Source organism: Salmo salar, chromosome 19 (assembly GCF_965601325.2).
Source record: "Salmo salar chromosome 19, fSalSal1, whole genome shotgun sequence".
NCBI classification, from domain to species: Eukaryota; Metazoa; Chordata; class Actinopteri; order Salmoniformes; family Salmonidae; genus Salmo; species Salmo salar.
The window spans coordinates 28,365,195-28,487,500 of NC_138309.1; the positions used below are offsets into that span (position 1 = coordinate 28,365,195).

The 122,306-nt window shown below is 42.5% G+C and overlaps 4 protein-coding genes across 9 annotated transcripts; 1 reads left to right on the forward strand and 3 right to left on the reverse strand.

Annotated features, from left to right (window-relative positions):
• Positions 1 to 1,225: 1,225 nt before the first annotated feature.
• On the reverse strand, positions 1,226 to 6,873 carry LOC106578644 (ubiquitin-like modifier-activating enzyme 5). 2 transcript variants are annotated; one of them, XM_082965671.1, is made up of 12 exons: positions 6,600 to 6,873; positions 5,621 to 5,666; positions 5,360 to 5,449; positions 5,122 to 5,231; positions 4,805 to 4,891; positions 4,352 to 4,436; positions 4,136 to 4,240; positions 3,428 to 3,555; positions 3,046 to 3,181; positions 2,827 to 2,905; positions 2,625 to 2,731; positions 1,226 to 2,214 (listed from the first exon to the last, which is right to left on the reverse strand). In XM_082965671.1, exons 1-12 carry the CDS (start codon positions 6,686 to 6,688, stop codon positions 2,131 to 2,133), a joined length of 1,146 nt encoding a protein of 381 aa, XP_082821797.1. In that variant the 5' UTR covers positions 6,689 to 6,873; the 3' UTR covers positions 1,226 to 2,130. The 2 variants fall into 2 exon arrangements, with proteins under 2 accessions (XP_082821797.1, XP_014013151.3); XM_014157676.3 differs by lacking the exon at positions 6,600 to 6,873 and adding an exon at positions 5,809 to 6,137.
• LOC100194819 (acyl-CoA dehydrogenase family member 11) lies at positions 6,303 to 58,024 on the forward strand. Of its 3 annotated transcripts, XM_045701834.2 has the most exons (22): positions 6,303 to 6,589; positions 6,694 to 6,793; positions 10,261 to 10,386; positions 10,560 to 10,721; positions 10,844 to 11,008; positions 11,182 to 11,323; positions 11,491 to 11,612; positions 13,377 to 13,483; positions 13,600 to 13,705; positions 14,108 to 14,185; positions 14,435 to 14,573; positions 15,089 to 15,196; positions 17,595 to 17,693; positions 45,801 to 45,870; positions 48,180 to 48,265; positions 49,710 to 49,781; positions 50,465 to 50,619; positions 52,033 to 52,149; positions 53,945 to 54,054; positions 55,570 to 55,634; positions 56,332 to 56,421; positions 57,445 to 58,024. In XM_045701834.2, the coding sequence occupies exons 1-21, from the start codon at positions 6,462 to 6,464 to the stop codon at positions 56,418 to 56,420; spliced, it is 2,346 nt and encodes a 781-aa protein (XP_045557790.2). In that variant the 5' UTR covers positions 6,303 to 6,461; the 3' UTR covers position 56,421; positions 57,445 to 58,024.
• LOC106578643 (atypical chemokine receptor 4-like) lies at positions 35,045 to 42,124 on the reverse strand. Its single transcript, XM_014157675.3, has 2 exons — positions 41,997 to 42,124; positions 35,045 to 36,737 (listed from the first exon to the last, which is right to left on the reverse strand). The coding sequence occupies exons 1-2, from the start codon at positions 42,087 to 42,089 to the stop codon at positions 35,577 to 35,579; spliced, it is 1,254 nt and encodes a 417-aa protein (XP_014013150.3). The 5' UTR covers positions 42,090 to 42,124; the 3' UTR covers positions 35,045 to 35,576.
• An 888-nt stretch (positions 58,025 to 58,912) lies between the features above and the next one.
• Positions 58,913 to 63,618, reverse strand: LOC106578645 (uncharacterized). 3 transcript variants are annotated; one of them, XM_014157677.3, is made up of 6 exons: positions 63,450 to 63,615; positions 61,986 to 62,051; positions 60,520 to 60,645; positions 59,993 to 60,106; positions 59,565 to 59,748; positions 58,913 to 59,408 (listed from the first exon to the last, which is right to left on the reverse strand). In XM_014157677.3, the coding sequence occupies exons 1-6, from the start codon at positions 63,582 to 63,584 to the stop codon at positions 59,344 to 59,346; spliced, it is 690 nt and encodes a 229-aa protein (XP_014013152.1). In that variant the 5' UTR covers positions 63,585 to 63,615; the 3' UTR covers positions 58,913 to 59,343. The 3 variants fall into 3 exon arrangements, with proteins under 3 accessions (XP_014013152.1, XP_014013154.1, XP_014013153.1); XM_014157679.3 differs by having other exon boundaries at positions 59,634 to 59,748; positions 63,450 to 63,614; XM_014157678.3 differs by lacking the exon at positions 61,986 to 62,051 and having other exon boundaries at positions 63,450 to 63,618.
• Between the last annotated feature and the right edge of the window lie 58,688 nt (positions 63,619 to 122,306).

The following is a 122,306-nucleotide window of genomic DNA, read 5'->3' on the forward strand; positions in this document are numbered from 1 at the left end:
CCAACCTAAGTGTATGTAAACTTCCGACTTCAACTGTATGTAAATCTCTCCTGGCTCAAAGTGGAGGAGAGATTGACTTCATCACTACTTGTATTTGTGCGAGGTATTGACATGTTGAATGCACAAGCTGTCTGTTTGAACTACTGGCACACAGCTCAGACACCCATGCATACCCCACAAGACATGCCACCAGAGGTCTCTTCACATTTCCCAAATCCAGAACAGATTATGGAAGGCACACAGTACTACATAGAGCCATGACTACATGGAACTCTATTCCACATCAAGTAACTTGTGCAAGCAGTAAAATTAGATTTTAAAAACAGATAAAAATACACCTTATGGAACAGCGGGAATGTGAAGCAACACAAACATAGGCACAGACACATGCATACACACACATGATAACATACACACTATACACACAGGTACACATGGATTTTGTTGTTGATATGTGATAGTACAGTAGGGGTTTGAGTGCACACACTTAATATGTTGTGAAATCTGTTGTGAATGTATTGTAATGTTTTAAAAAATGTACTACTGCCTAAATTTTGCTGGACCCCAGGAAGAGTAGCTGCTGCCTTGGCATATACAAAACTGTGCCCCTCCCTACTGTGTTTTCCAGGGCAGCAAAAATGTTCCTGACTCGTTCGCTGGAGATGCGTTAACATCTGTGTGCCGGATCACCTTGAATGTGCCCAGTCCCTCAACAACTCCCTGATGTCCAGAGCCTGCTCGTACAAAGGAACAGCCTTCTCCAGGTTCCTGTGGACAACACAAACATCTCCTCTGTCAGCGTCTCAATCAGGATTATACCATACTAATAATGCTAATAGAACCGACACTGAGTACAAAGCATGAAGAACACCGTCCTAATATTGAGTTGCACCCCCCTGCCATTTTTCCCTCAGAACAGCCTCAATTCATCGGGGCCTGGACTCCACAAGGTGTCGAAAGCGTTCCACAGGGATGCTGGCCCATGTTGACGCCAATGCTTCCCACAGTTGTGTCAAGTTGGCTGGATGTGCTTTGGGTGATGGACCATTTTTGATAAACACAGGAAACTGTTGTGTGAAAAACCTACCAGAGTTGCACCTAATACCATACCCCGATCAAAGGCACTTCAATCTTTTGTCTTGCCCATTCACCCTCTGAATGGCACACATACACAATCATTGTGTAAGAACATTTTAAGAAAAAAGAAGTACCATAAACTAGAATCAACTGGCTAATAAATACTTTATTGAAACAAAGTGTGGAAACAGAGTTGGACGGTACAGTTTCAGCAGAGAAAGTTTCAGTTACAGCTATATCAGATTAAACAGCTGAGAGTATGACATGGGAGTAGCACTGGTCCATTGTTGGCCACTCTTTGTCATCGCACTACAGACCAGAGCTAGACATGGAGCAGATACATTTAAGGCAGGTTAGTCATGCAGAGAAACATTAGGCCTCATTCACCATCATTCAAAATGTTTAAGAAAGGATGAAATGCATTTACAATTTAATTAATTAGCATTCCATACAGTAGTAATAGTTGGTCCGAGACTGTATCCATAACAGCAATTGCTTATTCAACTCAGTGTTACAACAGTATTTCGTCTCGGTCAACAAGCATAATGAATTATATAGCTAACATCTGTATGTACCTGGTCCATTTCATCAAGCAAAAGTTTATTTAAGATAATTACATACCCTATGCTGCCCCTAAATTGTATTTCAGCGCCCAGTTCGTGCTCTCCGATGCTGAAATTCTAATTGAATTTCAACAGTTAGATGCTTCCATATTGAACAGGCTTACACTAGTAAATTTCTACCCTTGGGGAATATGAAGATCATCAACAGCAGCACTTGAGCTCATTAACCATGCATTGCATTCCCTTTCATGTCAAAGGAGCAGAAGTACATGCATTAAGTCGTATTGATACTGTAGTACGTATAGTGGGTTTGAAAAATCGTGCTTGACTTAAGAACGTGGAGATGCAAAGCTCCATTGCAGGGGGTATACTGTATGGCGTCAATGCTCCGTTATTACAAAAGGGTGGTAGCTTCACTGCAATGTTGCGGAGATAAGCGATGCACGACGATGATGGTTGTCTGATAGTTGAGGTGTCTTCCTGGTCCCGGTTACATCTTTCTCATCTGGGCCATTAGCTCTTCTAGACTCTGTTCTGTTTCCTCCACCGTCTCCCCTCCTGATGCCCCGGTCTCCTGGAAAAGGAGGACAGAAGTCATTATTAGTTCAAACATGCGTGAGATGCCTCCTTGAGGTGTACTGGTTACTTCCACTGGCCCAGAAATAGTGACAGGTGACTTAACTTGTTTGTACCGTACAGTGTAGCTTATAACAAACTTTGCCTACTTAGTCATCACAGGAGGCTCATAATAATGGCCGGAATGGAAAACATAGAACGGCATAAAAAACACATGGAAATCATGTGTTTGATACCATTCCACCTAATCCGCTCCAGCCATTACCGGGAGCCAGTTCTCCCCAATTAAGGTGCCACCAATCTCCTGTGGTAGGCATTATGACCCTCAAGGGGCTATGCATTGTCGGTGTTCGTCCAAAAAACAAAACCAATATCATAGTATTCTTATGAGGTTTGTATGACACTGACCTTCTCAGGGATGGTGTAGGCCACAGTGATGCCTTCTGGGAGGTCGGGGACAGGGCCTGAAGCCGCATGGCGTTCCTCTTCTGTCTGCTCTGACACCAGCTCAATACCTGACAGAGCAACATAGGTCAGTAATGGTACCTAGACAGGATCACTTACTATGGACAATACATTGAGGCAATATCAACGCTCTAGCTACACTCACCCCAGTCGTTCTCCTCGTGAACCACTACCTCCTCCACCACCTCCTCTACAACCTTTTTTGGTCGCTCTGCCTCTTTCTTCTGTGGACCACAAAACACACACACACCACTGAATTACAACTGTACCGGTCCTGTACACACCCCAGGTCATGATGGGTGAAGTAGAGAGACAGAAAGAGACAGAGAAAGAAAAGGAGGAAAGGGCCTTCTTGGTCAGTCACCTTATAGTCGTCCTGCTGTTTTCTGCAGTAGCGGTCATCACATGTGGGGTTAGCCTTCATGGCCATAGTTGGGAAGAAGTCCTGCATGGCGTTGTAGCCCAGGTAATGGCTGACTGTGCCAAACTTCAACAGGTACCTGAGGACCATGAACCACTTTTAGGATATCTTCATAGGAAACCCTGTTATGGGTCTTTGTGTTGGGCTATGATCAGGGTCATATTCATCAGGCCACACCGTCGCAAAACGCTTCTCAACAGAAAACAAAGTGTTGCTTATTGGACAAGTTCAGATAGTGCCTCCGTTTCAGTCTGTTTTCTTCCATGTGGTGCCTAATGAATATGACCCAGGTCCCATTTACAAACGAATGTAACCCAGATCTTACTTGAGGACGTTTTGGACCAGGATCCCTGCCACCACACCCATGGTGGTGGGTAGGCTGGCAGCACACACCCCCTCCCTCTTCAGGGTCTTCTCATCAATGTTGGCGGCCACCACCAGGGGAGGAGCACACTGTCACAGGGACAATTAAAGCTTGTGTTTGCAACGTGCCATCCGTTTCTATTAAAAGGCATTCTCCGGTACTTTTGTATACTTTCAGTAGTTCTGAAAGTAGTGCCCACGAGCCAGAAGTGGTCCCCGAAAATTGAGTACTGCATCACATATGTGCAGATATGTGCACCACGTCATTGCTCTCGCTCGCTCTGCTGGGTGTGATACTTGCTAGCTGTCACTCAAATGGCGAGGGGCTGAATCTCATTGGCGGGAACTCGAATTGGGGAGAAATGGTAAAGCTTCGAAAAAACAGTCGCTTTCAAACTGGGCTTGCGTGGCTAATTGAGGTAAAACATGAACTAGACATTGACACATCCAGCCCAAAGCAGGTTTAAAAAAATACTTAGTAGTCACCAAAGTACCAGAGCATGTCTTTAAGTAGAAAAATAATATTGCAAATGGTACCCTATTTCCTATATAGTGCCCTACTTTTGACAAGAGCCATATTGGCCCTGGTCAAAATAATTGTTTTGCCCTGGACATAAATAGGGAATAGGGTGCCATTTGGGACACATCCCAAGTGTGTGCTGTGACGTACTGCGAAGCAGGCCGTCTCCCCCGGGATGATGAGCTGGATGTGTCCAGACACCGCGTTCTCACTCACACCAGACTCCATCCAGATCTGACCCAGCTCGTTACATGCCTAGGAGCGAGAAAATGACCCACATACATCATCTGATCTTCATCAACTCAATACTGGTATGTTTTATTGTCAGGGAATGAGGGATCTATAGATAGATATTTTAGTACTGACTGCGTTGATGGCCATCCGGGCCTCAAAGTTGTCCACACAACTCAGAATCAGGTCTACGGCCTTTCCTTCCTGAAGCGCCCCATAACTGAGACAACACAGAGTACTTAGAAACAGAATGACCATGTAGTGATCACGTGGACATTTCAGCAGTTATTCGTGTCACGGTAGATCATGAAAGTTCACCAAAAACAACCCCGCTTTCTTGATTATTGATGTGTATGTGTTTACTTCAGAGTTGTCCTCATCATGTAAAGTAAAGCATCCAATGTCATACTGTAATGCAATTAGTTTTTTTTAAACCAACTTGAAAGTCAGAGAACTGAGAGGCAACACTGTCATGCTGTATGGGACAGCAACAGTGGAGCAATTCAATACTGAAAATGCTCTGCAGAAATGACCACATAAGCAGTATTATACGGCACTTATGAGATCGGAGAGGACACAAGTTTTCACCTTATGCGATCCATGAAATGTGCAAAATGCTCCATGGTGGTAATGTTGTAGTTGTGGGTCTCAAACTGCACATCTGGGTTGATATTCCTGTTGACAGAATTGAAAAACATGTAAGCACCTTATAGTGACATTACATCATTTATTCAGACCAGTGGTACGTTTAGCCGGACACAATGTTGTGGAATGTTCAGATAGAAATATATGACGTAGGACCAACATCTCTGACATGTAGAATGAGGAATTATGCTGATGACCTTTTTATCTGGCAACGTTCCACAATGTTTGCCTACTGAACGTGGCCCCTCAGGTCACTGTACCTGAGTGTATGTTCAGCTGCCTCTACTTTGCTGAGGCCAGCCTGGTGAGGCTGGAAGAACAGCCTGTTCATATTGGCCAGCTCCACTTTGTCATAGTCAAACAGGATGAGCTGTACAAAGAGATGACAAGGCAGAATGATGCAATGTAGGTCGAATTGTTGGACATTGTCCATCGGAAACATAAGGTTGAAACGAATGACAAAGACATGTTGATGTAGTAATGTGAAGTTTGTATTACCTTACCAATGCCACATCTTGTGAGCATTTCTGCAGTCACACTTCCAACTCCTCCAACACCCACCACAGCTACAGTGAACATCCGGATTTTCTGGTTAACAGTAGAATATAAATAAATGCATGCCATTTTGTCGTGTAGGGTTTTAAAATACCGTAATTTCAGGACTCCTACAGGGATTTCTAGAAAGCCTCAGAATATTGGGGAAATTGTGCAACCTTAGATGTGGATCCGATAACAATATCACATATAATTGTATCTTACCTCGTAATCTTCAACAATGCCCATTCGCTTCAAAGCCATCAGACGACTGCAAGGTAAGAACATGAGGTAAGCAGTTTACACCATATGCCGGTATGTGGCCCTTATTTCTGGGGTGTCAACCATATCAGGTACTGTCATGATCACAAATGACTCAATACGCGGCAGTTAGATTTCGACAGCTACCATACCTGTAAGGGTTTGAATCCACTACTTCTGCACTCATTTTGTCGATCCTTGGTCTGTGATGAGGTTGGGTGTTGTCGGCAGGTTCCTCGGCACACATCGCCGTACATCGCTTTTGCTTACACTTGATCAACTCATTCTCAAGCTCCCTCACTCGCAGCTTCAGTTCTTCGACTGAGGTCATGTTTCTATAAGCAATACGCCGCACTACTCCGTTGTTCAAATGTAAAATGCCTAGATTGAAAAGCCTCGCCAATTACATAAAGGTTCCAAGCGATGGGCTAGTACACGTCTACACAGCTCGAATCAGCTGGCAAACCCCGAGTTTCTGTAAATACAGTCCGGGCAGAAACAAGCTGCGTTGAGTTAAGAAAAAAGTGTCCTATAAATACATGATCTCTACGGCATCTAAATATTCGACCATCGGCCAGTGCGTGCCATCAGCAAATCTGTGCACTTACCGATCTGTGAAATGAGCTCAGTCGCTCTTTGTAGCGACGTTTTACAGAAAACCTCTGACTGCGCAAGGTTTGATCTGCAGAACACTGACGCTCACCTCTGTCGACTAAAACTAAACAATTCGACCATCCATATTGTACGAGATTTGCTAATTCATTCAACTTTAGGACTTTTACAAATAATTAATCCACACTGAAATATGGAAGACCAAACAACAACTCCTGTCCGGGAGCAGCATAGGTTCAACACTGTCAATCTTCAGCGATATCTGGCTGGAAAGACACGAGGGGTGTCCAACAATGACAGGTTCACTGTCAGACAATACAGGTATGCTCACCTTTTATCTAAAGTGTTCCAGTTCCATAGAAATGAGCATGCTTCGTAAAATGGAGTGAATATCTTTCCATGCCTTCCGTGTCTGATCATTTCAGTGCTGGACAATCCAACCCCACCTTCCTTATCCAGACCCCTTCTGACAGCTATGTCCTGAGAAAGAAACCGCCGGGTATGCTTCTGCCAGGGGCTCACAAGGTAATTATGATGCAAAACCTTCTCAATAATTAGATAAATAACGAGCAAGAGCAGTAGTAAAAGGCACTGCTCTTTGACACAGTTTTGGTTGTTTTAGCTGTATTATTTCTCTCCAGTAGAGGGAGACCAAGTTTAACGTTACAAGTACAGTGAAATGCCTTGCAAGGTCTAAACCCAACAATGCAGTGAGCAATGTCAATGTAGTGCTATAAAATAACATAAGGTAGAACAAAACACACGAGAAATAAAAATAAGAAAAACACGAGAAAGTAAGAATCTATATACAGGGACAGTTCCAATACCATATTTCCAATGTGCAGGGATAGGCTACTTGAGTGGTAGAGGTAGATCTGGATAGGAGTAAGGTGACTAGTCATCAGTGGTGGAAAAAATACCCAATTGTCATACTTTAGTAAAAGTAAAGATACCTTAATAGAAAATGACTCGAGTAAAAGTGAAATCATCCAGTAAAATACTACTTTAGTAAAAGTCTAAAAATATTTGTTTTTAAATATGCTTAAGTATCAAAAGTAAATGTAATTGCTAGATTATACTTAAACCTGTTAGGGACAGACGTTCCGCTAGCGGAACGCCTCACCAATATCCAATGGTAGAGCGTGGCGCGAATTACAAATACCTCAAAAATGCAAAAACTTCAATTTTTCAAACGTATGACTATTTTACACCATTTTAAAGACAAGACTCTCCTTTATCTAACCACATTGTCCGATTTCAAAAAGGCTTTACAACGAAAGCAAAACATTAGATTATGTCAGGAGAGTACCCAGCCAGAAATAATCACACACCCATTTTTCAAGCTAGCATATAATGTCACAAAAACCAAAACCACAGCTAAATGCAGCACTAACCTTTGATGATCTTCATCAGATGACACTCCTAGGACATTATGTTATACAATACATGCATGTTTTGTTCAATCAAGTTCATATTTATATCAAAACCAGCTTTTTACATTAGCATGTTTTGTTCAGTACTAGCATACCCACCGAAAACTTCCGGTGAATTTACTAAATTACTCACAATAAACGTTGCCAAAAAAACATAATTATTTTAAGAATTATAGATACAGAACTCCTTTATGCAATCGCGGTGTCCGATTTTAAAATAGCTTTTCGGTGAAAGCACATTTTGCAATATTCTGAGTAGATATCACGGCTAGCTATTTTGACACCCACCAAGTTTGGCACTCACCAAACTCAGATTTACTATAAGAAAAATTGGATTACCTTTGCTGTTCTTCGTCAGAATGCACTCCCAGGACTTCTACTTCAACACCCAATGTTGTTTTGGTTCCAAATAATCCATAGTTATATCCAAATAGCTCCGTTTTGTTCGTGCGTTCAAGTCACTATCCGAAGGGTGATGCGCCGGCGCGTTTCGTGACCAAAAAATTCAAAATATTCCATTACCGTACTTCGAAGCATGTCAAACGCTGTTTAAAATAAATTTTTATGCGATTTTTGTCGTAAAATAGCGATAATATTCCAACCGGGAGATGTTGTATCCGTTCAAACACTGAAAGAAGAAAATGGAGTCGTCACATGCACACGCACCCAGTGCCATTGTTCTCAGAAGTACCACTCACCAAAACCCCTACTGTTTTTCGCCCAGAGACTGCAGAGTTATCATTCAACATTCTGGCGCATTCTGAGAGCCAATGAAAGCCTTAGAAAATGTCACGTTACAGCAGAGATCCTGTATTTTTGATAAAGAGGCTACAGAAGGCCAAGAAATGGTCAGACAGGGCACTTCCCATATAGAATCTTCTCAGGTTTTGGCCCGCCATATGAGTTCTGTTATACTCAGACACCATTCAAACAGTTTTAGAAACTTTAGGGTGTTTTCTATCCAAATCTACTAATTATATGTATATTCTAGTTTCTGGGCAGGAGTAATAACCAGATTAAATCGGGTACGTTTTTTATCCGGCCATGAAAATACTGCCCCCTATCCCTAACTGGTTTTAAGTATTAAAAGGAAAAAATAATTTCAAATTCCTTATATAAAGCAAACCAGACGACACCATTTTTTTCCCTCTTCATTTATGTATAGCCAGGGGCACACTTAAACACTCAGACATAATTTACGAATGAAGCAGACCAGAGGCAGTAGAGATGACCAAGGATGTTGTCTTGATAAGTGTGTGAATTGGACCATTTTAAACATTCAAAATGTAATGAGTACTTTTGGATGTCAGGGAAAATGTAGGGAGTAAAAAGTACATTATTTCCTTTAGGAATGTAGTGAAATAAAAGCTGTAAAAAAATATCAATAGTAAAGTACAGATACTCAAAAAAAACGACTTAAGTAGTACTTTAAAGTATTTTTACTTTTACTTTAGTGCAAAAATAAATATGTAAATACAAGGGTCAACGCAGATCGTCCTGTGTAGCAATTTTGTTAGCTATTTAGCAGTCTTATGGCTTGGGGATAGAAGCTGTTCAGGAACCTGTTGGTGTCAGACTTGATGCACGGTACCGCTTGCCGTAACGTTTAAAAAAATAAAAATGATTAACCTCTCCGCCACCCCCCTTCTTCAGAGGACAAATATCTTAGTATCTTACAGCTTTTGTGCTACATATACGGTTTTGTCAATGCCTGGGATAGACTAGACAATGTAGTAATAATAGCCCAACAAATTACTTTTAATTGTATACATTATGTAGTGTATGCATTACTTGTATTTATTTGGATGGTTTGACATTTGTGACAGCCCGTCCCAACTGAGGCTTATGTCGAAAAATCCCAACAGTTTCTTTTTTTTATAACAAACATTTAGTTTCAGAGCTCCAAACTGGCATATCATACACTGTATGCATGTGAAAGTATGCTGCTTTAAAAGCTGATACATTTGTTATCCCACTTAGGAGACAAGTAAGAGAAGAAAAATGCCCTTGAAAGATTGTGTTGAGTGCTAGAGAGCTCTACTTTGTTTACGCCCCCATTCAGCATCTCATATAAACGCATGCTATACCCCTCCCCTTATCTCAGCCAATCATGGCTAGCCAGGAAGGATCCTGCCTTTCTCCCTATATAGACATTTCAGCACTGATTCTAGCACCTAAGCAACTTTGCAGTGTTTCGTTTTTTTTTTGTGTTATTGTTTCTTACATTATTAGCCCAAAACATTTTTGTCTTATTACATTAAAAAAATACAATGATACAAAAAATGCATTTCGCTACACCTGAAATATAATCTGCTAAATGTGTCTGTGACCAATAACATTTGATTTATAGCTCCGTTCTTTCTCCTTGGCTAAACTAGGCTCATCATTTAATATTTTTATTGATATTTACGGATCCCATACAAGTTTGCAATTAAGGCACATGAAAGTTCACATGTTCAAGAAGGCATTTCTGAAAAACGGCCCTACTGTGAAGTAGGAACGAGCGCCATCCACCCCCCGTTGGGCTGTCGGATCACATTTCTGTTTTCTGTGTGTGAGGTGGACAGGGAGTATCGAGTGCAGAATGCCCTGTTCTCTGCTGGGTTCCCAGTACCCCAGCCACTGCTACACTGCACTGACGCAGAAGTGATCGGAACCGAGTTCTACCTGATGGAGCATGTACAGGTAGGTCAATGCTGCACAGCGCACAAACCTGTGTGAGCCTTAAAATGCACCGTTGAGCTGTAGTAGGAGTTACACACAAACTCTCCCTCTGTTATGTCTGGTTGATGAGCGCTGTATTACGTTTTGTATACCGTTTGGTCAGATATCATTGTGTTCCCCTCTCTGTGGTGTAGGGGCGTATATTCCAGGACCTGAGGCTCCCAGGGGTGAGTGCAGCGGAGAGGGCAGCCCTGTATGTGTCTGCAGTGGAGGTTCTGGCCCGTCTTCACTCCCTGGACCTAACCACCATGGACCTAGAGGGGTACGGGAGAGGGCCTGGCTACTGCAAGAGACAGGTAGAATATAGATATCCTCTACTTATTCCCATTCCATGTTATTCCATCCCCTTTCTATTCCCATTTGCACCCACTTTGATCTTAAAATAGAATTTTCACTTTGACCGTTCATTACCCAAAAGGTGTCTACCTGGACAAAGCAATACAGAGCAGCTGCCCACAAAGAAATTCCAGTTATGGATAAGCTCTCTGATTGGCTGTTGAGCAACCTGCCCACCAATGACAATGAAGTGGCCCTTGTCCATGGGGACTTTCGAGTGGACAACCTGATATTCCATCCTACTGAGGTTGAGACATGGCTTGAACCTTACAATAAACAGTAATAATACTGTAAAACATATTTGCATTTGTATAGCACTTTTCTAAAAGTGTTTTTCATTGTATATGAGACTAATGTGGTAGAGGAAATTAATTACTGAAGTGTGCATATCTAATAGACAAATGTTATCTTTCTCTCTAGGCTCGTGTGGTGGCTGTGTTGGACTGGGAGCTCTCCACCACGGGCCAGCCAATGGCAGACCTGGCCTACTTCCTAATGCCCAACTATTTTCCCAGCAGCCTCAGCCGCCTCAGCTGCATGGGCAGCTTGAGGGGTGTGGACGGTATGACCTCTGAGCTCTTATATCTGACACAGATCTAGGATCAACCCTAACTTAAACCATCTGTTCTCTACAGCTTGGATTTTATGTGGCCTGATTTGATTTTCATCTGTGTAATGCTATTGATTAACTCTCTCTTTTTTTCTGTCTATTTATTTCTAAATGGCCAGGTATACCTTCTCCTGAGGACCTGATCTCCATCTACTGTCGGTGCCGAGAGATCCCATCTTCTCTGCATCAGCTCAACTTCTACCTGGCCCTCTCGGTCTTTAAGATGGCAGGGATCGCTCAGGTTTGGCTCACACTTTCTCTTTCGCTGTCTCTCTCACACACACACACACACACACAAACAATATGATAATATAAGATTAGTGGCGGTAAAAGTAAAGATACCTAAATATAAAATAACTCAAGTAAAAGTGAAAGTCAGCCAGTAAAATACTACTTGAGTAAAAGTCTAGAACTATTTGGTTTTAAATGTACTTAAAACCTCTTAAAGATTAGCCCCTTTTTTTCAATTTTCGCCTAAAATAACATATCCAAATCTAACTGTCTGTAGCTCAGGCCCTGAAGCAAGGATATGCATATTCTTGGTACCAGTTGAAAGGAAACACTTTGACATTTATGGAAATGTGAAAGGAATGTAGTAGAATATAATACAATAGATCTGGTAAAAGATAATACAAAGAAAAAACCAACTGTTCTTTTGTATTTTTTTTGTAACATCATCTTTGAAATGCAAGAGAAAGGCCATAATGTATTATTCCAGCCCAGGCACAATTTAGATTTAGGCCACTAGATGGCATCAGTGTATGTGTAAAGTTTTAGACTGATCCAATGAACTAATGCATTTCTGTTAAAAGTTTTGTATCAAGACTGCCCAAATGTGCCTAATTTGTTTATTAATAACTTTTCATTTTCAAAATTGTGCACTCTCCACAAATAATAGCATGGTATGCTTTCACTGTAATAGCAACTGTCAATTGGACTGTGCAGTTAGATGAACAGGAATTTAAGCTTTCTGCAAATATCAGATATGTCTATGTCCTGGGAAATTCTCTTGTTACTTAACCCTTCCACGGGACGGTTTAGCTAACGTAGGCTAATGCGTTTAGGATGAGGTTGTAAGTATCAAAAGTAAATGTAATTGCTAAAATATACTTAAATATCAATGTAAAAGTATAAATCATTTAAAATTCCTTATATTAAGCAAACCACACAGCACCATTTTCTTGTTTTTTAAATGTATGGATAGCCAGGGGCACACTCCAACAATCAGACATCACTACAAATGAAGCATTTGTGTTTAGTGAGTCCGCCAGATAAGAGGCAGTAGGGATGACCAGGAATGTTCGCTGGATAAGTGTGTGAATTTGACAATTTTCTTGTCCTGCTAAGCATTCAACATGTAATGAGTACTTTTGGGTGTCAGGGAAAATTAATGGAGTAAAAAGTACATTATTTTAATTAGGAATGTAGTGAAGTAAAAGTAAAAATTGTCAAAAATATAAATAGTAAAGTACAGATACCCCCCCAAAAATGACTTATTAGTACTTTAAAGTATTTTTTACTTAAGTACTTTACACCACTGGAAAGGATGCACCTTTTCACTGATGGCACATGTTCCTGAATGCACATGATGACCATTGAAATGCCAGATGGACTGCTGTAAATGAAGGAACACACTGTTCAGCTGAAGAGGCAGCTAATGAGCTCAAACTATTCCCAGGTCCACATTCCCAGGTCCACATTCTCATCTATCTCATCAAGACACACACACACACACACTTTGTCTTGTCTGCTTTCATTATCTTTATTCTGTACCTGAACACGGCAAACCAAAGCAGATTCCTGTGTTATGATCTATACAAATCATTTTTTCATCCATCAGCTTTCATCTATCTTTGACACCATTTTCCTTCTTTCTTGCTGATAATACTATCTTACTGATAGAGGACTTCCTAGGACTGAGATATTTCTCTAAACTGTCTCTGCTCACAGAAGATTGTGTGTATGTCTGTAAACTTCCCCCTCTCTCTCTCTTTCTCTCTTATAGGGGATCTATGCGCGCCACCTCCTGGGCAATGCCAGTGCTCCCAATGCTGCCCAGTTTGGCCAGAGTGTGGAGCCGTTGGCCCAGGTTGGGCTGCAAATTGCAGAGAAGTATGTTGGTTGACATGATACTGAAACTACAGTCTATCATCTCATAATAGTGCCTGTATGTATTATGGTGTGAAATGGTGTGTTTGTGCGTGTCTGGCGGTTTGTAACCCCTCCAGGTTGGTCACTGCTGATGCCAGACTGTTCCTCCAGACTGCTAAAGGCCAGGCTGTCCACCAGCAGGTCACAGAGTTCATGAAACAACACGTGCTTCCTGCTCAGCAGGTCAGTTGAAAGGTCAGGGGTCAAGAGCAGAGAAGACAGTAGGAGGAACTCCTCATTACAGGGCACTGTATGAGTCAGAGTGGCGGTCAGGGTAATGCGGTACAGAGAGTGCTGGAGGGAGCAAGCTAAGTGCACTCACTTACATCTGTCAACAAACAGACAAATTGTTCATTCTGTCACATATCTCATAAAGAGCATCTGGGACGTATTAAATGGAAACAACAACGGATACAAGACACGCTCTTGTAGAAGAGCTAAGGATTCCATATCCTCATTGAGTCTGTCTCTTCTGTAGGCATTACACATTTCTGTCTGAATGTACTGTATTGTAAAGTTGCAACCTCCTGAATTAGTCCACGCTTTGTATATTCACCAGTGGATGACTGACTGTTTTTACCCCAGGAAGTCGCAGAGTACTACTCTAAACACGCCCACTCGCCCCAGAGATGGCACACCCCCCAGGTGATAGAGGATTTGAAGGTAAGGAAGGACATGGTGGGGGGGGGGGTGATGTTGCTGTTTTTTGATAGTCAGCTCTTGTAGAGTGTTTGAGGAGTAAGGTGAAGTTGCCCCTAGACATTGATCTTTGGTCAGTTTAGCATTTTCCCCATTAATGCTTAAGGTTAGGATTGGGGGAGGGGAAGCTGATCCTAGATCTGTACCAACGGGAAACTTCACCCTAGAGCGGTGTTTGAGTTCAGAGGTCATTTAAGATGTCCCCCCCCCTAGGTGAAGGCCAGAGAGGCGGGGCTGTGGAACCTCTTCCTGCCAGCAGTAAGCGGTCTCAGTCAGCTAGACTACGCCCACATCGCAGAGGAAACGGGACGATGCCTCTACGCCCCCGACATCTTCAACTGCCAGGCCCCTGGTAAGGCATGGTCACCACTGATTAAGCTTGTTGAAGTTACTGTCTGATAGTGTGCTAAGTTTAGGACAACGTTTTTTGCTGATGCACAACCAGGTAGATGATTTTCATGTTCGGAACCATTCATGATTAATAAATGTATCTAATCTAATGATGTGGAACATACTTGTATTCACGCTTCATATTTCCGTAGTTATTATGTCATAAATTAAGTTATGATGAGTTATAACATTATCGGACTGTAAAATCACCAGGAATTGAGAGAAAAAATGTGTTTAAGTTAGGAAATCTGTTCCCAAGTATTCCTACGAATAAAAAAAAAGAGGCATGCAGTATGTGATCGAGTCTCAATGTAATCAAGGTATGAAATGAGTGTTCTTTCAATAAACAATTTATTTTGGGGTTTAGTTGTGGTCAAGTTGCAGTGTACAAATTATTATAATTAGGTTGCATCGTCTTTGTGATGTGATGGTGTCATTGGATAATTCCTAGATCTATGGTTGTGTTTGCCCCTACAGACACGGGGAACATGGAGGTCCTCCACATGTTTGGTACTGAGGAGCAGAAGAGAAAGTGGCTCCAGCCCCTGCTCAGCGGACAGATCCGCTCCTGCTTCTGTATGACCGGTACGCCCTCAGGTCCAGAGCCATGCTTTAATATATGGCTACACTATATCCCTGCTATGTATTCATGTATCTCTATATACTGCTCCACTTCATCCTAGTTGTGTCAGTTCAAGTAGCACAAGACGATATGACTTAATGGATTGCATTAATAAAGTTAAAAGGTCTCAGCCCTTTTACCACAAATATGCACTCTAGTAGCATCCACCTGCGTAAATCTACTTGTTAGAGTGAATTCATTTATCTTCTTTTTTATTAAGTTTTGATTTATAATTTCGACAGGAGGCTAGGAAAGCTCACTTACTCAAAAACAGACCAGTGACATGCTTAAATGGCAGCCATTTCGTGCCAGTACGTTCACCACACATAACCCTTTGGAAAGTACAATTAGGAAAAAAAGGTGCTAAGCAGAACCGTACAGGGTTCTTCAGTTTGTCCCCACAGGGGAACCCTTTTTGGTGTTGGGTAGAACCCTCTATGTAGAGTTCTTCAACGAACTCCCTGTATATGGTTCTACATAGAACCCGTTATGAAGGGTTCTGCCTAAAACCCTCTATAAATGGTTCTACCAAGAGCCATTTTATCATCTAAATGTTCTTCCTAGAACCGCTTATGAAGGGTTCTACCGAGAACCCTTTTATCTTTGGATGGTTCTTCCTAGAACCCTCTATTATGAGCAGTTCCACCAGCCTTATTAGGCTTTAACATTGTATTATTTATGATAGTACATTACATATCATAAGACCTTTCTTTGAGGGCCTAGTTATACCTCAACACAGTGGTGTTACAGGCTGACTACAGCCTGTTTTATGTGTGGATTAATTGGTGGAGTAGAGGACCTTGTGCATTTCAGGTAAATAGGACAAATTAGCTAGCAAGTGCAAGCTAGCTAGCTAAATTGCCATAAATATTTAATGCTTTTCGACCTGTCCCCAAATTAATATAATTGGTTCAGAGTTTGTTTTGATATTTTAACCTGCGTGTCGTGATCGCGTTTGGTGTGGGGGGACAAAATACATTTATGCACGATGGCGCACGTGCGCAGCCGGTTTGGGTTCCGTGTTAGGAATATCCTGGTTCACAGGCCACATCAGGCCTGCAATTGGCATTATGCTGGCTGGCAAAGCATGTGTAGTTTCTATTGGAATCCAGCCAGAGTTAGGTTATCCAATAAGTGAAATTGTTAATCACCCGCAATCTGCTTTCAGAATGACTGCCACGGTAGGGAAGATTGAATACTGAGACTACCTCAATCATCTAAACTGGAACAACCATCTCAGTAATGGGTGCAATAAATCCAACAGATTGGATTAGTTTAGAAAACTGTATGTTATTTATCTTTCTGTAGCATAAAATCTCACTGCAATAAAGCATGCTGGGAAATATTATTTATGGCTCTATGTAGAACCCTTCTTGCCTTCCAAAGAATCATCAAAGAACCCTTTCTTACAAAAATGGTTCTTAGGATGTAAAAGGTTCTAGGTAGAACCCTTTGCCTTACAAAGAACCCTTGTCTTCCAAAAAGGGTTATTCTGATCGAAACGGTTCTTGGTAGAAGCCTATCCCTTCTACGATTGTAATATCCCTGTTAGCATGCTTGTGGGGGTGCTGCCTCCACTCAGACGACCCCACCTGAGGGGAGAGGAGGTTGTATATTCATCCCAGCGGGTACAGGCTCTGAGTAGAGCCATCTCCATAAAGACACTGAACACTCTGAGCGAGGCCTGTGGGACCAGACCATGAGTCAGAATGCTGAGAATGAGCCATTCCCCTCTGTTTGTTACCCATTACAGAGAAATTGTATGCATCGCAAATGGCACCCTATTTCCTATATTGTGCATTACCTTTGACCAGGGTCCCTAGGGCTATGTTAGAGCTCTGGTCAAAAATAGTGCACTAAGTGGGGAATAGAGTGACATTTGGGACACAGCAATAGTAATGTAATGATGTCAGAAGGGGACGATAGTGGGCGTTAGGCTCCCTTGTGTTCCTGCAAACACAGATGTTGTTTCCGAGGTGTTTGTGTGCGTCATCGGTTTGGTTGATTTCGGATGAGCCTCCCACTCCCGTGTACACTCTGTGTATACATTCCTGGGAATTTACTGTGCATAGAGAAACCTTCACTCTAGAGTGGATCAGTGTTTGGACTAATTATAGAGCGGTTCACACACACGTGTACGCAGAGAGGTAGTGTGTCCTGCTGTGTTAAACACAACCCAGTGATCTCTGGGTGGGTGCGTTTCCTGTCCACAGGACTTTAAGAAAAGGGTTAACCCGCACATTGCCATGCTTTTCCCGTTTGTGGTGCAGCTACAGCCCCAAAGTTGACATAGTAGAAAAACATGTACTGTACCAATAACTCCCACACAATTTTACCTCTGCTGTTTTACCCTGTCAACAGAGCCCGATGTGGCCTCCAGTGACGCCACCAACATGGAGTGTACCCTTCAGAGGGACCAAGACCATTACGTCATCCACGGGAGGAAGTGGTGGAGCAGTGGTGCGTAAACCTACTTGTTGTTTCACTAGCTTTTAAATTCCGTTTTGATTTATAATTCCAAGGCCATTTTTAAGGATTGAGTGACTGTTTGTTTATTTCTGATATTAACTCAGTTTTTATATAGTGAATGAAAAAGGTTTATTTGTGGGATCTTTGACAAAGGTGCAGATAGCAGTTACTCACCGGCCAAACAGTATCTCCACCCTATAAGCCAGGGATCATCAACTAGATTCAGCCGGGGACGATTTTTCTCTTGAGCGGATGGTCGGGGGTCCGGAACATAATTAGTAGACTGCAAATTGAACGCAAGAAGCCCAAACCGATATAATATTTGACTAAAACATAATTTCAAACCTTTCTTACATTTGTATGCTATCACACGTCTCTTTATTATGCGTGGGAATACTTGAGAACAGATTTCCAAAGTTAAAATCAATTGGAGCTAATTTCCTGGTGCTTTTGCAGTCTTTTTTATGTCCAACAATGATACAAACAAAAAATTGTACCAGTCAAAAGTTCGGAATAACCTACTCATTCAAGGGTTTTTCTTTATCTTTACTATTTTCTACAGTGTAGAAGGATATTGAAGACGTCAAAACTATGAAATAACACATATGGAATCATGTAGTATCCAAAAACGTGTTAAACAAATCAAAATATATTTTATATTTGAGATTCTTCAAAGTAGCCACCCTTTGCCTTGATGACAGCTTTGCACACTCTTGGCATTCTCTCAACCAGCTTTATGAGGTAGTCACCTGGAATGCATTTCAATTAACAGGTGTGCCTTCGGATAGTTTTCAGACACCTTGACTTCTCCACATTTTGATATGTTACAGCCTTATTTAAAAGTTGATTTAATTAAATGTTTTTCCTCAGCAATCTACACAATACCCCATAATGACAGAGCGAAAATAGGTTTTTAGAAATGTTTGCAAGTGTATTAAAATTTAAAAACGGAAATCCCTTATTTACATAAGTATTCAGACCCTTTGCTATGAGACTCAAAATTGAGCTGAGGTGTATCCTGTTTCCATTGACCATCCTTGAGATGTTTCTACAACTTGATTGGAGTCCACCTGTGGTAAATTCAATTGATTGAACATGATTTGGAAAGGCACACACCTTTCTATATAAGGTCCCACAGTTGACAGTGCATGTCAGAGCAAAAACCAAGCCATGAGGTCAAAGGAATTGACCATAGAGTTCCAAGACAGGAATGTATCGAAGCACAGATCTGGGGAAGGGTACCAACAAATGTCTGGAGCATTGATGGTCCCCAAGAACACAGTGCCCTCCATCATTCTCAAATGGAAGAAGTTTGGAACCACCAAGACTCTTCCTAGAGCTGGCTGCCCGGCCAAACTGAGCAACCGGAGGAGAAGGGCCTTGGTCAGGGAGGTGACCAAGAACCTGATGGTCACTCTGACAGAGCTCCAGAGTTCCTCTGTAGAGATGGGAGAACCTTCCAGAAGGACAATCTCGGCAGCACATCACCAATCAGGTTTTTATGGTAGAGTGGCCAGAAGGAAGCCACTCCTCAGTAAAAGGCACATGACAGCCCACTTGGAGTTTGCCAAAGGCACCTAAAGACTCTCAGACCATGAGAAACAAGATTCTCTGCTCTGATGAAACCAAGACTGAACTCTTTGACCTGAATGCCAAGCGTCATGTCGGAGGAAACCTGGCACCATCCCTACGGTGAAGCATGGTGGTGGTAGCATCATGCTGTTGGGAGACTAGTCAGGATTGAGGCAAAGATGAACGGAGCAAAGTACAGAGATCCTTGATTGAAAACCTGCTCAAGAGTGCTCAGGAATTCTCTGAATGTCCTTGAGTGGCCCAGCCAGAGCCCGGACTTGAACCCGATCGAACATCTCTGGAGAGACGTGAAAATAGCTGTGCTGCAACGCTCCCCATCCAACCTGACAGAGCTTGAGAGGATCTGCAATGAAGAATGGGAAAAACTCCCCAAGTACAGGTGTGCCAAGCTTGTAGCTTCATACCCAAGAAGACTGAAGGCTGTAATCGCTGCCAAAGGTGCTTCAACAAAGTACTGAGTGAAGAGTCTGAATACTTATGTAAATATGATATTTCCGTTTTTTTTTTAATGTAATTCTTTACAAAAAAAATCTAAAATCCTGCTTTGTCATTATGGGGTATTGTGTGTAGATTGATGAGGGGAAACATTTTTTTTAATGTATTTTAGAATAAGGCTGTAATGTAACAAAATGTGGAAAATGTCGAGGTCTGAATACTTTCTGACGTCACTGTATGCCTGTAGATGTTGCTAACTGACCCCCTCAATCACTGTCCACTGTAGGACATATTCCAGATGTTCCCCCACTCACAAACTGTGGTTTGAGGCCCTCCTCATTTAAACATTCTCTGCATGGCATGGAACACTGGCCTGTTGTTTTCAGTATCCTTAACCCTTTCAAGACCGTCTTGTAATAATTCAATCTGAGAGAAGTTGAGAATTTATGGTCCTGTCTGGCTCCGTTAGTAGAGCAATAACTGTATCGTGGGTTCAATTCCCGTTTGGACCACCCATATGAAAATGTATGCGCGCCCTACTGTACGTCGCTTTGGATAAAAGTCTTATATTATTATGTTGCTCATATACCTGTGACTCATCTGATAACATTATGTATGTCGGTGTTGACACTGTATTGAGCACACAATGTTCTCTGGCATTGGATAACATATTTTGGATATGGATACATTCTGTGCCTGCATTGTTTTCCCTCTAAACCTCATTCATGGTTCACTTTTTGCGGAGACGATTGTCTCTAATGCCAGTGACGTTTTCTATCTATTTAGTCAGTGTTGTGTATCAGGCTGTGAAGTGCTCTCTGCGTACCAAATAGCACCCTATTCCCTGTATAGTGCACAAAAGTAGTGCCCTATATAGGGAATAGGGTGCATGGGCAATGAAAGTATCACTCTTGTGTTGAGTTTCATCAACACTTATGCAAGTTATGCAAGTTTGACAACGTCTAATTGGCTGTGCATGTAGGTGGTTTCTAAACACAAGAACAAACAGAGTAGTGGTCTGAATGAATAACCGAGACGTCATTATCCTGGAAACTGGTGTTTTCCTGGTTTTCCAGCATTAAGGTTCAATCGAAGGAGGAATATTATGCAATTAGTCATTAATGATATAGAGATGCCAATCACTAACCAAGACGGTAATTTCTCTACTATAATATAAATGGGTATACTTTACACAACATGTAGCTTAGAGATGGCCTTGCATTTATTTGGTAGATATTCTACAAAAAATGACAGCTGTTTATTTCTTGGTGTTATACAGTAATGACAGCGGAGCAAATGAATTTCACCAACTAAACCAAGTGTGGAGTGACGTCTGATACTTGTGAGTCGTATCATGTGTAGAAGTGACGCCTGATACTTGTGAGTCGTATCATGTGTAGAAGTGACGCCTGATACTTGTGAGTCATATCATGTGTAGAAGTGACAGTTGGCACGTGATAAAATCAGTCAGGATGCTCTCCATGGTGCAGCTGTAAAAGTTGAGGGGCCATGACAAATTGTTTCAGCCTCCTGAGGGAGAAGAGGCACTGCCATGCCTTTTTCACAACTGAGCTGGTGTTGAGAAGACCTTATTAAGTCCTCAGTGATGTGGACACTGATGAACTTTAAGCTCTTGACCCAGTCGATGTGGATGGGGTTGTGCACCCGCCCCTGTTTCCAGTAGTCCATAATCCGCTCATTGGTCTTACTGCCAGGTCTCTGACCTCTTCCTTGTAGGCTGTCTCATCGCCGTTGGTGATCAGGACTACCACCGGCATGTCGTCAGCAAACTTGATGATGGAGTTGGAGTCATGCGTGGCCACAAAGTCGTGGGTGAACAGGGAGCACAGGAGGGGGCTAAGCACACACCCTGGGGGGGCCCCCATGTTGAGGGTCAGCGTGGCGGAGGTGTTGTTGCCTACTCTTACCACCCGGGGTTGGGAAGTCCAGGATCCAGTTGCAGAGGGAGGTGTTCAGTCACAGGGTCCCAAGCTTGGTGACCAGCTTGGAGGGGACTATGGTGTTGAACACCGAGCTGTAGTCAATGAACAACATCCTCACATTAGGCATTCCTCTTTTCTAGGTGGGAGAGGGCAGTGTGGAGTGCAATTGAGAATGTGTCATCTGTGGATCTGTTTTGGCCGAATGCAAATTGGAGTGGGTCCAGGGTGTCTGGGAGGATGGAGTTCATGTGTGCCATGACCAGCCTTTCAAAGCACTTCATAATTACAGATGTGAGTGCTACAAAGCGGTAGTCATTGTGGTAGGATGCCTTAGAGTTTTTGGGAACAGGAATGATGGTAGTCAGCTTGAAACATGTGGGGATTACAGACTGGGACAATGAGAGGTTGAAAGTGTCTGTGAAGATGCCTGCCAGCTGGTCTGCACATTATTTTTTTTTAAATGACCTTCATTTTGAAGTTATACTGAGACAAGGGTCTCTTTAACATATGAGCCCTGCATAAATGCATCAAACGCATACAATATACATATTACAAAACATATTAAGAAAAACGGACATATTTATCAACATAGAGGTCTCGGATCATTAGTCTGAACTGACCAAGGGGGACCAGAACATCTCATTTCAGAGAGCTCTGGAAGTTGTTCACCATGAAGGGCACCAAAAAAAACTCAAATCAACTTCACTCAACTGTGGAGACTGAAGGGGCCTCCAGTGTTCTCCAAGCCTGAGACCGCTTTGGTCATTTGTAAGTCTAAATTTAATTAATGATGATAGATACAAAGGAAGTTTCTGCATGAGTGCTTTGTAGACGAACACAAGAAAGTGCTGCTCTCTCCTTACGTACAAAGAGGCCCAACCCACTTTTTGATACCAAACACAATGGTGAATTCTATAACCGTCACCAGTAATAAACCTAAGGACACAATGGAAAACAGCATCTAGTGGTTTAAGTGTAGACGATGCAGCATGCACATAGATAATATCCCCATAATCTATAATAAACATAAGTGGTCTGGACAATTTCCTTCCTATTAACAAAAGTCAGACATGCTTTGGTTCCGTAAAAGAAACCAACCTTGAACTTCAACTTCTTCACCAGCTCAGTGACATGTTTTTTAAAAGACAGTTTGTTCATCAAGCCAGATACCAAGATATTTGTAGGAAGGAACTCGCTCCATTTGTGTACTGTTCTAACTAGTCATTACAAATTTCATTTAAATCTGGATAATGGGACCTAGAAAAAAAGCATGCGTTTTGTTTTGTTTGCATTTAACACTAACTTTAGATCCAATAACATTACCATTGTTATTTATATCAATTGTAAACAGTAGTGGGCTGAGTATCATATCTTGGGGCACCACTTTATGTAATTCAAGGAACTCAGATTTGAAACCATCTACCTTGATGGCGTGAGTTCCGACATTGAGATAATTATGAAACCATCATCGAGCATCAGTCTACAAGCATGGCAGCACAATTCTTTCTATCATCTAAGGCAGGTATTCCAAAACTGGGGTACGCGCAATGCCGTCGGGGGTACGCCAAATAAAAATGTGATTCACATTTTTTTTTTTTTACAAAATATCTGTATTTTAGTTTTTTTAAGAAAAAAAAATCTTCACATTTTCAAACAGTCCATTTCTATTTTCCAATGGGGTTATACATTGGGGTGAGGTTTTTTTCTCAGCTGAGTAGCCTCGTTTCACTGCCAAAATAAAATTTTGCCATCTAGTGTTGAGCGAAATAACAACACAATGTAAAATACAGTTAGCCTAGTCAAATAATTAACATCCAATCACATTAACTGTTACTCTCTCGTGGGAACTCCATTATCGGTCCGTATGTAGCCAAATGTAGCTGCTGCTCATGTTGGTATCTGTACTGATGGCGCAAAAGCCATGACAGGGAGACATAGTGGAGTGGTAACACGCGTGCAAGCAGTTGCTCCCGACGCCACTTGGGTACACTGCAGCATCCACCGAGAGGCTCTTGCTGCCAAGGGAATGCCTGACAGCTTGAAAGACGTTTTGGACACTACAGTGAAAATGGTTAACTTTGTTAAAGCAAGGCCCTGAACTCGCGTGTATTTTCTGCATTATGCAATGATATGGGCAGCGACCATGTAACGCTTTTACAACATACAGAAGTGCGCTGGTTATCAAGGGGCAAAGTATTGACACGTTTTTTTAAATTGAGAGACAAGCTTAAAGTTTTCTTTACTGACCATATTTTTCAATTGTTTGCCCGCTTGCATGACGACGGGTTTCTCACACGACTGGCCTATTTGGGTGATGTTTTTTCTCGCCTGAATGATCTGAATCTAGGATTACATGGACTCTCTCCGCAACTATATTCAATGTGCGGGACAAAATTGAGGTTATGATTAAGAAGTTGGAGCTCTTCTCTGTCTGCATTAACAAGGAAAACACACAGGTCTTTCCATCATTGTATGATTTTTTTTGTGTGCAAATGAACAAGCTTACGGACAATGTAAACTGTGATAAATTTAATTTAATCAGAAGCCACTGCCAGATTTCTGGATTGGGCTGCGCTCAGAGTATCCTGCCTTGGCAAATCACGCTGTTAAGACACTGATGCCCTTTGCAACCACGTACCTATGTGAGAGTGGATTCTCAGCCCTCACCAGCATGAAATCTAAATACAGGCAGACTGTGTGTGGAAAATTATTTAAGACTGAGACTCTCTCCAATACAACCCAACATTGCAGAGGTATGTGCATCCTTTCAAGCACACCCTTCTCGTTAACCTGTGGTGAGTTATTCACAATTTTTGATTAACAAATAAAGTTTTAAATGTAAGATGGTTAAATAAAGAGCTAAATTATTGATTATTATTATTTGTGCCCTGGTCCTATAAGAGCTCTTTGTCACTTCCCACGAGCCGGGTTGTGACAAACTCACACTCATTCTTATGTTTAATAAATGTATCATACAGTGTGTGTGTGTGGCAGGCTTACAATGATGGTGAAAAACAACAGAGTCCGCTGACCCTGGTGCTAGAAGGGGTAGGCAGCTGGAGGTTGAATGTTTGAAGGGGTACAGGACTATAAAAAGTTTGGGAACCACTGATCTAAGGTATTTGTAATTTAATTTACAACAAGCATGGTAGCCATAGTGGTGCTATGTTTAGGTCTGAATCCAGATAGATTAACATTACGAATAACATTTACAGATCGAAAATAACAGCTGTTTGTTGACCAATAATTCTAGTATTTTGGCAAGGCAAGGGAGCCTGGAAATGGGTAGATCATTTTCAAGATCACTATTACATGCTATGAAGACAAACCCAGGAATACCATCTGACCCTGTGGCCTTACGAGTGTTGACCCGTTTAAAAACCTCCGTTTTTTTTTCGAAGTGTGCATAAAAGGCATTTGAGTTTGTTGGGAAGATCATGGCTTCCTTTGTAGTCTGCGATGTACTGTTGGCCCTGCTACATGGGTCAAGTGTTAGCACCGGTATAATAGGATTCTACCTTGTTCCACTATTGTCCTTTTGATGGCTCTGCTGTCATAGCGGGACTTGTTCGTGTCCTCAGCCGTAGCCCTGTGAGCCGGTAGCTCTGTGAGCGATGCATTTCCTGATGAAGCCGATGATGGAGGTGGTTAGCTCGTCGACGCTATCGGCGGAGTCCCGGAACATATTCCAGTCAGCGCTGGCAAAGCAGTCCTGCGGCAAACCGTCCGCCTCGGTAGACATTTCTTTTAACGGAACGTGCCACTGGTACTTCCTGTTTTGAGATTTTGTTTCTGAATAGGAAGCAGGAGTATAGAGTCATGATCCGATTTGCCGAAAGGGGGGGCGAGGGAGGGCTTTGTATGCTTGCTTGCTTGTGGATTGAGTAACAGTGGTCTTTATCACCCCTAGTGGCGAAAGAGACGTGCTGATAGAAGTTGGGCATTACGTGTCTTAGTGGCGCAGAGTTAAAAATCGCCGGCAACAAGAAAAGCAGCCTCTGGGTCCATGTTTTCCTGCTTTTTTATAGCCTTGTACAGTTTGTCAAGTGCCATCTTGTTGTTGTTGTCCTGAGGCAGAATATATACAGCAGTCAGAATAGATTAAAACTTTCTTGGGTGGTAGAAAGGTCAGCATTTGATCATCAGATATTCCAAGACAGGTGAACAATAGGTTGAGACTTCCACTGTGCTAGCGTCTGCACACCATTTGGTGTTGATGAAGATATATATATATGGGTGATATATACCCCTCCCCCTCTGGATTTCCCTGAATCCAATGTCCTGTCCGCTCGGTGAATGGAGAATCAATCGAGTTGGATAGCCATGTTGAGTATCTTGTCTGAAAGCCATGTTTCAGAAAAACAGCGAATTTTGAACTTACGAGAGCCCTATTGATAGCAAATCCAGGATCCGAGGTCATCCTTATTATCAAGTGACTTTCCTATTGGCCAATAGAATGGAGGGAAGTAGTGGCCGGTTTTCCCTTCGCTTTAGTCTCACCAGGAAGCCCGCTCTCCTGTGTAATGAATGCACTGAGAGTCGGGAAGCAAGTACAGTGAGTGAGCATTTTTTTTATAAATAAACAAAACAATAAACACGAAACACAAACAACACACCGACATGAAAAAGAGTCAATAACACCTGAGGAAAGAACCAAGGGGACTGACAGATATAGGGAAGATAATCACGGAGGTGATGGAGTCCAGGTGAGTGTCATGAGGCGCTGGTGCGCTTGACGATGGTGACAGGTGTGCGGGCTAATCAGCAGCCTGAAGACCTAGAGGCCGGAGAGGGAGTATACGTGACATCCTGCCTCTTCCTTGCCGGCGTTTCCACCTGATGTTAAGGATGCATCACAGACACTTGTTTATGAAGGTCTGAGTTGTTGTTATTGTGTTTTTTGTTGTCCTCCATGTTTCTGAGCCACACAGCAGCACTGAGTTAACATCAGTGTTGAAAATGTATATTTCTGGGTGTATTTTTCTTTTCTTGGAGCCCCGGATGTTTCTAAGGGAGGCTACTCTTGCTTTTTGTATTCTGGCCTTTACGTCCTCCTCAGCTCCGCCTTGTTTGGTGATGACGCTGCCCCGGTAGATGAAGGAGCTGGTGTCCTACGTAACACTATTTTCGCCATTACCATATTGTTACCCCTTAAATTATTGGGAGCGTACATTGAGTGGACAAAATATTAGGAACACCTGATCTTTCATCACATAGACTGACCAGGTAAAAGCTGATCCCTTATTGACGTCACCTGTTAAATCGACTTCAATCAGTGTAGATGAAGGAGGAGACGGGTCAAAAAATGATTTCTAAGCCTTGAGACAATTGAGACATGGATTGTGTATGTGTGACATTCAGAGGATCAATGGACAAGACAAAAGATTTAAGTGCCTTTAAAATTAGTATTTTTTTATTTATTTAGTTAACCTTTATTTAACTAGGCAAGTCAGTTAAGAACAAATTCTTATTTACAATGACGGCCTACCACCACACAAAGCACACCCAACCAACTTGACACAACTGTGGGAAGGATTGGAGTCAACATGGGCCAGCATCCCTGTGGAACGCAATGACACTTTGTACAGTCCATGCCCTGACAAATTGAGGTTATTCTAAGGGCAAAAGGTGGTGCAACTCAATTAGGAAGGTGTTCCTAATGTTTTGTGCATTCAGTCTATAGAGTTTGTCACCGCTTCTTATAACATGATTTAAAATTCTATTTGCATCATAATAATGTCCAGATATAGGCCTACAACTTTGTGGTTTGTCTTCTCTCTTGTGTCTTCTCTCTTGTGTATCATGAGTGCCACTAGAAATTACCTGATTTGACCCTGGACTCATGTAAATCTACCCTCTCTTTACGGAGGAATCTGGACTCATATACTGTATATTTGTTTTTTTTGCTGCACTTTTTTTCTTCTTCTTCTTCTATTCTGCCCTTGATCTCCTTTTTCCTTCTCTTTAAAATGAGTCGCTTTGGGGTACGTTTCAGAGCTGTGTGACCGTGAAGACTACAGCCCTTTGTGTGTGTGTGTGTGTGTGTGTGTGTTTGTGTGTGGTGATGTAGTTTTAGCTGTAACACACTCCCAGGAGTGTGGTAATTTACTCCAATGACTCCCAGACCCATGGTGAGCCTCTTATCTGGAGGCCATAGTGAGCCCGGCATTAGAAGCAGACCTTATCAGAGATGTAAACCATCTGGACTCCTCGACTCCATGTAAGACTAGTTGATATCTGCTCAATCTAGACTCTGTGTTCATTGAAACATGGGTCCTATGATGGGATATTATGAATGATGACTATGTGGTGTACATTAGAATGGCTGTTGGTCGTTTTCCTATGGCTCACTATCAGAGGATATGGAATTGGTTAAGCTCTTTGGTTAAATCTCTTGGGAAATGACAATTTAGCTCAGCTTAGAAAAGGATACTTTAATGCCACTGAAGAGCGGGATTGGTTTTGCTTGTTATCCTGGCTTGTATTGTACTTGTAGGCCTTTTCATGAGATGGATAGAGTAAAGACGTGACAGTAGGTAGCAAAGTAGAAAGCAATGACAGCGGATAACGAGAGTGAGAGAGAGTAGAATAACGAAGGATAAAGAAAGACAGGTTGATCTGAAAATGAAGAAAGAAAAAGGAGAGGTTGATCTTAGTGAAGAATGTACAGTGTAAGTATGAATAGGTAGATACAGTATATATATGTATAGATACCGTATAGATAGATATGCATAAATACTGTATAGATAGATAGATAGATAGATAGATTCAGTATAGATAGATACAATATAGATAGATACAGTATATGTATGTATAGATACGTCTGCTTGTTTACCTACACACCAACCACACTTGACGGTTTAGGGCAGAGGTGTCAAACTCAATCAGCGTTCTGACCATATTGAAAAATCTGTACACTTTCCCTCCACTGCACGCTGTAAACGGAACACACGAAAGCAGCGCAATTGGCTTCAGGCTGTAATTTCATAAAGAAAATCACTCAACTGTTGACGCATTTATACTCGCTTGTGTGTCCTATTGTCCTTTAGTAGTAATGTATACTGTACCCTGCGTGTGAATACTTTATCTTATCATTTTTTGACAACCAATATTACATTTTCTTTAGGCTACAGTAATGACCCGTTGGAACCGCAACTTAGCATGGACAATGGCACTGACCGAATCTTCTACCAGACCTAAAGTTTAAATGCGTTTTGAGCCTACAACACGTTTAAACTTTCGGGCTGGTAGAAGATTCGGTCAGTGCCATTAGTGATGATATGATACAGCGCACTGTCTGGCTCGTGTGTGTGGGGGTCTGGGAGGAGGTGTGTGTGTGGCAATGCACTGCCGTTTGGCTTGCAGCACTTTGGCAGTGCTTTCTGTGACTTGTAATGCAGCATATGGGGTCATTCTATGAAAATGCTGGCTTTTTGAACAGCCAACTTTTACAAATTGTAATTCTTCAACAACAACAAAAACTTGTAGTGAGATAATAGTTAACCCCTTAACATTATACATCAATATAAATGGCAGCTTAACATATTTTTTTATTTTTACAATATAAAAAAATGCTTGTGGTGCCTTTGTCACTGGTGTTACCTATATTTTATATGACAATTCAGGCTAGAATGTAATTTCAGTCTTTAATTTGCATATAAACTCAGCAAAAAAAAGAAACGTCCTCTCACTGTCGAATGCGTTTATTTTCAGTAAACTTAACATGTGTAAATATTTGTAGGAACATAACAAGATTCAACAACTGAGACATAAACTGAACAAGTTCCACAGACATGTGACTAACAGAAATTGAATAATGTGTCCCTGAACAAAGGGGGGGTCAAAATCAAAAGTAACAGTCAGTATCTGGTGTGGCCACCAGCTGCATTAAGTACTGCAGTGCATCTCTTCTTCATGGACTGCACCAGATTTGCCAGTTCTTGCTGTGAGATCTTACCCCACTCTTCCACCAAGGCACCTGCAAGTTCCCGGACATTTCTGGGGAGAATGGCCCTAGCCCTCACCCTCCAAGAAGTCCCAGACGTGCTCAATGGGATTGCGATCTTGGCTCTTTGCTGGCCATGGCAGAACACTGATGTTCCTGTCTTGCAGGAAATCACGCATAGAATGAGCAGTATGGCTGGTGGCATTGCCATGCTGGAGGGTCATGTCAGGATGAGCCTGCAGGATGTACTGGCCGTACGCACTACCCTCTGTAGTGCCTTGCGGTCATAGGCCGAGCAATTGCCGTACCAGGCAGTGATGCAAGTCAGGATGCTCTCGATATTGCAGCTGTAGAACATTTTGAGCATCTCAGGACCCATGTCAAATCTTTATAGTTTCCTGAGTAGGCTTTGTCGTGCCCTCTTCACGACTGTCTTGGTGTGTTTGGACCATTCTAGTTTGTTGTTGATGTGGACACCAAGGAACTTGAAGCGCTCAACCTGCTCCACTACAGCCCCGTCAATGAGAATGGGAGCATGCTCGGTCCTCCTTTTCCTGTAGTCCTCAATCATGTCCTTAGTCTTGGTTACGTTGAGGGATAGGTTGTTATTCTGGCACCATCCGGCCAGGTCTCTGACCTCCTCCCTATAGGCTGTCTTGTCGTTGTCGGTGATCAGGCCTGCCACTGTTGTGTCGTCTGCCAACTTAATGATGGTGTTGGAGTCGAGCCTGGCCTGGCCATGCAGTCGTAGGTGAACAGGGAGTACAGGAGGTGACTGAGCACGCACCCTTGTGGAGCTCCAGTGTTGAGGATCAACGTGGCAGATATGTTGCTAATTGGAGTGGGTCTAGGGCTTCTGCGATAATGGTGTTGATGTGAGCCATTACCAACCTTTCAAAGCACTTCATGGTTACGGACGTGAGTGCTATGGGTCTGAAGTCATTTAGGCAGGTTGCCTTTGTGTTCTTGGGCACAGGGACTATGGTGGTCTGCTTGAAACATGTTGGTATTACGGACTCAATCAGGGACATGTTGAAAAAGTCAGTGAAGACACCTGCCAGTTGGTCAGCACATGCCCGGAGCACACGTCCTGGTAATCCGTCTGGCCCCGCAGCCTTGTGTATGTTGACCTGTTTAAAGGTTTTACTCACATTGGCTACTGCGAGCGTGATCCCACAGTCGTCCAGAACAGCTGATGCTCTCATGCATGCCTCAGTGTTGCTTGCCTCAAATCGAGCATAGAAGTGATTTAGCTTGTCTGGTAGGCTCGTTTCACTGGGCAGCTCGCAGCTGTGCTTCCCTTTGTAGTCTGTAATAGTTTGCAAGCCCTGCCACATAAGACAAGCGTCGGAGCCGGTGTAGTATGATTCAATGTTAGCCCTGTATTGATGCTTTGCCTGTTTGATGGTTCGTCACAGGGCATAGCAGGATTTCTTGTAAGCTTCCGGGTTAGAGTCCCGCACCTTGAAAGCGGCAGCTCTACCCTTTAGCTCAGTGCGAATGTTGCCTGTAATCCATGGCTTCTGGTTGGGGTATGTACGTACAGTCACTGTGGGGATGACGTCCTCGATGCACTTATTGATAAAGCCAGTGACTGATGTGGTGTACTCCTCAATGCCATTGGAAGAACAAGGTCTTGACAGTCTCACAGCTGAGCTGCAGAGGCGTTTTTCAAAGAAGAATTACGAGATAATGCAAGGGGTCCAGTCTCTCATCCCAAAGAGTACAACATTCTTGAATGAGGAGCCTCTGTTTGCCTTTGCTCAGGCCTTTGAGTCAGATTTAGAGGACCTCAAACATGAGGCTTCTTGATAGGAGAGAGGAAAGTGGAAGGGACAGATCGTCTACTCCTTGACTTTGTTGTGTTTCTAGAACCTTAAAAAGAGGTCTTCCATGAGCTATTTCGACTTTGTAAGATTTCTGTTGTTACACCAGTCAGCAGTGCTTCTTGCGAGAGAAGCTTCTCAGCTTTAAAACTGATTAAAACCCACCTTAGGACAACAATGGTTGATGACAGGTTAAGTCACCTCGGAATTCTCAGTGTTGAGTCGAGGGGGGCACGCTCCCTCAACATGGATGAGTTTGTGAAACATTGAACCACAGACTTATGCAGTTTTTAAATCAAGCAGGGATAATTTGGCACTTAGGCGGTCCCTCTCGTCATGATTAAAACCTGCACTGTGTACTAGCTAGTACACTGACTTCTAAAATGATAAATCCAAACGGTATCATGTCACACAGATGTAATGTGTTCTTTATTAGGCCAATTCCAAAACGTTTCTTTGCTATTAGTTAACATAATATATATGAACATAAATATGATACTGTAAGTTTAATATTGATGGGCACCAAAATGATTTTACACATTCATGTCCATTTCTGCTTGATACCTGGTATGTCAAATTGCAGTGTTTTTTTGTAAATAAACTAAGCATTTGTGTGTTACATAAATTGCAATCTTATCTCCTTGGTGCTTGAGCTTTATTTTCTGAAAATATTTTGGATGTTCAAAACTTATAGACCCAGATTATATATTCATGAAAACAGAGTGACCCAAGTCTCTCCAGTGTGTGTGTGTGTGACACATCTTAAGTCCTCTCATAAAATTACCAAGTTAATCATCAAATTGTTAACATATGAAGAGAGTGCACACTCACCATGTGCTTTTCAAAACAGTCCTGTCTCCAATAAACCTTTGACCCAGGAAGAATTTGACAAGGATGTTGCATTTTTTTCAGAGTGGTGTTTTTTTTATACATTTTTAACACCAGTGACATGAAATTGAGGGACAGCTATTACTTGTAAATTATTTGTAATATTTATTTTATATTTTAGTTTTTTTATGTAGTCCACTAAATAACTATATTACTTTCCTTTGTATTATGACATTTAAAGAGGGAGAAAAATATATTTTGAACTCAAAATATGTCACTAAACCATGACTCCTGACCTGAGGGACAAGCTAATTTCATAGTACTGACCGTGCTCTACAATATATAAAAAACATTGTTTGTAATATGTTTTATTAATAATTAAACATATGTTTTATTAATAATTAAACACTTCAATTAAAACTCCCCCAAAAAACATTTCATTATCTCACACTTTTAAGTGTTTTTCCTGGTGAATAAGGCCTGGTGAATATCGGTTGAACAGGCACCTTCGGAATTGTTGTAAGAAGTGATCACTGGGAGACTGCAGACAAGCCAAAAATCATCTAATCTCTAGCCAGCGTCCAGGTTGAAGTCCGTCATGGGGCTCCGGTTCCACGCCTATGTGGCATATTAAATAACAATTCATTTTTTGTTTTGATGGGGGAACTGTCTGGGTTTCAACTTACTATTGAGTGTAAGAATAGTTCAATACAACAGGTGCAATTTCGAAATTTGTTTGCCCATCAGCAGTTTTTCTCTTGCTATGACAGTCTCTGACAGTCACTCAATTAGCCATGTCAGCTACCAATTTTTAGATTGGTAGTCTAGCCAGCTATCTAAACTTGTAGTCATCATGGCCGAATACCAACACAGGGCATGTGCCATGGGCCCTGACCTCCAGGGGGCCCCCCATTTAGATTTTGGCATTCATTCTTACTCAGATATCATATTAACATGGCATAAGTTATTACAAAAAAACCCAGCACCAAATCAGTCGTTCTCAGTGTTTTGGGAGAGAGTTGAGGAGATTGCTGTGTGAATATGAGTTTATCCCTCTAAAACCAACCACACACCTCACGTATGTGTTTCCTCAGCAATCCCAGCATACGAACACCCCTGTGTGTGTCCCAAATGGCACCCTATTCCCTATATAGTGCACTACTATGGGCCCTGGTCAAAGGTAGTGCACTATATAGGGAGTAGGGTGCCATTTGGGACACAGACCCAGTCATTACAGGGGAGAGGATATCAATTCACATTTTATTTGTCACATGCGCTGAATACTACAGGTGTAGACTTTACCATTAAATGCTTACTTACAAGCCCTTAACCAACAATCCAGTTTAAGAAATGTAGTTAAGAAAATATTTAGTAAATAAACTAAGTAAAAGTGTAAATAGTCTGGGTGGGCATTTGATTAATTGTTCAGTGGTCTTATGGCTTGGGGGTAGAAGCTGTTAAGAAACCGTTTGGACCTAGACTTGGCGCTCCGTCACCGCTTGACGTGCGGTAGCAGAGAGAACAGTCTGACTAACAGATCCTGTAAGAGAATAGGAGGTAAACACTGAGGACATTACTGTAGCTCTGTCTCTGGTGGCTCCGGGTTCTGAGGAGTTTGTCCGCTTTTAGAAGATCCTCTGAATCATTCCTGTGGTGGTGTAAAGGTTTTCAATAAGACACTGTTTAACTCTCCACACCATACAATGCATCTGACTATGCTTTGGGGGGGCCGATTTGTTATTCATGGGATACATTTGCTTTAAAAAAATAATAATAATAATTCACAATTTTGTCAAAGGAGTTTGGAGCCCGCTGGAGTTAAATGTGATATTATGTGCCTTATCGATTTCAAAGAGTTTAATATAAAAGTCCTCTTTGAAGAGGAGTTTTAAGGAAGAGGATAAATGGACATACTGAAATGGTTCACCACTGTTCTATGCATTGCACTCAACAACAACTTCTATTGGACTTCTAAGCCCAGATTATTTAAATGGGGGGAAACATGAGAGGACAGGCAGGGTAATTTAAATGCTGGAATCCTCTTCATGGGTATGTGTCCCAAATGGCACCCTTTTCCCTATATAGTGCACTACTTTTGGGTGCCATTGGAGACTGAACCCTTAAAGAGAAGCCTGCTGTTTGTGTACTGTCTTCCTGCCTGTGTGATGGCCGGATGGAAGCCCTCTCTCCCTCACCCTCTCTCTCGCTTTCGATCTCTCTCACTCTCTCTACCTCTCTCTCTCGCTCTCTCTACCTCGCTACCTCTCTCTCGCTCTCTCTCTCTACCTCGCTACCTCTCTCTCGCTCTCTCTCTCTACCTCGCTACCTCTCTCTCGCTCTCTCTCTCTCTCTCGCTACCTCTCTCTCTCTCTCTCGCTACCTTTCTCTCTCTCTCTCGCTACCTTTCTCTCTCTCTCTCGCTACCTCTCTCTCTCTCTCTCTCGCTACCCCTCTCTCTCTCTCGCTCGCACTCTCTCTCTCTCTCTCTCTCGCTATCTCGCTATCTCGCTATCTCTCGCTCCGTCTCTCTCTCTCTCTCGCTCTCTCTCGCTACCTCTCTCTCTCACTCCCTGTCAACTTCTCTGTCTTTATTTTGCGGATCTCTCCAGCTTTTCTCACTGGCAACCCGCTGTGCAATCAGACTGCCTGCTTTCTTCTCTCCCAAAGCCACATAATACATTGAAATCATATGCTTCCTATCTGCAGGCACCATGGCTGTGTGAGGTTGAATTGAAGATGAGCAATAACATGAGAGATTTAGCTTGAGGGAGCCATTCCTTCTCATTTTTAGATTTATTTAAGATGTTTTCATATATGAGAAATAGTGGGGGATCACATAATAACAACTTATTTCATTTACACAAGATTCTGCTATACTAAAGATTGACTAGATACAGTATAATATATTATTTACTTAGACAAATACAGATTTATCTTGATGTCTAAATTACTTAACAGTTATGTATAGCAAAGGCTTTTAGAAATGCTGGTATAGAGCAAATGCTTAAAAAAATGGGGACATCTGTGATTGGTACATTCCTTTTTGGACCTTTAAATGTATGATATAGCCATTTATTTGTGAATAATGTAACTTATAAATGCCTCATGAGCTTAGATGCATTTTTACCCAAACAGAACCCCAAATATAAGCTTGTTTGACTGATGTGTTGTTTTTTGAATCCCAGAAAGCCCTTTAATTATTTTCAGAAAAGTCAATAGAAGTGTTGTGCATTTGCCCTCTCGGTCACCATGATCCGTAGTGAGCCACTCTCACCATAATGAGAGTTCAGAGTTTTTAGACATGTTAGATGGTGAAGGTGCTGGTGTCCTCGTCCTCCGAGACAGATTGTGAGTGTGTTTGCCTGGCGGGGGTGTGTGTATTTAGTGAGATCTCCAACGCCCGCTCCTCATTGCCGTGGAGACCACCGCACCACCTCCCCCCGAGGCGCTGTCCGAGGCACTTGGCAACCCTGAGGACATGTCCTCTGAAAGAGGAGCCTATGAAGGCGTAGAGCATTGGGTTGAAGCAGCAGTGTGTGAGCGCCAGGCTCTCCGTCACCTGGAGAGCCCGGTCCAGACCCTTACTGAGGTCACAGTCGGTCACCAGGCCGTAGATGACGTCCAGCGTCCGCCACAGCTTCACCAGGTTGTAGGGCAGCTGGGTGAGCAGGAACACCGCCGCCACGGCCAGCAGCACCCGCAGGGCCCGCCGCCTCCTGTCCCTGCACACATTGGCTCCGGCCCTAACCAGCGCCAGGCCCACCCGACAGTAAGACACCCCCATGACCAGGAACGGCAGGAGGAAGCTCAGCAGCACCTCAAGCAGCTCCAGGGCAGCCTTGGTCGGCCGAGCCATGCTGAGGGGGTAGACGGCCGTGCAGGCTAGACGATGAGACGAGTGCTTCACTGTGGAAAACAGCATGTCAGGCAGGCCCAGGCAAACCGCCGTGGCCCACACCATGGCACACACTAATATCCACTGTCTCCTGGCCCGCGGGCCACTCGCGGCCCGGCCTCCAGCGTTGTGGACCAGTGCACAGTAGCGGTCCACGCTAATGCAGGTTAGCAGCAGCATGCCGCAGCTGAAGTTGGTGGCATAGAGGAAGGAGGTGAGCTTGCAGGCAGCCACACCGATCCGCCAGCCGTGCACGGCGTCGGCCGCCCAGAAGGGCAGCATGAGGAGAAGGAGTAAATCGGCCACGGCAAGATTCAGGATACACACGTCTGTCAGCGTCCGCAGTCGCTGTTGCGACGTATACACCACCACGACCAGAGCGTTGCCTGCCACGCCCACCACCAGAGCCAAGGCGTAGACTACGGGCAGGAAGAGACGGCCGAAAGAACGCACCTCCGCTTTGTCGCACACCGAGTGGTAGTTGTCGTAGTAGTCACTGTCGTTGGAGCTGGAGTTGTCGTAGTCGTAGTCCTCTTCCTCCATCCTCTCTGTTTTCTGAGAAATAAGGGACTAAAGGAACATGACATGTTAGGAATGACGTCAAGTCAGTTTAGTCTGTGCTGAGCATTGTATTAACTTAAAAGAGACCCGTTGACAAGATCACTTTATTTTGTTATTGACGAGGCTTGCTTGTTAAAATGATTATCTTTCACATACTTTAGACAGAATGTATCACATAATATGAAATGTGTATTTTATCTGAAAACACATATATTAGGAGAGAAGTAAGTTGTAATGCACTTACAGCCAATAACAGCATGACGATCCAAGTTGTCAACAACTATAGATTGTTTGTTATCCGTCCCCCCCTCACTGCTTTTTGTCCCTCTTTCTGACCTGTAGGGGTTTTATATTGGGTAGAATTTGTGGCCAATGCTTGACAGAGTGAGGAGTGTGTGTGTGTGTGTGTGCGCGTCACAGGAGGTTGGTGGCACCTTAATTGGGGAGGACGGGCTCGTGGTAATGGTTGGAGCGGAATCAGTGGAATGGTATCAAATATCATGGAAACCATGTGTTTGATGCCATTTGATTTGCTCCGTTCCAGCCATTTTTATGAGCCGTCCTCCCCTCAGCAGCCTCCACTGGTGTGCGTGTGTGTGTGCATACCTGCGTGCGTGTAAACAATAAGCTCCTTTTTGTTAGGTACGCCCAACACAACAACAAAATTCCTTACCCCTTGACATGGTGACTATTCATACCCGTTGACTTATTCAACATTTTGTTGTTACAGCCCGAATTCAAAATTGAATACCTAATTTACATAAAGTATTCACACCCCTGAGTCGATACATGTTAGGATCACCTTTTGCAGCATTTACATTTACAGTCTTTCTGGGTAAGGCTCTAACAGCTTTGCACACCTGGTTTGTAAAATATTTTCATATTATTCTTTTAAAAGTTCTTCCAGCTCTGTCAAGTTGGTTGATGATCATTGCTAGACGGCCATTTTAAAGTCTTGCCACAGATTTTTAAGCCGATTTAAGTCAAAGCTGTAACTTGGCCAGGAACATTCAATGTCGTCTTGATAAGCAACTCCAGTGTATATTTGGCCTTGTGTTTTAGATTATTGTCCTGCTGAAAGGTATATTTGTTTCCGAGTTTCTGTTGGAAAGGAGACTGAACCAGGTTTTCCTGTAGGATTTTTGTCTGTGCTTAGCTCTATTCCGTTTCTTTTTATCCTAAAAAAACCTCCCTGTGTGTGTGTGTGTGTGTGTGTGTGTGTGTGTGTGTGTGTGTGTGTGTGCACATACCTGCGTGCGTGTAAACATTAAGCTCCCTCTTGTTAGGAATCTCTCTAGCTTGATTTCTCTCACAAAACCTGTCAGTTGGAGTCACTTGCACACTAGTACACCCAACACAACAACAAAATTCCTTACCCTGTAAAATTCCTTTCCCCTGGACAAGGGTGACTATCCCAGAAAAATCAGACTAATCTTTAAACACTCTTTGTGGTTTCCCAGATTAAGCCTAGTCCTGGACTAAATAGCACTTTTAATGGAGGTTATCCAATGATCTTACTGTTTAGTCCAGAACAACAACAACTTTAGTTGTGATACAAACGTTGGGCTATACGTTTAGATTTTTAATATATTCTAAGGCTACGTGATGTGACTCTTATGACGGTTTGAAAAAAAGTTCCCTGAAAGGCATGAGCTCTGCCTTATTTCTTGTGCAGGCTGCACACACTTCATCAGTCTCTCATTCACAATTTGACAAGAACTTGATAATATTCTCACCAGGCCTCGAATTTCACGGCGGCATCCCCCTTGTATGGCCGTAATGGCCCCTAAAATATCCATGCCTTTTGCGACCAAAGTGCCCGAATATAAAAATTATAATTCCCTTCTTCCGGCCGTGTTCCGAAGCACCGCTCACCCACATGGCTCTCTGATATCTCAATTCTTATCAGCCAATGCCTGTCGCCTAATTGGGTCCTTTTCACATGCATCTCAGCTCCGAAGTCGGCTACAGGTGAAACAGACCCATCAGGGACGCAGGAGTGTGCATCCTTCTTATCGAATTCTGAGGTGCATATTAATGATGTTAGAAGAACTGCCCACATTTACTTTTCGTCAGCCAACAAGATCAGTAGTAGTCCTAACAAACAGCAAAACCACTAGCCTATGTCAGTCTACTATCCCCCATAGTACAAAACTTGACCTATTCTGTTGGTCAACTTGTCCTTCTGTGCGAGAAATAAATATTCCAAACATACTCTGGGACAGTTTTGGGATGTGATAGATCGCAAATGAATACAACCACTCGCAATGAGGCTGATGCAACGGATCAGAACACTTAGTTTAACATGTTGATCAACTATTAGGCTGTTTCTTCGTACTATAAGCGCAGCAATGTGCACACACTGCAGTATGCTATAAGCGTGAATGTTCCAAAATGCAATCAATTGGCGGGAAGACACTGTTCTCATAAGTGACCACACATGCTATTATGCATGTAATGTTTTTGCTTTTTTATGGTAAAAATGATCATCCCCAAACTCACGCGCAGCCTACTGTATGTATGCCAGTTAGGTTCTACAGCAGTTGTAAAGCGGATTGATGTGCTTCATTTTAAGAAGGTATTTGGCCGCTTTAAGATGTGATACAAACCTTATGAAAACATATAGGCCTATGGGCTAGGCTACATGAGGTGTGCGACTATGATTTGAAAAGTCAACAACAAAAAAAGGCAGGCGCTGTTTCTTGTCTTACTACACACGCTGAACATCATTCACAAGTGATAATATATCATTCACAAGTGATAGGCTAATATCACCCATCAGACTATTCTTAATTTAATATTGTATTTACAGTGTATATTATTTAGCATATGTATGTGTGAAATTAGTTTTGATTTAGAATGCACCTGTCTCGGAACAGGGGAAGGGGAAAGAAATGCATGTCATCTATGCACTTAAATAGCAAATGGAGGACACTTTTCCCGTTGTTCATTTTCATGCCAGCCAGGAAGGCTGTACTCCTGCTGTAAAGCAAAGCAATATGCTTAATATTAGGAAAGCTGAGAAATGAATATAGTAGGTCTAGCCTATAGAAAGCTAATGGGATCCTCCTCTTTTTAATAGAGGCCATCAAAACTCTGTTTTCTGACGCAATTGCATAGCTTATAGAAATGTTGTGCAACATGAGCTCATGGGCTCTCATGAAGTGTTTGATTTGATTTTTGATTACATTTGCATTGATGTCAGAGTGATTAGCGGGACAATAGAGTACTGAGTACCAGGCTGTCAGCAGGCTACTAGCAGGCTACTAGCAGGCTACTAGTAGGCTACTAATGACCATCAGCAGCATCAGAGCTTGGAGAAGCCTAGTTACCGTGACTAAACTGTCACGTGGAATTTGACTGCGGTCATGAATCGTGACCAATGGTGTGGCGGTAATAGGGTCACCTCAACAGCCCTAGTGGAGAGTTTTTCTACGAGCAGGTGTATGTGTGTGTGTTTGACTGCACCGGGCAGTATTTAGCTAGATACAGTATTACATGTGTTTACTATTCATGTGCTCTCTAACAGATAATCAAAACAGGTGAGGCATCGTCTCCTTTGCTGCCTGAGTTTAATAACATAGGTATTTAGGATGGCTTCCAGGCCTATTACATTATCCATCAACGTGTTGCTGCTAGCGGGAGAGAGAAATGAGCCGTAGAGCTGCCAGAGTTTGTACAGAGCGTCTGTTCTCATGTCCAAATATCTCAAATATTCAGCTGTCACAGCTATTCTTTCCTACTGGTTGAGTTCTCTGTCTGAGATGTATGGCCAAAAACACATTAATCTTCCATCTCTGATTAACTACAAGATATTAAACCTCAAGGAGCATTTTGTGTCAAAAGGTGTTTTTAAAAATATAAATAAATGATAAGAAAACCAGCTGAGACTAATTTGTTGGCATAGATGTTGTCTGACTGAATAAGCCATCATTTCAGAGAATTATCAGGTTAGGTTCAATCATAAACACACTACAGAACTTTGAACTTTAACAGTCCTAACAATCACTGTTCAGACAATTTAACTTCTGAACTTATGAGTCATAGTTAGGGTTGCAAAGGGAGGGTATATTACTGGAAAATTTCAAAGTGACAACTTTCAAGGAATATATAGAATTTTATCAGATGACATCTAGTGGCCTTTTTGGGTACCGTCATTCTCTCTGTCCCTGTGTGTGGCCCTATCACACGTATTATACAGTATATATAAAACATAAATGTGACTATTTAAAATAGAATGACAAAGCTGTAAACATTATCCTAAATATAAACCATCAACTTAGTGAATACCATTGGTGTTATATATTTTTTTGACACTTTTATTTATTTTTCTATGTCAATATGTCTTTGTTGTAAATGTTTTTTGGGGAAAAACTGGTGGCAGTTGTGAAAAAATACAATAGTTGGAAGAGTTGCAGATGCCTTTTTAATTAATTAGGCTATTTTCTTTTGAACCATATGGTCTATCCACTAGAAACGTATGGACAATATGGACACATACACTGAGTACACCAAACATTAGGAACACCTACATTACCTAATATTGAGTTGTTGTTGTTTTTTTTCTCCTCAGAACAGCCTCAATTCGTCAGGGCATGGACTCTACAAGGTGTCAAAAGTGTTACACAGGGATGCTGGCCTATATTGACTCCAGTTGTGTCAAATTGCTGGGTGTCCTTTGGGTGGTGGGTCATTCTTGATACACACAGGAAACTGTTGAGCGTGAAAAACCCAGCAGTGTTGCAATTCTTGACACAAACCGGTGCGCCTGGCACCTACTACCGTACCCCGTTAAAAGTCACTTAAATCTTTTGTCTTGCCCATTCACTTTCTGAATGGCACTCATACACAATCCATATCTCAAGGCTTAAAATCCTCCCCTTCAACTACACTGATTTGAAGTGGATTTGAAGGGATCATAGCTTTCACCTGGATTCACTTTGTCAGTCTTAATCCTTTGAACACTGAGTGTATATTTAAAAAAAAATGTATTCTATATATGAATACTTTTTTTTTTTTTTTTAAGTTATTTGAATATAAATGACCAAACTTAACATAAATTTCCATTACAGAAGATTCTGGTAACTTTGGTAAACTACCGGTAGCTTTGCAACCCTAGTCATAGTCTTTCTAGAAATGTAACTGCCCTCACTAGAATCATATACAGTAGGTAAGTGAGGAATACTTCTAACTATTTTCAAATAATACATTTTCAACTTAGTGTATAAAGTAAATGTAAAGTAAATAAAGGAGGCGATTGAGTCTTACCCTCAGTGCCTTCCTGTGGGAGATGTAGAGATGTTGAGGCAGTGGTAATTCATCCAGAAGAGACATCCAGTGGTATGGTACTGCGCTCCTCATAGTTTTTGTCAGCCCGTTTGTAAATCCAATGCTCCACCTCCCCTCCCTACAATGACCCGCAGTCTGGGAACACCTTTCACTTGTGTGTGTGTGTGTGTGTGTGTGTGTGTGTGTGTGTGTGTGTGTGTGTGTGTGTGTGTGAGAGAGAGCTAAAGGCTCACACACACACAGCTGGCGGGGCTCCCATGCTAAAGTATTTTTTTAGGTAATTGCAGATGAATTATATGCCGTTTATTAATTGTTTGATTATGTGTTTAAAAATGTTTTTTATTGGCTATTATTTACAGTAGAGTTTTGTGAATTACCTGTTGCTCTCCCCTCTCTTCACAGGATGGATATAAAATATGAGATGAAAAAATAACAATAAACATAATTAAATGGCCACATCTTGGTCTTATTAACTTTTGGTCATGTAGTATATGTTAGTCTGTCAGACACATACATACACATCACAAAACAAAACCCCAGTCTCCGCCTGGGCAAACACCAGGCTTACCTAGACACAAGGAGAACCTCAGGATTGGGAGGAGACCGGGTGTGTTCATAGGGACAATTTAGTGTGGGCATAAAAGTGTGAAACGTATTTTCTTAGTATCTTTCCAGCACAGGGGACTTGTTTTATTGTGTGCAGTACCCCTCTCTGTGTGTGTCGTATGTGTGATACTCTCCACACAACACAGTTCACACTATAGAATCACATCATGCTTGCTTCGGGCCTACTTTTGTCCACAGGACTTAATTCATTTGAGTTTTTTGGTCTGCAGTTGTGTGATCCTGTAATAATCTGGTGTCCATATGTCTGTGACTCCACGTCCTTCCCCGGGGGACAGGGTACGGTCACTAGAGCAGGACAGTAAACAGGAAGCCAAGCTTTTGGTCACCTCCTCACCTCGCCCCAGGGACTCTGCTGGATCTCTGCGTTCCAGAGTGTACCCACAACCCACCCCACTCCAGCTTCACCCTACTCTGAACTCATTTCAAAGCATCTTTTCAAGATGGCGGCAAGCATGTCTTTTTTTTCCTCTCTGATCAGTGTTTTTAGCTGACAAGGTTTTCGTGGACTTTTTGGCTCCATTTAGCTTTGTTTCGTCTAGCTATGAACACATTGGACAGTTTTTTAAGGAGACATACAAGACTTTGATATACCTGGGCACCCTACTTATCTGAGCAGACACCTGCCTACTGCTGTTTTCATCCTTCCACTTGACATTGTGCCTTTGGATGTTTTTGGACTACTGCCACAATTGATCTCCACTTGGTTTTAGCCTACTTGGATAGATATTTTTTTTTATCTCCCGCGGCCCGGTGTAGCGCTTGCCTCCCTCCCGGCTTCCGCAGGCCTGTACTGGAAACTACATCCCCTCCAAGGTGCTTCTCTCCTGCCTATCATACTGGTAACACAGGCTCTATTGCGTTGCTGTTTTGATGGGCCCCAGCATTTAAACGCATTGAGTAAGTCTCTCCTTGCTGTTGTTATGCTGGCTAGTTTTGTGCCTTGGTTGTGACTATTGTGGGTCCTAGTGCTAGCTGGTTTCTAGTCTATGGTAGGGTTCTGGCATGCTGCCTGTAACTGTGGTGATCCGATAAACTGTGTGATTCAATCGAACTATCACACTGTGTGGATTGATTGACTTTTAGCTGATTCCTCGCCAACCTATTTTATTTGTGTGGATTTGAACTGACTTTTCGCCATATGGGGAAAATGACTTTTTCCAGATTGGCGGCTAACACCTTCAGAGACCACAGTGATTGTTCTCCCCCAGCGCCTCGGCCCCGGGCACCGGGTCATTTCAACTTCTACTCCTTCCTCCATTACTAATAGGGATAAACCAAATGGCGCAGTTCTATGCAATCTTCTAGCCTTACCAACTATATCAATATCAACCATCAGACAAGACCTGCAACCGCCTACTGAACGTAGCTTGTTTGAGTTGGAGACTCCATGTGACTTTAAAAATCGTAAAAGACTTACTTCCTAAACTGGATTACATTAAGATTTTATTGAATCAGAAGTTATTATCCTGGGTGACCTAAATTATGATTGGGAAATGCAGGCTTCAGACAATTTAAAAGACATATGTAATGATCTAAACCTAACCCAGCTGGTGACTAAGCCTATACACTAAAGTCAACTCTTCAAAGTCAACTCTGATTGATCTTATTTTAACGAATACACCAGAGAAATATGTTTCTACTGGTGTCTTCACCCAAGATATTAGTGACCATTGCCCAGTTGTTTTTGCTAGAGATGTGAGAATACAAAAATCTAAGCCTTGTGTCATCACAAATAGGAACTTTAAAAACTTCAGTGAACAGGCTTATTTACATGATCTTTATTTTAGTGACCTGGGTTGTATTTCAGCTATCCCTTAACCTGACTGAGCTTTGAGCCTTTTTGCAGATGTCTTCAATACTATTGTAGATAATCATGCTTAATATATTTTGATTTGTTTAACACTTTTTTGATTACTACATGATTCCATATGTGTTATTTCATAGTTTTGATGTCTTCACTATTATTTTACAATGTAGAAAATAGTAAAAATAAAGCCTTGAATGAGTAGGTTTTGACTGGTACTTTATATATCAGTGGAGGCTGCTGAGGGGACGGCTCATAATAATGGCTGGAATGGAGTAAATAAATTGGTATCAAAAACATGGTTTTTATTATAATGAGCCATTCTCCCATCAGCAGTCTCCACTGATATATATGTGTATATGTATATGTGTTGTATAATGTGTATATTTATGTTGTATTATACAGGGCACATTTCAAAAAGAGTCTTAGGTCTCAATATATCTTTCCTGTTCAAATAAAGGTTAACAAAAGATTTGGGAGTAAGAGGAAGGATAGATATCTCCCTCTAGTGGCTGTTCCCCATCTCATCAGTGTTTCCATTCACTTTACTGTAAGAATATTACAGTGAAGCCATATTATGAGGATCACTTACTCTGCCATAGTAAAATCTCTTCACAATCAATAACATGCTCACACCAGCTAAACCATAAAGAGTTCAGTGGTGATAGCGAAGCTTGTGTAGTTTAGAAACAAGTTAAAGCATCAGAAGGGAAACAGAAACGTGTCAAATAGAACTGTACTGTATAGATCCAATGGATGTGGTTCCAGCTGGGAATACTTATAGGCTTGCATCCCAAATGGCACCCTTTGACCCATATATTGCACTACTTGTGACCAGAGCCCCATAGGCCCTGTTTAAAAGTAGTACACTAAATAGGGGCGGCAGGTAGCCTAGTGGTTACCTGCCAGTAACCAAAAGGTTGCTAGATCGAATCCCCAAGCTGACAAGGTAAAAATCTGTCGTTCTGCCCCTGAACAAGGCAGTTAACCCACTGTTCCGAGGCCGTCATTGTAAATAAGCGTTTGTTCTTAACTGACTTGCCTAGTTAAATACATTTAAAAAATGGGGTTACGTCCCCATTTTGGACACAACCAGACTCTACCTGTCTGTTTGTAGCTCCATCCACGCTCGGCAGAAGGAACACTGAGTCTATAGTCCGCCATACTGAAAATAATCATGGATTGTATATTCTGGGAGTGTGAAAATATTTGCTTACTGGTTTATATGTCCAGACATACCAAGCTGAGAATAAATCATCTATTTTGGTTTAGGGCCACTCCGATAGGGTAGAGGAGTTTATTGTTTTAATGTTGTTTTAACGTTGATTTAACATGTCTGACTGTTTCTCCAGGTGCTGGTAACCCAAAGTGCAAGTTGGCTATCGTGATGTGCAAGAGCAAGTCGATTAACACTCGAAACAGGTACGCTACACTACACAGCCATGTCACAAACAGTGTCCGGAGTCCATTGAAGTGTCGGGTACACAGCCCTTAGTATAGGGATCATTCCAGATATTGTGGGGTGCATTTATATCAACAGATGTATTGTTTGCATTCAGTAACAATGATGGTGAAATTTATTTGGTTAAGTTTTGGATTGCTTTTATTCCATGCTGTGTTTCTGTCTGTCGTGCACTCTTCTCAGACAGCCTCCTGGCAGGATATTAGTGCAAAGAAGAAGCTGATCGGATATAAAAAATAATTTGTTTAGTTTTGTATTCTGGGTCCAAACCCCTGTCTCCTGTGTAGTCGGAAGGAAATCAATCGTTTGATTGGGGTAAAATTTGATGCGTTTAAGTCCTGTTGTGAGAAGGCTTTATACAGAACTGTGTGTGCATATGTGTTTAGTTCCAACTAACACCTCCAAATGATTTATCTACCTTGGCAGCCATCTCTAAAACCACCCACTATGTGCTATTCAAACAGCCATTTATGACTTTCCAAATTCAATACACACTGCTCTCCTCCTGCCAACCAGCCTCTGCTGGAATCCACTCTCCATTTATGTCCAGTCCCAGATTTAGTCTTGAATGAAAAAGGTGTTTCTGGCACCTGTGGAACAATAACATATAGTTGAGCTTGGCCAAGGACACGGTTCTGTGGCTCAGAGACCTCGGTGTGGCCTTGAGGTCTATATTATTTCAGCAGAGCCGTTGACGTAAGGTTCTCTTTCATTCGTTGAGGATGATGACATTCCCAATGTTGTGGAGAATGCTTCCTGTGTTTCTATTGCAGTGGTGCACAGATGACTCCAAAGCTAGGATGTGGCAGGGATTGGGACATGAAAGCGAGAAAAGGAGAGAGAAAGAGAGAGATGGACAGCAAACTAGAGGGAGATCAATTCTAACCTACCCCCAGTTCCCATTTATTCCGGTCTCTCCTTAAGTCTGCTGTTATGTGCCAAATGGCAGCCAATTCCCTATGTAGTGCACTACTTTTGACCGGAGCCCTATGGACCCTGGTCAAAAGTAGTGCACTAGCCTATTTAGGGAATAGGGTGCCATTTGAGACGCTGCCTGTGTTGTCCCCTACCAGGATTCAGACCTCTAATTAGCGTCAGTAATCAGAACTGTGTGTTCTCTTCCACGTCATCTGTTTCTCCTTAAACGCCTTCTCCTTATCTCTCTCTCTGGAAAAGTAGAGACAGGTTCCTCTCTCTTGCTGTCTCTGTCTTTCTCTCTCTCTTTCACTCTCTGTTCACCTCTCCCTTGCTTACTCTTTTTCTCCCTTTCTCTCTCTTTCTTTCACTCACCACCCAGTTACTGGAAAAGGCTCATCCCCTCTACCTCAGTGAGGTGTGTTGGCCAATAAACAGTGCACCGTAAAATCCAGCGCCACCACCTAGTAGCCTAGGTGATGCACTCATCTTACAATACATTAAAAAAAATACATTTATCATAGATGTTCTTGATAGATCGTCTGTAATTTTCACTTCAGTGCTTACGTTAAGCCAGATGGGCGAAGTTTATAACGTTACAGTCAGTTAACTGTGAGTATCAACCCCATCCTTGTTTTAAGCTTTGTTACTGGATGGGAAGTCTCTCAGATCTCAGTTGCTATAGCAGCATAGCAGACTCATCCACGCCTAGCTCCTGTTGGCAACCGCAGGGCTGATGGGAAAGAGAGAGCCAGAAAGGGAAGGAAACATGCTTTTCCCATCATGCTCAGTTAGTCCTGGGACAGAGTGTAGACTGTAATCACACCCAGCTTTAGCAGGTTTGTTTGGCTGACTCACTTCATCCACTACCCATCTGTAGTGCCCACCTGGGTGATGCCATGGTGGCCATTTTGTGCCTGAAAGCTCATTGTGAATCAGCTCTAACTTCACCTAATTTATATTTTAGACGTTCCACCTCTCTCTTCTCCGTGGAAGTTTCTGGCTTATTAAGATTCAGAGCTTGCCTTCTCCCTACACCTCTGCTGCTGCCCTCTCTCCTCTCCTCTCTTCTCCTCTGACAGCAGTGTCTGCCTCCCAGTCAGCAACAACCTTGGCATCAGAGAATAGGAATGAAATAGAATAGTTAGCCGGAGCATAAGTTTTCTATCTCTCTCTCTCTTTCCTCCAACTGTAGCTGACTAGGAAAGTTGTCAGTTTTAGAGGCTAGGTCATGGTCTTTATGTCTCTGTGTTACTGCCATTGGTACAGTACTGTATAGGTTATCTATCTGTAGTATGAATATGGTCAGCTCAGATCTATGCAGCTCCGGTTGTGAGGTCGTTTTGTGTTCCAGACACGGTCAGCACAGTATGATCCTGGTCCCACTGGACACCCCTGGTGTGAATGTGATCAGACCATTGACCGTATTTGGACAGGACGGTAGGATATTTTCCCCTCATAGACTATATATACAAAAGTATGTGGACACCCCTTCAACTTAGTGGATTCGGTTATTTCAGTCACACCTGTTGCTGACAGGTGTATAAAATCGAGCACACAGACATGCGATCTCCATAGACAAACATTAGCAGTAGAATGGCATTACTGAAGTGCTCAGTGACTTCCAACATGGCACCGTCATAGGATGCCACCTTTCCAATAAGTCAGTTTGTCAAATTTCTGCCCTGCTAGAGCTGACCCGGTCAACTGTAAGTGCTGTTATTGTGAAGTGGAAACATCTAGGAGCAACAACGGCTCAGCCGCGAAGTGGTAGGGCACACAAGCTCACAGAACGGGACTGCCGAGTGCTGAAGCGCATAGCGCGTAAAAATCATCTGTCCTCTGTTGCAACACTCACTCCGAGTTCCAAACTGCCTCTGGAAGCAACGTCAGCACAGGAACGGTTCGTCGGGAGCTTAATGTAATGGGTTTCCGTGGCTGAGCAGCCGCACACAAGTGTAAGATCCCCATGCGCAATGCCAAGCGTCGGCTGGAGTGGTGTAAAGCTCGCGGCCATTGGACTCTGGAGCAGTGAAAATGCGTTCTCTGGAGTGATGAATCACGCATCATCATCTATCAGTCCGACGGACAAATCTGGGTTTGGCGGATGCCGGGAGAAAGCTACCTGCCCAAATGCGTAGTGCCGATTGTAAAGTTTGGTGGAGGAGGAATAATGGTCTGGGGCTGGTTTTCATGGTTCGGGCTAGGCCCCTTGGTTCCAGTGAAGGGAAATTTTAACACTACAGCATACAATGACATTCTAGATGATTCTGCGCTTCCTACTTTGTGGCAACAGTTTGGGGAAGGCCCTTTCCTGTTTCAGCATAACAATGCCCCCATGCACAAAATGAGGTCTATACAGAAATGGTTTGTTGAGATCTGTTTGGAAGAACTTGATTTGCCTGCACAGAGCCCTGACCTCAACCCCATCGAACACCTTTGGGATGAATTGGAACACCGACTGCGAGCCAGGCCTTATTGCCCAACATCAGTGCCCGACTTCACTAATGCTCTTGTGGTCCCCGTAGCAATGATCTAGTGGAAAGCCTTCCCAGAAGAGTGGAGGTTGTTATAGCATCAAAGGGGGGACCAACTCCATATTAATGCCCATGATTTTGAAATGAGATGTTTGATGAGCCGGTGTCCACATACTTTTGGTCATTTATTGTATCTGAGTAGGCAGATTACTCATTCCCCATACTGTTGGTTGCGTCCCAAATTGAACCCTATTGCCTATGTGCACTTTATGGGGAAAAGAGGTGTCATTCGGGACGCAGCCTTGTTTTGATTGGATCAGGCTTTCTATGCACATAAACATGCTGTTATGTACAGTAACCTCCGTTGTTCATCTCTCTCTGTGATTTCCTGTGATCTGTTGTATCAGATGCCATTCACGGCGGACATTTTGAGATCCACTTTGACAACGTGCGTGTGCCTGCTTCCAACATTCTTTTGGGTAAGATACGAAATCCTAACATTATTGACACGGTATACATGCTCGATCACTGGGTTCCCCAACTGGTGCTTTTATTTTGACCCCCCCCCCCCCCCCCCCCCCCCCAATTTTTTGGAGCAAGAAAATAATACGATTTTCGTTGAGAATTTTCATTGTTGGACATAAAAAACTGTACAAACACCAGGAAATCAGTCCCAAGTGATTGTAATCTGTTCCCAAGTACAGTATTTGCACACATAATATGATGTGATGGTATGCAAATGTAAGCAAGGTTTGAAATTGTAATTGTTTTGTCAAATATTACATCTGTTTGGGTTTCTTGCTGTCAATTTGCAGTCTACAAATTGACCATCCGCTCAAGAAAAAATCAGCCCGCAGCTGAATCTAGTATGATCCACTGTGTACACACTGTGCATGACCCTTAAAGGGGAAGTTCAGTATTTTACAACTTAATGTTAGGTGGTACCTCACCCTGAAAATAGTCTGTAGGCCAGGAGAAACTGTAATGCATGGTTCTGTTTTCTGCAAAACCATGCCACTACAATTTCACTTAAGCAATCATTGGCTAAAGCTTGCTTACCTATGGAACTAATGGGGAGATGCGGTACCTGTAAAAGACAGTTGACAGTAATGTCATTTTTGTGTCTGTCTGTAATACTGTCTGTGTGTGTGTCCCCGTGCAGGTGAGGGCCGAGGCTTTGAGATAGCCCAGGGTCGTCTCGGTCCTGGCAGACTGCACCACTGTATGAGGGCCGTAGGATCTGCTGAATGGGCACTGGAGCTGCTGTGCCAACGTGCTGCGCATAGACAAACCTTCGGCAAGAAACTCTACCAGCATGTGAGTGTGTTGGGGGGGGTGTATGTTATCCCACAGTCATTTGACAGACGTTAACATACCATTTATGTTACGTAGTCTGTCCACGAGACTGGTGAGTGTGTGTACATCATCATAGCTGTACAGGGCATCGTGGAGCGACATTCCTAATGGTTATGGGCTTTCGTCGCTGTACAAAGTCAGAGTAATAGTACCAAGTTCAACTCTTGCTCCGCATCGGTCTAGCCATGTGTCTAAGATCTATTGTTCAACAGAAGTGCTGCTCCCTGGCTTCTCTGTGCCAGCAGCTTATTCTGATATACCAGACTGATCTCGCCTGTCCCGGAATATTCTCTTCTTAACAAATCAGTGTCTCTCTGGGCCCTGCTCAAAAGTAGTGCACTACATAGGAAATAAGGTGCCATTTGGGACTCCCTGCCCATAGTGGGGCATCAGAACAGGCATCAGGTCATACTCAGCACTATTTCCTGTCTTAATGTGCTCCCATGGCAGAGTCTGGGCCAATAGTAGTGACTCAGCAAGCATCTATCATTTTAGTGACAGCCGATGGGATTAATCTCCTCAGAGATGCCACCGCTGAGTCCCAAAAGGCACTCTATTCTTTACATAGTGCACTACTCTTGACCAGGGACCAGCCTTAGCGCTCTGGTCAAAAATAGTGCACTACGTAGGGAATAGGGTGCCATTGAGGACGCCGCCACTGTCAGATTTGTCTGCGTTGGAGCTGAGAAACGTAATGGTGCTCAATGCTCTGCCGTGTCAAGTTTATCTTAAACATTTTGAAATCTAGCTAGTGCTAAGCTGCCAAAGGGGTAGTGATGGGAATTTCTTAGTGCTCGATACCCTGGCATAGGGAGTTTTTCTGACAGTGCCAAATGAAAACTTGACAGTGTGAGGATTAGAAATATTGTGTGTATAAAATTAGGATTTCTGCCATGCTAAGGCTTTTAGCGCTGTTGTTGCTAAGTGAAATATGCTAGTTGTTGTTGCATTTGGAATCACTGGATGTGTGCGTTGCTTAGCCAGTGCAGATGCCCACAGCACAGCAACTGTACAACTGTAGAGAAACCCTAATAACTCATTATTGGAAAAGGTATTTTATCTTGTGAAGTTTTTATTAAGTTGAGGAAAACACATTGCTCGAAAAAAACGCTTAATTGCTGAGACCTAGAGGTCCAATTGAGTTACTGTCAAAACGTTTCATGAGCTTTTCATGAGCTGTACATTGTCTGTCTGTCTGTCTGTCTGTCTGTCTGTCTGTCTGTCTGTCTGTCTGTCTGTCTGTCTGTCTGTCTGTCTGTCTGTCTGTCTGTCTGTCTGTCTGTCTGTCTGTCTGTCTGTCTGCTTAAATGTCTGAATATCTTTCTGCCTCTGTGAATGTCTGACTTACTGGCTGTGCTGTATGTCTGTGTCCAGGAGGTTGTAGCCCACTGGATAGCAGAGTGTCGCCTGGCAATAGACCAGACTCGCCTACTGACCCTGCATGCTGCTCACGCTCTGGACACACTGGGCAGCAGGAGCGCCCGGAAACAGGTAACACACGCACACCTCATTAGCAGAACAAACCGCGTAATTGTCTCCCTAACTGTTATGTGACACTTCTGAATGTAATATGGCGTAAAGACTGTGCCTGCTTGAAACAGACCGCCTGGTTATGTAAATGTGTGTCTGAAAACGTCAGAATGTCAATGGGTTGTAAATATGAGTTACAGCCGTCTGCTTCCTGCTTAGAAAGGTCAGCCTGATATGGCTCTCATGTCACATCTGTATTATTAGTCACTGTGCATACACAGAGGCTTTCAGGTCTGTCATACAAACACACACACACACTAGGTTTTATTCCGAGCTGGCCTGTCCCAACTCGAAAATCAACCAAGGGACACACAAGAGGTGAAGAGTCACCCGCAGTATCTCACATAATAGGACTCTTATAATATGATTGACATGATATCAGCCTGACGTGAGAGCTGAACTGAGGTGCACTGACAGGAGAGGTGAGGATAAGGTGAATGGAGGATAGTGGAGATGGAGGGATGAGAGACCCGAGGGTAGATTAGTACATATTTGCATCCCAAATGGCCCCCTACTGTATTCCCTACATAGTGCACTACTTTTGACCAGAGCCTTGTGAAAATAAGTGCACTATATAGGGAATAGGGTTCCATTTGGGATGCACTCCATGAGGTGAGTGAAGGAGCGAGGGTAGGGAAGGGCCGAGCCAGCGCCCCCACGTTTAATCTGGTAAGGGGGACGCGGGAGACGACAGAGAGGAAGACATGGCAAACTCATTGTGACAGCGTGACCCGTGTCTGAGGTCAGAACAGAGATGGACTAAGGAGTGACTACAGGAATACAGAGCTGTCACTCACATCTCCTATCCTATCACATCCCCTCACAGACACGATACTGTAAGGTTGGAAAAATAGTAGCTCTGATCCAGGGCGTTACGCACGGATTGCTGACACTGACAAGGCTCAGCATCAGCAACCCGCATGTAACAGCCTGGATCAGAGCTAAGCAAATAATGTAATACATATTCTACTAATTTAATCGAGGGAATGGAATGCTACGAAATACTTTGACCTTTTCTGTTGGTAATGTTTCCGTACCATGTACAGTGAGTCATCAGTAGTTGAAAGAGCTGTGCAAATGGAACAGGAAAACCTGAGGCCTATTCAATTAGTGGCTATACAGCACTATGTTAACAGCCTTTCACCATTATCCTAGAGTTCCACTGCACTGCTGCGTGCGTGCGTGCGTGCGTGCGTGCGTGCGTGCGTGCGTGTGTGTGTGCTGTGTGTGTGTGTGTGTGTGTGTGTCAATCCCGCCACACCCCTGCCTGTGTTCCATCAGTTTCACGGCGTGGAGATTTACCCACAATGCCGAATCCTGCAGGGCTGTGAGTAGCACTCAGCTTACGCTCGGCTCCACACCGCCTGATGTCCTGCTTGTAGCCGTCACAGCAGCACACACACACACACCCCACCACCATCAGTGTAAGGAGTTATGACAAGGAGTGGTGTCCTGGAATAACACGCTGTGATTCTCCCTAACGCTCACATTAACACAGAGATTCTCATCTAAAGGCCAGGTGCTGTGTCTGAGAAATATGAGATGTCTCTTCCAGGCACAAAAGATGTCCCAGGGGTGGATGATCAAAGCCCTCGGCAACACTGAACACTCCACCAGCCAGGTTCTTTCTGGGACGCGTGGCTCGCCCAACCTGCGTCCCGAATGGCACCCCTATTCCCTATGTAGTATTACAGTTCATGTGAACCTTTAGTGTTACTGGTCCCCCTGTTAATTTCTTAATAATGGTCTCTTGTAGATTGCCATGATCAAGGTGGTTGCTGGCAGGATGGTGTGTAAGGTAGTGGACACTGCCATCCAGGTGTATGGGGGTGCGGGTGTATCTGGAGACTTCCCCCTTGCTCAGATGTAAGTACCTTTCATTTAGCTAGTTTAGTCTTTTAGTTTTTTTAACTGAGGTGACTGCTTTGTTGTTTTTTGATAGATCAGTATTGATTTTTAACTTCATTAGAATCATTCAAAGCAAACTTTATCAATTTTCATTTAGCGATACAGCTGGTGACATTTCCTTATGACCCTTGTTTGTTTTGATCCAGACACTGCCAAGCGGTGCTGCAGTGCTGCACATTACAATGTCACAATTTACCTGTCCTCACGCCGCATCCTCAGAAAGTGTCTACAGTTGTAGCTAGGACTGTGGGGACTGTGGCGTCATGACATTTTGGCAGCCTGTTATTGTCATGACCGTTAATTAACATGAAGACGTTAAGCATCTCCAGGCCTCCATGCATACAAGCCACTGATGCGCGCCATTGGAACATCTACATTAATAAAAGTATAAGAAATCAATTTAATATACACCATCAGAATATAACCATTATTTATTTTAGGCAGGTCTAAAGAAACATAATGATATGAAGAAAATGTATTTCAGAAGAACAGAATATGAGTTGGCCTACTGTATGTTATCTGGCTATGTGCCATGCCATAGGCTGTAGGCTTGTTCATTTAGCAGACAAGATATGCCATTATTTTATATTAAATTATTTTATATTAAGAAGAATATAATTGAACTTAGCTGAATAAAATAGAAAATATATTTTTCCCATTCCGGAGCGAGTGCGCATATGAAGTGTCTATGTTGAGCGTAAAAATGATAATTTGAAACAGGTCCTATATGCTAGATTTAGAGTTATTTGGCAACTTTAGTTGTGAATGATACAAACCTTAGGATGTCTTAGAAATCCAAAAAATATATGGGCTGCATGATGCGATTTTAGGCTATTGATGATTTGAGAAATTCGCTAAAAAAGCTTGCGCTCTGTTTCTTGCCTCAGCCTGCACACTCTGTTCTCTCAAAGTGATCATATTTTCACCTATCAGTCTATTCTCAATATAATCCCGTCCTCACTAATATGGGAAATTTGTTTCGATTTAGAATGGCCATTATCGAATGGGCAGGAACAGGAGCAGGAGAAAAAAGACCTGTCCTCAGTATGCACTCCAATAGCGAATGGTTGCCGCTTTCCCTCCAGTTAGTTTTTCACTGATGTGGGGTAGGCTACTTTGGTTTTTATAGCGGAGCATGTGTTTAATATGAACAGCTGAGGAAAACATGTAGTAGCAGCTGTCGTCCTCCCCTTTCTTGTGGCAACCATCAAAACGCTGCTTTCACACGGGATTGCATATAGAAATGTCTGGGTTTATAAGAAATGTATTTCACTTCACGCATCAACCACTGTTTGAGGAGCATACAGACTCTCGCTGCGCGACAGGTGATATTCCGCCCAAACTCTGTATGCCATGGGCTCTCTGACCCGGTTCCTGCAGCTACCTAGTGCTTCATTTGGGAAAACAAGTGAAATCTTTTTGGGAACATGGCTAGTTTTCACAACAAAACATATTTCATTAAACTGTTGACAGCCACTCTTTCTGCGTGCTGAAGAAAGGAATGAAAGGGAGAGAAGAGGATATGGAAACGCACAGGGGTAAGATATTCTGTAGCTAAAGGTATTGTGTCAGCCTATTAAAATATAAAAAATACCCTATTACCAGGCTATACAAAATTAAATATAAATGTAGTATAATTGTAGGGTAACTCTGTAAGCCGCCCTGCACAGTGAATGAACCAACAGCATCCCCTAGGCCTATACGTTCTCTCCCAGACTCGTGGATAGAAAGTTGTACCAAATACATCTTAAATCGGTTTTGTTTCATGTTTTTCTGCTGTGCGTAATATGCTGTAGGCTATGTATTGTATAACTGCCCAATCACTATTTTGCATAAACTATAATATGTTTATGGGTGTTTTGAATTAAAGACGCAATATGTCACTTTTTGGGCTACCCAAACAAATTCACATAGAATTTTGAGTTATAGATCTGTCATTCTCATTGAATGCAAGTCTAAGAAGCAGTAGATCTGTTCTATGTGTGCTATTTCTTTTTGCGTCTTTTACTTTCTGTTTTATACACCAGCTTCAAACAGCTGAAAATACAATATTTTTTCTTAAGTAAAATATATTTCACAGCAATTTAGATGGTACAATGATTCTCTACGCAATACTTGCTTGTTTTGTCCAGAAATTAGGCAAACTATTCTAATTTTAACAACCAGGAAATGGCAGAGCAATTGCTGCATATTGCACCTTTAATCATCACCTTAGGCTGTCCATTTCGTTGTTAGGCTTCGAAACAACACCCACAACGACCATGTTTTCCACTCAGTTTCAACCTGTTGTTGAACTTCTTTCTTCAAATGAATCATCACAGTGAGGTGAGTTTTAAACGCAGGATACTGTTTCGATGAAAAGTGTTTGATTAGATATTTGATTGCATTTGCATTGATGTCAGAGTGATTAGAGGGACAACGGAGCGCTGAGTACCAGGACATTGGCGATAGCCAGTTCGGTACTGCCAACGCATGTCCAGAGTGCATAAAAGGAGATTACCGTGACTCAGCGGTCACGTGGAATTTTACTATGGTCATGACTCATGACTGCCGGTGTGGCGGTAATATGGTCACCAACAGCCCTAGTCACAGCAGACAAACGCTGTGAGATGGAAAAAATGCTTTCTTACAAGGTCGACAGGCAGGCAATCTGCCACTGAGCATCAGCCACGCAGACAGTGATGGGTGGCAGCTCAACGCTTACAATGGAAGATAGACACAGGCAATGGGGAAGAATAGGGGAAAGCATAGGGAAATGGCTTTGAATATCAATGATCAATTACAATTTGTGTGTCTCAAATGCAAACTACAGTACTAATAGAGTCTATTGTCAGAAGACAAATTACACTTTCATCTGACAATAGGCTAATTACTCCTTTCTATCCTAACACACAGTATTAGCCTAATCTTCCAGTCTGGAGCTGATGTACTGTAGATATTGCACAGAAGTTGACATTGACCTCCTGCTAACATTGTGTGGCATTTTCTTACAAGGTGTATCAATGTGGCCAAGTTCTTTCTCTCGCTCTCTCTCGCTCTCTCTCTCAAGGCTACAGGGTATTTAACTGTCGATGCGAGGTCTTAAGCCATACAGTGTTCTATTGCACGTTAGGATGCTGCTGTATCACCAGAATCAGCTACAGTATGTTCTAAATAATAATTGTTATTGTTCAGATGGAGTATGACAATGGTTCATTCATCAGTGCACACTCCAGCAAAATGTACCAAAACGTTTTGAAGCGAAAACAAGCGTTTCTTATCGAACATGTTCCGGTAGTGCCTCTCTGTTTCAGTCCCTTTTCTTCCGTTTGGTGCAATAATAAATACGACCCATTTGTCCCTCCACAGGTATGCGTACGCCAGGACTCTGCGCATAGCAGACGGGCCAGACGAGGTGCACATGTCGTCCATCGCCCATCTGGAGCTCAGGGACCAGATGAGAAAAGCCCAGGCCAAGCTGTGATGTCTTGCAGGGGTTAACAGGATGGGTTAACACACAGGCAGCCCTCAGACAGACCGCAGGGTAACGGAAGGGTTAATAGAGGTTTTAACACATTAATAGTGCCGTAAAGGAGCTTCATCGGTCACGGGAGCTACGGCAATTGATTGACAGGCCAATCTCACCTACAAGTCACTGTGGATGCCAATCGTAGATCTCCACATACAGAGATTCTGAGATTTGCATATCTAAAACATGATCACCTCTTGTTCTGCCTTAATGTGATTGTGGGGGAATAGCAGTCTACTGTATTATGGTATGAAAATCTGGTAGAACATGTGTTGCGTCTGCTGGACTACAGACGACGCTAACAAAATGGGGTATCATGTTTTTGGATTCAATAAAATTGAGTAATTTATAACTAAAATGACATACACTGCCTTAATATGCTCATAGGATATGTAAATAAAGATTTGGATATGTGGTAAATCGCATCATTTTTTGAATTCACTATGATTATCGCAAGGACTCTTTCATATGCATGTTTCACAACACAAATGTTTATGTATTTACAATTACCTTGTGGCTATAATGCCAGGGATTGACTGAAACACCTGCTGAGACTGAGGTTGTCCTAATATGGACACCTTAGACTTGGACCTCACCTTGGATCCTTGCCCTGGCGTCACCAAGCCCTTGTTCTGACAGTACGTTCACACCGTAGCTTTGCTGGGCATTCAAGACTTAACTTGTGTGCAAAAACACTCTAACCATCTCCGTTAGTTATGTCATGAGCTTCCTAGTGCTGGCCAAATGAATAAAACAACTTTTTTTTCTTTTTTTTTTCTACCATATTCTAAAACGGATGGCTTACATCTTGAGGATTTTGTTCCTCGCTAGCAACTGGTCCAATGCCCATAAATGTTAAAGAATAGTCGCCCTCTCAGCACAAAGGTTTGCCTGCTAGTTTAGACTCTGCCCCTGATCCTCCTTGCCTTGGGCGTTCACTTTCTGCAACCCAAACGGCACCCTCTTCCTTACATACCGCACTACTTTTGACCAGGGCCCATAGTGCACTACCTTTGACCAGAGCACTATGTAGGGAATAGGCTGCCATTTGGGGATCTACCATCTGTAATTGAATCTCAGTGACATTTTCCCCCCTAATCCACAATTTCTGAATAATTTCTGGTAGTTTCTCAGATCCCGCTGTGTGGGAATTCAAGGTGTTGCACTGGGCAACAGGGAGGGAGAATTGGGAAGATTTATTGGACTAAAGGAACAGCCTGTTTTTTTTGAATAGTGAAATGTACTAGTCCATTTGTCAAGGTGAAGCCCAACTCTGTCATAGACTAAACTGAAAGTAACAACCCTCTGTAGCCTTATCAATCAAATGTATTTATAAAGCCATTTTTACATCAGCTGATGTCACAAAGCGCTGTACAAACAGCAAGCAATGCAGATGTAGAAGCTGGGGAAAGCTCTCATGAAGTATCCTCCTACATTTTGCCTTCATTTGAATCTGATATATGCACAGAATTACCAAAGAATCACCTTTTCAAAAGTACAATTCTGTAAAAAAATAAAATAATTTAAGTGTAAATCAGCAGATCATAAAAGACAATATTAAAGGGGCTCTCAAAGAAACTGTATACTTGTCCTCAGCGATGTGTTTCTATTATACGTATATATTATAATATAACATTTTAAAATAATACATGTAAAACCAATATGTTTACAAAGAGAATATATAAAGTACAGTTCATGAACTATTAAAGCAGTAGCGCTTCAGCAAATCACTTGTTTAATTAAATGTTTTTAGGAACAAACAATCCTGTTTTTTCTTCTGTGCGCTCCTCTTGCATCTCTGTCCCTGGGGAAAGAGTCAAGTTATTTATTTGTTCACGTCAAACATTTACTTTAGATAGAGAGTCACAAAAAAATGTAACAGATTGGTAAACAGTTTAACTATTTTGTGTAATTGGTTTTTAACTGTTTTGCATGAACTCTGTATTCTTAACATTTTTACCCTGCTTGCAAACAGAATTTAGCTCTGGGGACAAAAAAGTTTGATTGATTGGATAGTCGATTGATTTACTCAGGGGGATTGTTTGGGGTGCGGCGGGTCGTAAAATTAAGGAATACGCTCCGGGTCGTCCTTTTGGCTTCGCCTTCTTCCTCTCATTCTGCACCTGCCTCCGTACTCTGGTTACCTGGAAGAACAATGACATGACACAAGGTTGAAGGCAGGTCGACCGAGCATTGCTAAGATAGCCTCTCAGAGACTTGGGCAACTCTTGCTTAGACTGAGGCGGTCCTAATATGGACACCGTACATGTACTGTGTCATGTCATCAGTATGTTTGAGGATCTCACGAAACAAACAGTTCTGATATTAACATATGGACCGGTATCATATGATGCTCTGATCCTGTGTTGTCGTGGCAATGTTGTGTACCTGTAGGGAGGCACTGGGGTTGTTGTTGCTGAGGAGAGAGAAGGATCCCACTCTGGATTTATACTTGTTCTTCTTAGTCCCAGACTGGCCTAGGTGTCTCCTGGCCCGCTCTGTCTGGAGGAACAACATTCCCGTGGGATCATTTAGAAACTAGAAGGGGCTACTGTATGTTACACAGGAGGCTGGTGAAGGGAAGACGGCTCATAATAATAACTGGAATGGATAAATGTAACGGTATCAAAATAATGGAAACCGTGTTTGATGCGGTTCCATTTATTCCATCCCAGGCATTACAATGAGCCCCTCCTATTTACAATGACACTAGCCATCACTGGTGTGTTAGCACACCAAGTGCTTCACGAAAACAACTCAGGATAAAAAAAACTCCAGTGCACCTTCGCATTCTTGCTTACTCCACCGTTTCTAAGGGATCGCAGAAATGACAACACAACAGCCCCATTGGATCATTTGAGACCTCTCCTTCCTGTCTTCATCTATCTCCCCTCCTTCCCTTTCTCCAGTCTTACCTGAACATTGATGAGTGTGTTGGGGAAGCCCTTGGCTGAGAAGGACCCAGGAAGGAGGGAGTTCCTTCCCAACTGTCTCTTCTGTCTGTCCAATGGCACATCCGATGGCATGTCATCTAGCCACATCTTTTAAGACATAAATGATGCATTAATTACATTCTTAATGAACGTGGAGCATTTTTAGATGGCTGAAAAGCATAATATGCATGCACTGCCCTTACAGAAGACCAACTCGAATTTCACATGATAATGTGATCGCATGTGAAGTTAATGTGATAACGTGACATGTAAAAGCAAAACATGTGACACGTGATAACTCGAAACTACACATGTGAAAACATGATCTTGTGAAATAAATGTGACAACATGAGTTTAACACGTCTTTATTTCACGTCAAAATGCAATTCCACATGAGAGTTTGATTTTTACATGTAAACATTTCTGCTCAACTTGTGAAATCAGCTAAATGCGATTTTTGCATGTGTAACTGCAAATTATACGTGTTTTTTATGTAAGGGCTCCCGAGTGGCGCAGCAGTGTAGGGCATTGCATCTCAGTGCTAGAGGCATCACTACAGACCCTGGATTCCGGGCTGTATCACAACCGGCCGTGATCGGGAGTCCCATAGGGCGGCGCATAATTGTTCCAGCGTCGTCCGAGTTAGGGAAGCGTTTGGCCGGGGTAGACCGTCATTGTAAAATAGGAATTTGTTCTTAACTGACTTGCCTAGTTAAATAATACAAGAAAATGTGGGTTTTAAGGTAAGTGGTACGCTGTTCAGCTAAAATATTGTAAAAAATCTTTAATTTACGACAATATGATTACATTTGACATGATCACTTAGTACTGACTTTTCAATATGACACCACCTGGGACTTGAACTCACAACCTCTGGAGTTGGGATACGCTGAGCTCTCTGCTGCGCCAGTCTAGCATTCCTCTACACACGCATTACCTATAATTCATCTCTGCACTTAGCAAAAGAGTGCCATCTGCACTTCTATTTTAGTTATCAGTTAATCAAACCATTCTGTCATTGATTTCATTTACTTATTTCAGCTATTTAAAGGTTTTCTAGGAAAAATGAAATGCCTTCCGCAAATGTAATTGTATTAAGTGCAGCCAAAGACGTCTGCCTAGAGTCAGAGCATCAGACAGATGTCTTATCCACCGAATCCACCTGCATCGTGTGTGTGTGTGTTTGTGTGTGTGTGTGTGTGTGCAATGAATTTGGTGAATTGATATTTAATATTAATAGTCAATATCTTAGGACAACAAGCATTTTAGTTGCATTGATCTTAGTGTCTCATTGGACTCAAATGCCTCCTGGGAAGTTATCGTTACACAGCCATATGTCATGCACACACCAACCCAGAGTGGGAAGTAATCCAGTACAAGGTGGGATCCCTCTGTGATAGAGAACAGACTGTGGTAGGATGTCTTTGTGGGGAGGGAGGCTCATATACCTGTGGCTGTTTATGGTTATGGGTCTTTCTTGCAGCAGATGGCATCCGGCGCACAAGCCCTGCATTCTGTGAGAAGAGCGTTTTACCACGTGAAAAAAAAAAGTATTTATTCTTTATTCCACATATGTAATAACACCCCAACCCCACTCATATGCGATTACAATATGTTTATGTTACAACATGTTTGTATGTCGTTACATTGTTATTACAGTAGGTATGACAGTACCCCCCCCCCACCTTAAAAAATATATATAATTTAAAGTTTTACCATTAGGTTAACTAAGAAAATTCATAAACCATATCCTGTCAGGATGAGTGAGGTAAAACAGTGACCATATTTTTGGAGTTAGGAGTAGGTTTCACTAGAACAAAGTTTTATATTTCCCCTTTCACGGTGGGGAAATATAAGAGACAGAAACAACTCCTGCTGAGACTGATATGGCTGTCCAATATGGACACCATACTATGTACCAAGGTCAGTACATAAGCCGTGTACACCCCACAATCCAGTGCACGTGGAGTGCTCTTCAGGGTCACATATCCCTCATTACATGGACTCGCCCTGTTCTTTTTTTCATTTCGTAGTCTGTATTATCCTGTGCTAGTTGTTGGCGAGCACTGTCAATTACCTCTGTAATATATTCTGTTCCATTATCTACATTCACTGTGACCTTGGTGGAAAAAGGCACAGGCAAATAAACTCAACGTTGAATTCAAAAGAGATTTCTTCAGTAATGCTGCCCAAGGCAAAAGAGAGTCCAACCACATCTGAAGTTTATAATTGCACACACTGTAATAGTGTAATTACACATAAAACCTTCCACATGGAAAATAAATCTAGACTCAAAAGTCTGTCATGTTGTTGGTGACAATCCTCATTTGAAATACTGCATCTGCTGGATCTATTGGCCAGATGAGGATGATTCCGTTGGACAGAACATGGTGAATGTCCACAAAGAATGTCAACCGCAAATATGGCGGCTCAAACAGCTCTGTGGCCACACGAAAAGTCTGCAGAGAGTTTGTTCCATCGAGGGTATTTTTTGGGGCATTGGTAATAGTACGACTGGAGACAAGGTTACAATGAGACTTTGTTTCCAGGTTACTGGAATGTGTAACTCTGTTTAACTCCATGCAAGTGTTCCACTCAAAATATCACATCCTCAACCACTATACATGCACACACTCCATGGAAACAGAAAGCATTCCATAGCAGTTACTGGCTTTCTTTGGCTTCTGAGCTAATGTTGTTACTGCAGAGTCTGGGGAAGTGTTTCGAATAGCTTGTAAAAACAACAATTTCATCATGTTTCATCATGAAAATAATTAAATACATAACAAAATCCGTACAAAAAAACACTCACCCCGGATCTCTCCTTCCAGCACCAACACTTTTCAACTCCATCTACCTGATCAAAGGAGCTCATCCCCAAAACAGAACAACCTGGAGTCCCGATCCCTTACCTTTCCTCCGGTGGTCTGCCCGCTGACACAGTTCTTCCCCTGTGATGTCCCAGTACAGTCTGCACCATGTGTGAACTGGAGCAAGCTGCCCTGCAGACAGAGAAAACTTAGGCACACCCAAAGAGCAGCCTCCATGATGGTCCAGGCACTGGGGCCCAGCCCCGTCAGCACCCTGCTTTATACCCTCCCCTCCTTACGTAATGACGACCAGATGCAGAGGAGCAGAGAAACGGGGGCCATGCCAGCTTCACACAGACAAACAGCATTGCACAACATTGCAACCCAGCTCTCTCTACGCCAGCCAGCAGTTCTGCGGTTCTCCAAAAACACATCAGTCATCTGAAGGTCCTCCCTCAGTAACCGCTCCCACCACCCCCGCACCAGCCCGGGACAGCAAATGAAATCCATTTTCCCTAATGCTTGTACCTTAACTGCTGAGAGAGAGAGAGAGAGAGAGAGAGAGAGTCAAACATCTGTTGACAACACTTGAAAGATTGGTGGGTCTCTTTTCAGAATACCCTGGAAAAGAGCAATAGGTTTGAGTTTGTTCCTTGGTTCGCTGAAGAGGCATTGATCTTTTAACTGGGTTCAAACTACTCTACCTCACCCGAATGAAATAAATGTCTTTAAATATTTTCATGGAAGAATCTTTTTTTTACTAAATGTTATCCCAGACTGCCCCTTTAAACCCTTTCTGTTGGCTTGGAGCTTCTGGTTGTGCTGAGGGCATGTGTAGTCCACACATATAGTATTTCATTTCCAGAAGTACATCAATCAATGTAAGGGTTTGTCTACAGTAAGTCACAATGGACACTTGTAAGGGAACTGCAGTGCTTGTACATTTGTCAAGACATTTTTTATGCTGGTGTGTTTTTATACAATTCGATTTCCTCCGACATACTGTTTGCTTTTCACAAATTGGAAAGCATATGGCTGTATCCAAGTAGAGTGAATGAATGTAAGGGGGCCTGTCTAGTAGTTTTATTTGGCCATGAAAACAAAACATGCCATTATGGATGAATGTCTTGATCCAGAAACGGCAGGAGAATACAGTAAGCACCCTGTGTGAAGGACGGTGTAGGAAAGGATGGAAAGAGTGAGGGAGGAGGGAGATTGGAGAGTAAGGCCTAATGTATTCACGCTTCTATCGCTGTTCCTCTTGGCTAGAAGGGAATGTTAAATTGTCCTCAGCTATGATTGGAAACGTGCTGCTGTGAAATACTGACGAGGTGAGTTTATTAATTGTAACTACCGCCTCATGAGACCCTCATTGTAGATACAATGGCTGTGAAAAATGTAATATAATAAAATGTTATATCATTATAATATATATATATGCATAAAAGGTGGTACCTGACAGGTAAGCATGAGGGATAGAAACAAATAAGGTAGGATGATGATAGTGTTTCTGTTTTTTACGAAACATAAATATTGGAGGCTTGGTGAACGACTGACAGTCCAGCAAAGGGAGACATGGGAGAGTTAAAAAACATGGTCATTTTGGAAGCCTTGCTTAGACTGGAATGCAACCCAAGGGAACTACAGTGAGGGAAAAAAGTATTTGATCCCCTGCTGATTTTGTACGTTTGCCCACTGACAAAGAAATGATCAGTCTATCATTTTAATGGTAGGTTTATTTGAACAGTGAGAGACAGAATAACAACAAAAATATCCAGAAAAACGAATGTCAAAAATGTTATACATTTATTTGCATTTTAATGAGGGAAATAAATATTTGACCCCCTCTCAATCAAAAAGATTTCTGGCTCCCAGGTGTCTTTCATACAGGTAACGAGCTGGGATTAGGAGCACACTCTTAAAGGGAGTGCTCCTAATCTCAGCTTGTTACCTGTATAAAAGACACCTGTCCACAGAAGCAATCAATCAATCAATCAGATTCCAAACTCTCCACCATGGCCAAGACCAAAGAGCTCTCCAAGGATGTCAGGGACAAGATTGTAGACCTACACAAGGCTGGAATGGGCTGCAAGACCATCGCCAAGCAGCTTGGTGAGAAGGTGACAACATTTGGTGCGATTATTCGCAAATGGAAGAAACACAAAAGAACTGTCAATCTCCTTCGGCCTGGGGCTCCATGCAAGATCTCACCTCGTGGAGTTGCAATGATCATGAGAACGGTGAGGAATCAGCCCAGAACTACACAGGAGGATCTTGTCAATGATCTCAAGGCAGCTGGGACCATAGTCACCAAGAAAACAATTGGTAACAAACTATGCCGTGAAGGACTGAAATCCTGCAGCGCCCACAAGGTCCCCCTGCTCAAGAAAGCACATATACATGCCCATCTGAAGTTTGCCAATGAACCTCTGAATGATTCAGAGGACAACTGGGTGAAAGTGTTGTGGTCAGATGAGACCAAAATGGAGCTCTTTGGCATCAACTCAACTCGCCATGTTCGGAGGAGTAGGAATGCTGCCTATGACCCCAAGACCAACATCCCCACCGTCAAACATGGAGGTGGAAACATTATGCTTTGGGGGTGTTTTTCTGCTAAGGGGACAGGACAACTTCACTGCATCAAAGGGAGGATGGACGGGGCCATGTACTGTCAAATCTTGGGTGAGAACATCCTTCCCTCAGCCAGGGCATTGAAAATGGGTCATGTATGGGTATTCCAGCATGACAATGACCCAAAACACACGGCCAAGGCAACAAAGCAGTGGCTCAAGAAGAAGCACATTAAGGTCCTGGAGTGTCCTAGCCAGTCTCCAGATCTTAATTCCATAGAAAATCTGTGGAGGGAGCTGAAGGTTCGAGTTGCCAAACGTCAGCCTCGAAACCTTAATGACTTGGAGAAGATCTGCAAAGAGGAGTGGGACAAAATCCCTCCTGAGATGTGTGCAAACTTGGTGGCCAACTACAAGAAACGTCTGACCTCTGTGATTCCCAACAAGGGTTTTGCCACCAAGTACTAAGTCATGTTTTGCAGAGGGGTCAAATACTTATTTCCCTCATTAAAATGCAAATCATTTTATAACATTTTTGACATGCGTTATTCTGTCTCTCACTGTTCAAATAAACCTACCATTAAAATTAAAGACTGATCATTTCTTTGTCAGTGGGCAAACGTACAAAATCAGCAGGGGATCAAATACTTTTTTCCCTCACTGTATGAACACTCCAACATGTGAGGCATTTATGTACTTACCATCCATCAGTCTGACATTCCTTTGGAAAGCAACTTGCTTTTGTTTTGGAAAGGAAGACACTTTAAGAAATCAAGACACATTTTGGGTTATTTATTCACATTTACATGCTGATAATATAATTTAGAACACTATTCACATTCACGTACTGGAATTATAAACATAACTGAATGTGGGTAATGTGAGAGAGAGATTATAGAATTCATTAATTGTAGAATAATAGGTACTAAAATCATTATTTATATGAACAGCAATTTCCCTATGTTTTCCCCTCTTCCCCATTTCCTGTGTCTATCTTCCATTGTAAGCATTGAGCTGCCACCCATCACTGCCTGTGTGGCTGATGCTCAGTGGCAGCCTGTCTGCCTGCCGACCTTGTGAGAAATAATTTTTCCATCTCACAGTGTTTGTCTGCTGTGACCGTAGACATTGTCTGAGGAAGCAGGTTGGAGGACAGTTAAATTATGACATGGTAATGTGTGGCACCGCAGCACCGCCTGGTAGTATCTGGATCAAAACAAACACTGGCCATGTCATAAGGAAATGTCAGCCGTTGTATTTCTAAATTAAAATGGCTTCAGTTTGCTTTGAATGATTCATTATAAAAAATGTTTTACCGCTTTTTACAGTCTTGTCTCATCACTGCAACTCCCGTACGGACTCGAGAGAGGCCAAGGTCGAGAGCCGTGTGTCCTCAAACACAACCCAACCAAGCCGCACTGCTTCTTGACACAATGCCCACTTAACCCAGAAGCCAGCTGCACCAATGTGTTGGTGGAAACACCATACACCTGGCGACCGTGTCAGCATGCACTGTGCCCAGCCCACCACAGGAGTTGCTAGTGCGTGCCAACGCTGTGCGCCGCCCCATGGGTCTCTCGGTCACGGCCGGCTGCGACTCGAACCCAGAATCTCTAGTGGCACTGCTAACACTGTGATGCAGTGCCTTAGACCACTGTGCCACTCGGGAGGCCTCGCTTTGAATGATTCTAAGCTAAAAAAATATATACTGATCTACTGATTAATAGTTATGTAAATAGTATAGGCACTGATATACTGTATGTCTATCTTTGCTAAAAAATGTAGGCCTAATTCCTTTCTGATTGATCAACTGTGTTCATCTCATAATTTCAACATAAATTCTACAGGTCAAAAATAATGTTTCTTTTTTTCATGATTTCAAGCTACAGGAATGGAGTGACTTGTCTCACTTGGGGACCATCCATTCTCCCCATGCAGCATATAGGCCTGTTCAGTGTGAGATGAATAGTGGTGATCTGGTGCTGAAAGACTGTGGCAGGATGTGGTTTACTGTGCAATCTTACTGCAAATGGAAAGCAAGTGGATATAAATCAGTGACTTTATATAGTACTGGTGTAGGTCTCTCTGGTGTGTGTGCGCGTGTTTACTTGGCTCTTTGAGGCTGTGAGAGGGTTCCTAATGGAAAGTGAACTGGCCTAGCTATGGTCAATGAGCCCCCTGGTGCCTCTAGGCATAAGCTCTCTCATCGTAAACTCTCCCATCCAGCCCTCTATTTGACTCACCTAACTCTGCCGGCCACAGAATGGCATCATCCATCCACTCTAAATTATGTTTGCTGTGTGTGTGTGCGTGTGCGTGCGTGTGTGTGGAAGGAGCAAGAGCATAAACAGCTCTGACCTGGTGTGCCTCAGCCCTGTTTGTGTCATGCAGGTACTAATCCCAGTATAGCCTGCTCAGGTTAGCTAACACAATTATCACTCTTTCCTTTTTTCGCGGTGCATGTTTGCAGGTAAGGCTAGTACCTGGCTTCTGAGTCTGAATCACAATCAATACTCCTCCAACGTGCTTTCTCACTTTTATCGAGTGACTGCTTCAGTAGCAACAGCTTATTTTGAGGTGTGACAGAAGCATGAAGCACGTAGCCTTCTTTCAGGTGGAAACAAATGAGAAAACCAAGGACGAGCCTGAAGGAAATTACACAACACAGACCTATACAGCGTTATTTGTGCATCTGTCATTGGACAAGGTTGTTGAAGCTTGTTGTCGCTCTCTCTTTCAACATCACCTCTGCGCCTATGCCTGTGCACCCAAGCCTGTGCACCCATGCCAGCAAGTTTGTTGGACTGAGACTAATTGTCATACTTAGTATTGAAGTGTGCTTAAATACATCATCAATGGCTAGCTAGCGTTAGTTCATTCATCTTTCATCTGGAGTCTATGTTACCTGGGCCCCCCCAAGCGTTTCCTAGAATCAAAGGCCCTCGGCAAATCAGCAGGCTCTTCTCTCACAGACCACAGACGAAATAAGGCTTGATTCCCATTCTGTTCGTTCGGTTCCTTCTGACAAAACTACTAATTAGCTTCCAATTTGAGTGTGAATGTGATTATGAACCCCTCTCAGACAACTCTCTCTGGCCTGTGTCCCAAATGGCACCCTATTCCCTATGAGGTGCACTAATTTTGGCCAGATCCCTATGGGCCGGGGTCAAAAGTTAGAGCACCGTGTTGGGAATAGGGTGCCATTTGCGAGGCAGACAGAGAGAGTTAGAGAGTAAGAAAGAGTCAGGTTGCCAGATTATGAATGAAGGAGTCATTTGGGGCTGCTGAGAGGCTCTGCTGGGATGTGATGATGTTCTGGCATTTCCCCGACAGCTACAAACAAGTAGAGATAAATCATGACACTCACACGCACACACAGAAATGCCCACGCACACAGACACTTACGCACTATACCCTCTCCCTCTCTCAAAGTGAATGGTAGCAGAGGCAGAAAGTTTACCCTTGGAGGCAATGGCTGTGTGTTTATCTCACTCAGTACTCAACACTTCAGAGCTGATGAATATCAAGTGTTTGCAAGTAATGACTCAAGCAGGAAAATAGTTATTAAACATTCAGACACTTTTGGGTGGTCCCTTGCAGCATCCCTGCTTGCATGTGAGTGTGTGTGTGATTGTGTGTGTGTGTGTGTGTGTGTGTGTGTGTGTGTGTGTGTGTGTGAGCACAGACATCGTGAAGGTCACTATCTCCGCTGATTTATAATCCAGCCACTATGCTGGCGTTGCTATGGCAGCAAGGAGTTGGCAAACAATGCCATTTAGTGTGGAAGCAAACCCTTTGATATAATGAAGGGAAATGGTGAGATGTGTAATACCGATCTATCTCCTGAGGAGTGGCAATACAGTATGAAGAGGCAGTACTTTGTATAAGATTCAAATCCCTCTATGGAGTTTCACTTGAACCTCTTACATGCATCACAATACCCAATGGGCACAGATGTCATTTCAACGTCTAGTTGTGAAAACATTTCGGTTGAGTTGTCAGCTAAAATCTATTCAACGTGAAATCAACAAAAAAATCACCATGCCATTGGATTTAGGTTAAAGGTTGGGTGAAAAAAAAATGAAATTCCCTTACGTTGATGACTTTTTTGCAAATGCAATCAGTTTTCCATGTTGAATCAGCCACCACAGATATTTTTTTTGCTGTTGAAATGACGTGGAAACAACAAGTGTTTGCCCAGTGGGTAGATTGTGTTTAGTGGTGAAAGTAGCCAGAGGGGAGCGTAAATATCACGGGAATCATGGGGTAAATAACAAACACATGTAGTTTAAATTCACTATACTAATATATCATACATCATTCCTATCCGTGTTTGAATTGGGACGGAACACGGTACTGAGAACCGGCAAATATTCTTGAGTACTGGCACCTCGAATAGAATATTGGCTTAAAATATGATGAGTACTGGCACCTAAATTTAAAATGAGTATGAGCACCCATTTTATTCCACTTTAAGCCCAGATTACTATGTATCAAACAAAGCCTCTTTAGAATGGGCAGTAGACATTATCATGTATCTATAGTCAAGTGTGTCAGTTAAGATAGCACAGAGAAAATGTTAGTACTCCCAGTCTGCCGGGAGTGGAAGTGATAGATAGAAGCTCCTAAAATGGAAATGTCGTCAAACTGATTGTCTGTGTTAATGTTTCCATTTCAGAACTGAGACAAAACTGTCTGTCATACTAGTCTCCTACACCGTCTGCATACTAAAAGCCCTTAGCTTCCTGGCCCTATCTATTTCATACAACATGAAATTCTACTGTATCTTTATTCGATAGTCTGTCTGCTTAGAATAAGAATATTCCTTTTTAGGACAGCCTCACAAGTCCTGTTGAGACTGAGGCTTTCCTAATATGTCCTTATCAATAAAATGTCACAATATGGTGCAGAGCATTCAAGTTGGCTGCTGGGGGGCAAGGAGAACCCAGGCTCCGCTAAAACCATTGACAATAAGTGCCGTTTTCAAGGGATTGTTAAATAAATGTTATACCTATTTGGTTTTAATGTCATCACCTCTTGAAGCGGATAGTCAGAACTACACATTTCCGATTATTCCACATTTAGCTCAATCATCAGATTTATACAGCAAGTAACTGCAGGCTTTTCATGATCAGTAAACATCAATTGATCATGTGTTTTTAGATACGTGAGGGTAGACATATTCATTTGGCGTGTACCTAGCTAGCTAGCTAAGCAAACAACATACAGTATGTCATTTAGCTTGCTTCATCAGAGATTAGGCTTTTGGGAAGAGCTTGACATCGGCAAGTCCTCGTCCTGGTAAAGTTGCCTGTCGGACTACGGTCATCACCACTATAGAAGGATAGGAAATCAAATAATATTTGGATATAGCCATCTAGTTTATCCTCTCAAAGTTAGTTTGTTAACCAACTGTACAACGTTTCTACCAGTAGCTTGCAAAGTAAACATTATCAGCTAACAGTACATCTACAAATGCGACCTTTACAACTTCTTCGGGATCAGGGTCCCATCCACGGGACGATTGAGCTAACGTAGGCTAATGCAATTAGCATGAGGTTGTAAGTAACAAGAACATTTCCCAGAACATAGACATATCTGATATTGGCAGAAAGCTTACATTATTGTTAATCTAACTGCACTGTCCAATTTACAGTTTTATTTTTTATTTCACCTTTATTTAACCAGGTAGGCCAGCTGAGAACAAGTTCTCATTTACAACTGTGACCTGGACAAGATAAAGCAAAGCAGTGCAACACAAACAACACAGAGTTACACATGGAATAAACAAACATACAGTCAATAACATAATAGAAAAGTCTATATGCAGTGTGTGAAAATGAAGTAAGATTAGGGAGTTAAGGCAATAAATAGGCCATAGTGGCAAAATAATTACAATTTAGCAATTAAACACTGGAGTGATTGATGAGCAGAAGATGAATGTGCAAGTGGAGATACTGGGGTGCAAAGGAGCAAAACAAAATAACAATATGGGGATGAGGTAGTTGGATGGGCTATTTACAGATGGGCTATGTACAGGTGCAATGATCTGTAAGCTGCTCTGACAGCTGATGCTTAAAGTTAGTGAGGGAGATATGAGTCTCCAGCTTCAGTGAATTTTGCAATTCATTCCAGTCATTGGCAGCAGAGAACTGGAAGGAAAGGCGGCCAAAGTAGGAGTTGGCTTTGGGGGTGACCGGTGAAATATATGTAACCACATTGTCCGATTTCAAAAAGGCTTTACAGCAAAAGCAAAACATTAGATTATGTTAGGAGAGTACATAGACAAAAATAATCACACAGCCATTTTCCAAGCAAGGACGTGTCAATAAAACCCAAAACACAGCTAAATGAAGCACTAACCTTTGACGATCTTCATCAGATGACACTCTTAGGACATTATGTTACACAATACACGTATGTTTTGTTCGATAAAGTTCATATTTATATCCAAAAACAGCATTTTACATTGGCGCGTGATGTTCAGAAAATGTATTCCCACCAAAACGTCCGGTGAATGTGCACATCAATTTACAAAAATACTCATCATAAACATTGACAAAATATATAACAATTATTTAAAGAATTATAGATAGACTACCCCTGGATGCAACTGCTGTGTCAGATTTTAAAATAGCTTTACGGAGAAAGCACATTTTTCAATATTCTGAGTACATAGCTCAGCCATCACGGTGAGCTATACAGACACCCGCCAAGTTCGGGGTAACCTAAACTCAGAATTAGTATTAGAAATATTCTCTTACCTTTGCTGATCTTCGTCAGAATGCACTCCCAGGACTGCTACTTCCACAATAAATGTTGTTTTTGTTCGAAATAATCCATATTTATGTCCAAATACCGGCGTTTTCTTTGTGCGTACAGATCACTTATCCAAAGGCATAATGAGCGAGCGCGGAACCAGAGACGAAAAGTCAAAATGTTCCATTACCGTTCTTAGAAGCATGTCAAACGCTGTTTAAAATCAATCTTTACGGTATTTTTTACGTAAAATTGCGATAATATTCCAACTGGACAATAGCGTATTCATTCAAGGAGAAAAAGAAGGAACAGCGTGACCGCGCATATCCAATCCCTTTGTTGCCAGGCAGTCCACTCAGAAACTGAGCTCCTATTATCTGCCCAGTGACAGGATAATGCTCAAACCACTTTCTGAAGGCTTTAGACAGCCAATGGAAGCCTTAGGAAGTGCAACGTAACCCCACGGATACTGTAGTTTCGAAAGGGACTAGAAGAAGAATTACAATTCTCAGATCCTCCACTTCCGGGTTGACTTTTTCTCAGGTTTTTGCCTGCCATATGAGTTCTGTTATACTCACAGACACCATTCAAACAGTTTTAGAAACTTCAGAGTGTTTTCTATCCAAATCTACTAATAATGCTTATTAGTAGATTTGCATCTACTATGCATATTCTAGTTTCTGGGCCAGAGTAGTAACCTGTTTAAATTGGGTACGTTTTTCATCCGGCCGTGAAAATACTGCCCCCTAGCCCAGACAGATTTTAAGAGAAATTAACTTAAACCACTCATACTTGTCAGGCATTGTTCACTTTTATATCACTCAACTATCCAATTAAGGGTGGCCAATATTGAGAGATATTGTGAGGCTACCCTCACATATCTGAAATGACGTGATCAATTGTTTGGTCATGAAAGGCATGCAGTTATTTGCTGTAGCCTATAACTCTGATGATGATAGAGCTAAATGTGTGCAATTGCTTCCTGATTGTTTTGCATTAAATAATCAGAAATGTATTGTTCTATATATATGGTTTTCAAGAGGTGATAATATTACAACCAAATAGTTTAGCAATCCCTTGAAAACGGCACGCAGTTGACAATGGTTTTAGCTTAACTGCGGGTCTCCTTGCCCCCCAGCAGGAAAATCGAACGCTCTGCACCTTATTGTGTCGTATTATTCATAACAACCTATATGGACACCCTACTTTAATAAAAAATAATAAAAATGCTTTATTTGTCTAAAAAAATTAATCCTATTTCATATATTTTTTTAATAATCTTGAATCAGTTTCATTGTTAAGTGTACCTGCCTCTTGCTCCATGGATGAGTCTGAGCAGCAGTTGGAAGACTGTTAAGAAACCATTTGGCAGAGATCTAGGGGAAAATCAACAGCCCATGGATGACAAGGCAACCTGTTCAGAATTATTTTGCCCAAGAATCCCCTTATTCATTCTGTTTTCCCATGGATTTAAGTAAATTCATGTACATCATTGATGGAAAGGCACATCAGTGTTGCATTACACATTTCTCAGTTACTGTTGGCACATAAGCTCCTGATTGCAGACTCTACTCTCATGCTAGTTGCTTGTTTGTATGGGTAGTGACAAAGTGTTGTTGACCTGAGACCATTATTGAAATGTTGTGTGGAGCCAGCCACACAAAGAGTGTCTTAGCAAACAGCTGCGGATGGAGTAATATTTGAACTATGGAGTACTTGGCAAGTTTACTCTTACTCATCCACATTTGTAAAATAAACACAGCGAGGGTGATTAGAGGGGAGCTTTTCTTTGACTAACAGCCTTCCTCTGACTAAGTCTTGAAGCCTGGGGAGACTCTCAATGTGTAGTGGTTTCCATGGAAGTGAAACAGACACTGTTGTAGTAGACCATGATGACAGGAGTTATCAAGCTCATATCTCTCACTGACCACTGCGAGAGTCATTCACCACTGAGTCATTCAGTGCACAATTGTGGTCCACTGTGATAACTATGGCCCAGAGTTTTTCCTTGTCAGGTGTGACAGTTATGAAAAACTCCTGGCCCTACTGACAACCGTGTATAATAGCCATTTATACGGTACCCCCTGTATTTAGCCTCGTTATTGTTATTTTGTGTTACTTTTTTTATTTTTTATTGTTTCGTTTATTTGGTAAACATTTTCTTAACTCTTTGTTGAACTGCACTGTTGGTTAAGGGCTTGTAAGTAAGCATTTCACAGTAAGGTCTACACTTGTATTCGGCGCATGTGACAAATAAGTTTGATTAGATTTCGATTTTTTTGACTGGCAGACCAAACCGTCCGGGTAGCAAATCATTAAAGGGAAACTTCACAGCTATACACTATTTGGGGTGTTGAGAGGTGTTTCAGACATAGTTATGCACTATAGCGGTATTTTCGCACCGGGAGAGTTCAACCAATGATGTCATCGATTGATTGAGCCTGCTGTCTGATGTAAAACTGAGCGGAGTCATGTTTTGTAGCAATAATTTCGGCCTTTATGTTTTGTCGATTGTTTGATCACACTAGCAGCGGGTAGATATGGCTGTCCTTTTTCAATAGAGCCATAGGACATTGTTGAGACAAGTCCAATCTGCCATGACATTGCAGGATATCTAGGTTGACAAATTTTTCCTGGCTTGGTAACGACTACAGCTTGACGGGAGCTCTACTTCCTTGTCCAATTGCGTTCCCACCCTCGAAAGCGGGCTTTTCAAAACGGGGGTGGTATTAGTTTCTACACAAGAGTTATGTTACAGGACGACACAATACTTTTTGAATATTCCTTTACATAAGAACATAGAGCCCTATTTATTTGAGCCGGAATACACTGAAGAGGAGTTGTGACAATGAGAAAAATAATTGCAAGACCAGCAAGCAACTGCCGCTGCTCCTGACTCTGAGGAGCCACGGTCAGACATCGACTGGTGGTGCCTATGCGGGTGCTGTCCAGCCATGTCGACAAAGGAGGAATGTCTGTGCTGCAACAAATTAGATTGCGGACAGTACTTACTGGAGAGGGTCACTGCAGACCCCGTGGATCATATGTGTGTGGCAGACCATCGAAGTTTCGACTCACGGATAGAGGGGTGCTGGAGACGTTCTTCAGAAGCTCCTAGACCAACTGGACCAGCAGGAGGACAAATGACAAACGAGTATGTTGTTTTGCTGTCAGTAGCTAGCTAGCAATATCAAATCAAATCAAATGTATTTATATAGCCCTTCTTACATCAGCTGATATCTCAAAGTGCTGTACAGAAACCCAGCCTAAAACCCCAAACAGCAAGCAATGCAGGTGTAGAAGCACGGTGGCTAGGAAAAACTCCCTTTAGGCCAAAACCTAGGAAGAAACCTAGAGAGGAACCAGGCTATGAGGGCTGGCCAGTCCTCTTCTGGCTGTGCCGGGTGGAGATTATAACAGCACATGGCCTAGATGTTCAAATGTTCATAAATGACCAGCATTGTCAAATAATAATATCATAGTAGTTGTTGATGGTGCAACAAGTCAGTAACACAAGAGTAAGTGTCAGTTGGCTTTTTCATAGCCGATCTTTGAGAGTATCTCTACCGCTCCTGCTGTCTCTAGAGAGTTGAAAACAGCAGGTCTGGGACAGGTAGCACGTCCGGTGAATAGGTCAGGGTTCCAGCAGGTCTGGGACAACAGGTCTGGGACAGGTAGCACGTCCGGTGAACAGGTCAGGGTTCCATAGCTGCAGGCAGAACAGTTGGAACTGGAGCAGCAGCACGGCCAGGTTAACTGGGGACAGCAAGGAGTCATCAAGCCAGGTAGTCCTGAGGCATGGTCCTAGGGCTCAGGTCCTCCGGAGAGAGAGAGAAGAGAGAATTAGAGAGAGCATATTTAAATTCACACAGGACACCGGAAAAGACAAGAGAAATACTCCAGATGTGACAGACTGACCCTAGCCCCCCGACACATAAACTACTGCAGCATAAATACTGGAGGCTGAGACAGGAGGGGTCAGGAGACACTGTGGCCCCATCCGATGAAACCCCCGGACAGGGCCAAACAGGTAGGATATAACCCCACCCACTTTGCCAAAGCACAGCCTCCACACCACTGGAGGGATATCTCCAACCACCAACATACCATCCCGGGACAAGGCCGACTATAGCCCACAAAGATCACCGCCACGGCACAGCCCAAGGGGGGGCGCCAACCCAGACAGGAAGACCACGTCAGTGACTCAACCCACTCAAGTGACGCACCCCTCCCAGGGACGGCATGGAAGAACACCAGTAAGCCAGTGACTCAGCCCCTGTAATAGGGTTAGAGGCAGAGAATCCCAGTGGAAAGAGGGAAACCGGCCAGGCAGAGACAGCAAGGGCGGTTCGTTGCTCCAGCCTTTCCGTTCACCTTCACACCCCTGGGCCAGACTACACACAATCATAGGACCTACTGAAGAGATTAGTCTTCAGTAAAGACTTAAAGGTTGAGACTGAGTATGCGTCTCTCACATGGGTAGGCAGACTTTTCAATAAAAATGGAGCTCTGAAGGAGAAAGCCCTGCCTCCAGCTGTTTGCTTAGAAATTCTAGGGACATGCTTCGAAGTACGGTAATGGAATATTTAGATTTTTTTTGTCACGAAATGCGCCATGCGCGCGACCCTGATTTACCATTTCGGATAGTTTCTTGAACGCACGAACAAAACGCCGCTATTCGAATATAACGATGGATTATTTTGGACCAAACCAACATTTGTTATTGAAGTAGCAGTCCTGGGAGTGCATTCTGACGAAGACAACAAAAGGTAATCAAACTTTTGTAATAGTAAATCTGATATTGGTGAAGGCTAAACTTGCCGGGTGTCTAAATAGCTAGCCCGTGATGGCTGGGCTATGTACTTAGAATATTGCAAAATGTGCTTTCACCAAAAAGCTATTTTAAAATCGGACATATCGAGTGCATAGAGGAGTTTTGTATCTATAATTCTTAAAATAATTGTTATGCTTTTTGTGAACGTTTATCGTGAGTAATTTAGTAAATTGTTAGCAAATTCCCCGGAAGTTTGCGGGGGGTATGCTAGTTCTGAACGTCACATGCTAATGTAAAAAGCTGTTTTTTGATATAAATATGAACTTGATTGAACAAAACATGCATGTATTGTATAACATAATGTCCTAGGTGTGTCATCTGATGAAGATCATCAAAGGTTAGTCCTGCATTTAGCTGTCTTCTGGGTTTTTGTGACATTATATGCTAGCTTGAAAAATGGGTGTCTGATTATTTCTGGCTTGGTACTCTGCTGACATAATCTAATGTTTTGCTTTCGCTGTAAAGCCTTTTTGAAATCGGACAGTGTGGTTAGATAAAGGAGAGTCTTGTCTTTAAAATGGTGTAAAATAGTCATATGTTTGAAAAATTGAAGTTTTCGGATTTTAGAGGAATTTGTATTTCGCGCCACGCCCATCATTGGATATTGGAGCAGGTGTTCCGCTAGCGGAACGTCTAGACGTAAGAGGTTAACAGGAAGCCAGTGTAGGGATGCTAGCACTGGAGTAATATGATCAAATTTTTTGGTTGTAGTCAGGATTCTAGCAGCCGTATTTAGCACTAACTGAAGTTTATTTAGTGCTTTATCCGGGTAGCCGGTAAGTAGAGCATTGCAGTAGTCCAACCTAGAAGTAACAAAAGCATGGATTAATTTTTCTGCGTCATTTTTGGACAGAAAGTTTCTGATTTTTGCAATGTTACGTAGATGGAAAAAAGCTGTCCTTGAAACAGTCTTGATATGTTCTTCAAAAGAGAGATCAGGGTCCAGAGTAACACCGAGGTCCTTCACAGTTTTATTTGAGACGACTGTACAACCATCCAGATTAATTGTCAGATTCAACAGAAGATCTCTTTGTTTCTTGGGACCTAGAACAAGCATCTCTGTTTTGTCCGAGTTTAAGAGTAGAAAGTTTGCAGCCATCCACTTCCTTATGTCTGAGACACAGGCTTCTAGCGAGGGCAATTTTGGGGCTTCACCATGTTTCATTGAAATGTACAGCTGTGTGTCATCCGCATAGCAGTGAAATTTAACATTATGTTTTCGAATGACATCCCCAAGAGGTAAAATATATAGTGAAAACAATAGTGGTCCTAAAACGGAACCTTGAGGAACACCGAAATTTACAGTTGATTTGTCAGAGGACAAACCATTCACAGAGACAAACTGATATCTTTCCGACAGATAAGACCTAAACCAGGCCAGAACTTGTCCATGTAGACCAATTTGGGTTTCCAATCTCTCCAAAAGAATGTGGTGATCGATGGTATCAAAAGCAGCACTAAGATCTAGGAGCACGAGGACAGACGCAGAACCTCGGTCTGACATCATTAAAAGGTCATTTACCACCTTCACAAGTGCAGTCTCAGTGCTATGATGGGGTCTAAAACCAGACTGAAGCGTTTCGTGTACATTGTTTGTCTTCAGGAAGGCAGTGAGTTGCTGCGCAACAGCTTTTTCAAAATTTTTTGAGAGGAATGGAAGATTCGATATAGGCCGATAGCTTTTTATAATTTCTGGGTCAAGATTTGTTTTTTTCAAGAGAGGCTTTATTACTGCCACTTTTAGTGAGTTTGGTACACATCCGGTGGATAGAGAGCCATTTATTATGTTCACCATAGGAGGGCCAAGCACAGAATGCAGCTCTTTCAGTAGTTTAGTTGGAATAGGGTCCAGTATGCAGCTTGAAGGTTTAGAGGCCATGATTATTTTCATCATTGTGTCAAGAGATATAGTACTAAAACACTTTAGTGTCTCCCTTGATCCTAGGTCCTGGCAGGGTTGTGCAGACTCAGGACAACGGAGCTTTGGAGGAATACGCAGATTTAAAGAGGAGTCCGTAATTTGCTTTCTAATGATCATGATCTTTTCCTCAAAGAGGTTCATGAATTCATCACTGCTGAAGTGAGAGCCATCCTCTCCTGGGGAATGCTGCTTTTTAGTTAACTTTGCAACAGTATCAAAAAGAAATTTCAGATTCTTCTTATTTTCCTCAATTAAGTTGGAAAAATAGGATGATCGAGCAGCAGTGAGGGCTCTTCGATACTGCACGGTACTGTCTTTCCAAGCTAGTCGGAAGACTTCCAGTTTGGTGTGGCGCCATTTCCATTCCAATTTTCTGGAAGCTTGCTTCAGAGCTCGTGCATTTTCTGTATACCAGGGAGCTAGTTTCTTATGACAAATGTTTTTAGTTTTTAGGGGTGCAACTGCATCTAGGGTATTGCGCTAGGTTAAATTGAGTTCCTCGGTTAGGCGGTTAACTGATTTTTGTCCTCTGACGTCCTTGGGTAGGCAGAGGGAGTCTGGAAGGGCATCAAGGAATCTTTGGGTTGTCTGAGAATTTATAGCACGACTTTTAATGCTTCTTGGTTGGGGTCTGAGCAGATTATTTGTTGCGATTGCGAATGTAATAAAATGGTGGTCCGATACTCCAGGATTATGAGGAAAAACATTAAGATCCACAACATTTATTCCATGGGACAAAACTAGGTCGAGAGTATGACTGTGGCAGTGAGTAGGTCCAGAGACATGTTGGACAAAACCCACTGAGTCGATGATGGCTCCGAAAGCCTTTTGGAGTGGGTCTGTGGACTTTTCCATGTGAATATTAAAGTCACCAAAAATTTGAATATTATCTGCGATGACTACAAGGTCCGGTAGGAATTCAGGGAACTCAGTGAGGAACGCTGCATATGGCCCAGGAGGCCTGTAAACAGTAGCTATAAAAGTGATTGAGTAGGCTGCATAGATTTCATGACTAGAAGCTCAAAAGACGAAAACGTCGTTGTTTTTTGGGGGGTAAATTTAAATTTGCTATCATAAATGTTAGCAACACCTCCGCCTTTGCGGGATGCGCGGGGGATATGGTCACTAGTGTAACCAGGGGGTGAGGCCTCATTTAACACAGTAAATTCATCAGGCTTAAGCCATGTTTCAGTCAGGCCAATCACATCAAGATTATGATCAGTGATTAGTTCATTGACTATAACTGCCTTTGAAGTGAGGGATCTAACATTAAGTAGTACTATTTTGAGATGTGAGGTATCACAATCTCTTTCAATAATGGCAGGAATGGAGGAGGTCTTTATACTAGTTAGATTGCTAAAGCGAACACCGCCATCTTTAATTTTGCCCAACCTAGATCGAGGCACAGACACGGTCTCAATGGGGATAGCTGAGCTGACTACACTGACTGTGCTAGTGGCAGACTCCACTAAGCTGGCAGGCTGGCTAACAGCCCGCTGCCTGGCCTGCACCCTATTTCATTGTGGAGCTAGAGGAGTTAGAGCCCTGTCTATATAAGTTATCTTTTTACACAAGATAGTGTTGTTCGGTACAGTACAATTTCATGATCGATTCGGCCATAAGAGGGCTTGGTCGTACCACTACAAGCCAAGCTAGCCACGTTTAGCTAGCTAGCTTTATTTGCTATACCTAAAATGTACTGTAGTCTAAAGTTATAGCTAGCTAACTAGCCTAGCTAGCCTCAGTGCAAATCAGTAGGAGCTTAACTGGAGAAAGGCTTTGATGATGATGACGAAGCGTAAAGGAATGACTTTGGCTTTATGACTCCCGTGTAGCTCAGTTGGTAGAGCATGGTGTTTGCAACACCAGCGTTGTGGGTTCGATTCCCACAGGGGACCAGTACGGAGAAAAGAATGTATGAAATGTATGCATTCACTACTGTAAGTTGCTCTGGATAAGAGCGTCTGCTAAATGACTAAAATGTAACTATACTTGTGTTTTGTTGCTAGCTAACGTATGTCTGTGAGATGTCTCATCATGCTGCTACAGTAGGAATACAAATAGTACACAACGATTGACAATGAATGTCTAATAGTTTTTTTCCTTCTCTCACAGACAATGCCGCTTGGAAACAAAGTTGATAATTTAAGAGATGTGAAATGTCCCATAACAACAATCTCCCCTTGTAACAAAGTGACTCCGAACACCTTACTGCACTACCCAAACACACCAAATGCAAGTATTCCCTTTGTAGAACTGTAGTATTTATTATAGGCGTTAGCAGTATATTTTTATTCTACTGTATATACAGTATGTCATACATTGCCATAACAGTTCCTGCATACCACTGTGTAAACTCACCTCAGTCTCCAGTGCAAATAAACATCTTGAATACAAGCCATTTCTACTTACTTGCTATATTGACAAACTATTCTACTGTGTTATTGAAACATGTTTACTTGCCAACAACTTAAAGTTTAAATGATACACCAACTCCCTGCATCATTTGTTTTAGCAGTAACATTGTAGCTCATTTATTCAAATACATTTCATGAATATCACAATGATTTGATCCAGAAGTTGAAGTCAACACTTTATTGGTTTTTGATGCAGCTGCAATCATTTAGTAACTTGTCAGTACACAATTATATACATATGTACAAGAGCTAGCAAAATCTATACGACAGTGCAGTTGTGAGCATGCTAGGCATTCTATATTATACTACAACATCAGTCTAACTGAATATGGATGTTGTGTTAACCTGTTATGGCTAGGGGGCAGTATTTTCACGGCAGGATAAAAAACGTACCCGATTTAATCTGGTTACTACTCCTGCCCAGTAACTAGAATATGCATATAATTATTGGCTTTGGATAGAAAACACCCTAAAGTTTCTTAAACTGTTTGAATGGTGTCTGTGAGTATAACAGAACTCATATGGCAGGCAAAAACCTGAGAAGATTTCATGCAGGAAGTGGCCTGTCTGACAAGGTGTCGTTCTTCTTGTCTCTGTTTATTGAAGAGTGAGGATCTTAGCTGTCCCGTGACACTTCCTACAGCTGCCATAGGTTCTCAGAAGGCGGCAAAACGCTGAATCGTGGCTTTGCAGGCTCTGGCTGAAACAAAGTAGCGCGTTTGGGTAGTGGCTGGTTACAGTACTGTGAGACTCAGGCTCGTGCCCGCGTCGACCGAAAGCTTTGTTTTCTTTCCTCTGTTTAGCTAAATGGACATTCCCGGTCGGAATATTATCGCTTTTTTACGAGAAAAATTGCATAAAAATTGATTTTAAACAGCGGTTGACATGCTTCGAAGTACGGTAATGGAATATTTAGATTTTTTTTGTCACGAATTGCGCCATGCGCGCGACCCTTCTTTACCATTCGGATAGTGTCTGGGACGCACGAACAAAACGCCGCTATTCGGATATAACGATGGATTATTTTGGACCAAACCAACATTTGTTATTGAAGTAGCAGTCCTGGGAGTGCATTCTGACAAAGACAACAAAAGGTAATCAAACTTTTATAATAGTAAATCTGATATTGGTGAGTGCTAAACTTGCCGGGTGTCTAAATAGCTAGCCCGTGATGCCTGGGCTATGTACTTAGCACATTTTGCAATATTCTTTCACCAAAAAGCTATTTTAAAATCGGACATATCGAGTGCATAGAGGAGTTCTGTATCTATAATTCTTAAAATAATTGTTATGCTTTTTGTGAACGTTTATCGTGAGTAATTTAGTAAATTGTTAGCAAATTCCCCGGAAGTTTGCGGGGGGTATGCTAGTTCTGAACGTCACATGCTAATGTAAAAAGCTGTTTTTTGATATAAATATGAACTTGATTGAACAAAACATGCATGTATTGTATAACATAATGTCCTAGGTGTGTCATCTGATGAAGATCATCAAAGGTTAGTGCTGCATTTAGCTGTCTTCTGGGTTTTTGTGACATTATATGCTATCTTGAAAAATGGGTGTCTGATTATTTCTGGCTTGGTACTCTGCTGACATAATCTAATGTTTTGCTTTCGCTGTAAAGCCTTTTTGAAATCGGACAGTGTGGTTAGATAAAGGAGAGTATTGTCTTTAAAATGCTGTGAAATAGTCATATGTTTGAAAAATTGAAGTTTTTGTATTTTTGAGGAATTTGTAATTCGCGCCACGCCTATCATTGGATATTGGAGCAGGTGTTCCGCTAGCGGAACGTCTAGATGTAAGAGGTTAACTTCAAGAGAACTGTTGTATAGCACACTGTATTACTTATACAACTAATATAAGGACAGGACATGAGACGGGAGTAGAAATTAACGTGTAAATAAATGAACTTTTTCAGAATAACCTTTTTCTAAACTAGGGATAGAGGGTAGACTGCCTCAGTCCCCAGACTTAACCCTGGGGTGTATTCTGCCCCAATGTCAGAGGTTAGTCTGAACTAAATAGTCTACCTGTCACAGGGGTTGTCTTTCTCTTGCAGGTTAATGACGACGTCCAGGTGAGTCTACAGTCACATTATCTCTGAGTCTGAGTGGTGATGGTGTATGCCCAGACTGGGGTGCAACAGTACCCTGAGTAGGCACTCTGGCTGGTTCAGGTGAGTCTGGAGCACTTTCCACATTTGTAGGTTGCTGCAGTGGATGTTGAGGTGATAGCTCGTAGTCATGGTAGGTCTCCAGTAGCTGATCTTGGTTTGTCACTTGACATGAGTCATCTCTGAGGTTGGTTCCTGGCAACAGTTGATCCACGTGTCTCCTCCAGATGATGTTTTCCGGTGTGTGAACTGTGTAGGACACAGGGCCTGTTTGTGCAACCACTGTGGCTGGTATCCACTTTGGACCTTTGCAGTAGTTCCGAGCAAGAACTCTCTCTCCAGCTACGGACCTTCTGTCTTTTGCTTTGCTCCGTCTCTCCACCTGTGCTCTCTGTTGTGTCTGTACAACCTGTTTCGTCTTTGCAGGTCTCAGGAGATCGAGTCACGTGCGAAGCTGTCTTTTCATCATGGCTGACGCGGGTGTCACTTTGGTTGTAGCGTGGGGAGTGTTTCTGTAGGTTAACAGGAAGGTGTTTAGATGCCTATTGAGGAAGCCGTTCCCTTGTGATGATTTTAAAGCTTGCTTCATCGTTTGGACAAACCTTTCAGCGAGGCCGTTCGTTGCAGGGTGATACGGTGCTGACTTGATGTGCTGAATTCCACTTCCTTCCATGAATGACCGGAACTCTTCAGACACCAGTTGGGGGCCATTATCACTAACGAGTTGCGTTGGCAAGCCGAAGCGATTGAAGATTGACCATAGCTCTTCGATGGTTCTCTCCGCTGAGGTGTTCTTCATCACTGTGACCTCAGGTCATTTGCTGTGTGCGTCAACTACGACTAAAAACATTCGATCCTCCAGTGGGCCTGCATAGTCTATGTGAACTCGCTGCCAAGGCTCCTCTGGGAAGTCCCATGGGTGTAGTGGCACTAGCTGAAGCATGTTCCTCATCTTTTGACATGCAGAACATGACTTGACCTTGTCTTCGATAGCTGATTCCAGACCTGGCCACCAAAAGTAGCTGCTTGCAATCTCCTTCATTCGCAGCATGCCACAGTGCCCTGAATGGAGTTCTTCAAGCACCTGCCTTCTCAGTGGCAGCGGTATGATGACTCGAAAACCCCATAGCAAGCATCCAAACTGAAATGTGAGCTTGTTTCTCCTCACTAGGTAAGGTTGTAGGCTGTCTGACATATCTCCTTCTTTTCCACGAGTGACAATGTCCACGACCTCAGACATCACTGGATCAGTGTGGGTGAACTTTTTCACTTGGACAGATGTAACTGGGGCATGATGTGTGAGACAACTGCACCAACGCCATAAGGCAATGCATCACATGCCAACTGTAAAGGCAAGTTGGGGTTGAAGTGGGTTAGGGCCTCTGACTGAGCAAAGGCTGTTTTTGCTTTCTTGAATGCCTCCTCACATCTGTCTGTCCACTTCCACGGTTTGGTTTTGTTCAAAGGTTCATGCAGTGGCTTTAACATGTTAGCTAGGTTTGGCACAAACTTTGCGTAGTATGTCAGTAGTCCTAAGAATGATCTCAGCTGACTCACGTTCTGTGGGGATGGAGCTTCCACAAAGGCCTTCACCTTCGATGGCGCCTTGTGGAGCCCCGAAGTGTTGATGACGTGGCCCGGGTACTCAACAGAGGGCCGGAAAAACTTGCATTTGTCCTTCCGGACCCTCAGACCGTATTCCTCCAATCTCTGTAGTGTAGCGTTCAGGTTTCTCAAGTGCTCCTGCTCGTCTTTGCCGGTGATGAGTAGATCATCGAAGTAACATTGGACCCCAGTGAGCCCGCTCAGTATCTGGTCCATAGCTCTCTGAAACAAGGCCGGAGCTGAGGTGATTCCAAAAGGAAGCCTCCGGTACCTGTACAGTCCTTTGTGAGTCACTATGGTCAACAGTTCTTGTGACTCTTAGTCCACATGCATCTGTAGATAGGCCTGACATAAGTCTATCTTACTACATTTTTGTCCTCCAGCTAAACCAGAAAAGAGGTTGTCATGAGGGGTAGTGGATATTTTTCAGCAGTCAAGACTGGGTTAATGGTGACTTTGAAATCACCACAGAGTCTGAGTGATCCATCTTTTTTTATGACTGGAACAACGGGTGTAGCCCATTCACTAACATTCACTGGATCCAATACTCCACTCTTGAGTTGTCTGTTTAGCTCAATTTCAACTTTTGGTTTTATGGCGTATGGGACAGGTCTCGCTTTGAAGCATTTTGGCTTGCTGTCTGGCTTCATGGTCAGTCTAACTGTTGTGTCCTTCATTCTGCCACGGTCTCCTTTGAAGACATCTGTGTGTTTCCTCAATATCCCTTGTAGGTTTGTGTCCTCTTTTGCAACCATGTGAATTTCCTGGCAGTTTAGTTTGATCTTTTCCAGCCATGTGCGTCCTAGCAATGCTGGATGGTCGCCTTTCACAATGTAGAGTGGTAGCTTTACCTTCTGTTTGTTGAGCTCCACTTTAACAATCACGCTTCCTCTCACTGGAACAATCTCACCGGTGTATGTTTTCAGCGTCATCTTTGTGGGCTGTAGTGTGAGGTGATGTAGTTTCTCCTTGTATACAGCCTCAGACAGCAAAGATATGGCTGCTCCAGTGTCCACTTGCATCCGTACAGCATTTCCATCCAGTAGCGGTGTCACCCAGTAGCCATTGTCTGAAATTGACATAACATGCAAAGATTCTTCCCCTTCAGATAGGGTATCACTTTGTTCATCCTCTGTGTGCTCCATTTTATGCACTTTCTTTTTGTACTTCCTGAAGTTGCTTTTCCTTTGTTCAGTACTTTTGTTTGATTCTGTCTTTTTGTTTTTATATGCATGTTCGATGTGACCCTTTTTTCCACAACTTCTGCAGTCTAAGTCTTTGCACCAACACTTCTCTGCTTGGTGACCTGGTTTCCCACAGCGATAGCATGGCTTGCCACCTCCTGTCTTGTTTTTTAACCACGTAGACACCTTACGCACTTTGGTTGATGCACTTAGCTGTTGTGCATCTTTATTTGCCATTTCCATAGATGTACTCACTTCTATTGCTCTCTACAATGTTAAGTTACTCTCAGTCAAAAGGCGTTTCTGAATTGCCTCGCTGCGCATGCCACACACTAACCTATCACGTATAGTGTCACTCATTGATCACCCAAATTCACAGTGTTCAGATAACTGTTTCAATAGTCACAAACTGTGAGATTGATTCCCCCTCCTCTTGATTTCTCTTATGAAACCGGAATCTCTCTGTGATTATCAGTGGTTTGGGACAATAATGTCCTTTTAACCTCTTACATCTAGACGTTCCGCTAGCGGAACACCTGCTCCAATATCCAATGATGGGCGTGGGGCGAAATACAAACTCCTCGAAAATCCGAAAACGTCAATTTTTCAAACATATGACTATTTTACAGCATTTTAAAGACAAGACTCTCGTTAATCTAACCACACTGTCCGATTTCAAAAAGGCTTTACAGCGAAAGCAAAACATTAGATTATGTCAGCAGAGTACCCAGCCAGAAATAATCAGACACCCATTTTTCAAGCTAGCATATAATGTCACAAAAAACAAAACCACAGCTAAATGCAGCACTAACCTTTGATGATCTTCATCAGATGACAACCCTAGGACATTATGTTATACAATGCATGCATGTTTTGTTCAATCAAGTTCATATTTATATCAAAAAACAGCTTTTTTACATTAGCATGTGACGTTGAGAACTAGCATACCCCCCGCAAACATCCGGTGAATTTACTAAATTACTCACGATAAACGTTCACAAAAAACATAATTATTTTAAGAATTATAGATACAGAACTCCTCTATGCACTCAATATGTCCGATTTTAAAATAGCTTTTCGGTGAAAGCACATTTTGCAATATTCTCAGTAGATAGCCCAGCCATCACGGCTAGCCATTTAGACACCGACCAAGTTTAGCCCTGACCAAACTCCGATTCACTATTACAAAAGTTTGATTACCTTTGTTGTCTTCGTCAGAATGCACTCCCAAGACTGCTACTTCAATAACAAATGTTGGTTTGGTCCAAAATAATCCATCGTTATATCCAAACAGCGGCGTTTTGTTCGTGCGTTCAAGACACTATCCGAAGTGTAAATAAGGGTCACGAGCATGGCGCAATTCGTGACAAAAGATTTCTAAATATTCCATTACCGTACTTCGAAGCATGTCAACCACTGTTTAAAATCCATTTTTATGCCATTTTTCTTGTAAAAAAGCGATAATATTCCAACCGGGAATCTGCGTTTAGGTAAACAGACGAAAGAAAACAAAGCATTCTGTCGACGCGGGCACGCGCCTGAGTCTCACAGTACTGTAACCAGCCACTACCCAAACGCGCTACTTTGTTTCAACCAGAGCCTGCAAAGCCACGATTCAGCTTTTTGCCGCCTTCTGAGAGCCCATGGGAGCCGTAGGAAGTGTCACGTAACAGCAGAGATCCTCTGTAATGGATAGAGATAATGAAGAAGGGCAAGAAATTGTCAGACAGGCCACTTCCTGCATGGAACTTCTCAGGTTTTGGCCTGCCAAATGAGTTCTGTTATACTCACAGACACCATTCAAACAGTTTTAGAAACTTTGGAGTGTTTTCTATCCAAAGCTAATAATTATATGCATATTCTAGTTTCTGGGCAGGAGTAATAATCAGATTAAATCGGGTATGTTTTTTATCCGGCTGTGAAAATACTGCCCCCTATCCATAACAGGTTAAGGTAGCCACAATTTCATCTTTGATTTATCACCAGGTTTTTCAGGCGTTACTAGGCTGCGCAGTAGATTGAATGTTTTTCCTCCAATAACAGTCAAAAATGTTGGCACAACGACTTCTGCTTTAATTCCATTTGCCAACACAAAGTACTCAAAACGTTCTGTGTAAGAACTCCATTGTTCCACAGATTCATCAAATGTTCCTATATTTCCAATCAATGCAGGCACTTTTGGTTTATTTTTCTTTCTCACACTTTTCAGACGGTCCCTTACACCAGACCCCTTTTTTTCTTTCGTTTAACTCAGATGACTTCACTTTCTCCCGCAGCGAAACTCTTCCTATCCCTCGAGGCTCTCGTTGCCGTGACATCAAAGGCTAGCTAGCATCACTCGACTGGCTAGCTCCAAGTTTTGTTTGCGTCTTTCTACAGCGAAAAAATAAATAACGAATTTAACTCAGACTTTCTGCCGAAGATGATGAGTACAAACGTGAGAACGTTTCTTCCTCGTCGACAGTTTTGTTGTATAGCACACTGTATTACTTATACAACTAATATAGAGACGGGAGTAGAAATGAACGTGGGCATTGTTTAATGCGCTTCACAGGAAGAACATTCCAAGCATTTCAACTTAGGTAAGCAGGGGGGGGGTTACAGGTGCCCTAAAGGGACAAAACTAGAATATCAATACACAACAAGAACAGTCTGGTTCTTTCTGCACTCCATAGCCAGCTGGACAAGCCTCTCCCTGAAGTGGTGGGTTCTGAGCTTGTGGAAAGACATGAAGACTGATAATGAAGATGTGTAACTGTACAAGATATCATGTTAATATGTAAACCAAAAAGAATACATTAGACTGGTATGTGCTTTGTTAAAAGGAAATTAACTGAAAAATCTGAGAAATAAATGAAAATGTAAGACTCCATAAAGCCTGGTCTCAACTCTTTACAAGGAGAAATACATTTAAATTAAGGACAGAATAATATGGAAGTTTGCTTTTGGTGAACCTGTCACTCTGTCTTCCCTTTAGACTTTGCTCCCTAACAGCACCTCTGGACACAGGAGAGGCATGTTTTAACAAAGAGGAGGGTGAGAAGCAGCACGTTGGCCAGGAAGAGGCTGTGTCACTGGTACCAAGTGAGCTCGTGGGATTAGACCCTCAGGTGCTTGGCCCGCGGCCCCTTTGGCCTTCATGTGGACCACATTAATTCAGTGACATAGCAGCCATTGATAATCTACAAGCTATACTTTAAGCTACATAAGAGGTCATTAAATAAGAGGGTATTCACATGGTGGCATTGACACACACAGACAGAGTGTCACATGCAGGATGAAGTAGCAGCTGCAATGTGACATCTGAGATTGCAACGCTACCTTCTTTAACTCCCTTGACAGCAAGGAGAGGTAACTAAATACAGGAGCAGGATGGTGGAGAGTGCTCACAGCTGGTAGCAAACACAGGATCGGATGTGTCACGGCTCACAGCTGGGTGAATATGGAGTGGCCAAGGTGCAAAAGCTGTTCCACTCTAAATGTATCAGAGTTACCTAAAGCTTAGTGACTCTCTCTCTCTCAGGCTGACAGAGGGAACCCTAACGGAAAAAACACATGATTTCACATGTGAAAAATCATAATTTATTTGGGGAACACTTCACGTGATGATATTTCACATGAAGTTTCACATGTGGATTTTCATATGTGATCACATAAACTTTCGCATGTGGATTACAATTTTCACATGTGAATATTTTTTACGAGATTTCACAGGTGATGCCCTGCAAACAAAAATTTGTCATTAGGATACACACACAGTGCTTTTAACTTACATATTTGACATTCATGATTACATTGTGTATGTTCATAGAGTAAGTATTAATCAACATGTCCTCATCTGGGATTTAAATTTACAACCTCTTGGTTCACGGCAATCCAATCTTCCTGCTACACCACCATGTCTGTGTCAATGACTGATTTCACCTGTATTCCTACTCTTCAGGCATAAGTGAAGTAAATATCAGCTTTGTTCAAAATATACAAACAATATATAAACTCAGCAAAAAAGAAACGTCCTCGCACTGTCAACTGTGTTTATTTTCAGCAAACTTAACATGAGAAATATTTGTATGAACATAACAAGATTCAACAACTGAGACATAAACTGAACAAGTTCCACAGACATGTGACTAACAGAAATGGAATAATGTGTCCCTGAACAAAGGGGGGGTCAAAATCAAAAGTAACAGTCAGTATCTGGTGTGGCCACCAGCTGCATTAAGTACTGCAGTGCATCTCCTCCTCATGGACTGCACCAGATTTGCCAGTTCTTGCTGTGAAATGTTACCCCACTCTTCCACCAAGGCACCTGCAAGTTCCCGGACATTTCTGGGGGGAATGGCCCTAGCCCTCACACTCCGATCCAACAAGTCCCAGACGTGAGATCCGAGATCCGGGAGATCCGTTGAGATCCAGGCTCTTCGCTGGCCATGTGTTACGTGAATTAAGTTATCAATGTTCTTAAACCGAACATAAATTAAACTACTCAGTCAGCCCACAATGGTCAAAACGTTTATTTATGAGAGCTCTGAAATCCTTACAATGTACAAAGCCTTTTATATTAACACACACACACACACACACACACACACACACACACACACACACACGCGCGCACACACACACAACTTACATCAGTAGAGAACTCCACCCCGTTTTAGGCGGCTGTATTTTTCCACAGTACACATACATTCCTTATCAACCTTGCCACCTGTCTTCTAATCTCCTGCCAACTAAGCAGTTCCCAGGCCGTTGTTTCTCTCCCTAACTTAGGGAGGCATCTTCTCCTGTTCCTTTCCCAAGGTCGTCTTATCAACTCTGCCCTGCTCATTTTGAAGTGGTAACAGTGCCTTAGTTTTAAACAGTCTACTCACCCACAGACATAGCCTTTATAATTTCTAATACATTTCAACAGGTTATATGGTTTCTGAGTGAAATAATTTAGTCAAACCTTTAATCATATAATTTCCATTACAATCCACCCGATTGGCTAAATATTTCACATAAACTATAACACATCTATTTTTATTGGATTCAGAAATTTCACACAAAATCAAACTAATTCAGAAATGTCACACAAAATCAAACAAATTCAGGAATGTCATACACAATCAAACTAATTCAGGACATCAAAGAAAACAAATGCATATACTGTCAACACATACTTATCGATGACTGTTCTAACCCTATCTCCAATCATAACACTTCGGATCAGGATTTTCGTTATGATCTTCATTTAAAGATACAGTCTTCCTAAACGTTAAAGATGGTCTCATCTAACATGGGCTCCTCGTAATTGAATGAATCCTCCACCAGGCTCGGCGGTAGGTATTTGTTGTCCCACTGGTCTGAACTTGGAATCGGTCCGTATCTCACCATCTGCTCCGTTATCGATCTCTCCAGAGCCCTGGAAATGAGACCTCTCGCACACGGGACCAAACAACAACCACACAATACGAACACACTCATGCAGGTGAAAGCAGCCCACACCACAGTGATTACAACACTGATCCGTCTGGAGCTGTGTTTATTAAAAAAAATAACCATACAGCAATGAACCCCACTCATTCTACATACCCCGCCCCTTTCTGCCAATAACATATCGAGAGTCAGTCTATTTTACCCGGTCATGAGGGAGGTGGCGGATAATTGGTCAGAGAACCTCTTTACTGCATCCCCGGTTTCCTTCATGAATCTCTGTTGATTATAAAATATGTCATTAATCCAATCCACATTTTTATTTATTGTCAACCACCAAAATAATGTAGTGTTAAAGCCTTCACATTTTTGAGTCAAAGCTTTGCATTCATCTGGAACTTCCCTGAGGATGCCATTACACCATGGCAGAACACTGATGTTCCTGTCTTTGAGGAAATCACACACAGAACGAGCAGTATGGCTGGTGGCATTGTCATGCTGGAGGGTCATGTCAGGATGAGCCTGCAGGAAGGGTACCACATAAGGGAGGAGGATGTCTTCCCTGTAACGCACAACGTTGAGATTGCCTGCAATGACAACAAGCTCAGTCCGATGATGCTGTGACACACCGCCCCAGACCATGACGGACCCTCCAACTCCAAATCGATCCCGCACCAGAGTACAGGCTTCGGTGTAACGCTCATTCCTTCGATGATAAATGCAAATCTGACCATCACCCCTGGTGAGACAAAACCGCGACTCGTCAGTGAAGAGCACTTTTTGCCAGTCCTGTCTGGTCCTGCGACGATGCGTTTGTGCCCATAGGCAGCGTTGTTGCCAGTGATGTCTGGTGAGGACCTGCCTTACAACATGCCTACAAGCCCTCAGTCCAGCCTCTCTCAGCCTATTGTCTGAGCACTGATGGAGGGATTGTGCGTTCCTGGTGTTACTCGGGCAGTTGTTGTTGCCATCCTGTACCTGTCCCGCAGGTGTGATGTTCGGATGTACCGATCCTGTGCAGGTGTTGTTACACGTGGTCTGTCACTGCGAGGACTATCAGCTGTCTGTCTTGTCTCCCTGTAGCACTGTCTTAGGCATCTCATAGTATGGACATTGCAATTTATTGACCTGGCCACATCTGCATTCCTTTTGCCTCCTTGCAGCATGACTAAGGCACGTTCACGCAGATGAGCAGGGACCCTGGGCAACTTTCTTTTGATGTTTTTCAGAGGCAGTAGAAAGGCCTCTTCAGTGTCTTAAGTTTTCATAACTGTGACCTTAATTGCCTACCGTCTGTAAGCTGTTAGTGTCTTAACGACCGTTCCACAGGTGCATATTCATGAATTGTTTATGGTTCATTGAACAAGCATGGGAAACAGTGTTTGAACCCTTTACAATGAAGATCTGTGACGTTATTTTGATTTTTATGAATTATCGTGAAAGACAGGGTCCTGAAAAAGGGCTGTTTCTTTTTTTGCTGAGTTTATATTGTATTCATCATAGTGATTCAGGAGTAACATTAAAACTGAATAATATGCCCGACCAACATTAGACAATATTACAGATATTAGGGTTAGCAGTGTGGTTAAGGTTAGGGTCAAGGTTAGGTTTAGGTTTAAAATCAGCTTTTATGACTTTGTGGCTGTGCCAGCAAATGAACACTCTGAAGGGCTGCCTCCAGGGCAAGATTCTTGACAATAAAAGCTGCGAATGTATATGAATGCTATAGACTTTGCGGTGAAGCAGAAAGATCAGTGTACAGCAATTTCAGAGGTTGTGAGTTCAAAGCCCAGGTGGGGTCATATTGAAAAGTCAGTACTAAGTGACAAATGTAATCATATTGTCATTGATTCAAGATTTATTTGACACTGTTTTAGCTGAAAAGTGTCATTTACTTTAAAACCCCATATAATTTAATTCTCTGACAAAAAAAACGTGAAATTTGAAGTTTCACTTGTGAAATAGCTGTTTTCACTTTGAGCAAAAATGTTCACATGTAAAAAAAAGAGGCGTGTGAGGTCAGTTGTTCACATGTGAAACCATATGTTCACATGTAATAAATGTAGAGTTCACATGTTAACACCACCTTTTCACATGTGAGGAGGATAACATGTTTTCACCTCACATTGCAGATTCACATGTGAAAAATCTAACTCTCACACGGAATTGCATTTACACATGTGAACTTGTTTTGCATCCCGATGTTGTTATATTTATTTAAAATGAGATCATGTTTTCACGTGCTCAAATTTGTAGTTTCATGGTATCACATGTTGACATTTTGCATCCCCCTGTCAATTTTTTTTCACATGAGATCCTGTTTTCATATTTGTAGTTTCATAAATTACATATTTTCCTCATCAATATTCACACAATACCCCATAATGACAAAGCGAAAACAGTTTTTTTTACAAATTTATGAAAAATATTAAAACAGAAATACCTTATTTACATTAGTATTCAGACCCTTTACTATGAGACTCGAAACTAAGCTCAGGTGCATCCTGTTTCCATTGATCATCCTTGAGATGTCTCTACAACTTGCTTGGAGTCCACCTGTGGTAAATTCAATTGATTGGACATGATTTGGCAAGGCACACACCTGTCTATATAAGGTCCCACAGATGACAGTGCTTGCCAGAAGGAGCAAAAACCAAGCCATTAGGTCGAAGGAATTGTCCATAAAACTACAAGACAGGAATGTTCCGAGGCACAGATCTGGGGAAGGGTACCAAAACATTTCTGCAACATTGAAAGTCCCCAAGAACACATTGGCCTCCATTCTTAAATGTAAGAAGTTTGGAACCACCAAGACCCTTCCTATAGCTGGCCGTCCGGCCAAACTGAGCAATCGGGAGAGAAGGGCTTTGGTCAGGGTGGTGACCAAGAACCCTATGGTCACTCTGACAGAACTCTATAGTTCCTCTGTGGAGATAGGAGAACCTTCCAGAAGGACAACCATCTCTGCAGCACTCCACCCTTCAGGCCTTTACGGTAGAGTGGCCAGACGGAAGCCACTCCTCAATAAAAGGCACATGACAGCCCGCTTGGAGCTTGCCCAAAGGCACCTAAAGACTCTCCGACCATGAGAAACAAGATTCTCTGGTCTGATGAAACCAAGATTGAACTCTTTGGCCTGAATGCCAAGCGTCACAACTGGAGAAAACCTGGCACCATCCCTACGGTGAAGCATGGTGGTGGCAGCATCATGCTGTGGGGATGTTTTTCAGCGGCAGGGACTGGGAGACTAGTCAGGATCGAGGCAAAGATGAACGGAGCAAAGTACAGAGAGGTCCTTGATGAAAACCTGCTCCAGAGCTCTCAGGACCTCAGACTGGGGTGTAGGTTCATCTTCCAACAGGACAATGACCCTAAGCACACAGCCAAGACAACACAGGAGTGGCTTCGGGACAAGTCTCTGAATGTCCTTGAGTGGTCGTTGAGTGGCCCAGCCGTACTTAAACCTGATCAAGCATCTCTGGAGAGACCTGAAAATAAAAAACATGAAAAAATCCAAACTGACAGCGCTTGAGAGGATCTGCAGAGAAGAATGGGAGAAACTCCCCAAATACAGGTGTGCCAAGCTTGTAGAATCCTACCCAAGAATACTCAAGGCTGTAATCGCTGCCAAAGGTGCTTCAATAAAGTACTGAGTAAAGGGTCTGAATACTTATGTAATATACATTTGCCCACAAAAATTAAAACCTGTTTTTGCTTTGTCATTATGTGTAATTGTGTGTTGATTGACGATAACATTTTAGAATAAGGCTATGACGTAGCAAAATGTGTAAAAAGTGAAGGGGTCTGAGTACTTTCCGAATGCACTGTATATTTATATTTTATGAGAAGTTTCTCTCATGATAGGTGAAAAAGAAGCTAAATGTGTTGGCTGTAACATAAACATCAGCCTCAGCACACCTCCAGACAATTAGTGTGACCATAGAGATCAAGGTTGGAACACGCTGTTAAATTTACATGAAAGCCTCTTTCTTTAGGTACTGTACCCACTTCATGTAACAATAGAGATAATTGGGCTATTTCCTGTAAGAAGTAACAACACTAACAGAGAGCCAACAATTATGAAGAACAATTTTCTACAAATAATCCCCACAAAAGACCTGTTTAGGATTCATATATCAATTCTGTCTTGCTGTCAATGTAGTTACATTTCATTGACCAATTACATTGTTTTGAAGCGTGACATTTCGATGAAGGAAGAGTTCACAAAGCGTGTAGAGCACCCCCTGAAAAAATGTCCCTCAAATGCCAGCATTACACTGTGAAGCTAATCTATTCCCAGACAAACAAGAGTTCTGCACACACACACACACACACACACACACACACACACACACACACACACACACACACACACACACACACACACACACACACACACACACACACACACACACACAGCTGATACACCTTCTGTAGGTGGCATGTGACAGGGATAGAGGGACCAGAATGCTTTGCTCTTTTTATTCTGCCTAGTAATTCCACTTTAGCAATCACACTGTTCCCCAGTAGGCCTATGATCTTCATTATGGCTAAAGATTACTGTGACTAAAGTATGCATGCCCCCAAGTGATACTAGTGGGTTGGTGTGTGTGGGGGGGGGGGTTAACCTTTTACTGCAGTAGGCTAAATCAGGGTCACACACAGTGTTTCTTGTTAGTCTCAAATCTACTTTGAAACAAAAGTATACACCTCACACACATGTTTATGGGCTTAAAAAAAAGAAGACACCTCTACCAAGTCAGATATAGAGTTGAAATGTATTACATTTTGTAGTTTGCATCCCAATATTACACTTTATATACATCACAGAAGATTGAAATATAACAAAACCGTTTGACATAGAAACACCGGATTGTCATATTTTTTACATTTAAAATCTTCATCAATTATGAAATTATGAAAAATATTAATAACATTCCACCCATGAGGACATTGACTGCAGGAAAGGCCTACAGAACCGCACATACTCTATGTACAGTACATGTACTAGTAATGCGTCTATTTCTCTTGCTGAATATTGGGGGGAAAAACGCTTGTAACAGCCTCCTAATTATGAAATGGTCAACACACGGAGTACTTAAGCTCCTTGGGCTGCCAAGTGGCGTAGCAATCTCAGTGCTAGAGGCATCACTATAGACCCTGGTTCAATTCCAGGCTGTATCACAACTGGCTGTGATTGGGAGTCGCATAGGGTGGTGCACAATTGGCCCAGCGTCATCCGGGTTAGGGTTTGGCTGGGGTAGGCTGTCATTGTAAATAAGAATTTGTTCTTAACTGACTTGCCTGGTTAAATAAAAAATTATAATTAAGCCATAGACATTTCTCAGAGGAGTAAATTTGATACCAGCATTGAAAGAGAACGGCAAAATAACGCAACCCTGGTCAGAATGCATTTTCCCTTCCATACGTATATGACGAGGAGCTTGTTAAAATTCTGCCATAGATCTGCATATCAGTATTTGTCTGGCAATGGTCTGAAGCTGAGCTCAGGTAGCAGTGACTCAGTACTTCAACATGATTAGATAGATTTGCTGAACCATAGGTTACCTTTAACCATTGATAACCTAAGTAATCGTTAACTATTGATGACCATTAATGTTATTAATCACATTACCCTCACACCTGTTTTTAAAGGGGATTGATGATTGATGTTCCACTCTCCGAACCCTCCAAAGAGTTTACTACATTACGGAAGCATTAGTAAGCATTCTGTTGTATTTGAGACATTCAGCATTAACTAGGAAAGTTAAGACTTGTAAGGAGACATCATACAGAATTGCTGAACACGACGTGACTTGTACATACAGTACGTACTAACAGGTGAGAGGGTAATGTGATTGATAACATGAATGGTAATCAATGGTTAATGGTTGCTTAGGTAATTAACAAAACAACAAAAATGAACTGTTAGGTTCAAATTGAACTAAAAAGTTGGAAATGCATGAGCGTTTTGTTCCACTTCAATATCCTTGCTGCTCAGTGCATCTGTTTCTAACAGGCAAATCTTTGTTAATGTGCACCACTGAACAGCCACTATGTGGTCATTCTGGCAGACACAAGTTGAGGATTATAGTGACAATTGATATGACTAGATTACCGCCCCAGCCTTAGGTAGCTGAGGTCATTCTTTAAAATATAATTGATTTATTCTTTACATTCTAATGGTTAGCCATGTAAGTAAGTAAGTAAGCCATGCCCGAGCCAGAATGGCCCATAGAGCCTACCTCTTGTTTGTAGTGTGAAGCAGCTTGGTGTACACTACATCTGTGCACTGTGAAAGATTGATTATCCATGTCAATTAATCCATTTGTATTTGTATCTAGGCCTACCAACCATTGTAATTACAGAATGTTGATAGTGACAACGTAATGTTGTTCATTATTCAAATACTAATGTAATAACTACTTCAATGTGATTGATGCTCAAAGTAAATCAATTAAATGGTATTCAATGGCAGTTAATTAACTTTCCTATCTATTTGTGTTTGCCTCGTTAGCTGCAATATGTTTTATACATACTACATCGGAAGCTAATGGGAACTATTCTAAGAATGTAATAAACAGCCTCTGTCCCAGACAAATGATTTTTGAGACACATTAATTACAGAGCCTTTAATTATAGAATCTTCATTATGACTGGTTCTGATGACTCATATGATGGTGACTTTATTGTATCCGTTGGGAAATTCATTTTTGCATCATACAGGAGGAGATAAGGTCTTGGGTAAGGCCTCGGATCTCTCCACCGTTCCCGCAGAGTATCAGGATCTCCGGGTGGATTTCAACAAGGCCCGCGCCACATCTCTTCCTTCGCATCTACCCTATGACTGCGTCATTGACCTCCTCCCTGGCACTACACCGCCCTGTCTGGTCCAGAGACTAAGACCATGGAAGGGTACATTGAGGATTCTCTGGGGGCAGGGTTCATTCGTCCTTCTTCTTCCCCTGTTGGCCCCGTGCATCAACTACCGGGGCCCTAATGACATCACGGTAAAGAACAGTTACCCGCTGCCACTCCTCTCCTCGGCTTTCGAGCGTCTCCAGTTGGACCTTCGGAATGCCTACCATCTGGTTCGGATACGGGAAGTAGACGAATGGAAGACAGCCTTTAACACAGCTAGTGAGCTCTACGAGTATCTGGTTATGCCATTCGGACTGAACAATGCTCCCGCAGTGTTTCAGGCTCTGGTCAATGATGTGCTCCATGACACGTTGAACCGGTTCGTGCTTGTCTACCTTGACGACACTCTTGTCTTTTCCCGTTCGGTTCAGGAGTATGTTCTCCACGTCCGACAAGTCCTCCAACGCTTCCTGGAGAACCAGTTGTTTGTCAACGTGGAGAAGTGTGCATTTCATCGCTCCACTATCTCCTTTCTGGGATACATCATCTCTGCCGAGAACATTCAGATGGATCCGGACAAGGTGAGAGCGGTGTTGGAGTGGCCCCAACCCACATCCAGAGTGCAGCTGCAACGTTTCCTGGGATTTGCTCATTTCTACCGGTGCTTCATCCGGTGCTACAGCACCCTGGCTTCCCCCCTCTCCGCACTCACCCCACCCAAGGTTCCGTTCACGTGGTCCCCAGTTTTCGGATTTCAAGCATCGGTTCACTACAGCCCCATCTTAATCCATCCGGACCCATCCCGTCAGTTCGGGGTGGAGGTCGACGCCTCGGACGTTGGAGTGGGGGCTGTCCTGTCCCAGCGTTCTGCCCATGACCAAAAGCTGCATCCCTGCGCTTTTCCTTTCCCATCGTCTTAGTCGATGAGAAGAACTATGGTGTTGGTAACCGGGAACTTATTGCGGTCAAGATGGCCCTGGAGGAAGACACTGGCTAGAAGGGGCGGAACATCCATTCCTAGTGTGGACCGACCATAAGAATCTGGAATATCTCTGCACTCAAGGCAGGCTCGTTTGGCTCTGTTGTTCACTCGTTTCAATTTCACCATCTCCTACCGCCCTGGATCCAGGAATGTGAAGCCTGACGCCCTCTCTCGCTTGCATAGCTCCACTGCTACTCCGTTTGACCCAGAGACCATCCCCTCTACCTCCTGTCCAGCAGCAACACTAGTCTGGGTCATCGAAGGCCTGGTCCGCAAGGCGGGTGGGCCCGGCTAACCGATTGTTCGTCCTGGATTCTGCCCGGTCCCCAGTCCTGGAATGGGATCATTCCTCTAATTTAACCTGCCATCCTGGCTCCCACTGGACCCTGACCATTCCTCCTGACAGAGCTGGTGTAACTGAGTCAGGTTTGTAGGCCTCCTTGCTAGCACACGCTTTTTCAGTTCTGCCCACAAATTTTCTATAGGATTGAGGTCAGAGCTTTGTGATGGCCACTCCAATACCTTGACTTTGTTGTCCTTAAGCCATAACTTTGGAAGTATGCTTGGGGTCATTGTCCATTTGGAAGACCCATTTGCGACCAAGCTTTAACTTCGTGACTGATGTCTTGAGATGTTGCTTCAATATATCCACATAATTATCCATCCTCATGATGCCATCTATTTTGTGAAGTGCACCAATCCCTCCTGCAGCAAAGCACCCCACAACATGATGCTGCCACCCCTATGCTTCACGGTTGGAATGGTGTTCTTCGGCTTGCAAGCCTCCCCCTTTTTCCTCCAAACATAACGATGGTCATTATGGCCAAACAGTTCTATTTTTGTTTCATCAGACCAGAGGACATTTCTCCAAAAAGTATGATCTTTATCCCCAGGTGCAGTTGCAAACCTATAGTCTGGCTTTTTTTTATGGTGGCTTCTTCCATGTTGAGCGGCCTTTCAGGTTATGTTGATATAGGACTCGTTTTACTGTGGCTATAGATACTTTTTTATCCAGCATCTTCACAAGGTCCTTTGCTGTTGTTCTGGGATTGATTTGCTCTTTTCGCACCAAAGTACGTTCATCTCTAGGAGACAGAACGCGTCTCCTTCCTGAGCGGTATGACGGCTGCGTGGTCCCATGGTGTTTATAGTTGCGTACTATTGTTTGTACAGATGAACATGGTACCTTCAGGCGTTTGGAAATTGCTCCCAAGGATGAACCAGACTGGTGGAGGTCTACAATTTTTTTCTGAGGTCTTGGCTGATTTCTTTTGATTTTCCCATGATGTCAAGCAAAGAGGCACTGAGTTTGAAGGTAGGCCTTGAAATACATCCACAGGTACACCTCGAATTGACTCAAATTATGTCAATTAGCCTATCAGAATCTTCTAAAGCCATGACATCATTTTCTGGAATTTTCTAAGCTGTTTAAAGGCACAGTCAACTTAGTGTATGTACACTTCTGACCCACTGGAATTGTGATATAGTGAAATATAAGTGAAATAATCTGTCTGTAAACAATTGTTGGAAAAATGACGTGTCATGCGCAAAGTAGATGTCCTAACCGACTTGCCAAAACTATAGTTTGTTAACAAGACATTTGTGGAGTGGTTGAAAAACGAGTTTTAATAACTCCAAACTTCCGACTTCAACTGTATGTTTATTTTATTTTTGACCAGAGGAAAAAGTGCCTCCTACTGGCCCTCCAACACCACTTCCAGTAGCAATCTGGACAAGGACCAACCCTGCTTAGCTGCAGAGGCAAGCCAGCAGTGGGATACAGGGAGGTATGCTGCTGGTTTGGAGTTCCAAGATACGCCTCCACCCAAAGCACTGTATATCTGTTTATGTAAATGTTAACTAATGTTATTGTGTGTACACTCTTCATTTGTATTGAAGGTCTGTAACACTAACACAGAGATTGAAGAGAAAGCCCTCAGAGGTCTCCACTGAGACATCTTATCTGTGTAAGGCACTATAGCTGTCTGTGTGCTTCTGAGTGTGAGAGCGTGGCGGAGGAGATGGGGTGAAACGTAATGCTGCTCTATTTGTTGGAATCAAAAAGTGCTTTGCTGTGTCTTCTTTTTTTTCTCCTCTACATTGCTCTTGTCAGCACCTAGCAGATCAAGCGTTGATAAAGAGACAAAGCATCCTTACGCTCCACTGTGGCATCTCTCCAGATCTCTGCCCACCCCTCCACCTACTGCTGCCCATTCCATTGCTGAGGTTTAGTGTGCCCGCCAGGCCCTGATTCAGCAGGAACAACTAGTCTTTATGCTGACATGGGGATGTTTTCAGACTGGAGGGAAAATCTATTTTGACACACTAATTCTGCTCCCCACTTGACGAGGCCAAATAGTAGAATGTTAAATTGTTATCTAGATTTATGAGGTTTTGGTTGGTAGTGACAAGGTTATTTGTCATTGGGGGTTGGCTTGGTGCCTCACCCACTTGAACAGGCTGAGTTGTTGAACTTTTAAATTACTATTTGCATAACATAAAAGTTTCTACTTTGCTATGTAGCCTACTCATCATTCTGTTCAGGGTTGCAAGCATTACAAAATTGCAAACTAGAAAGAAAGAGAGTCTTTATACACAGCCTAATTTGCAATGTTATGCAACTATCCAGCCAGGTCGTTCAAGATTGGACATCTGGAAATGCCTTAAAACCAGCCACTCTTGGAACAGTGAGCGCTATTATCATCAAGTAGGCTTGGGTTTTGCTAGGTCGTTATGGATTGGCGTTATCCCGTGACTTTAGATCCCAGTTGCGGATACTGTTTTTTGGGGGGTTAAACCCTATCCCAAACCTTAACCCTTACCTTAATCATTCAGAATGAGTGCCTAAACTTAACCCTTAACTTCTAAATGGAACTACAGAGCAGCAGGAGCAACAACAAAAAATTCACAAGTAGACGTTTTGAAGCAACCTCGAAATTTCACATTTGGAGAATGTGGAGGAACATCTAATTCTGCAGTGAGACTGTGAGAGCTTGTTGAACTGTCCTCGTTGATTTCTGAAGCAAAGTCGAATGAATGTTATCAGCTCGCCACCTAATCTACACAGCAGAATTATCTATTCATTTCGTGTTAAATATGCAGTCCGCACAACAAATTTGTACAAATGTTTAAAAAATAAACACACACGTAACATATACAGTACCAGTCAAAAGTTTGGACACACTTACTCATTCAAGGGTTTTTCTTTATTTTACTATTTTCAACATTGTAGAATAATAGTGAAGACATCAAAACAATGAAATAACACATATGGATTCATGAAGAAACCAAAAAAGTGTTACACAAATCAAAATATATTTTATATGTGAGATTCTTCAAAGTAGCCACCCTTTGCCTTGATGACAGCTTTGCACACTCTTGGCATTCTCTACCTTCACCTGGAATGCTTTTCCAACAGTCTTGAAGGAGTTCCCATATATGCTGAGCACTTGTTGGCTGCTTTTCTTTTGCTATGCAGTCCAACTCATCCCAAACCATCTCAATTGAGTTGAGGTCAGGTGATTGTGGAGGCCAGGTCATCTGATGCAGCACTCCATCACTCTCCTTCTTGGTTAAATAGCCCTTTACACATCCTGGAGGTGTGTTGGGTCATTATCCTGGACATTAGACCGGTGGAGATCTGTCCTTTGTTCTGATGAGTCCAAATTGGAGATTTTTGGTTACAACCGTCATAGACACTGTCGGTGATAGCCAGCATGACTACCACGGCATTCTGCGGCGATACGTCATCCCATCTAGTTTGCGCTTAGTGGTACTACCATTTGTTTTTAAACAGGATAATGACCCAACACAAATAAAATATATTTTGATTTGTTTAACACTTTTTTTGGTCACTACATGATTCCATGTGTGTTATTTCAAAGTTTTGATGTGTCATGACGTTGCCCTCTCTCTGGGTACAGCGAGCACAGTTGAACCCCCTCCCTCTGCACCAGGCCTTTTCTATGCACCATCCCCCTACCTACCTCCCCCTACCCAGGCTGCTGTGGTCAGAAGGCGGTCATAAATTCCAAAGGGAATGTCCTGCCCCACAGGCCACAGTTTTGAGACAGAATGGTTTCATAGAGAGACAAAGGAATTCTTCCACCTCACCGGACGGGGGAACCGAACGACATTTATGTTCGGGAGAAGGTATAAAAAAAAAATCGGTGAAGAATCCAGCTACGAACTGGTCCGCTTGGTACAATTTTATGACACCTCATGAGAGACAATATTGCCATATTACCATAATCATGTTTATATGATAGCCTCAGCTATGGGACTTACATCTAAATGGTTGTATAAAATGTATTAATAAGGATAATGCTATTTGGAATATGTTGAGATGCTATGTACTGATGTTAACCTCTATGGGCTAGGTATGGGCTAGGTGGGACACTTGCGTCCCACCTACTCAACAGCCACTGTAATCCCGTGGCGCGTTATTCAAATTCCTCAAAAATGCAAAAACTTCAATTTTTCAAACATATGACTATTTTACACCATTTTAAAGACAAGACTCTCGTTAATCTAACCACACTGTCCGATTTCAAAAAGGCTTTACAACGAAAGCAAAACATTAGATTATGTCAGCAGAGTACCCAGCCAGAAATAATCAGACACCCATTTTTCAAGCTAGCATATAATGTCACATAAACCCAAACCACAGCTAAATGTAGCACTAACCTTTGATGATCTTCATCAGATGACAACCCTAGGACATTATGTTATACAATACATGCATGTTTTGTTCAATCAAGTTCATATTTATATCAAAAACCAGCTTTTTACATTAGCATGTGACTAGCATGTGACTAGCATTCCCATCGAACACTGCCGGTGAATTTACTAAATTACTCACGATAAACGTTCACAAAAAGCATAACAATTATTTTAAGAATTATAGATACAGAACTCCTCTATGCACTCGATATGTCCGATTTTAAAATAGCTTTTCGGTGAAAGCACATTTTGCAATATTCTAAGTAGATAGCCCGGCATCACAGGGCTAGCTATTTAGACACCCAGCAAGTTTAGCACTCACCAAAGTCAGATTTACTATAAGAAAAATGTTATTACCTTTGCTGTCTTCGTCAGAATGCACTCCCAGGACTTCTACTTCAATAACAAATGTTGGTTTGGTTCAAAATAATCCATTGTTATATCCAAATAGCGGCGTTTTGTTTGTGCGTTCAAGACACTATCCGAAAGGGTAAATAAGGGTGACAAGCATGGTGCAATTCGTGACAAAAAAATTCTAAATATTCCATTACCGTACTTCGAAGCATGTCAACCGCTGTTTAAAATCAATTTTTATGCAATTTTTCTCATAAAAAAGCGATAATATTCTGACCCGGAATCTGCGTTTAGGTAAACAGACTAAAGAAAATAAAGCATGGGGTCGACTCGGGCACGCGCCTAAGCCCATAGTACTCTGATCGGCCACTTGCCAAACGCGATACAGTGTTTCAGCCAGAGGCTGCCTCGATATCGTTCAGCTTTTTCCCGGGCTCTGAGAGCCTATGGGAGCCGTAGGATGTGTCACGTTATAGCAAAGATCCTCAGTCTTCAATAAAAAGAGCCAAGATGAAACACAACTTGTCAGACAGGCCACTTCCTGCATGGAATCTTCTCAGGTTTTGGCCTGCCATATGAGTTCTGTTATACTCACAGACACCATTCAAACAGTTTTAGAAACTTTAGGGTGTTTTCTATCCAAAGCCAATAATTATATGCATATTCTAGTTACTGGGCAGGAGTAGTAACCAGATTAAATCGGGTATGTTTTTTATCCGGCCGTGTCAATACTGCCCCCTAGCCCTAACAGGTTAATGTGAGAGAATTGCATTTCTGTTCAAAGCTTAACTAAGTCATCGGCACGCCCCCAGGGACACAGACAGGACAAGGCGTCATGTGACAGCCTTTTCTACGTTCAGTATATAAACCCCCACCCAGAATTTCTTTCTTAGACCAGGCCTCCACTCCATTACGAGTTTGCCAATAGGTTTGACCATGCATCCCTCTACTGAACTTTAACCATACCACGTGGTTAAACTTTTAGACTATCGATACCGACAGAATAATAACAAGTCTTTGATATTAATTACTAGTCTGCAGCTAGAAATTCTGTATCATTGAACGCGAAGACCGACGAAACAACCATTCTATAACAACATGAACGAATGTCGCTTTGAAAGATCCATTCTAACCGAGAGAGAGAGAACGAGGACAAAACTCTCCAACAGAACCAAACTCTCCAACAAGGATCCCGATGACACACTGAGCGTAAATATATATTGATTGCAATTGTTCCCGAATGAGTGAGCGTTCATGTGCAAAGGATTAGCATATCAATTGTTAATATCTATCAACTCTGTTGTGCCTCCTCAGCTGCCCTTTATCACCCTTTGTTTAACAAGCCGCCATGCCGGTTTAGCCCACTAGGGCACATTCCTCTACCATTGCTTTGTAACGATACCTACTGTTTTGTATGCTTTCTGTGAATTACTTAGTTTAGTAAATAAATGATTTTAAGACAATTGATGTATGGATGACTTAGTGAAGACTGGGTTCGTGCAGATAACATCAATTTACGACGTTTGGAATGAGACTGGACGCGAGGTATTAACACATCACTAAAACAAGAAGATAATAGATCAGATCTTATAATATAATATATAATGTTATAATATCTGACAGTTATATTAGGAAAGTTATAACTGTGTAATCTCAATATTTTCCTTGGTGCCCCGACCTCCTAGTTAATTACAGTTACACGATTAATCAGTTAATCGTGTAATAATAATTACAGAGAGTTATTTGATAAAAATAAGTCTTCGGTTTTTATGATGCCCAAAGACATGACAGATGTCTTCACTATTATTCTACAATGTTGAAAATAGTCAAAATAGAGAAAAACCCTTGAATGAGTAGGTGTCCAAACCTTTGACTGGTACTGTAATACAAAATTAATTATGTTATCTGTGGCGACCCGTCATTTAGGGCAGGTGGGGCTTTTGAGGAAATAGTAATAATACAAAAATATACATATATATATATTTTTGGGGGGGCTTGCCTGTTTTGCATGTTACTTTGACATGAATACGTGTCACATATACGTTTGAAAACAACAATATATCATTGAGTTTATAAAGCTGTATACAAAAATTGTCTCCTTTTTGTTTTCTTGAGTAAGGCAGCTCCAAAATGCAGGTGTTTCAGCCTAGCTCAGTGCTTTATGTGGTGGTGGGGCAAGCCAGCAGAAAATATGGAGTGTTGCGCTGGGATTGGCTCAGTGTTCTGTTACTCATGGGGACACTACGTCACCACCAAGTATAAGGGTAGTTAGAAAAATCAAGCCCCTTGGGTGCTGCCATAGAGTTACATTAGAAGTGCCCATCCAAGAAGGCTCAAGGTCATTGGCCACAGTTAAAAGGACATCAAATCACGTTATATCGACAGTAGCTTTGATTGGACTGATCATGTCAACATCATACTTTCAAAATCTTAGTCTGAATCAAGTCGACAATCTACTGGCAAATCCTTTTTAATCCTTGTCATATGAAGAGAAATAAGAGAAATTATAGATAAAACCTATCGGTGCTCATCGGCCATTGGACATAAACATTACACAACAAGTTTGAAATCACAAATTTAACAATGCGTGGTTTGGGAGGAAACAACTACAAGCATTGCAAAGCAATCATTAGCCTGCTATTCAGTAGAGTGGCTGTGTGGTTCCAAGTCTAAGATTAAGGGTCTCTTTTCTTAGTTTAAAATGATAAACATTCAACATCGGACATGCTGTCTATGAAGCATTATTTGTGCTGCGCTCAAAACAACTGTTAACTCAGAACTGCAAAATCTGACTTTAGTGAGTTCAAGATGACTGGGAACTCGGAAAAAACAAGCTATGACTGGGAAAATAAGTTTTGAACTTTCATCCAACTGTAAATCTGGAACTCGGGCCTCTTTCTAGAGCTACGACCGGTAGATTACTGGCGTCATCATGATTGAACCTTTTTTTCCCCAAGTTCCCAGTTGTCTTGAAAGCACCATAAATCCAGAAAATGGCAGACTTTGATTGCAAAGTTTCCTCACGAAGGACGGCCGCGCCACCTTCCTGTTCAAGTGAGCACAGCACAACAAGGTGAGTCCAAAAATGTATTGTATGCTGCTGCATAAATGATGTAATATGCCAGGGAGATATGTATACTGTAGCTAAGAAAGTAATACTAAATGTATGTTGTGTAGTAAGTTGTTAGTAGCCCATGTGCCTCACCCTAGTAATTTGGTCTATTTCCACCTCTTAATTTTGCCAACTGTTCTGACTTGGTGGTGCACATGTAGCCTTTAACCTGTTTTGGAGAAATGTAATAATCGAATATTGTAAAAGCTTTCATTGTCTGCTTATATGCCCCCTTTATTTATCCTACAGTTCTGACTTGGTGTACAGGGAGAACACTGTAAGAAAGGCCCATGTTCTGAAATCTGTCGCTGCACATTTCAAAAGTGCTTGATCAAATAGTTATATTGACTACGGACGTCCTAGCTCGCTCATTAATCAAAATTATGGATTGCCTCTTTCGCTGCCAGACAAGGCTCCGCTGATAGCCAGGTGTAGCAGTGGTAAGGTGTTGGGACTGCTGTTGGGACAGCTTTACGTAGGCCCTAACAGTTTGTGGGCACCGTTTGTCTCCGTTATAGTGCAATTCATTTATTGTTTGGTGTTGTGTTGTGTTGTGGCTTTGCTGGCATGCATCCCAAATAAAACATTTTGCCCTACCAAGATTTACATGCTAAATTTGCCACTGGATGTAGTACGCAATAGGATTACATAGTACATAAAAAACGGGGACCTGTTTTGGTTCATGAGCACCACTTTCAAAATTGCTGGCTGAAATTATACAAAAGTTCTGGATCATCACTTTAATTTAGTTATTTGAACCAATGCTGAGAAAGACAGGCGATATGTGCAATTAGTTAACTACTTTTTGTCTCTCCGCACACATCGCAACAGAGGTGCTATCCGGAATCCTTGAGACGTCCCTATCCTAAACCCCAACCAAACCCATAACCCTTACCTAACCCTTACCATAAACGTTTAAATTTAAACTTCAATGGGGTAGGGACATCCCAAGGATCCCGGATAGCACTGACCGAAGACAGAGTGTCGGCGGCGTTGTGAATGAGTGCATCGCGCGAGTTAATTCTGCGGTAGCGGGGCGCGCAATGCTTCTTCGAGAAAAAAGTAGCGGTGTTGGCTTGCGGCTCTCCCATTGGCTGTCCCACAGGATGCCCAGGTGTTGACAGAGATGGAACCAGCAGCTGGATCTCACGACGTTGCCTGACAGAGACACCGAAAGTGAGGCTCGCCTTGCTATCTTTCCAATTGTAGCCTATGCGACCAAGATTTTAATAGGAATTGACAGCATAATTATCAACAAGGAGAACAAAGATATGTAGCGTTAAATCCTCATCGCTCGTCTGCGCCCTCCTAATTCAAACCTCGTGACATCCCCAATGGTGCCTGCTGCAACCGCTGCGTGGTGAAAATAACCTGAAGACAAGGCTGTCAAAGTATCTGAGACGCATCTAAAGGAAGTTTACACTTGTCCGTTTTATCTGAACGCTTCCTTCCACGTTGTGTGTCCGGGAGAGGGCTCTATTTGGAGGCTGTAGTTGGCGGTCATCCGGCGCTCGTGTAAGTGATCGATTAACTTCTCATTTATTATAGTCTACCTTTTGCGATATCATCACAAATAGCATTGACCAAAATTAAGAATTCAACGATGCAAGATTGAAATGAACTTTGTCCTTGTTGAGAAATAGGCAGACACTTGTCATGATTTACATCTAAACGTTTGTTTACCTCGTTATAGCCTAACCATATGGGCAGGACAAATATTAACATTTTGAAATGTTTTAATTTATTAGTCTATAGATTGTGTGTTTTATGATAAAGGTAACAAGAACACATAGCGGGGACTGACGTCCACTCACCATATTCGTTTATCAGCAACACCTGTTATGCATGTTGATCACTGATGTTGATGCATGCCATATTCTCATTGATAATCTGTTTCAATAAAACACTGCAAACGTGGCAGTCAGAACGGGGGATGGATAGGCTGGACTGCAACAATTGATTTCCTGACCCACTGTGCACAGACGTCAATTCAACGTCTATTCCACGTTGGTTCAACATAATTTCATTGAAATTAAGTGGAAACAACGTTTATTTAACCAGTGTGTGCCCAGTTAGCGAGGTTCGATCTGATTGGCATTTAAATCACAGTGTAATCTACACAATGTCGGTATAGCCATATACATAGAATCTCCTTCATGCAATGCGACCTGAAAATCGGTGTGAATGCGACATATCAGTCTCAAAATTGTCAATTTCATGATGTAGGGGTATATAGGTAATTGTAAACAAGTGTTTGGATACCTCTGACCGAGCAAGAAGGAGTAGGCCTAGGTCAAAAAACAATGGCGATGAATGAATATGCTGGAGAATGTGTGAGCATAAGTCACGAGAGTGGGTTGTGGGGATTTAAATCGGGAAGAATGTCGGGCTGCCAAAAAGTGATGGCTTGCAGTCATACCCTTAGAGGCCAGTCTGGACTGGGGGACTGATGGCATTTATATTACTACTGTGATGTTATATCCCATTATGTATCATTTCTATTCGAAGCCTAAATATAAGCAAAACAAGCATGCATACTTACTGAGAGTTGGCATCTGGGATGCCTTGACTCTGACACCAATTGCTCTCACCTGTTGGCCAACAATGTAATGGGTGCCACTGGTTGACAATGTGACAATACAGACTGCTCAAGAGTTATTATTAACATTATTGTTAACATTAGCCTTCTACATATTGAACTTCCATCCTCTCAGTCCAGGGGCACAATGTATGAATTTATGGTTGGATCAGAACCACCATTATAATCATTGGCCAGTACGGAGAATTAAGTAAAACCACAAGTCCAAATCGCTATCTCTATCCATGGCTAATTTAGGAAAGGGACAATTTTAGCTAGCTAGCTAGCTAGCCAGCCACCAGAGGACAACAACACAACGAGATGCAACAATTCAAGTTGTATCTGTCAATTTGGTATTTCTCTTGATGCGATCTGATAGGAGTGAAGTCAAATCCAAACGTGACAATTTTTTGGGGTGGGCCAGGACCATTCAGAATTGAGCTCACTCAGTTTAGCTCAATGCTGATTGGCTATTATTTTATACTTTTTTATCAAGGGAGGCCAAATGCTCGCTGGCTTCCCTTGCATTCAATGCTATGGGTGGCAACAATGTCATCTTCTTTATGTCCAGACAGCATCAGATAGATGGCCTTCACATACAGAGACAGAGGGGCACTATTTTGCTCGCTCGGAGGCCTTCTCTGGTGAGATACATTCAGCCTCTTGTGAATTGAAGGAAAATTATGAAAACACAGGGAGACGAAGGATAAATAATTTGATGTTTTTTTTCTTGGTCATTTTTTGGGGGGGGAAGCCTGGCTTCCCTTGGCATCCATGGATACATGCCATTGTTCATCAGCACAGTTACACAGTAATTTATTCACAGAAACCGTTAGATGCTGCAGTGCCAGCAGGTTGTGAATACAATGCAGGATATTCTCACCTTGGCACCTACTAGAGGGTGGTAATTGGGAGGCAGGTGCGGGGTGTGATAACAAGATGACTGACAGTCACAAATGATCAGGTGTTCGGGACGAAGCCCCAGAATGGAGGCCACTCCTGACAGATAGTCCTAGGGAGAACCTCATGTTTACTCCTCGCGTCCTCTCTTCTTGCCTCCTTCTCAAACCCCATTGGAGGAGAAGGTCAGTGGGGAGGGACCTCTGGCGTTTTCATCCAATGGGTTTTGAGAAGGAGGCGAGGAGAGAGGATGCGAGGAGTATGCAGTTGAGATTCTCCCCTAGTTACTTCTAAGCCCTTAGGAGGATTGGAAACGGTCTACTTCCTGACACATTAGTCAGACAAGACAAATGGCCAAGTAGACACAAGCAAAGGCAATTATGCCAGATAAATGGGACACTTTTTGAGGAGACTTGGTGGACTTTCAAATCCAGTTAGTCTGTTGTTGCACTTTAGGGGCCCCTTTTGCAAAGTGACAGGGCCACTATGGAGTATCATCTATGATCTATTCAATTGTTTTCACACCCTCAATCTCCAGCATTCACCCTAATAGCACAGAGCCATGCTATGCATCACACATCGTAGGCCCTACAGTGCGCCAATGAGTAAACCTCAAGTGGATAAGTTCATTCATTTTATTCATAAGATGCGTTTCAGAATCAAAATGTTCCCTTCTCAGTCACTCGGTGGAGATGTCCCAAATGGCACCCTGTTCCCTACACAGTGCACTACTTTTGACCATAGGGTGCCATTTTAAGACGTAGACAGTGAGAGCGGTTCCCTCCCTTCTGGTTAAGGCTAAGCACTGATCCTTAAGCTGGCCTTGAAGAGGCTAAAACAAGCAGTTAATTTAGCGCTTGGCTGCTGCTGCCTTTTGAGCTCACACACACACAGGCCTGCTTTTTATGCATCCATCTGCTGTGGAGCCCTAGCCGGGTTGCATTGACACCATTACTGTATGGGGAAAGAACTCCATATACTTTAAAATGACTCAAACCAAATCAAAACTGTGTAGAAATGATAATGGACCTACATTCATAGTTTCTTGACCAGCTCGCTAATAATCACTGAATTGAAAGCTAGACAGTCAGAGAGCATAACAAATTTCCAAAACGATGAATGTTTGACGGCAAAGAATAGTGCACTACCAATTATCAGTGCGACCCTCCGGACCTCGAAGACAGAACGTGGCCCCCGAGACTAAATTTGTTTTACACCCCTGCTATACATGCAGTAAGGATGTCACTGTGTGTGTGTTATGGTACAGTTTAACTACTATAGATCTGTGCCTAATATAATTTTGTGTGTGTGCATCCATGTACAGTACGTTTGTATTTTCCGTTTGAGTGTGTGGAATTCTGTCTGAAAAATAGGGAGTCCATTCTATCTTGAACATCCTTAGCTGAGAGATACAGGACTTTCATTCTCCTGTCCGTCCTCTATCCAACCATTGTCATGTCCTGGTTGATGCTATGTTACATATTCCCAATGCCTGTTCTCTCAATACTTGTACAGTGGCCATTATTTTCTCATTTACTCACTCACAAGGGCAGTGAAGTCAAAACTGGGCAACAACAAGCATTGTTTACGTAAAGAGAAAGCATCAGGTAAAACACTATATAATGAAGAGGAGCTTTGCATTGTGGGATTGATAGCGTCTGTGTTGATGACTCATCAGTCCCGAGTTAAACAGTGGTGATGGATTAGCATAGCTATCTCATCTAGGGCAGTAGGATGATGTTGCCTCTAGACGCTGATCTGGGCTCAGTCCTGCATTTCCCCCACTAATGGTTAAGGTTAGGATTAGGGAAGGGGAAGCTGATCCTAGATCTGTACCTAGGGAAAACATCACTCCGGAGTGGAGACACTCTGAATGGGGCTGTCTGATTCCCTGTGTTTAGTGGTCATGAGTCACATGACATCTGTTATGAGTTGTTATTTTCATTCACTAGAGCTTGCAGTGACTCACTTAGTAACGATCCATGCTTTAATGCAACCTTATCTTTCGTGGTGCACAGTACGAGGTAAAAGAGCTATCTATCTTAGCTCTTTGAAATCGATATAGCTAGTTTCTAGGAGTGAACATGTGTCTTGAAGGATTAGGCTATACCCATTTTCAAAGACAATGAAACGTTGTCGACACAATTTCCAAACACCGTAGCAGATCAGCACAGTTTGGTATCTGAGGATGCATCCCAAATGGCACCCTATATAGTGCACTACTTTTGACCAGAGCCTATTTGGGATGCACACTGTATAATCCACACATCCTGCTGTGCTGCTGCATTCAGGCTGATCCAAGCCTCATTTATGCTATTGTTTTGGGTTGTGGGATAGTGGGTGTGTTATTGACTGTGTGTGACACAAATGTGGTGACATCTGCCCAGGAGGGTGTGTGGACACGCGTGCACGTGCGATAGGGAATGCATCATCAATGGGGAACGTTGGCTGCCACGGAGCCTAAATCTCTGAGTCACCCTGGCGAGCGGATGCAGAGACACACTGTGTACACGTACACACGCACACAGAGGCATAATTGATGCCCTCCACCCCCTGTCCTTGACACGACTATAAAAAGCAGGACTGAATAACTGCCTCCTCCTGTGGGTTCGAAGTAATGATACATTTTCCCTCCACTAGTCTATACATTTGTCTACCCCAAATGGCACCCTATTCCCTATATAGTGCACTACATTTGACCAAGGCCCTATGGGTACTGGTCAAAAGGAGTGCCATATATAGGGTGCCATTTGGGATGCACACTAGGACTGTACTACCTGCCTACCGCTATGGCCCTCCCCAATGCCTGAGCCAAAGGCAGATAGCTTGTTCCTCTTTTCCTACCGTACGCCGGAGACAGAGCAATCAACTCAAGGAAGTCCAGCGGCAGAGCCAGGGGTAGGACGGGCGATGGCCTTGTGCTCTATTCTCCCCTCTCTCTCTCTCTCTCTCTCTCTCTCTCTCTCTCTCTCTCTCATCACCAGGATAATTTTTATCAGTAGGGACACAGGTATTGTACCATGGGGTGCCTTGAAGCCTCTTGTGTGCAACTGAGAAAGACTCAAAGTATTATTAGAATGTGTGTCCAGAAAGCAGTTGTTCCTTAGTCAGGCAGAAATACAAGGCAGGGTATTGCAGCCTTAAGAGTGTGATATACAATAGAATGTGAAATGCTGAAATTCCATCCAGTTATGCCAGGATACTTTCCCCCTGTGGACAGTCAGATATGGCGGTCTTGAAGTGCTCTCATATCTAAGCCAGAGTGGGTGGTCTTGTGAATGGCATCATTATGCATTTAAGCTGAACCATAGCAGCTTACTGAGACCCAGCCTGAAAGATTTCTCTGCTTTTTGTCCCCCCCACTGAAGCTGCTGAGAACGTGACACTGTGTTTGTGGCCTTATGTGCTCTTCATCTATTGTGTGTGTATATCATAAGCTGACTGAAAACAGATGTGTTTTCAACATACAATATGACATTGGAAATTGATTGCCAATTAGATAGCTTTGACATAACAAAAGGCAACTGTCACCTTCCCAGTATGAAACAACTGAATATGACGCCTACCCCTTGCATCCATCCTTGTCAAAAGGATTCTGAGGATGAGGCTAGGTCAATCATCGAGCACATAATTCTCTGAGCTTATGATTCACCATTCTCTTTCCATCCCCTCTCATTTCACTCAATAGGGGTGTGCTGCATCCACGCTCATATGCATGTAAGATGCAGTTACTTTATTGTTCATTTACATGGAAGTTCATATACACTACAATACAACATAATACAATACAAAAATGCTGGAAATGGAATGTATACTGAACAAAAATATAAACGCAACATATAACAATTTCAATGTTTTTACTGAGCTACAGTTCATATAAGGAAATCAGTCAATTGAAATTAAATTAATTAGGCCCTAATCTATGGATTTCTTATGAGTGGGCAGGGGCGCAGCCAGGACCAGCCAATCAGAATTAGTTTCTCCCCACAAAAGGGCTTTATTACAGTCAAAAATACTCCTCAGTTTCATCAGCTGTCCGGGTGGCTGGTTTCAGATCATCCCGCAGGTGAAGAAGCCGGATGTGGTCCTGGGCTGGTGTGTTACGCGTGGTCTGCGGTTGTGAGGCCGGTTGGACGTACTGCAAAATTCTATAAAATGACATTGGAGGTGGCTTATTCTCTGGCAACAGCTCTGGTGGACATTCCTGCAGTCATCATGTCAATGGCACGCTCCCTCAAAACTTGAGACATCTGTGGCATTGTGTTGTGTGACAAAACCGCACATTTTAGAGTGGCCTTTTATTGTCCCCAGCACAAGGCACACCTGTGTAATGGTCATGCTATTTAATCAGCTTCTTGATATCCCACACCTGTCAGGTGGATGATTTATCTTGGCAAAGAAGAAATGCTCACTAACAGAGATGTAAACAAATTTGTACATATTTTAGAGAAATACAGTGCATTCAGAAAGTATTCAGACCCCTTTTAACTTTTTCCACATTTTGTTACTTTACAGCCTTATTTTAAAATGACACACAATACCCCATAATGACAAAGCCGAAACAGGTTTTTAGAAATGTTAGCAACTGAAATATATCATTTACATATGTATTCAGACACTTGACTCAGTACTTTGCTGAAGCACCTTTGGCAGTGATTACAGCCTTGAGTCTTCTTGGGTATGACGCTACAAGGTTGGCACACCTGTATTTGGGGAGTTTCTCCCATTCTTCTCTGCAGATCTTCTCAAGCTCTGTCAGGTTTGATGGGGAGTGTCGCTGCACAGCTATTTTCATGTCTCTCCAGAGATCTTTGATCGGGTTCAAGTCCGGGCTCTGGCTGGGCCACTCAAGGCCACTTAATTTGTTTTGAGTTAAAATACATTTGCAAAAATGTCTAAACCTGTTTTCGCTTCGTTATTGTCGGTAGATTGAGGGGGAAATAATTATTTTATCAATTTTAAAATAAGGCTGTAACATAACAAAATGTTGAAAAAGTCAACTGTCTGAATAATTTCCGAATGCATTGTAAGCTTTTTGTACATATGGAATATTTTCTTGATTCTTTTTATTTCAGCTCATGAAACATGGGACCAACACTTTACATGTTGAGTTTGTTTTTGTTCAGTAGTGATAGTCTTTATAGACACAGTTATGGACCCTCTCCTCTTCTCTCTCTGTGCCCCCCTGCAGCAGCACCCGGTGGCGGTGGCAAGGCCAGGAGAGATGGGGCGCAAGCTGGACCTGTCGGGCCTGACGGACGATGAGGCAGAGCACGTGCTGAAGGTGGTGCAGAGGGACATGAAGCTGAGGAAGAAGGAGGAGGACAGGCTCAGGTGAGATGGGGGATTGGGGGCAGGGAAGGGGGGGGCACTGCATGAAAAATGGGATTTGCGGTTCTGATATTTGAGGAAGTGTACCATGTTTTCGGAAATGTTTTATTCCTGTGTCAATTTACAACTCAACACAAATTAAATTACTGAACATTTGGTGCCCCCAGGACTACCTGATACCTGGTAAGATTCCCCTTACGAAAGTTAATACACTTCTCCAATGAAGAAGAGTCCTTCTTTTTAGCTGAGTTTGAGTAAAGATATTTCGGGAAAGATATTTGTGCTGATCCTGCTGGATTTAAAGGGGGGCTAAGATGTGACTCTCTTCAGCCTAGTCAGACTGTGTGGATGTCAGACACTTAGGGTCTTGAGGTCGGGGGTCAGGCCTCAGGGTGCTGCTCTGATGTCATACCCTGCTTCTTCACACATCCCTGAGAGATAAAGTCTTCTGTCAGATGCGACCGGCTTCCTCCCTCTTCTCCTCCATTGTGCCTCCCTGCCTCTGTCCCTCTCCTCCCATTTCAACCCTCTCCTCCCTCTCCCCTCCATCTATCCCTCCCTCTGTATCTCTCTTTCTCTGTGTGACAAGCTGCAGCTAGGGGATACAGTGGTCTGATGTTGACAGGCTCTTGTGGGAATCAGTCATCAGATTTATAGGCAGATCAGACCGTCTGGTTTGTGATGCATCAGCAAGCCTCTTGTGAGGATGCCTCGAGCCATTCCGAAATGATCATACAGATCTATCAAACTGAATATGGAAATACATGTACATATTCATTTAAAGGGTTGTCAAGTTTCACTTTCTACAGTGTTATGCTCTCCAGTCCCCACATTTGATCAAGAGCCCAAAGTGTTTTTCCACTGTACTGCAGTAGCTTTTTACACTTCTATGTCTATCATTGTGTTACAGGACACCACAGTGGTGACCTACCATGGGATGATGTGTATTGACATGAATGCAGTCTGTTATTGGTTTGTTTTGTTTTTTACCCAGTGAAGAACATTATTATTATTACAGAACAGTATTATATCCTGCATTGCCAGACTCTGGGAAGGCTGGATCGAGGCTTCATTATTATTGATCAGACAGCAGTGGTCTTGAGTCAGCAACACTTGATTTAGACCCTTCTGGGCTTTGTCTAATCAAGACCGGGCTAACAGCTAGCTAGCTTCTCCATGAATTACTGGGAAATACAATATGTCCTCTCTGTAAAGTCTTTTTCAAATGATCAAAACCAAAGAAACCTTTGAAAAAACACAATGTCGAGCCATTGGTGTTTCTCCCCGTTAAAAGATGAATTGCTAAATGGAGGAATGTTCTTGTAAAAACATGCACATTTTCATTGGGAATTCTGTGGCTCATTAAAGAAATAATCAAGCTTTGTTGAAAGGAACACGAGTTTGAGCAAAGTGGTTTAGACCAGTAAAGACCAGTGTAACTATATTAGATATACTAGATGCCCACTGACAACAAATCAAGTTACGTCTTATGTTTTCTTAGTTCAATTTGGTCTGTATTGTTCCGAAAAGTAATTACGTCTTCCGTTGGCTTTTGATTTCTCTGTGGACTCTCTCTGTTTCATAACAGAATCAACAGTGTGCAATAATCCATTGCTCTTGAGAAATCGATAGTTGCCAGTCGAGGGCTCTCTGAGCAGTGCTGAACACTTGCTCAAATTCATTCACGTCTATCACACTCCTGAGGTTGGTTGGAGTGCGGAGGTCCTGGGTTCGAGCCTCGGGGTTAGCCGAATCAGGAGGAAGTGGGACTCGCTAAGCAAGCAGTGTGACGCCCTTTACAGTCGTGACTCGGATATGCAGTTGCGCTCAGCTCAACGGTGGGGTCGCTGTTGAGTAAGATTGAGAAGTGAATGTAGAACATGGATGTGTGAAACTTACTACTCAGCCTGCACCGTCAAATTGCTAGCTTCTCGCGTATCGCCATCTGGTAAGACGCTTCAGGTGGGCTGTCATGTGTGCTAGCTAGGTAGAGGTCCTGTGTTTGAGCCTCGGTGTCAGCTGAATCAGGAGGAAGTGGTACTTTCTAAGCAAGCAGCTTTCAACTGTTACACATGTATGGCCATTAGGAAAAAGCAAAGGCTTTGATTTCTGGTCAAACGGATGAAAAAGGGGTCCTAGAAGACCTCTGGCAGAAAAAGTCTTACGGTATTAGAAATCCATCAAAACACAATAATGTTGACATTTTTTCTGGTCTAATTCACACTTTCCATCAGAATTGTTCTAACGTTAACAATAAAGCTGCATAATATATATTTTTTCTAGATCAAGTCTTTACATCTTATGTTTAGCCAAATAGTTTTTTTGTGTTTGAAAATTATTACTTTTTGTTTGGTTTGATAATGTGCACTAGCTTATTAGTTAGCTGGCTAGTATTAACAAGGGCCTTCTACAACCAATAGCAATATTAACGCAGTTAGCTTGCTAACATTGACTAGACCATAAAGCAACACACATGGACATGCATTGCCAAACAATGCTACTGCCAGCTTCTGGTTTGGCTGAGTGGCTGATGACTTCAAGGTCTTTGCTGTGTGAACACAACAGAGATTGACTGCCGACACTGTTCAGGGGTGCTAAGTACCGTCGGCAGGCAGTACAATCCTTGACAATCCTATCCGTGTGTCTGAGCTATAAGAAGGATCAAGCCTGAATTGACTAGGTTACAACACCAAAAACAAAGCCTGTTGTTCTCCTTTTGATATGAACACAGTCTGAAGGAAAGGACTGTTTTGAACATTACATTAATAAAAACAAAGCTATTATACATATGCTAACAGTAGCAGATGGTAGTTTGGTTGTTTCAGGTTGCTGTACTCCCCCCCCCCAGGGGTTTCCCTCCATGCATGGTTGACTTTTTGTTTCTTCTGTTTTAAATGACGCCAGCCTGCCGGAGTTATAAAGTGTCCCATGAATCCTTCACAAGGCTAATTTACAAGTCTCAGCTGGCACTTCAAACGCTCCATTTTAATTTCCCTAGTGTTTCCTACTAAGAAATATTGAGGAACTTAATTGATATTACCTTGTGACGCATAAATACTGGCCTGTCAGAAAAATGTAAATAACTAAACGATGTACATGTAATCAAACTTGGGTACAATCACAGCTTTTCTGGCCGACTCAAGTTCTGCAATGTTAGTGACTTCTTAAAGTTCCAATGCAGCCATTTTTTTTATCTCAATATCAAATCATTTCTGGGTAAAAATTAAGTACCTTACTGTGATTGTTTTCAATTAAAATGGTGAAAACGAAACAAAAATAGCTCCATGGCAAAGAGCAATGTCTCAAGCAAGTCTGGGAATGGTCTAAGTGGGGAAAACTGAAAACTAGCTGTTATTGGCAAAGGTTTGGATCTTTCTTATTGGTCTATTAACTCATTTACCGCCGGGTGACGTCAACAGGCAGGCCAAATCTCCATCCAACCAAACAGGGTGAAATTTCAGGCCGTGTTTTCAAACAGCTCCTACACTAAATTAACGTTATCATAATTTTCACAATTACACAGTATTATTCCAACCTCATAGTGTGGAAATGTATATAAAACGCCGGAAAATCACGTTTTAACGGCCTTTAAACATTTATAGCTATTTTTCTACTACTATTGCTAAAGCTCGGTTTACTCAGTGATTTGTAATGCCAGTGAGCTAAATTGTTTAGAATGTATTACTACTTTATGTCAACATTGTTAAATATTGGCTTGCTTAGTATGGCTTGCTACAGTATATTTCCTTCTTAAAATGTACAAGATGATGTGATTCTTACCCAATTATGATGTACAGTTACACTATCTGCTGTCTAACCTCTGGCCTGCTTCCTCCTCTCACTGTAGCCAGCCTGCTGGAGTGTCTCATTACACCAGCACAGGGAATTCAGTCTCAGAGCCCAGCCAGAGAGATGGTTGAAGAAAAGAGAACAAACAGCACTGACTCCCAAGGGACGGAGGGAAAGACAATAGAATGATACAAATAACAATATCCATCAACCACTCTTTGTTTTTGGAAGTTTCCCCAGGTCTGTCTGTTCTCTCTGCTTCTTCCTACAGCAGCAGTGATTACTCCTGGAGATGGAGGAGATTGATCCATTAAAGGCCTGTTCCTGACTTGATAATGACTTACTCTTCCCATGCTCAGTCAGTCTTTACCTAGCTCACAGACACTGCTATTAATGAGCGTTTGACAGCCGTAGGCGAAAGTCAAGTGTCTGCATCTTAAGGTCCTGTCTGTGTAACGCTAGTGGTTTGTACGATGTAAAAATAGCATAATAATTTAAACAATGTCTGGTGGCCAGTTTGCTATTCCTTTGTCCCGTGTAGACCAATGCTATCTCTCTCTCTCTCTCTCTGTCTCTCTGTCTCTCTGTCTCTTGGTCTCTGTCTCTTGGTCTCTGTCTCTTGGTCTCTGTCTCTTGGTCTCTGTCTCTTGGGCTCTCTTGGGCTCTGTCTCTCGGGCTCTGTCTCTCGGGCTCTGTCTCTCGGGCTCTGTCTCTCGGGCTCTGTCTCTCGGGCTCTGTCTCTCGGGCTCTGTCTCTCGGGCTCTGTCTCTCGGGCTCTGTCTCTCGGGCTCTGTCTCTCGGGCTCTCTCTCGGGCTCTCTCTCTCTCTGTCGGGCTCTCTCTCTCTCTCTCTGTCGGGGTCTCTCTCTCTCTCTCTGTCGGGGTCTCTCTCTCTCTCTCTGTCGGGGTCTCTCTCAATTCAATTCAATTCTCTTTATTGGCATGACGTAACAATATACATATTGCCAAAGCTTATTTTGGATATTTACAATATAAAAATAAATAAAAAATGAGAATCAAATATTGTCAACGGGACAACAGTAACAACAATAACCAAGGGTCAAAATAACCATACATTCAACAATAACAATAATCATACAGTAGAGGACATGTGCAGGTTTATTGGTCTGTCAGACACTGTCCCTCAACTTATGGCAGGCAGCAATGTAGTGCGCTGCCAACACACGGCTCTCTGCGTCCTCCCCCAACAGGACGGGTAGCCTATCCTCATCAGAGAGGTCTTTGAAACCTTGAATAAGGGTTTCAAATTTGGGGAAATGACACTCTCTAATTGTTTTATATTTTTGACATTTTGTCAGGAAATGCAGCTCCGTCTCAGGTTCTGCTGTGGTGCAGTGGTTGCACAGCCTTTCCTCTACAGGGAGCCAGGTTTTCCTGTGTCTACCCTTCTCAATGGCAAGGCTGTGCTCACTGAGCCTGTACTTTGTCAAGGTTTTTCTAAGGTTTTGATCAGTAACCATGGTCAAATATTTAGCGATAGTGTACTGTC

Coding starts and splice junctions, on each gene's coding strand:
- LOC106578644 (XM_014157676.3), bottom strand. CDS start 5,987: ATGACCTCAGTCGAAGAACTGAAGCTGCGAGTGAGGGAGCTTGAGAAT. Junction 4,437..4,804: donor CATTTCATGGATCGCATAAG/GTGAAAACTTGT, acceptor GTGTTGTCTCAG/TTATGGGGCGCTTCAGGAAG. Junction 4,241..4,351: donor CCCGGATGGCCATCAACGCA/GTCAGTACTAAA, acceptor TCTCGCTCCTAG/GCATGTAACGAGCTGGGTCA.
- LOC100194819 (XM_045701834.2), top strand. CDS start 6,462: ATGGAAGACCAAACAACAACTCCTGTCCGGGAGCAGCATAGGTTCAAC. Junction 11,613..13,376: donor AGATGGCAGGGATCGCTCAG/GTTTGGCTCACA, acceptor TCTCTCTTATAG/GGGATCTATGCGCGCCACCT. Junction 14,574..15,088: donor CTTCAACTGCCAGGCCCCTG/GTAAGGCATGGT, acceptor TTGCCCCTACAG/ACACGGGGAACATGGAGGTC.
- LOC106578643 (XM_014157675.3), bottom strand. CDS start 42,089: ATGAGGAGCGCAGTACCATACCACTGGATGTCTCTTCTGGATGAATTA. Junction 36,738..41,996: donor CCCACAGGAAGGCACTGAGG/GTAAGACTCAAT, acceptor ATGTTCCTTTAG/TCCCTTATTTCTCAGAAAAC.
- LOC106578645 (XM_014157677.3), bottom strand. CDS start 63,584: ATGGAGGCTGCTCTTTGGGTGTGCCTAAGTTTTCTCTGTCTGCAGGGC. Junction 60,646..61,985: donor ATAACCATAAACAGCCACAG/GTATATGAGCCT, acceptor ATGTCTTAAAAG/ATGTGGCTAGATGACATGCC. Junction 59,409..59,564: donor AAATTCTGTTTGCAAGCAGG/GTAAAAATGTTA, acceptor CTCTTTCCCCAG/GGACAGAGATGCAAGAGGAG.